General features: G+C 46.5%; 2 protein-coding genes across 2 annotated transcripts; both read left to right on the top strand.

Annotated features, from left to right (window-relative positions):
* Window positions 1-10,147: 10,147 nt before the first annotated feature.
* Window positions 10,148-37,807, top strand: SGSM1 (small G protein signaling modulator 1; the record flags this gene model as incomplete). Its single annotated transcript, XM_082007932.1, has 24 exons — window positions 10,148-10,223; window positions 18,874-19,036; window positions 19,849-20,001; window positions 20,565-20,632; window positions 21,171-21,316; window positions 21,800-21,931; window positions 22,517-22,641; window positions 24,673-24,740; window positions 25,179-25,342; window positions 25,861-25,990; window positions 27,125-27,304; window positions 28,411-28,549; window positions 28,936-29,000; window positions 29,397-29,542; window positions 30,191-30,319; window positions 30,782-30,964; window positions 32,628-32,699; window positions 33,470-34,054; window positions 34,259-34,383; window positions 35,702-35,784; window positions 36,128-36,237; window positions 36,539-36,635; window positions 37,061-37,228; window positions 37,719-37,807. The coding sequence occupies exons 1-24, from the start codon at window positions 10,160-10,162 to the stop codon at window positions 37,805-37,807; spliced, it is 3,384 nt and encodes a 1,127-aa protein (XP_081864058.1). The 5' UTR covers window positions 10,148-10,159.
* A 39,941-nt stretch (window positions 37,808-77,748) lies between these two features.
* KIAA1671 lies at window positions 77,749-140,063 on the top strand (the record flags this gene model as incomplete). The annotated part of the gene is made up of 11 exons (XM_082007797.1): window positions 77,749-79,920; window positions 81,110-81,203; window positions 83,015-86,218; window positions 86,941-87,063; window positions 128,919-129,037; window positions 135,072-135,327; window positions 137,357-137,531; window positions 138,748-138,872; window positions 139,251-139,390; window positions 139,562-139,634; window positions 140,037-140,063. Exons 1-11 carry the CDS (start codon window positions 78,314-78,316, stop codon window positions 140,061-140,063), a joined length of 5,943 nt encoding a protein of 1,980 aa, XP_081863923.1. The 5' UTR covers window positions 77,749-78,313.
* Window positions 140,064-142,217: the final 2,154 nt, after the last annotated feature.

Here is a 142,217-nt window from a genome sequence, read left to right as displayed (position 1 = left end):
AGCGGGGACAGCCGTGGGTCATACCTGGGAAGTCACGCCGCGTCCGTCGTCCTAATGCGATAACTGATGGAATAAAATATTGCGAAGACGAGGTCTGATTAGAGAAGGTTGATAAACAGTAAATCAGAATTACCCGAAGCACCACAATGAGCAAATGGATGTAGATATTTGGTTGTTGCCATGGTTAATGCATTTTTATTTTTGAGAAGATTTGCAGGCTGAAGTGAGTTGTGCTGTCACCGTCTCACCCCCCCTAATCATTATAATAAATCAAACTAATCCTGAAAGCTGCAAAATTGACTATTTGTCAGCAGACTGCAAGGGAAGGGGTGGAAGCATGACTTCCGGAGGAATCCTGTTTCCTGTTCACGCAGGATAAGAAGCATAACCAAATCCTCTCTGATTTTTTTTTTTAGAGCTTTTATCAGATGGAACGAGGCTTCTTTAAAAACCGGGAGCCTGAAATATCCAGGTTTAAAAGTGTGTTGGATTTTCAAGTAAAAATATTTTTCTTGCAGCCCATGCGCCTCCCCTTCTTTTGCACGTTTCATTTGTAACGGAGGAGAATCCCGTGCTCTGTTTTCGCCTACCTCCAGGTAATGGCGTTGCATACAAGAATAGGCGGAGACGCAGGTGTTGCCCGCGAAATACAGGCTGTACTGTGCTGGGCCTGGAAAATTAATTGTGTGAAAAGCTGAATGGAATATGAAAGTAAACAGTTGTCATGCTTATTCTTCTGCCGCAACTTAGTTTATATTTAACTTGCCACTCGGCAAGTAGCTTTAAGTCCTTTACTCGCCCATAACTGCTGTGCCTGTATTGAACATTTCGCTGCCTGTTCTTAGAATTTAAAACTGTTGTTGATCGACCGTAGCCTGCTCGCTTGCTAATGTCCCACGGCCTTCTATCAGATATATTGTTTATTTTTTAATAGCTTGAATGGTTGTCGCTGTGTAGCTGTTGACTAATTCCACCCTTATGTATCATAGGGACAACAGTCAGACCCTCTTCCCCCCACCCTTTAAATGAAGTGCCCCCGCTACGCAGCCATATTGTCTGGTTCGTGGCTAACTAACACGGAATGACTGGTAAGAGCAATATTTTTGCAGCTTGGGTTTGTTTTTCTGGGGCGTGTATATATGCCCGTAGTTCCAAAACATCAGATTGCGGGTGTCAATGCCAGCTATTTTATTCTGGATGGGTAGAAAATTGTAAATTAATTTAATGTTATTAGGATTTGAAAAATTAATGCTGATAGCCTGAAATGTTCTCAAGGCCAATTTAAAAAAAAAAAAAAAAAAAAGGCCTTTGTGTAGCTGTCAAAACTGTTCAGGCAAAATGAAGATGAGGATGATAAGCTGCAGGTTTTTAATGAAAGCTGCTGTTTGCAGAGGGACCTTCTGATGTCTCTCAAGCACCCGGGTCAGCCTTTTTCAAATGCTCCTATATCAAAAGTAAACAGATGGCTTTAATGCAGCATTTCTCGATTGCCTGCATCGATCTCTTCTGAAAAGAGTATTACTAATCGCTGGGGACCATTTTCGCTCCTTTTGAAGATAAAAGCAGTGCAGAAGTGCTCTCATACTCCAGGAGCCCTGGCTGGATCTTTCGTAGCCAGAACAGGTTTCGTGCCGCGTTCCTCCTTCCTTCATCTTCCTCCTCGGCGTTCAGGTTGATGAGAGCCGGATGCCAGAGGAGCCTCCTTCCTCCCCACCCAGCTCTCCTCTCTGCTGCCAAAATGCCATCCCCTTCTCCTTGTGGCATCCTGGCTGTTGCCATGGAAATACCTGGTTTTGCAGGGATTCAGGACATCAAAGCAATTCGGGGCTGGAAGTCGCACCTGGTTTCAGTGCAAATAGCGTCAGCCTTTGCCGTGTTTGCCGATCGCATCCAAAACGCTTGTCAGCGTAACGATTAGCAGCTTGGAAAACGGCAGCTTTGCGGTGTGATGGGTGCCGAACGAGACCGGGTAATAAAGCTTCGAGATCAGGCGTTGAAAACAGAGAAATGACTGAAGTTTTCCCTGAAATGTTGCGGCATCGTTCCTGAGCGTGTTACAGCTAGCAGTGCCAGCAGCGCCAACAGATGGCATGGAAATTTGCGTTTGACGAGCTGCAACGGGAGTAGAACCAGCTCGAACGTGATCTTAAATTAGCGTTGCCTGCGTGGATTTTTGGCCAAAAGTTGCTGCCCTGTGAAGAAAGTCTGGTGCAAAATACTGTCAGCAAAACTGGGATCGTTCCGCTTTCCCCCAGGGTACAATGTTGCATTAGGGACCCTTCCATTTAACGTCTTTTTGATTTCTTTTCCGGCAAACTGTCCAAATATTCGCCGTTTATATGCATGAACACCTCCTTCCTCCTGACCCTCCAAGGAGAGGCAGCCAGTTCCCAGCCGTGAGTACCGGTGGTTCCCGGGGAAGGTCTGCTGGCTGGCCTGAAGTTCCCCCGTGTGCCACGTGGGTGATACCCCGGCTGCAGAAGGTGCTATGTTTTATTTAGTAAGCGGTGATAAATAATTAAATAAGACTTTCAGAGCAGCCGAAGGTCTCAGTTGGTAGGGTTGCGATCAATGTTTCTGCGGCAGCGAGAATATGGAGCTGCCAAACGGCTTTAAAGGCAGCTGCGTGTAACGTGCGCGGTGCCGTGAGAGCTGCCACCGTGCCGTCCTCCCGCGGGGCGAGCGGGCCGTGTTCTCTCTTCGTCCGCCGAAACGGCTGGCGAGAGTCCTTGGAGTCTCCGAGACAACATGGTGCATGTTCTCTGAAACTGGCCGTATTTTGACTGATTGGAGCACAATTAATTGGAGTTATTTAATGTCAGCTAGTAAACCCTTAGATAAGTGGCAGAGCTTGGCTGCAACTTGTGATGGTGCTGGGAAAGTCCATCTGGCGCTTGCTTTCGGAATAATCGGGGTGTTTGTTGGTGGAAAGGTAAGAAGCTGTATCTTGCGACACGGCGTTTGATAATCTGAGCTTTATAAACAAGTCAGCCGACAACGCAGCAGCACCCTTTTTTAGCAGAAGCAGCAAGACAGGCAATAGGCAGACGTTTCATTTTCGAACGGGAAGATAAATTTGGTTTGTGAGAGGTATTGGACTGAGCCGCTTCCGCTGAAAAAGTGGCTTTTTAGCGGCAGCGCAGGCGGTGGAATTGGATGTACTGCGTTTTTTTTCGTACCCGCCACCCCCAGCGCGCTGTGCCCCGCGGAGACTTCTGTGGGCACCAGGGTGGACAATCCAGCAGTAGAGGACTCGGGGTTTGGGGTCACGTCTTTGTGTCCTAGAGCTGAACAGAGATTCTGCGGTTGCTTTGCCTTGGACGCCGAACCGCCTCCGCTACAAGCCAACCTACGAGCCGCAGACAAAAACCAGCCTCGCGTTTCTGCCGGGGAGCGTTCGCCGGGTGAGCTGGTGGCCGAGCTGCGGCGTGGCTGCTGGGGCCGCGCGGCACGGGACTTGTGTCTGTCCTCGCGAATACAAACGTGCCTTTTTTATAGGGCCGGCTTAGTGCGGCGCTTGCTTCGCTAAGCCATCCTTGAGCAGTTTATAATACCTGCGAAGAGCTTATACCGTGGCGCTGCGTGGGCGAGTCGTGCGCCGCGTATGGGAAGCGGCGTCCTGTGGAGCTTAACCAGAGCTTATTCCTGGAAAGAGACCTTGATTCGGAGAAGCAATTAAAGAAATGCCCAGATTACATCAAGGAGTGCCCACGTGGACTTGTTTGCACCAAAACTGACATGTAAAAATGGGAATTTTAAGTGTTAGAATGAACTTGCAAATACGTAATTAAAGCAGCACTTAAAGACCGCAGTGAGAATGAGAAAACACCAGCGCATAAAAGAATTTGAAAAGTGAACGTACAAAAGCAAACCAAGTTTAAAACCTAGGTCATCAGTGTAGGGTTGTTTTTTTTGTTTAGTTTTGGGGTTTTTTTTTAACATGTAGAAGAGCAGATTAAACGAGTTCATGGAAAAGAAATGCATTGGGATTTAATGAGGAGACTTGGATGAGCAAGCAGCGATTGCAGATCCTGACGGCTGCTTGTTTGTGCTGGATGCTTATCGGGATGCTCTTTCTGGTTCCTTGCACATTAACTTGGGATAGGAGTCGTCTTCCTGCGGTCTGTTAAAAGGAGGTGGGAAAGAGGAGGGATTTCCAAGGCTCCTCCCGTGTCTGCCGGGTCTCGGCGCCGTGGCAGCGCCGCTGGTGAGCAGCCTGGTTTCGTCTGGCAGCGGGATGGTCGCTGCTGGGTGCCCTCCTAGGCAGGGTGGGTCCGAGAGGATACAGGCGGTGCCCGGCTCTGCTGTTGCATCATCTCATCCCACCCAAATCCTGGGCATCCCATGCAGAGGCGGATGCTCAGAGGTAGCAGAAGACATCTTAATTGCCACTGTATTTTTTTGCTGTAAACATTTAGTTTTCAGGATGCGGGTCACACGAGCATTCAGCGGAAGGTCTTGCTGCTTCTGAGCAAACCAGATCGATAGCAGCTTCTAAAAACATACTTCTGCAAAGACCAGCTCAATCACTGGAGGCATTTATTTTACTGTAGCTTTTATTTATGTGAAGTGACCGTCTTTGTGGAAAGTCCCACTACCGGGGCTGAAATCAGCCCTGGTTCTGCTCTCCCGCTGCTCTGGCCGTACGTGCTTCGGGCTCTGGCTGCTTTGCCCCGTTGGAGGGGGCCCGAGGAGCCCGAGCACCCGGCTCTTGGCCTCCGGAGCAGGGTCTCCGGGACCCGTGAGGCTTGTGCTTCGACACAAACGCCTTGATAACCCAGTGAAAGGCTTTGCAAGGAGCGTGACGGAGGAACTTGTGGCTGTAAACATCACTGAATAACCTAGAGTACAGGTTGCGTGGTGACTTGCCTGGAAAAATCCAGCTGGGTAGAACAGAGTTAGGAGTCAGTATTGCTTTAGACTAATTAAACCCGGAGTTACTGGTTCGCTCCTGATCTCTGCACCTCGGTGGTTCTTGTAACTGCTGTAATATTTGGCTTGCTCCACCAGTGTAAATGGCAGCTGGGACCAGCTGTGCTTATGAAGCTCTGTTACGGGAAAATTGGACTTTGAGGTGAAGTGTAGCCCTGGGAATTTTGTAGCAGAGAGGTGTAAGCCTGCATCCCTCACTGGGGCCTGGGGGCCGTTGCACAGGTAAGGTTTTGTTTTCATTTATTTTTAAAGGGGAGGGGGGGAAAAGCAGTTTGCCAAACAAAATTTTAATAGCAACGTTGTCGTCTGCGATGGAGCTGGCCAGGCCAAGGGGAACCAAAGGCGCGGCCAAGAGCTCTGCGGTCAGGAGCCTCACTGGAGGTGCGGGGGTGCAAGCTCGAATCCCCGGTCTGCCGCGGGTGCGCCGGCATTCCTGGCGCCCCTGGTGAATGCCGGAACCCAAGGACTCTTCTCGGTGCCCGTGGCTCTTGGATCCAGCTTTGGAGGTGGGGCAAGGAGGAAGAAAAGTTGTTTTCCGTGTAATTCAGATGCACATGAAGCAACGAAGGACTAGCTCACTTGTTCACGAGTCGGTGATTCAGACAGTAATGTCGAGACCAGCCCGTCTTCTGTTGTATTTTTGGAACTGCAGTTAATGCCGTTGCGTTTGTGTGGACACCATGTTGTGGGGTGTCCCTGTGACCCTGCTGTCCTTGTCCTGTGCTCCCAGCTGGGCAGGAGGAGCGTTGTTATTGTTGTGGAGTATTTTGATATTCCTCTCGAGTTTACCTACGGCTAAATTATTAGTTGCAGTTTTAATTTCCTTCCTAATAAAAGAAGAGCAAACATCTCATTTTCCTTAGACTGGCTTTCGATAAAGAGCGGGCAGCTTCCTTTGTTGAGATTGTTCTGGCTACAATATGAGAATTAGCATCGAAATGCTGGAACGCAGCGTATTTAGAGGCTGCTGAAGGCTTCTCTATGGAGCGAGCCAAACGTGGGTTAGCCGGCGTTCTCCGTCCCCGCGGTGTCACAAACCCGCTTTGCTTTCGGGAGAGCAGCCGGGAGCACCGTGGCAGAGCTGCGGCGGTTGTGAGCCCCGCTGGCTGCGCAGGGGCTGGGGTCCAGGATCCCTTCGGGATCTGCGGACGGCAGGGTAGGAGAACCTGGCCAGAGTTTTGGGGTTCTGTGGTTGGAGCTGTCTTACAGGTGCCAGCCGTGCCCGTTTATGGGCAAACGTAAGATTGTTTTGTTTGAAGACTTTCTCGCTATAATACTTGTTTTCTGTTAGGAGACCGTATCTGCCCGGGGCTCGGGGTTTGTTGTATAGCTGCTCCCATTCTGCTCCAGCCCTTCGCGGCAGGCGAGTGCCCTTGTTGCAACGCCCTTTCCACTTCTGTTTCTTCAGATACCTTTGATTTATGTTGTTCGGTGTGATAACCTCAGTCAACACGGTGTGGTGTTTTTTCTTTTAATGAGTAATTTTCCACTAAACTGCGTCTCTTGGAAGGTTGGGTTTTTTTGTGCGCGTGTGCCTGGAGAGTGCAGGTTGGTTGTGCTGTGTTGGCACCGAGATGCCCGGTCAGGGCCGGAGTCCCGCCGTGCTGGATGCTCCACGGGCACCGAATAACCAGCTGGTCCGTGCCGCACCGAGGGCAGTCCTGCCGCAGGTGTGACTGCGGGCGTCGCATCAGAGCAGCCGGACGACGGCTCGCGTGAAACGGTGCCTGGCAAATATTTGAATATACTGCTTTAATTTGAACACGCTCCTGATTTAATCAGAAGCTGGTAACAAATTGTGTGCATTGATTCCCAAGTGTATTTTGGGGGGTTTAAAGCACGGATTCTTGGTTTATACTTTTGGGTGATTCATAGAGAGGCTGAGCTCCCCTGATGTTTCCTGATCACAATGTTGCAGGAAAATATTTCAGATCCTGAGAACTGATGGCCTGACTGGAGTTTAAAAATCCCCGCTCTCTCTCTCTTTTTTTTCTTTTTTCTTTTTCCTTTCTTTAAAAGCAGTATCTGCCGTGGTCGACAGCATGGCCCCACAACCAGCTGTATCCCTTCAACTGCCGGGAGGCAGGAGCAAGCGCCGGGGCCGCGAGCAGACCGCTGCGGCCATGAGGGTACATTTTCTATCTGTGTGCTCGTCGTTTCCTACTGGATCAGCGGGATACGTGAGGGAGAAGTGCCCATGAGCCGCTGACAGAGGAAGCTCAGCCTGGCCGGGGAGGGCCGTGAGCCATCTGGACGAAGGCAGCTCATTTTGGGGAATCCCTGAGGGCCCCGAGGCGTGTGTCGCCGGGCCTCTGCCGGGGCCGCCACGGGCGGGGGATCGGTGACGGTTCTTGGGCTGCTCAGGGTTTCTGAAGGAGGGTTTGGCCTGTCTTTGCTGGACGCTTGTGATGTCGGATGGAGGAAGAGGAGGAGATCTGTTCTGGTGCACGCCTGGGCACGGGCTGCTAGTGGACGGGAGGAGCGTGCGGCTTCCGTACCGCAGCCAGGGCCAAGGGGTACGTCTCGCGGTAATGCAGCACACGGGAGAGAGGGACTCCTTTCCCGTCGCTGTGACTTGCTCTGTCCCCGTTTCTCTCTCGCCGCGTTCCTCCTGTCGCTGCAGTTTAGAATAAAACGCTGCTGGAGCCGTGAAGCCCGCCCGAGGGTTGCCGCTGCCCCGTCCGTGGCGCTCGGCACGCGGCTACGGTACGAGGGGCAGAACTGTGCTGAAATGAAGGGCTTGCTCCCCTCACCGGCCTCGCCTGGCTGGAGGGTGCCCTGATAAGGCACAGCGGCGGCTTTGGCCACTTGCCACAGCAAAGCACCGAGGCAGAGGGAGCTTTTCTGCGGGTGTCCGGAAGCGCAGCTCTCCCTGCCCGGGGCGTTCCTGCAGCGGGAGTCGCCGCTCGGAGCGCAGAGTCGGGATGCAGGAGCGGCAGGAGCTGCGTCGTGCTGTGCCGAGGGGAATTTCCCAGTGCTCCCAGGTCCACGCCTCGGTGACGTTCCCTGACTCAGTCAGCTCGTCTGAACTGCCGGCGTCCAGGCGAAGCCGCTGTGTGGGTCCTGCTCCCCCGGTTCACGAGCAGGTTGGTCACCCAGTTCGTCGAGCAGAGCGGCACAGGGAGCTGACCTGATCGCTTTGACATGCAGAGAGATGCTTTTGGCTTTAGATACGACTTTTTTTCTTGATCCATATTCGTAAAATGGTTTCCTGTATTGAGCTGTCAGCCGTGCATAACTGACCTTGATTATATCTCGCAAAGGATTTTCATTCCCCAAATGATGCCATTAAAGGTCTCTTACACGTGCAAGTTTGCTTGGCCCAGTCTTGACCTGCTGTTTTTCCCTCTCCCTGTGCCTTCGGAAAGAACATCTTGTTAAGCAGAGCCTCTCTTGTGCCCACACCTCTACCCTGCGAACGCTTTCCCCTGCGTTTTCTGAAAGCAAAGAGTGAAAAGCGGGATGTTATCGAGGCACTAGAAGATGAGATCCGGGCACGCTGGCAGCTCTGTCTTTAGAAGGAAGAACTGTTAGGAGCCGAACATCTAAGGAGCGAACATTCAGCTGGACTGTGGCTGGTTTCGGCAGGACTGGGGAGGGTGGCGGCTGGGGTGGGAGTCGCCGCCGCCCCGAGCAGGGTGGGCCAGGCTGGCTGTAAGGGGCACGGCACCTCGGGGGCAGGACAGCTGGGGTCTGCCTGGAAGGGCTGCGGGGCGGGGGGGACAGGCAGAGGGACGGCAGAGCCTGTGGTCTGCTGCTGTGAGCCGGCAGGGCTTGGCCGGCGAGGCTGCGGTGGGCACGGTGTCGAGGGAGCAGCCTGGATGGAGGACGGTGGCTGGCAGAGCTGGCGCGGATCGTGGGGCTGCCTCCTTCGTTCATAACGCCTACGCGTGGCGTAAAGCCTCCAGCGCTTTCTGAGCCAGGCTCAAACCTCTCTGAGCGCTAAACTCCACGTGCCTCGTCTGCAGCTCCCGCGTCCCACAGAGACGGGGGGCAAGTGGAGATGGTGTTGCCTGAGAGCCGGGGCAGCTCTGAGAGCTGCTCTGCGCTGCCCCGGCAGCGCTCGGTACCTGATCGCTGCACCCTCTTCCCCCACGTCGCCCAGCTTCCCGTGGAACCCCGCTCTGAAGGTCAGAGCACCCCCAGCGGTATTCCCCCAGTCTTAGGGCACTCGGAGGAGTCTTTTCTGTTGGGAGCGCGAGGATGCTTGAGGTGCCCAGAACCGCGACTCTTCAGCAGCAGCGTGTGTCTTGGCGTTCCCTTCGATGTCCTCCGTGGAGTTCAGCACATCGCCGGGGTAGCTGCCGGGAGCAGTGGGAGGCGAGGAGGGAGGATGACATCCTTCCAACAGGAGACGTTCAGCAGGGAGGGACGGTTCGCTGGCGACCTGCGTCAGAAGCAGAACATCAGAAATAGGAAGTCAAGGCACTCAAAAAAATCCTCTCCTTTGGTAGCGGCTCAGGTTTGTAACCTCTCCTTGCTGCGTCGGGTTGGAACACAGCTCGGTCTAACCCACTTTTCTGGCTCCAGAATACCAAGGAAACGACACGGGCTGCGTGGGAGAGTGGGCTGGAGAGCTGGGAGCTGGCTCGGGCGCGTCTGCTGAGGCTGCAGGCGCCGTGGGAAGCGCTCTGCGTTGGGAGCGCGAGCCCGAGCCCCGCAGGATCATCCTGATCCAGCTGCAGCTCAGCCGCCGGGAACCAGCCCCATAGCGGCCCTTGTACCTGCTGGCTCCGAGGGGACGCGTAACAGCCGGCGTTACGCGCGACGAGTTCATCAGCGCTTAACACAGGCTGACCCCGCTGTATCTCCGACACGGGTCTGAGGGGCCTGCACGCTACGGACGGGATGCCCTCGGTGGGAAGGGGAGAGCTGGGCAGCGTCCGCGCTGGCAGGGCCGGGTGCTGGTGGAAGCGCAGCAGTGCTAGAGGTGCTTGGGTTTTGTGCTCATAGTTTTCCTCCTTTGAAGTTTCTCAAAACCAAAACAATGCTGCTTTTTTTTTTTTTTTTTTTTTTAATACCTGACTTTTTGAAATAGCCAGTGATGCCCAGCAGGCTCCGTGAGACCTCGTGTGCTGCTAGAGGCAATTGGGAAAGTCAGGGAGCAGAGGTTTCCTGACAGACACCGAGCAAGCAGAGTGTCTCGCGCCCACTCTGCCGCTCTGGTCTGTGGCTGAAATTCAGCGATTTCTCTAACTCTGCGTCTGTTCAACAGGTGAAGCAGATCATGGAGGAGGCGGTGACGAGGAAGTTTGTGCATGAGGACAGCAGCCACATCATCTCCTTCTGTGGTGAGTCGCTGGTGGCGCGATGTCGACCTGAACTGGGGGCTGGAGCACCCTCTTCACGTTGGGCTTTCCCTGCCCGGTGCTGGGGCGGTGGTGCTGGGGTGGAACGCCCCTGGGGCACGGTCCAGCGCCGGGGCGTTGTGCTGGGGCCTGGGAGGCGGCTAGTGCCAGAGGGTGAGTTGTCCTGGCAGTGGTCTGAGTCCCTGAGGGCTTTGCTCCGTGCTTAAAATACATTGGGATGTGTCAAAAGAGGGAAGGATGTTGGCAGTGCATACAGTCACTTAGGAAATGCTAGAAATAATCTTTTTTTTTTTTTTTAATTCCCTTGAGAGTTGAGTCAACAGAAAGTCTGTTAAGTCCAAATATTTCTTGCTATTATGGAATAGGAATTTATGGAAAGGAGTCTTCAGTCTGCGTGAGTGCAGGAGCAGAGAGGCTGGAGGCTGATAAATGATTTAAAGTGGATTTTGTGGAAGATCTGCTCTGACACTGTGCAGGTTTTTGCTTCTTTTCTGGCAGCTGTGCTTTTCACTTAACCTGCTTTTTTTCACCTTTTTTTTTTTTTCTACTGGTGTGACAATTTTGTAAATGCGGGAAGTGTTTCAGAAAGGATCCATCAAAGTCTCGGCAAAGCATTTTCTAAAAACCTCCCTGAAGAGCTGTTGGCTTTTGTCTGTGGTACGTGCCACGGGGACTCTGGGCAAGGACTGTGGAGCAGAGATCCCAAGGAGAGGAGGAGTACTTGTACCTCAAAGGTGGCGTGGAGCAGGAGAGAGCAGCTTCGTTCCTGGTGGCACGTGTCACGAGTTGGAGGCCGGGCCTCAGCACCCTGCCCGGTGCAGAGCTCAGCAGGCCAGCGCTTCCCGGGAGGAGCGTTCGGGGCAGCCTGCCAGCTCCCATGGAGCAGCGGGATTTGTGGCGGCCCAAGCCGTGACTGCGATGCGGGAACGCACGGCGTGGCTGGTGACCTCGCTTGGCAGCGGTGCCCCGGCTCCTCTCAGCTGGTGGAGGAGGTTTTGGGGGGGCTGACGAAGGTTTCTGGGGGCTGGACCAGCCCACAGAGCAGTGCTAATGGCCCAGCACGTTGGCTTCCTCTCTCTTTTCTAACAGACAAAACCAGAATTTCACCGTTAGTAAGATCACTGCTGATCATCTGAGGAGACTTTGCGATCGAAGTGGCAAAATTAGATTGTTTCCGTTCTTTTGGCCCTTCCGTGCAGCTTTGGTCGTCCATTCAAACTGGAGAGTAAGCGTCTGCCTTGGGCGCAGTTGTAGCCCAGGTAAAGCAGCTTCTTCAGCAGCTTCGGTTGTCCAGCCCCCCAAGTGCTCCCAAGTGGGGAGACCTGGCTGGTGGCCTGGGGGCGTTTGAATTTCAAACCAATTAGTCTGTTGATAACGGGGCGAGCACTTCAGGCTGCCGGCTGAGCGAGGCGGTCGTAGCCCAGGAGCCGGGCACGGGACAGACCCTTTGTGCTAGGTGCTGCATGGATAAGAAAATTCCTCAGCCCCTTGGGGCGCCGGTGGGACGGAGCAGGAGCCAGATGGGGAGCTTCAAGGAGACAAAAGGACGGCATTAATCAGACACGCGAGCTGTGCTTTCTGTGCCCCGGGAGCCCTGTCAGCGTCAAGCATTTACCCACTCACCCAGGGCTCGAGAGCATGCTTTGGCAAGGCGCCTGGTGCCCGCCGTCTGCCTCCGTCTCCTCACCAGCAGCTGCCCGAGAGATGTATACTGGTTTTGGGAGACACCAGTGACCGCTATGGAAGACGAGCAAGTCCCCTGCTGTCCTGCGCCTCGGTAGCTGGCTTGCCCAATGGGGGGGTTTCCCAGGCGCCTTTGTTTTTGAATCTGTCTTTAGCCCCTTCCCCTGGCAGTGTCGGGTAGAAGAGAGCAGCAGTCAGCGCTGCAGCAGCGCGTTCTGCCAGACTCCTGCCAGACACGGTGGTTCTCCCTCCAGGCGCCGCTCTCGGAGCGGCGTGGATGCAGAAGCTGTCGCTGCAGGTGCCTGGCAGCACTGGGCAAATGGTGGAGGTAGTTTGCTGAAGGTGGCTTGCTGAGGGCTAGTAGCTGTGCTGGGCGTCTTACCCTGTTGTGCTTCCCCACTTGCACGTGTGAGATCAGGCTCCATCCACCAAAATCAGTGGAATTGCCCTTTTAGGGGTGCTCCCTGACTTTTGCGAGACGCCGTTCCTACACTGGACTCCTGATGAAGCAGTTAGGGTTCCCTCTGCCCGCTGCCTCCCAGGGCAGGATGTCTTGTCCTGGAGCGCAGCATCTGCGCCTGCTTGGAAGGGGCTTTCGGGAAGCGCGGTGAGCGTGCCTGGGCCCCGGCAGAGCTCTGGCGTGGGTCCCATCTGCGAGGTGGGACCTCTTTCTCCTGGCCCAGTCTGACCTGGCACGCTCGCCAGCCATGCGCCGCTGCCGAGGAAGCCATGCCTCCCCTGCCGTTCCGCAGGCTGCGGTGCTCGCCCGCTGCCCTCTCCGTTTCACGTGTTTCTGCTGAGGAGACGGACAGAGGAGGCATCATCGTAGCTCTGCCGGAGGGAGCTGTGCTCCCTCTCTGCCCGCTCACCAATTTTGCGGCGCTGGCGCCCGTGCTCTCCGCCATGAGCCGGCTCTCCCTGCTGCCGGCCGTCGCGGTAGTGTCTGTGGCAGCACGCAGGGTCATGGCCGAGCAGGCAGGCCGCAGCGCCGCTGGCTGCAGAGCCAGAGCCTGGGCCCAGCTCTGCCATGCAGTGGAGGTGACGTTGTGGGCTCCCTGGGCTTGAGCCTTCCTACCAGCCACGGCCTCCCTGCTCGCCAGGGGAATCCCTGGGGGCACCGCTGGGCAGGGCCCGGCCTCTGCCGCGTGCCTGGGTGCTCCTGGAGCAGACCTCGGGCACCTCCTTGTCCCGTGCCGCCATGCAATGGCAAACCCCTCTCTGCTGCCGCCTCTCCGCCCCGGGGACAGCCAGCCGGCCCTGCGGTCCCCGCTGGAAGCCCGGCGTCGCTGCAGGGGGAAGGGTTGCTCCCGCAAACCCAGGCGGCCGGGCGAGCGCGGCCGGGCTCCGCCGCTGCGGGGTGCCTGCTCAGCATTGCTGCTGCCTGGGGTCTGAGCCGGGGACGTGGACGTCGCAGGGCCCTTGGCCGAGCGAGTTGCTTTAAAGGGCAAAGCAATGAAGTCCCCTGTCGTGCCGGGGCTCAGCCCCGCGACTGAAGCTGCCCGGGCACCTCTCTGCCGCTCTACTTCCGACACCACGAGCCCTGGCTTCCCGGGGAGGGGGTGGCAGCCCGTGCCCGTCTGGAGCCTGATCTGCTTGCCGCGCCTGTCGCGCTCAGCGGAGACGTTTGCTGGCTTACAGTCAGCGGCGCTTCCAGCACGCCCGGGCTGGGGCCGTGCGGCTGCTGCCGCGCGAATGCTGCAAGCAGCGTGCGGAGGGGGAGCCGCACGCCTCGGTTGACAAATAGCTGAAGTGCGGCTCGCTAATTTGGAGGCTGGGAAGAAAATGATAGAAGTGACGACAGCTAGCGTTTGAAGAAGTTGCTCCGAGGAGGCTTGAGCAGCGCTGTCGCCGCTGAAGAAGACTGTAGCATCCACAGACAAGCACAAAAAAGAAAGAGAAGGGAGCTGCGAGGTCTCCTTTTCCGCTTTGGAGAGCGAAGTGGCTGCCTTCCTCCTTTTCTCTTGGGCCCTTGCATAAAAGGCACGCAGGTGCTTGTTTCAGGCCTGTGTGCCTTTGTACGCTGTCGACCGAACGGCATCGAAAGAGCAGAACAGACTTCAAGGTGTGACTCATTCTCTGCTTTTCTGTGCAGCACGAGGCTTCACAGCCTGGAATTATTTATAGCCTCCTGCGACACGGAGCTGAGGCACCCAGGCACAAAGGGCTCCTTGGTTCCTTCTGGCTTCTTAATGACGCCACTGCGCTTTCGCTGGCTTCTGGTGTCTACGCCTCCTGGTCCCTCTGCTGTTGCCCTCTCATTTGAACGGTACGTGCACCTTCCTTGGTGCCGTGGCTCTCGGTGAGCCGGGCGAGCTTATAAACAACCTCTTTCCCTGACGAGCAGAGCGTGCTGCAAGCCTGGCTGTGGCTAGGCAGAGCTGCCCTTTTCTCCGGGAAGAGCCACCGTCCTCGCCGAGCCCTCCTCGCCGTCCGCGCAGCCAGCGTACCGCAAACCCTGCCTGATGAAACCAGTGGTCTGGCAGGAAAGGGCAGCGGCCCCGCTCTGCCCGCCGGGGAAGGGCTTGAAGCAGACAAACGCGAGTTGGCATCTGCCGCGTTCACGCCGCCCTGGGAGGCTGACGGCGAGCTGGCGGCAGGGCTGGGGGCCGGCGTGAGCCGGGGGCTTTGTTGTCCGCGTCAGTGCCGAGGCTGCCTTCGTGCTCAGCCCCTGCATGGTTTGAATCGTGCCAGGCAACAGCGCTCTCGGGGTGGCAGAAGTACCTTTAGTCTTTTGCTGAGAATCAAAACTCCCACCTCAGCGGGGTGTAGCTGCACAGAGCTCCTGCACCGTGTGTTTCTGCTGTAGATGATACCTTTAGGGATGGGGAGGATGTCTTCACAGCGTCTGTTTGCAGTGGTGACAGTAAGTTATCAACGGGGCTCAAAAAATCGTGAGGTTAAAAAAGGAACTACCATTATGCCTGCGTTTAGCACGGGCAAGGTGCTCTTAGTGTTTGGGCTCAAGCCTCTGAGCCCTGGGGAGAGCACAGGGAGAGTTTCTCCTTCGGAGACTGTATGTTTTGCTGGCAGGAGTAGTTTTGGAGAGGTTCAGGCTGCGGCATTGAGGACAGATGCTGATGACCGCTCCGTCTTGCTGGAGCGTGCCGGGCGGCTTTTCGGCTGTCCGGGTTTTCTCCCATGTGCCGTTCCCCAGCTGGCCACGATGTGGGCGAAGCGGTCTGCCGCTCTCCTGCAGGCACGCGACTGCTCTCGCTTGTCTGCTGGAAATTTGGGACGGAACCGACGGTGCGTCGAACGTCCGGTGCCCAGCAGCGATGGTCTCTCGGGTGGGCTGCAGGGAGGCATCCCTGGCTGCTGGTCCCTCGTGGCGCTGGGAGCCGCAGCGGCCGCTCAGCTGGGCGCCTCATCTGCCCGCCCCGGGCTTGCTTCCGTGACTTTTCTCTCCGGCATAGGAGGGCGGGTGCGAGTCACAGCGGGGCTGTTTGGGCTCGTTGCCTTGCTGGCCACCCGTTACCACGTGCAGCTTGGAAAAGGGGGCTCTGATAAGTCGCCGCGTGGCAGCGTAATTGGTTTGACAGTGGGTGGCTTGGCAGAGCTGGGAATGCCACAAAAAGCCAGCGCTGCTCTCACGCCATGTCCGGCAGCTCCGGTGCCCAGCTGCACCCGGTGGGCGTTGGGGCCCGGCCAGGCTGGTGCTCGAGGCGGAGGCCACCCCCGAACAGTGGGAGGTGGCTGCTGGAGTTGGCTGCTCTTAGTCTGGAGGAGAGGAGGCTGAGGGAAGCCCTCATCGCTCTCTACAACTGCCTGAGAGGGGGCTGTGGTGAGTTGCGGGTTGGTCTCTTCTCCCAAGGAACCGGCGACAGGACCAGAGGAGATGGCCTCAAGTTGCACCAGGGGAGGTTTAGATTGGAGATTAGGAAAAATTTCTTTACTGGGAGAGCGATCAAACATTGGCACAGGCTGCCCAGGGAGGTGGTGGAGGCACCGTCACTGGAGGCGTTCAAAAAACATGTGGACGTGGCACTTCGGGACATGTTTAGTGGGCCTGGGGGTGTTGGGCTGACGGTTCGACTTGATGATCTTAAAGGTCTTTTCCAACCTTAATGATTCTGTGATTCTATGAGAACAGGGAAATCCCAGAAGATACAAATTGGAGGAGGGGGTGATGGTGCCCTGCGCAGCGCGGGCAGCAGACACTGGGGTAAAGCCCAGCTCCATCGGTAGAGTGCTGACGTGGTCCCACAGAGACCTCACTCTTGGTTCAGCCTCGATGGAGAGGGGGGACTTCTCCCCAGGTTTTGAAGGTGCTGCCGTGATTTATTCTTCAGCTGTACGTTAGCATAACCTTACATTCCAAAAGCAAAGCAAAGCTGTGGCTTTTCTGCTTGCAATTCCCTTCCAGTTTGCTCCTGGCCTCACTTGACCGGGGTTGACTCTGCTGCGGGAGGTTAGCAGCAGAGACCTGCCTGAGCTTTCAGGAGATGCCTCCATGGCTGGACACTCTAAAACGGGCACGACTGGGTGCAGTCTCAGGCGCGCAGGGCTGTTTGTGTCTGTCACTTGTATTTCAGCCTTGGAGCGTGGAACAAAGGAATGAAGGGACGCAGGGTGGGGTGGGGGTGATTTGAGTGTGTGTGAGGGAGGGGAGGGTCTTCTTGTGTTTGGTCCCAAAGCCCTGAAGCAGTCTAGTCTTGTTTGCGGCTGCAAATAATCCTCTGGGACAGGTAGGAAGACCCATCCACACGTGGGCCGTGCTATTTGCAGCATCTCTGGACTCCAGGAGGGTTTGTGTAGGGCTTTGTTTAAAAAGTCGGTATCCGTCCAGCGGCTCTGGGTGGTTGGTGTTGGGTAAGCAGGACTTGGCCGGCCTGCGCGTTGCTCTTCCGCTGTTAGCGCAGGACGCGTCTTGCCGCACCTCAGATGCTGCCCGCCCGCTCGGCGGTGAACTCGGGCATGGCACTCAGCAGGGCAGAGGTAATGAGAGCATCTCTCAGCCCCGGGAGCTGATGTTGATGGGTCTTGCATGAAATGCCTTTTTAAATGTCTCCATAGAGTTGTTCAGCTGTAGGAAAAAATGCCTTTCCAAGCGAGAAGGGCATCTGCTGGGCCGCTGCAGGGACGGCTGAGCGCCGCTGGCTCTGCAGCGCCACGTTCCTGGGGAAGGAGGGGTGCCGGTGCGCCAGAACGCGCGTTGTCAGACCCAGATCAATAGCCGGCAGAACTGTGGGTCCATGTCATTTCCCAGCGCTTTGATCAGCCTGTTTAATAAGCCTGTGTTTGACACTAGACATCCATCCTGGGCCTCCCAGGGGACGCCGGCAAACAGATTGCCGGTGGAGCCTGTACGTGTGCGCATCTTCCTGTGGAGTCATCGCCGTCTCCAGGCGCCCGGCACTCTCTGGGCACTCGCCGTGGTTTGGTGAGTGCCTGACGCTGCCTGTCGGCAAAGCCCCGCGCGGGGGGTTAGGCGAAGCCCCGGGCAAAATCCGGTCCAGCCGCACTTGTCCCTCAAACTGGGTTGAAGGGAAAACTTCAGTGAGTTGTTTGGTTTCTCTACAATCCGCAAGAAACCTGCGAGGAGAACGTCAGCCTGTTCGGCTGCATAGCAAAGCAATTATCCTGCCTGGAGAAGGTGCCGCCCGCTTCCTCGTTAGGTGTCGCATGTCTGATGAGGCTGTTCTCCTGAAGGCCGGGTGGGGATGTTCTCTGCCTTAAAGTATATTGTCTGAGGCGTTCTACAGCCCATCCTTCCATCCAGCCCGTTGATTAACAATGGTGGCTGGACCGATGAGCACGCTGGAGAGAAGGAGGAGGGACTGGTGTGCTGAGCTTGCAGAGAGACCCCACATCTGGCGCGCTGTCGGCAGCGCTCTCCCCAGTGACACCGCGATAGCCCGCGCTCTGTCGAGGCTCGGCTGGGGCTGCTGGCCCCATAGGCAAACTGGTCACCTGGAACGGTTTCAGAACCGTTTGGCTGGGGCAGCACTGCCAGACGCATCGCTGTGCGGTGTACAGCCACGCTGAGCTTCAAGCTGTTAAACCACAGACGAGCTGTTTACTCCCACAGGCTTGACCGGAGCATCTCTGTACGAGCGGGCTCTTGGCAGCTCCTGGTCCGTGCGGTTACCACCATGCCATGAGCTGGTTGCTCCTCTGCTGGGAAAGTCACCGATCGTGCCGGCACAGACCTGGAAGCAGGGTGCAACCTCGGTGCACGCTGAGGTTTTCCAGCATTAGCATCGATTTGTTTGCATTCAGGGTATCATGTAGCAGAGCCGGATCCTGGCGCATCCGGAGCAAAGGCCTTGCGAGCACAGCAGTCCGAGCCCTTTCTCCTGCTCTGTTTTTATGAATGAGCAAAGTGCTCCAAGAAATCCTAATCCAGGCTGCTAGCTTGGCACGTCAGCGCAGACTGCTTGCTGTCGGTGGCACAGAGCTGCACGTTCCCGTTTCGTCGCCAATCTAGTAAAGTCTCTTTAGGCTGTTGGTTGGTCAGATAAGTGAGTACAAGACAAATTATTCTGCCTGACTAGTCCCTCTCAGGTGATTTCAGGGAGACCCTGGATCTACTTTAGCAGGCACAAGTTAACTCTCCTTTGAAGTACGTACATCTGCGCACACCCACGGTTCATGTTAACTTCCATCAAGCTAGTCTTTTTGTTCAGGTTAGCTGAACTTCTAATAGACTTCACCGACTTCAATTTTTCTTCTTCTGTTTTGCAAAAATAAAATTGTACCTCTCTACAGTCAGCAGAACTGACGACTCTGCAGACAGAAAAGCTGTACCGCTGGCTGCTGCGTTGTGTCAAAAGACATCTGGGTTCCCTAATCTCCTGTCTGCTTAGGCAGAAGTAGAACGCGGCACTGGTTTCCTCTCGGGAAACATTTCTGCTGTGGAGCAGGGCCATGGACGCAGCAGGAGACCGGCCGCTGTGACGTGAGCTCCGAGTTCTCCTGCTGCTTCGGTAACGACTTTGCTCCGTTGCAGCTGCCGTGGAAGCCTGTGTCTTGTACGGCTTGAAGAGGAGGGCGGCAGGATTCCTGCGCAGCAACAAGATAGCAGCGCTGTTTATGAAGGTCGGAAAGAGCTTTCCTCTGGCGGAGGAGCTTTGCAAGAAGGTGCAAGACCTGGAGCAGCTCATCGAGAACGCGTAAGACACCAGCGTTGCTGTTGTCCCAGCTTGTGTTTTGGTGTGGATGTGTGGTTTGGGTATGGCCGTGGATCGCAGTGTCCAGCTGGAGCCTCTGCAGGAGGAACTGCTCTTGCAGTGGAGCTGAGTCCTGTCCTGGGCTTTTGATATCTTGGCCAAACAGGTTGCTTTTCTAGGAGACTGTGAATTGCAGTTGTGATTTAAGCTGGAATGGACAAGTTCTTAGGTCCTCTGCCCCTTGTCTCACGCTTCAGGGGCAGCTAAGCATGTGTGCTCCTGAACTGCCACAGTTTATGGAGCAGTGCACTAAGCCAACTGGAACCAAATTCGGTCTGCCTCAATGTGCAGGGCTTGAACCTGCAGTAATTCAACTTCTGCTTGAGAGTGGCTTAGTCATCCTTGGACAGGAACCAGGGAGATGGATGGTGCCACTACCTGGGGGCAGGAATCTTTATGCTGTCCTAAGATATGCCTCTTTGCTTGCAAACTGCTGTCCTCGGGCACCAGTGGAAAAGGTGTGTGGGTTGGAGGACTCTGCTGAGGCAGAGGCTTCTTCTAGGGTGCCTTTATAGCGGGAAACCCATGTACTGAAGTCAGTTTCCAAATGCAGATGTGGGCCTTCTGGAGTGGGGGGTGGAATAGATGAAGGGAGCAGTCTCCAGAGCTCTGTCCCCACGCGGTTCCCTGGGCATCCCCCAGCCACCACAGTCAGCACCACTGAAAGCCCCACGAGGTGCCGTGAGTGCCCTGGGCTCCTGCCATGCTCAGCGATGAGCCAGGGATGTTGTTGTCTTTTCCTTGTACCTCTAAAGACGAAATCAAGTCCAGGGCATCCCGGAGAACGTGCGCAAGATGCCGAAGCTGCCCAACCTGTCTCCCCAAGCCATCAAGCACCTCTGGATCCGCACAGCCCTCTTTGAAAAGGTCTTGGATAAAATCGTGCATTACTTGGTAGAAAACAGCAGGTGAGTGCTGGCACAGGCCAACCAATTTTCCGTCCCAACTCACTACCAGCATCCGCCCCTTCCAGTGGAGCTGGAGGTGTTGTTGGCTGAGCTGTGTCCGAGCGGGCCAGAGAAGTCCCTGGATGGGACAGGCCAGTTGCGTTGCTCTGTGCCCAGCACAGGCACTCTGACTGATTCCCTGCTGCTGGTGGCCACTGTACGCTCTCTAAAATAAAGACAGGCCACACTTGCTCTGCCGACAGCTGGGTTGTTGGGGACCGCATCGTCCCTGTCTTCTGCAAACTGCATGCTGAGGTGTCCTGTCCCGGGGAGGTGTCATCTCCAGTCCTCGGGATGTTTTGGTGGTGGTGGTGGTGCCGGCAATGTGCTGTGGGAGGGCGTCGGTTCCCCGCAAATTGCACGGCTAGCAGACACAGCCCGTTCAGGGCGGCTTGCCCTCTCGCCGACAAGGAGTGATACAGAAAGGGAAGGGCATGTCAGTGATTTAAAAGCACTGTCTCTGTCATTTTGCAGTCCCAGGCGCTGAATTGCCACAGCGTTCTGCTCTCTTTTGTTTCTTCTAGTAAGTACTATGAGAAAGAAGCGCTCCTGATGGATCCTGTGGATGGGCCAATTCTTGCATCTTTACTGGGTAACACTTTCCTCTTACCCCACTTTGATAGCTTGCTTTCCAAACCTGTGTTCCCAGTTCTGTGATCTGGGACGTGAAATGCAGTTGTTTTCTAGTAGGAACTTCAGAAAACATCGCAGCCCCGGACAGGTAGCCCTGTGGAGCGCTGATAAAGCCCGCAGGATGCGCAGCCGCTGAGCAGTGCGTGGAGGTGGAGAGTTGCAAGGCTGAGCTCGAGGGCTGGCTTTGCTCGCGCAGGCTTCAGTAATGCCGACGGGCATAAAGCAGGGCTGAGGCCGGCGCCCGGGAGCGGCGCGGTGCTGCGCCGCGGGGCTCGGCGCGGACGTGCCCGGTCAGGCAGGGGGTTATTGCTCGCTGCCAGGGCCGGCTGACCCCTCTGAACTCTTTGCTGCTGTCACACACTGCAGCGACGTGTGCCGAGCCTGCTGCCTGCCGTCCCACCGCCCCCGCTCCGAGGTGCTGGGCTCCGAGAGGTGACCGCGGTCGCTGGAACAGCACCGACGACTTCCTAATGTTTGCGATTGTCTTCTCTGCGCAGTGGGGCCCTGTGCACTAGAGTACACGAAGATGAAGACCGCTGATCACTTCTGGACAGACCCCTCCGCTGATGAGCTGGTTCAGAGGCACCGGATCCACAGCTCGCACTGTCGCCAGGACTCGCCCACCAAGCGCCCGGCGCTCTGCGTGAGTGGGGGGACGCCAGGCTGGGAGGGAGAGCCCCTCGCAGCGCGGCTCCTGGCCGCACGGGCGGTGCTCGCCAGGGCTTGAGGCTCTGTCTGTTTGGAAGGGGCTGTGAAGCCCTCCGATGAGGGAAGGTAGAAAAGTGCCGTTACCTGAAGTCTTCAAGCCAGAAGTGCTGGGGACAGGGGCCGTGGAGACTGCGGGCGTGCTGCAGCAGAGCGGCACCGCATCACGGGGCTCTGCCCTTTTAGAACATCATGTATGAACAAAAAGCAAAGGCAGCTGAAGTCTGCTCTGTTCATTGCAAATGAAGCACGCTCCTGGGGCTTCTCTAGGTACAGAATCGCGCTTGGCCGGAGCCAGGAGTCCTCTTAGAGGACACAAAGGGAAATATTTCTAGTAGTGACTTTCTTAAGTGTGTAAGTGAGGAGGAAATGACCTTTCAAGAGAAGCTTTTTGAAAGCAGGAGGTGTCTGTGCTCACCAGATTCAGAAGAGGCATTCCAGTGGCAGTATGGATGACCGGCCATCGCTGTCTGCCAGGGACTACGTGGAGTCGCTGCACCAGAATTCCCGAGCCACACTCCTCTACGGCAAGAACAACGTCCTGGTGCAGCCGGTAAGTACCTGCTGGGGCATCTGGGCTTCAAAATGCTGCTCTGCTCCCTGCCAGGGAATTTTGTCCCTAGTTTCTCTTTGATGGAAAAAAGGACAGGCTCATTTTTCATCTGGGAAGGCAGTGACTGGACTGTGTTTGAGGCCCTGGTGATACGGATACTCCAAGAACTCCGCTTCTGAGTAGAAACCGGCTCCTCTCCCTGCCTTCTCTTGACCAGGGGCCACAGAACCCTCCTCCTGTCCCTTTCTGCTTGCTGTAGTCGAATAAATGAAGTGCAAACTGCTTAGGTGGAGCTGTTAAGTGCCTCAGCCGGGCAGCTGCTCTTTTCCAGGCTGGTGAGGGGTCGTGTTGTCTCTGCTGGGGGGTTTGCAGGGCCAGGGCAGTCTCTGCTGCGGGGCCGCTGTGGGTTTCTCACTGTGGGCGAGAGGATGGGCTCAGGGGCGGCAGGCAGGGCTGTGTTATGCTCCAGGACTGTGCTCCAGGGCATGGCTCAGCCTCGGGTAGCCTGAGGCAGTGCTTCATGCTTCTGGTGTCTTCCAGGCTGTTCTCGCCAGCTCACTCTCTCCCTGCATTCCTCTCCTCAAGCGAGATGACATGGAGGCCATCCCGGGATATCTGTCCCTTCACCAGACTGCCGACATCATGGCGCTGAAGTGGACTCCCAACCAGCTGATGAACGGCTCCGTGGGGGATCTGGACTACGAGAAGAGGTGACTGACTCCGAGTGCGCCCTAGCGCGGGGCAGAGGGGAGGCAAGTGTTCCCCAGGTTCAGAGTGTGGATCCGGTGTCCAAGGCCATCAGTGAGTTTTCCCACTGACTGCAGAGCGAAATGATTATCCTCGAGTCTGTAGCAGGGGAGGGACGGGGAAGGAGGCCTGAGGTGGTGGGAGAGGTGGGCTGTGGGAGGTGCGGCGGGATGCTGTGCTATTGCCCGTCTCCGCTGGGAAGCATTCGGCAAGGGAACCGGGGGTGCTTGTTCTGAAAGTAGCGAAGTGGTTTCATTATTGCCCTCAGGGATTTTCTCAGGAGAATGCCCTCTCTACACACTACCCAGTGCTTTCGGGTTTATCATGGTTATTTTAATCTGGGGAACTGAGGAACCCATACACACCAGAAGAGTGTCAGCAGAGAGGGGGAACGCGAGCGGTTCCCAGATAACCGTACCTTGGTAGCAGAGCGCGTGCCATTTTGTAGTGCTGTTTGGGTACAGCCTGCAGCTGAGCCGACGTGCAGGTATTTAAAGTCCCTCGGATTTAAGGGAGTCCCTGGAGCGTGTTCCTCCAGGGAGCCCGAAGCCTGCTGAGTTTGCTTGGCAGGGTGTGCTGCCGTGCCCTTTTGCCTGGGATTGCCTTGTGGACTGCTGGCATTTCTCTTGATAGCTGCAGTCCTTTTAACAAAGTACAGAATCACGCCAGGTCCCAATTTGCCCGAGAAACAAAACGAAGCAAACAAAATCCCCTTCCACCAGCAAATGCTCCAGGAAAGCTGGAGTGTTCAGGACGCTGATTCTTTGACCTAGAGTAAAGATCATCTTCAGCAAAACTTGTTCTCAGTTTTGTTTATTCTCAGTTGTAGTTTTCTTTGGTTTTTGTTTACCTGTGTTCTTTTCGTCTCCCCTTTCTTCTTGGCCCCTGGGCCATTCCCTTATGCCTGGTACCCTCCCCCTAAAATTCTATTTTCATCTCTACGCTACTTTTCTGAGTTCTTGACTTGGGCATCAGCCTAAGCTCTAAAACTTCCCAGTGTCAAGACGTGACCAAGGAAGAGAGGAGTCAGATGCCAAAGTAAGTACGAATATACAAGGAGGATATACTTATGCACCCCTCCCCGTCCTTAACTGTGTTCATAAGCTGTTTTATAAAGCTTTTATTTTAAGCGCTATTTTTGAGAAGTGGCAGATAACGCTGCTCAGATTTGGGAAATTTGCTTTGTTGCAAAGAAGTGGGATGTTATTAAATGCTGACACCCTCACAGAGCGGTGCTCTCGCTCGGCTCTCCACAGAAGCGAAACCCCGCATGAGGCCGCGTCTCTTCTGGTGAGATCCCCTTCCCCGCCTTCCTCCTGGCATCTCCCTGGCCCTCTGCCCTGCCTGCTGACCCGCAGCTCTCCCGGCGTTTCCTAGATTTGCGCAGTCACCTGGAGGTGCCTGTGCCGAGGGAGCGCGGATCTCGAGCAGAAGCATCCGGGACCAAATCTATTTTCAGCCTTGAAAAAACCCCACGAATTGCGAGGGTTTCTTTTCCCCCTCCCCTGGGGACAGGAGCTCAGCAGAGCAGCAGCCCAGGCTCGCGCTGCATCTTCCCTTGGGGCGCCGGGGCTGCTCCTGCCATGTTCATGGGGTTCTCCCAGCACCCCAGCAAGGCGAGGAGTCCTTTCTGGGGTGCCCAGGGGAGACTGCTCAGCTCTGCAGGGCTCCGCGTCCCTCTTGCTATTGCCAGCATCCACGGACACGTTGTCCGTGTCTGGGAACGATGTGAGGATAGAGAAACAGCCCGGGGCAGGCGGGGCTGGACTCGCCCTGATCGAGCTGTAGTGGCAGGGACAGTTACTGGTTCTGGAGGGACGTTGTCACTGACCCCAGCTGACTTCGTGGCAGTCGCGCTGCTGCTGGGACCTTATCCTCTCTGCAGCTTCCCCTGGCGCCAGGGTGGCTGGAGGCAGGATCTGGAGCTGAAGTGAACAGAAGCAGAGCCTCTTGCATCCCTGAAGCTCACTGCTTCCTCTCTTTCTCTGTTCCAGCGTGTACTGGGACTACGCCATGACTATTCGCCTGGAGGAGATCGTCTATTTGCACTGTCACCAGCAAGGTAAGGCCAGAGTGGGGGGCTGCCGGAGGGTGTCATCACCCTGACCTTTGCTTCGTTGGATCTTTGGGGAGTGCCCGTGTTGGGAGGGTTTTGATTCAGCTCCAGGGCAGATGTCCAGAGCTCTGGGTGGTCACTCCTATGTGAGTGCTTCTAGGAAAACCTTTAAGCCAGCTCCCGGCTGTGGTGCTTGGCTGGGGAGCGCTCCCTGCAGAGCGGTGCTCTGTGGTTTTCGCGGGCGCGATCTCCCAGGCGAGCCTTCTCCAGGAGCCCAGGCTTGTAACAGACTCGGGGAAGAATCCAAACAAGGAAGAAATCCTTTGCTTTGCACACTAAAAAGACAATTCCCTGAGCTTTCTTGCCCGTCCTCTGCATTTTTGACTGATAAGGTTTCCCTCATTCATCTGTGTGTCTTCTCTCTGCTGTCACTGCTGCTAATAGTAGACAGCGGTGGAACGGTTGTGTTGGTGAGCCAGGATGGGATTCAGAGGCCCCCGCTGCGGTTCCCCAGAGGAGGGCACTTACTGCAGTTCCTGTCGTGCCTGGAGAACGGCCTCCTGCCCCATGGCCAGCTGGATCCCCCCCTCTGGTCGCAGCGAGGAAAGGTAGGCACCCCAAAACTGGGCTTGTTCCTGAGCCCACAGCGCTGCGGGTCCTTGCTGGTGTTCCCTTGTGGGGTGTCTCAGAGCAGAGCTGATGGGGGGAACCCTGCCCGATATTAGGGGCTGCTGCATTTTAAACAATCCCCCTCCTGAAACTAAGAAGGGAGGTGGGATTGAAATATGGCAGTTTGGTTTAGCTCATGGCCTTGACCAGCTAAACAGACCCTTCTGGGCAAAGCAAGGGAGGTGGTATGGGGGTCCTGGCATGGTGGGTTCGGTTCTCATGGACCTGGCCGTGCTGCGTGGGTTATACGTACCCTGTGCGCAAACAGGGCTACGTACTCGCCCCGTAATTGGAAGCGTAACCCAAAGGCTGCTCCGGCACAGGGAACATGCGAGCATCATCCGGGCTGACGAAGCACGTGTTCTTGTTAGGCAGGAGTTCGGTAAGCAAGGCAGCGGCCATGCCGGCCTGCGTGGTCGAGCGCGGGGCGGCTTGTGAGCGCGTTTTGTTCACCTAGGGGAAGGTGTTTCCCAGGCTGAGGAAGCGAAGTCCCCAGGGCTCCTCCGAGTCTGCATCCGACAAGGAAGAGGAGGAAGCCACAGATTATGTTTTCAGGATCATCTACCCAGGGACACAGTCTGAATTCGGTGAGTGCGTTGGCAGAGTGTTTCAGGTGGGTTATCACGGGGTGTTTGGGCACCCGGGGATGCAGCACTGACAGGCACGTGGCACTTCGTGCCAGGAAATGGTTCCAGAGACCCATGGGTTTTGCTTGTAACACTACTGCCTTTTATTCAGCCTTAGGTATGGGCTGGGGGCTTATTTTTTTGTTTTAACTTTTCACTTGCTACTGAGTCCTTCATTTCTGCAGCTGCACAACAGGCCATGACTGCCGTAATGGTTGGAAAAAAATTCTTGCACATAATTTCAGGAGTAAAGTTTACTTTGGTCATGTTCCTTGGGGGTCCCTTTTTACCATCGCAAGCCTCCAGGGCTGATTCTTCTCTCGCTATTGCCAGGCCAAGTCGGCAAGTGCTGCATTAAATCCAGCCGTGTTCCTTCAGCGTTGCTTCTGCAGCACGAAGGAGACGTTACAGCACCCTTTTCTGTGTACTGCCAGGTTTGACCCATGTGTCTTCACTCCCTAGCTCGCAGGGCAAGGGGGAGGGTGCTGCTGGATTCACCAAACCAGAAATCTCTCCTGGTGTCTGGTTGTGAATGATCTGAACAACGTGCTTGGCTGAAGTGACTGTACGTTTGTCCTCACTCTTCTGTGGGACACTAAGAACAACTTTTTGACGTCTGGGAACATTGTAGATGACTTTATAAGGGGGAAACCAAGAGTGCAATAGAAGACTTGAGCTTTTAAAAAACTGAAATTTGATCAACAGCTTGCTCCTGTATTTTTGAGGCTAGAAGGGGGCAATCGCATTTCCTGTGACTCCTCCGTAACATCAGTTAAGATTATGCTTAGTTCTCCCTGCCTTTAGATGACTAACGCAATTCAGTGAGTCAGATAAAAATCTGATTGAAGCTAAAATAGCAGATAGAGATGCTCCTTTCTGTAGCTTCCTTTTGATCTACTCCTTAAAATTCCATGCTGGGGGCCACATTTTCTGTGAAACGAATTGCTGCAATCTCCTCAGCTGGCATCATCGAGGTCTGTGTGGTTCCTGTGGACCTTCCCAGAGGGGGCTGGGACTGCATCGGTTGTTTCTTCTCCACAGATTCTTCTCTTCTCTCCTTTCATTTGTGCCCTTGTCCTCTCTCTGTGTCTCTAGTTACCATTAATGGTAATTTTCACCCATTCCTTGCATCTGTGATCTCCATCACTGCTGTGAGAGGGAAGATCGCGAGGACTCCAGCCGCAAGCAAGATGGTGGTGATCCCTAAATGGTTTCTGAGGCTCCCCATCGCGTTCCGACCTCCCCTTGCCGCTCTGGGGGCCTCCCGGCGTCAGTGTAATGTGGCTGTCGTTTGTGTCTGGTACTGCTGCTTGCCCGCGTTGTCACTTGATAATTCCTGCAGCGGTGTCCCCTGTCACTGCTGACCATCACTGACCATCAGCGCCTGCTCAATATGAGGGAAATAGCAATATTTCAACATTTTTCTTGCTAGTATCAGTTATTCAATATCACAAGCAGGGAGAGCCAGTGAGACCAAGGGCGAGTGAGGAAGCCCTCTCCCAGCTGGAAGCTGGAATTTCTACCATGATTTAATGTCCAGGGAGGAGCAAACGGGATTATTCTTCATTAATCTTTTTCTGCATCCCACAGTTCACCTTCATGATGACCCTTTCCTAGGGAGGCCCAAGGCCACCGGGCAGGGGCTGTTCCAGACCAGCAGCCAAGGGGCGCAGCGTGGGCGCAGCTCGGCGCTCGGGGCTGCGCGCTCCCTTGCGCTGGCGCTGCGCCTGGTCGGTTTGTAGGGCGGTACCCGAGCAGGATCCGAGGCCGCTGCAGTAACACTGCTGAGGCTAAGCAGGGATTTAGCAAGTGACAACATGAAGAGCTACTTGCTCCTGCTGTCCCTCTCAACCTCTTCATCAAAGTCTCCATCTCCTGTCTTGTGATTTGGATGCTCCCTTCTTTTCCTGAATCTTGGGTGGGATCCTTGGTGTTTGAGAGATGGGGGCTTTTTTCCCCCAGTGACCCGCTTTTCCAGGGGCAGTGGTTGATTTCAATCATTTTCTTCCTCATCTGTGTGACAGTCTGTTGCAGCCCCTTGTCTCGAGTCCCTCTGGGTTGGGTGTTTGTTTTCTGCTCTGGTCAGCACTCAGCAGTTTAAGATTAGCTTGCTGAAGGCACTGTAGTTAATTAGCAGATGGTTCTCTAACTCTCTCATCAATGCTCTTTGTTTCCTTTCCTTTCCTTTCTCCTGAGCTTACCGGTGCTGGTGCTGTGATTTACCTGGTGTGGGTCCTACCTGGTTGCTGGAGTCTCCTTGGGAAGAGTGCGGGACGCTGCATTTGCTAATCAAAACTCTCCTCTCTGACCTCCTGTGGCTCGCCTGACTCCAGGGGCAGTGCCAGACGGTAGCTGATGCTCCTCTCTCTGCCCTCTTACAGTGCCCCAGGACCTGATGGACACACCGGCTGCTGGCCTGCCTCCCATGTGGCAGCCCAGCACCCGCAAGTCCTCCTGCTCCTCCTGCTCTCAGAGCGGCTCCTCTGACGGTGGGCCATCCAACGGCTGCAGCCACGAAAGGTATGACGGCTCTGCTGCCGCTTGCTTTGAGAAATACAGGTAGAATAAAACAGGGGTTACGGGTGAAAGCCCAGCAGGATGGCTGAACTAGAGCAGTTATGGTGCAAGTGGTGGCTCGAGCCTCACACTTGGCTCGGTTGTCCAGGGGCCATTTGCAGGGGCCAGTGGGACGCGTCCAGGCTGAAGTGAGGCTTGTCCCCTCATCTGGGACGTCTCAGCTGCTCCGTGGCCATCTCCTGGCAGCAAGAATTGCTGCTCTCAAGATGAGGAGCGGTCCCGTGGTGCGCCTCTGAAGGCAAAGCTGGAACAGTCAGATCAAAGCAGGGGCTGAGGGAACGCATGGGAGCATTTGCTGTCCTCACATCTGACAGTGTCTTTATCGGCAGAGCTCCGCTGAAGCTCCTGTGTGACAATATGAAGTACCAAATCCTCTCCCGGGCCTTCTACGGCTGTGAGTACTTGTCACGTGCATGGTGTCTTGAGAAGTGTGATGGGCAAGGGATGATGTCCTGGGCTCTGGGCTAGGAGTGGTGCTGAGGCAGCAGGGTGGTGGCCAAGGGTACTGGGACCAGTTTCTTGCATGCAGGGCCCTATGTACATGTGCTCAGGCTTGGGAGCAAACATCTGAACTCTGATCCTCGGACTTCAGCGCAGCGAGCAGCACCGCTGGTGGTACAAGATGATGAGATACTGAGCTGTCCCAGTAGACTCCCTGCTTTGCTGCTTAGGCTGGATGTGGCTTCAGAGGGTCTCCCTTGTGGATCAGAGTCACCGGAGCGCTCTCCTGCACTTCATCCTCGTGGCTCCCCGAGTTCCCCAGCTGAATGTTTGCTTTTGCCTGATGCAGGGCTGGCCTACTGCAGACACCTCTCCACGGTGCGAACCCACCTATCTGCGCTGGTTAACCACAACATCGTGTCTCCTGACGTGCCCTGCAATGCCAGCTCGGGACTGACTGTGGACATATGGCAGCGGTACCTGCAGGACAGCACGGTAGGGCCAGCACTCTTGGGACGTGCCAGTTGTGGTGGGCTTGGGATGCCCGGGGCAGCGTCACTTAAGCAGCTCTAGCATGGTAAAGTAAAGCACATTGTTTGAGAAGTTCCCTGAGAACAGAAGTCACGCGGCCTGCCCGGGGCTGCACGGAGCCTGGGGCTCCTAATCCTTGGCGCGTGGAAGCCGGGGAACGAAGGCTGCGCTCTGTAACTTGCTGCTGTTCGGAGCCTGCCCACAGCAGCGTCTGTCACCCTGAGTACTGTGGTCGTGAGCAGGGGTCCCAGCGTGCTGTTACGGCAGGATAGCCGGAGAGCTGTGACCAGTGCTGCAGTCCTGACACACTGCCGGTGCTCAGAGGCACAGCAGTCACCTTGAGTGACTTCGGTGGGCCACTTTCTGGCTGTGGTGATCCAGTGTTTCCCAAAATGCCCATCCGCAGGGGCCTCTGGCTGTACTTAAACCCAAGCGGAGATCGGAGAGAGCATCTGCAATGAATGGGCAGCGAGTCTGCGGGTGATCAGCGTCTGGGCAGCACTCCGGGCGCCAAAAGACGGAATAGCCAGGCTGGGGTTGCCCTTGCATCTGCCAGCTGATGGGCTCTGGTCCTGGCTGCATCCGTGCGCTGACTCGGAGCTCTTCCCACAGAGTTATGAGGACCAGGAGCTGCTGCGGCTGATCTACTATGGCGGGATCCAGCACGAGATCAGGAAGGCTGTCTGGCCCTTCCTTTTGGGCCATTATCAGTTTGGGATGACGGAGGCAGAAAGGAAGGAGGTTGGTACGGGTGTGTGGCCAGCTCAGCAGCCTGGTGTATGGCATTGGTGTGCCCTGGATGTTTCACAGCTTGAAGTGTCCGTGTGCCAGAGTCCACCCCATGAATCCACTGGGCGTTGTGCCCCCTTTGTACTGCGGCTGTAGATGGGAGGTGGGAGAAAGACTCAGGTAGGCAGGAATTGGTAGGACCAAGCTCAATGCAGCTGCTGGCCGCTGATGTTCAGTGCTCTGCACGCTTCTGGGAGGCAGGAAGGAGGCAGATGGTCATTTTTCTGTCCTAATTTTTGCAAGGGTTTGTGGGTCAGGCTCTGGCTGTCACTGTGCCGGAGCTGGGTGACTTTATGTCCCATCTAGCCATGGCTAACGCAAGCGTGCGCTCAGCTTGTCTGTGCAGGGCTGCTTGGGGGGTGGAGGCGGCACTGGTTTCTGGGCTGTTCCAGACTCTGTCTCTAAACGCTGCAGGCTGACGACCAGATCCGCACCTGCTACGAGCACACCATGGCGGAGTGGCTGGGCTGTGAGGCCATCGTCCGGCAGCGGGAGAAGGAGTCGCACGCAGCAGCTCTGGCCAAGTGCTCGTCCGGGGCCAGTCTGGATTCCCACATTCAGAGGATGTTGCACAGGGACTCGACGATCAGCAACGAGGTGAGGGTGCGGGGGCTCGGGGAGGGCTGCGCCCACCCGGGCTCCGCGTCAGCCTGTGCTACAGCGAGGGATGGAGGCACGGTTCTCGCTCACCCTCCGTCCCTGACCTCTGCCTGCCTCTGCGCCTCGTTGCTCTCTAACCCGTGCCAGTTAGGATTGGAGCTTTCTTACCCATTTTCTTTCGTCTGCTCTTCCAGAACATTTAGCAGTAGGAGCGGGCACCTTCTGCAGTATCACCCCAGTTTCCATGCTGTTGGCTGCTGCACTGGCTGGTTTTGGTCTGTGGCCTGAGTGATGGAGGTCGAACAGATTTGCTTGGTCCTTGCAGCTGCAGCATCCGCAGCAGCGCTGAACCGCTCTGCGTCTGTGGCCCCGCGTGGGCCAGGGGCAGCAGGGAGAGGGCAGGGGGTCCTGGCGGAGGACAGCGGGTCCGCCAGGACCCCAGAACTCGTTTGTGGAGCCACGTGTCTGAATCCAGACACTCTTCCCAGTCCTGTGAAATGTTCCTGCGGTATCTCTTGTTACCCGGTTTGCACTCCTGGCGCACATCAGGATTAGTTCCGCGGAAGTCAGTGTTGAAGCAGGGGGAGGGAGGAAGGAAGACCATGTTTTTGACACTGAGGGGCTGTGAAGCTTCCTTTTTGCTATCCATGTCTGCGTGCCCTGGGAATATGTGCTGGGAGGGGAGCTGGCAGAGTTAATCCATGCAAAGTTTTACCCTTTTCCCGTCTGAAATTTCCTGTTATAAAATGCTCCCATGGTAATGGAGGAAAACTGTCGCCCTTCCTCTCTCCATCAGAGCCCTGCCCAGCAAACACCCACAATACTAGGGTGGGGACAACTCCTGCTGCCGTTCTGAAAATGCTGTGTTTTCTTAAATCCCTATTGTTTGTGTGTGATGTCATTGCAATGCTCTGTACACCCCGACTTGCGTGCAGTGTGAGCGGCCGCAGGCTCCTGCGCTGTGAGCCTGGCGCAGGGACGGCTCAGATAACGGGCGGACTCGCTCTTACGTGAAGGCTGGTTGTTCAGAGGGAATCCACGAGGCAGAGCACTGAGCTGGTAGCTGCAAAGCCCGACACTTCCTTCTGTGCTTCAGCTGGAAGCCAGAAAAGGGTGCTGTTGACTTTTAGAGGGGCTGCCTCAACTGAGTCTGGCTTAAAACATCAGTATTTGTCCTTTTAAGAAAAGGAAAAAACATTAATATGCTCGGAGGGATTGTTTTATGGCCTGTGACTTCATCGTTTATGTAAACTAAGATGGGGCGAATTGCGTTGCTGCCAAATTAGGACAGAGTTTTGTAGAAATGTGCACTCCAGGGAGACAGCGTGACCTCTCTGAAGGCCAGAAGAAAGCAGTTCATTTCAGACCCAAACATACAGTGTTTCAACAACTGCGTTGGCCTGGGACTTTGCTTTTTGTCATCTTCTCCAGCAGTAAATGTCAGTGAGGCAGGGTGCCGCGCTGCATGACAGATCTGCATGGCAGAGTTGATGTGATGTGAACGTCTTTCATGGCCCAAAGATGAGAATTTATTGGATGCATTTTCTGCTTGTTCTTTACGTGCAGATGTGCCCACCTCTGATAGCGTGATTGAGCCTCCCCCCCGCTCCAGACACCATCCTCTTTGCCTTTTCACTGGCCTTTTTGTTCTCTCTTGCAGTCTTCGCAGAGCTGCAGCTCCGGCCGACAGAATCACGCCCGGCTGCAGAGCGACTCCAGCTCCAGCACGCAGGTGAGCGGCAGCGCTTTGTCCCCTCTTGCTCGTTCGGACACCGGCCGCCCAACAGCGTACGGCTCTCTGCCCCGGCTTGGGCTGAGAGCCGGTTGGTGACCGTAACGGTTTCTGGCAGACAGAAGCAGTAGTCGGAGGAGGTGAGCGACTCTCAGACCTGCCTCTGGAGCCAGCGAGGCCAGCACCGCGTGTTGCTTGGCGGTGTTCGGTGTTCACCAGCCTGCTCTGCCCAGGCTTGAAGGACCCAACCCCTGTGTGGCCTTCACACTTGAGGGCCCTTGGCTGCTCCGTGTGCGAGTAACCATGTGTGTAACCAACCTGTTCAAATGATGTTCTGCCCAATATATTACCCTGAGTAAAATCTAGTCCTTTGGAGCAGAGACTGTGGGCTCCAAGTTGTGCAAATGACCAAGCACTGACCTGCCAAATCTGGGCAGGGGAACTGTGCCCAGAAGTTCCTCCAAGAGTCTGGTTAAAATGGGACAGAGAGCTAGATGCTCAGGCTGCAGTTGTCTCACTGTAGCGAAGATGTGGAGCCACAGCCAGGCACAGCACTAGTAAGTTAAAATGCCCTCAAGTCCTCTGAGCTTTCTTCCATTGGTTGCTGGTGTGAGCCCTGCACATGTAGAGCAGACCTTCCTCCCTCCCCACCGTTGGGAACATGGGCGTTACATCCCCAAGAGCTGCATTCAGCAGTGAAACTGAATTCCCGACAGTTTGCTGAACGCGGGGGGTTTGCTCGCTCTCACGCGGCGCTCTGTGCTGTGCAGGTGTTTGAATCTGTTGATGAAGTGGAACAGACCGAAGCAGATGCTCAGCTGGAAGATAGCAAACAAAGCAAGATCCCCAACGGGACGGTTCCTAACGGCACGTGTTCCCCCGATTCTGGCCACCCCTCTTCCCAGAACTTCTCCATCGCATCGGGGTTCTCGGAGCGCAGCTTCAGCAATGAGGACAGCACCCTGGAAACCAACAAATCCTCGGCCAGCTCTCAGGGAAAGGCCGGTGGGTCCGACGTGCCAGCCCCACAGGACCCAGAAAGTGCCCGGCAGGAGGAGAAGCTGCAGGGCCAAGACAGCCTGGAAGGTGAATTTCCCACCGGTGGAAGTGTGGACTTTGTTCCCGTGGGTGAGCGCTCGGCAAGGGTCCTGCGTGGTCGTGACGCTGTGGCCCTGACTGTGGTAGAGAGCTGGGCAGACAGCGAAGCTGAAAAGCAAAGCTTGGTGGAGAGCGAAGATAACCTCTCCGAGGAGCCGGAGATGGAGAGTTTGTACCCACAGCTGGATTCTCTGGCTGTAGCTGATCTGGCCAACAGTGAAGCATCTGCCGTCTCCTCGATGGGTGTCACCTACTCTGTAAGTACGGCCTGTTCACCGAGTGGGTTTCTTCCTGGGTGCCTCACTATTTACTTGTGTTTGCCCGGTGCTGATCCCGCGGTTGTGTGTACGAGGGCTCTCCACCTTCCACCCAAACCCTGCCCTGCCGCTCCGTTGCCTGTGCAACTTCCTTTTTGTTTTTTTTATTTGAAAACAAATCAACTTTGCTTTTGTTTTGGGCAGCCAGAGCTACTGGACATGTACACGGTGAACCTGCACCGCATTGAGAAGGACGTGCAGCGGTGTGACCGCAACTACTGGTACTTCACCCCTGCCAACCTGGAGAAACTGCGCAACATCATGTGCAGGTGGGAGCGGTGGGGTCAGGGTGGGACCTGCCAGCCCTCCCTGCGAGGAGAGCAGGCTCCTGACTCTGGTGGCTGGTTTCCCTGAATTCACCTTGAGGCTGGAGCATCAAACTTTGTTCTGGTTACTGTGTTTTGCCTCATTGATTTCCTCCCCCGAATCCCCTCATCATCCCAGAACTGGGGCCACAGCTCCAAGGGCCTCCCGGTTACCAGACCGAGGAGTCCAGCCGTCCTGCCTTGTGCTGCTCTGCCCCGTGACTGCCACGTGTCTGGGTCGTTGGCCAAAGCAGTGGGCTCCCCGGGGCTGCCCAGGCACGCTGCCTCGGGGTCTGAACCCAGTGCAGCCCACCTGCTCTCTGGAACATGCCTGGAAAATGTTTTAATGAGGATCCGCCCGCAGAGCTGTAGTGCTAATGAGGAGGTGCCTGAAGCGGCCAAGCGGTTAGTGCCTACCCAGGAGACAGCAATACCTGGGTGCGTTTCTGATTCTCTTTGCTTAGTCCCTGTGACTAAGGGGTTGCTGTGTGACATTCACCGACTCAAACCAACTCCAGCTCAGCAGCTGCAGCTGCTTCAGGGGCAGCGAAGGCTAAAATATTATTACTCATCTTGCAAATATGAGGAGAAGCTGCTATTTCATTAGAGCTGTCACTTTATCTAACAGCCGGAGTTGGAGATCTCTGCTGAGATGAGACCGACAGTGCAGCAGATTTTGGAAAACTAATGGGCACGATGGGAAAGATTGTTCCCTTGTGCCAGCAGTGGAACTGAGTCCTTTCTGAATGCATTTTGACTTGCTACCAAATATGGGAAGATATCTCTGCAGGGCTGGTTGCTTCCTGAGACGCTGGGTCCGGGGAGGCGAAGCAGGCAATATCATGCAGAGAGCACCAAGAGGATGAACCGAGGGGGAAGGGAGAGGATAAATGGCCAAATTCTCTTGGTCTCTGCCCTTTGACCAACCACCCCACCTTGCTGTGCTTTTTGATCTCGGTTTTTCCCTGCACTGATTTCCATGCAGTGGCCGTGGCACAGCCCTGGATGTGGCCATCGCGGGGTGTTGATCCAGGGCTGTGCCACGAGATCACCACGGGAACTTAATCATTTACAGGCTGGCTGTAGAGGAACGGAGCGCAGGCGTAACAGAATAAACAGGTCTGATTTGCCCTGCCTGCTGCCGTGCATTGGTGGCAGCACGCAGGAAATGCCGGCGTCCCAGGAACAGAGGCAGGGCATGGGCAAGCGAGGTGGCAGACTGTGGCACTCATGTGTGGCACGGGAAGGGCTCACAGGCCACCTTTCCTGCTCTCTCACACAGCTACATCTGGCAGCACATCGAGATCGGCTACGTGCAGGGGATGTGTGACCTGCTAGCCCCTCTCCTGGTCATCCTGGATGATGGTGAGTGGGTGGCTCCGCTCTGCTGGTGCCTTTGTGGGAGCGCGTGGGGGGATTTGCTGGGCTGGTGGCCCTTTGCAGTGGGAGAGTCCCGTGCTCGGAGGTGTGGAGCGGCTGGTGGCAGGATCCCATTTGTTCTTGATGCTGTCTGGCTCCCAGGAACCCAACCTGGGCACAGCGTGTACCTTTTGCTGTGGGATCTGTATTCCCGAGGCTGCGCACCCCTGACCGTGTGTGTGGAGCGGGGAGGGATATCCCTCCCGCGAGGGGATGGCGCAGGGGATGCGGGTGCGGAGGCGGCAGTGTCCGTGCAGCCGAGCAGTCCCTGTCTCTCTTCCCTGCGCAGAGGCTCTGGCTTTCAGCTGTTTCACCGAACTTATGAAGAGGATGAATCAGAACTTTCCCCACGGAGGAGCCATGGACACCCACTTTGCCAACATGAGATCTCTGATCCAGGTAGCAGGGTCCTGGCACAGGTCTGGCAGCCTCTCAAACCAGAGGGGGAAAAGCTGCTCTTGGGGTGGGGGTCTTGGAGGGCCTGAGAGGAGCTTTCCATGGTGGGAAGCAGGAGGGAGGGCAAGTGGCTGTGAAGAGGAGAGCCTGGGAGCGACATGTGCCAGCATTGCAAAGGAGGGAGAAACTGCTTGGAAGATGTGGTGGTGCGGTAGGAGAGCGGTGGGAACGGAGGAGGACAGGCAGAGGAGGGGCTGGTGTCTCTGGTGTGCGCTGATGAGGTTCCTTTTGCTTTTCTTGGCAGATTCTGGACTCTGAGCTCTTTGAGCTGATGCACCAGAATGGTGATTACACTCATTTCTACTTCTGCTACCGATGGTTTCTCCTGGACTTCAAGAGAGGTGTGTGCTGGGAGGGAGGCAGCTGAGACCAGCACATGGGGAGGGAAGGCAAGGTGTGCCGTGCTGCCGCGCTTCTCGGTACACTCTGCAACTTCGGTTGTCTGAACGTAACTTTGTACCATGTGTTCCTGTGTTGCTTTTCCCTGGTAGACTTGTGGCTGACTTTTCTGTCTAGATACGGAACCCGTTGCTCCAGCGCTGCTGGTGAGCCTCCACCGGGTTTGTCCTGAAGCCTGTGCCACCTGCTGCAGGCCTGAATATTTGTCTCTACCAATGACTGACTTATTGCTTCCAACTGGAACAGGTTCTGGTGGGAAGAAACCACCCAGCGTGTCTTCCCAGTGCTGCTGTGAACTCTATGAGTGGGGATGACTGTAACCCCGTGGCTGGTGTAGTAACTGCTGGGCCTTTTCCTCTGTTAACAGAGCTGGTGTACGATGACGTCTTCGCCGTCTGGGAGACCATCTGGGCAGCTGCACATGTTTCCTCTGCCCACTATGTGCTCTTCATAGCCCTGGCTTTGGTGGAAATGTACCGGGACATAATCTTGGAGAACAACATGGATTTTACAGACATCATCAAGTTTTTCAACGGTACGGTTTGTGTTCTATTGGGCTGAATTTGTGGCAGCTGCTGAGAGGTAGGCAGCACATGCCTGTCTGACTGTAGACAGTCATATCTGGGCTATACCGGTAAATGTTTAAAACAAACAGAGCAGTGTGTGGTTGTGCGACACTGATGCTTGGAACACGACAGTAAAGAGACCCCTTGCCCCTGAACAGTCAGGCTCTGAGGGGCCATGGTGGTGCCATCCTTGGCAACAGCCCCCCTTGCCGTGCTTGAAGGGAGCTGTGAGTTCCTGCTGGCTGTAATCATCCCAAGATGAGCTGGTTAATGATGGCTCTTCAGAGTCAGGTGTCTCTGCGAGGGATGGGGCCTGGGCACTTGGACAGGAGTTCGCAATTTCAGCTCCCACTTGGAGCTCGGTTGAGGAGCAGAGAGCTGTGAGGCTGGGGGAGCTCCTCGAGATGCCGGGCTGCTCGGGTCTAGCCTTTTTGTGGGTCTCTTCTGTCTGTGTTCCAGAAATGGCTGAGCGGCACAACACCAAGCAGATCCTGAAGCTGGCTCGGGACCTTGTCTATAAAGTCCAGACTCTGATTGAGAACAAATGAAGGACGTGGGGAAGACGAGGCATCCAGACAAAGAGCCGGGACTCCCCTTCAATGCTTCCTCCCCTTCTCCTTTGTCTCCAAGTGGCACACCTGTGGAAGTACGGTAGTTGGACACGTGCTGCTGTCTAAACTGGAAGTACCCTTAGCTCTCCAAGTGCTGTGTTCAGTGTTAGGTCCAGGGGCCTCGGCTCAGATCTTTGCAGCCTTCTTCAGTGACTTAACCAAAGATCTGTACAATTGCATTTTATCGCTAAGGACTTGCTTTGGAAGCAGGACCCAGGCAGTCCCTTCCTTGCCTTGCTGCAGCAGAGGGACAGCACGTGTGGTTACCGCCACAACTGCCGAGGCAGTTGCCAGCATCCCAGGTCAGAACTCGGGGTCTGGGAGAGCAGAGCTGCCAGCCCTCCTCGGGGCCGACTCGGGCTCCACAGCCTTTGTTGCAAGGAAATAAAGCTGCTTCCTTGGACGGCCGTTACGCTGTGGCACGGGGAAGCCAGCCAGCCCCGCACGCCTGGGCAAGACAGGGACGCTGCCAGTACTCGGTTTCTTACTAACATTGTGAGGTTCTGCCAGAGGGACTTTGATCACAGAAATTCTTCTTCTTTTGATCTTGTCCCTTGATGCATAGCATCCCCTTTTAATATTTTTTTAAGGCACTCTTCTCTCCCTGGGATTTTTATGTTGTTTGCTACTACAATATCTGAGCACACAAGAGGTTCAGCTCTGGATGGATTTTCAGAAAAGCTCCAAATTCAGCACTGGGTTTTTCTTTCAAAATCCATCCTCTGTAACGCTCTCTGAACACTGGAAAATCTGGTCCTAACTTCCTCTGGGAACTCTAGACTCGAGGTTTTCGTACCTGCCTTACTCTAGCTGCTTGTGTTAGGAGTCTGGTCTCCCTGTCGTTCCTCTGCAACCCATGTTCGGGCAGAGCTCCTGAGAAGGCAAGTCTGAGCTCCCGGCTTTGGTGACTGTCCTGGCCTCCCCTCTGGAGGTGCCTGTCTCTTCCTCTCTTAAATGAAAGAGCAGCTGCTCAAAGCTAGACAGTGCAAACAATCCCCTTGGTGCCTGCGGGTTTTCTGCGTGCTTCTGGGGCTGGCTGCAAAGCCCCCTAAGTCCACTGAAAGTCTCCAGTTAGGTCTTGGTGGGCTTCTTTCACATGCCTGTGAAGAGGAAAACAGCCCAAGGTCCCTGAGTGGTCTTTGCTTTTGGAAGATGCACTTCTGTGGCCACTTCTCCTGCGGTGGCTCCCCAGCGCTGCAGCCCCTGGAGCACATGGCATGAAGTGCCTCTCCAGCACTACCAGCGTGAGCGCTGAGCTGCTGTGTCACGCCAGGGCTGCGCTACGGAGGGTTTGGATTCATTTTTCAACTCAGGTAAAAAAAATAAAGGAAAAGGAGAGGTGTGGGTTGTTGGTAGGTCTAGTTCAGCCAGGGAGGGCTTTGCCACGGCCACAGAAGGCTGCCCTGACCACGTGCTTTCAGCAGCAGGGAAGACGCGGGGTTGTAGCTCTATAAGGGTACTTTCTCTCAAGTTTTGCTGCAAAAATGTGTGTTCCCCCTCCATGCGATGTGTGATGTGTGTGTGCTCTCCTCCTCCCCTCTGCAAGATAAGGCCCTGCTCTTCTCTTGCTGTTGGAGTGCTGCTCACCAGAAGGGAAAAGGGGCCCTTCCCTTCTTCTGTGGAACATCTGTTTGTGCTGGCTGTGTTTTGTATTTACTTGTGGCATGTGTCAGATGTTGCTTGCAGAAAAAAGACAGATGTAAATCTGCAGAAGAGAAAACTGCTGCTTCGGAAAAGTTCTGCAGAGCGTGGTGAAGCGATGTGCAGTTTCTGAGCAGATCAGCTAGTCTTTCTGCAGTACCGGGACACAGCGGCTGCAGCTAGAAAATCCAGGGAATGGTGGTATGTACTGAACCCTTTGGGGAAGAGGACTGCAGCAGGGGCTGAGAGCAAAGGGGAGCCTTTCGTTTCTCGTAATCCCAACAAGCAAATGTGTACCAACAATCGAGGAAATCCTCTGAAGCAATTTTCTGCATTTGTTCTCCAGAGTGCTTGGTCTGCAGTAGCCCAGGAAACAAAGGCATTTGAGCTTCAAATCTGCCAGCTTGCGTGTGAATCTTTCATCTTTCCACACAGCAGAGCAAAAAGCTCGTGCCCTCCCTGCCAGGCTGTTCCTGTTCCCTCTAGGTCCTAGGACAGGTAATAGTCTGCCTGCGTCACCTTCTCCAAAGGGGAAGTGCTCTGTCCTCCTCTTTCTGAGGGACAAGAACCAATAGGTCACTTAAACACAGTCTTACCAAGCAACATCGCTGACACTTTATCTTTCAAGCTTCTGTTTTTCTTTTCTTGGTTTTTAAACAAAAACAGCCAAGAAATTCTGCACAATATTTGCTGTCTGTATTAACTGAGAGTGTCTTTGGGCCGCTCAATAGCAGTGTTTTTTGAATAACTTCTGGGGGGAAAAAAGTATTTATTTATTGATTGTACATTTCTGTGTGTCCTTGTAAACTGAAGTATGTGAGTGTGTGTTGTTATGCAAATGGAGATACATCTTTTCAATGTTCTTTACGATATCTTGTAAATGTTTACCAGAAAATTGTGTCTATATAATATATATAGTATAGAGAGAAAATATGTCAATTAAGTGGGTTATTTTTTGAGGGGGGGGGAAGAAGACTTTTGCTTCTAAGAACTGTGTGGTTTCTATAGCACCTATTCCATGATGTGCCAATCTGTCACTGTCTCTGTACTGTGAGAGCGGTTCTGGTACGGCAACAGGAAGCTCAGAGCAGAACCACCATTGTGACCTCAGCTTGGCTTGATTTTAGTTCCGACTTTAAAACTGGAAAAGAATGAAAAGAAAAAAAAAAAAGGGAGGAAAAAACCAAAATAAAAGAAAGTTTTGTTGCAGCTATGGTGCTGGGTACAGTCTGCAGGAGCAGACCTCTGCTCGAGCCGGGCAGGGTTTCGTGGCTGCCCTGGGATTAGTTTGGGTAAGAGCAGTTGCAGAGTTGAGGCTTCGTGTGGGTTGCAAAGAAATTGGGTAGTCCAAAGAATATGGTATGTCAGGCTACATTTAAATTGGGACTGAAGTCATTTTCCTTGGCAGCTGACCGTACTGTGTGCTTAGGAAGGGAGTATTACGTGCCCTGTACCGAGCTGATCCGCTCTCCGCACTAGCGCCCATCCAGACTAGCTCTGCCAAGGCCGGCGTGCCCCACGCGCTGCGCCACGCGGGTTCGTACACAAGTCAGTGACAACCATCTGCTCCTGGACGCTCCAGCTTTGCCTTCCCACGCAGGTCTGAGACAGAGGCTGTGAACGGTTTCCTGCACTGGTGGACGGTGCTGTTCCCGGCTGCCTGCCCTGCTGCCGGGCATGGGAGTAGGCAGGACAGCGGCTGCGGGAGGTCAGAAATAGGCTGTGATAGTCCCTATGCTCTGCCCTCCCACAGCTCCTGTCCACGTGTGGTCCCAGCTTGGTTTTGAGCATCTTGTCAGCCGTCGCAGTGGGCGGCCGCTGTCCGACTGACAGGTTTACAGCGAAGCAACACCAGGAGTCTGGGTCTTGAGATCTATTTGACGGCTAAAAGCTACTAAAATTTAAGGAAAGGTTTTGTTGTTGTTGTCCAACTGTTCGCAGGTTTTTTTTTGTTTGGCTCTGCCCCTCGGCTAGCTTGCCCGGAGGTAACGGCATTATTCCGGGATCCCGAGGGTGTGCATCCCCGCCGCCCCGCCAGGCAGCGCAGACCTCTCCTGGCTGCGCAGCCGGAGATCACCTCTTTGCCACGGAGGGAGAAGCCTGTCGCAAGGGAATGCTTGCCCATATACAGTAATCTTGTCTGGCTCCTTGCGGAAGAGGAATGTCTCATCCCAGCAGCTCTCTGCAGCTGAAATCCACCCTGTGCATTGGCACTACAAGCCGGGGACTATCTTTAGCCTGCTGTTGTTCGCCCTGTGGGACCAGGGACTCGAGCTGCTGTGCCCCTTCCCTGGGCGTGGCGAGGTTTGCACCCCGCTTGCCCCCGGCCGGCGTTCCCCTCTCCGGGTCGCTCCAGAGCTGAGCCCGAGTGAAGGACGGACTCCCCGGGCTGAGCTGTTCGACTCGCGTCGCAGCCGCACTCGGCATCCACGGAGGTGTGGGGTTTTCACTTTATCTTTTGTTGGAGCTGCTCGGCTCGCAGATAATCCTGGTACGTTTAAATACAGTGAATGTTTGTGTCCTGGCCCCGTGTTCCCCCAAGGGAGTTACTAGTGGATTCTCTTTCTGCATTTGAGCTTTCTACTGATGCAACCTACCAAATAACTCTTGGTCCCCATCTCTTTTAGTGTTACTCATGTAAACACTTTAGAAGTTGTCTTTCTTCCTAAGTGTGTGATTTTTACAGGAGTTTTACTGTGTTGAGTCTCTGAATTGCTTTGCCGTTAACTTTTTTCATGAAGACTGAGAGGGGTTTTTGCACGGGAACTTCTTGCTGCCACCCTGTTCTGCACTTATCCAGCCTCGTATGTTTTGACCGTCCCTTAACATATCCAAATATACTCTTTATTGTAACTAAAGCCAGCAGCAGAAATGCGGGCGTCAGCAACCGTTGTCACTGGTAAGTAAAAGCCAGATCAAGAGAAGTGACTATTCTTGATGTGGTAGCTTGGAATCGCAGTTCTGCTGGGAAACCCATCCATGGGCAAGCTAAGCCCATCCCTAAATCCCACCTTGGAGACACCAGCCTTGTGGCAGACTGGTGGCGAAGAGCAGTTTATGGGATGAGATTCTTCTTATTCTTTCTTCTTTATTTGTTTACTTATTTTAATCTGGCTGGCTCGTTTTCCTTTCTTTCCCCATTTACATTGAGTAGCTGGCTAATTCTCTGCACTGGGAGCCACTGTGGCAAACAGTCCTCAAAATAGGTATGGGACCAGTTTCAGGATTCTCACCACCTAAGTTTGCTTTTAAAAATATCTTACACTATCTTAAATTGCTGCTCTCTACTGTGGCATTGCTGTTCAGCTAGCAGTAGCCTTTGAGCCCGTTCGTCACTGGGGCCAAAATGATTGTCATTTCATCACAACACTTGTCAAATATTTTTCATTCCATTTGGGAATTTCCAGTAGTACCGAGCCGTTCTGGGCACATTTTCTGCATTTTACTATCGTGTGAGCACAAATTGATAGTGAAAGAGCACAACTCACAGACGAAGTGACCGTGTTCTAGCAATAGGGAAGGGTTGTAACTCTCACCAGAACCAGTTTTCAGAAATTCTTATAAAAGTTTTCAGACACCCTGAAGTAGATAAAACGCCACTTACTGTTGCCCGCACTCCAGTGATCCTCACTCGAGGTCGTTGTCCTTGGTGCCTGTCCTGAAGCAAACACGTATTGCTGATGAAGGCACCTAAAGTCTTTGTGGGCCCCAGTCGCACTCACCACCTTTATGTTCTATGGTGGCAGCGTGGGACAAGGTTACGGCTGTTTTGGTGCCATAGCCGTGTGTTTCTACAGCTGAGAGTGTCTGGATTTCTTCTAAACTTTGTCTGCATCCTGAATTTCCTGGAGAATGTATGTTGTTGGAATAGCCATAGCAGTCGTTTAATATGCGTCTAATTTTAGGTTAGTGATGAGCATATTCAACCTTAAATTCTCGCTCAGTAGTTTAATAACTTCCTTTTTTTAAATTGATTTTGCACACGGAGACTGAGCAGGGAGCTCAGAGACGGAGCTGCGGGCGCCAGCCTCTGGTCCAGGGCTGGGCGCGATGGCTCCCGAGCCGCTGGCGCATGGAGGGCCCGTGGGCTCTGCCTGCGCCCGGGGCTCCGGCAGCCGGGGCCAGCGCTGCAGGCACGGCCGTGCCCGGAGCAGGCACGTTGTGTGCCAGCCTCTGCCCCACCGACGGCTCTGTGGAGTCTCTTGGGTCTCCCGGCTGCAAGAGCAGCCGTCGCCTGTCGGAGCTCGGCACACGGCAGGGGACGGGCATTAAGTGCCACAGAAGTGGGAGATGGCTAGGAGGAAAGCCGCTTTTCATCAACTTTTTTGTAAGGGGTAAAAAGCACCATTTATCCTTTTTTTAAAAAAAGTAAATCAATGCTAAAATTTAAACTATGCACAAGATCTCAAAAGGTACATGGAAGTTTTAAGAATTGGTGTGGCTTCGCTGCTACGGAAGGTAAAGAATTGAAAATCCTAATACTGGATACTGAGATACTAAAAGTTTAATTTTCATAAGATCTACTTAAATTCTCAGTCTCTTCTTGGAGAGTAATTCCCAGGGAAGGAGAAAGCTCTTTTTCACAAGCAGAATTGACGAAAACTGTTGTTGATAAACCTTAGACACATGATTGTCACGTCCCTAGTGCTAAGGTGTGTTCTGGAGAGCCTGGCAGAGGGTGCGGGGGCCGCTGGGCTGTCGCCCTGCTGCAGCCCTCGTGGAGATGACAGGTACCATCCCCAGCCCTGGGGGACACGGGATTACCTCTCAACGGCAGGGTTATGAATGTATCTGATGGACTGGCATTAGACTCTCGCGTTGCCCTACACTGAATTGCTGCTTTTATATGTTGGATGCCATTTTGGTCTCTGGGAGTTGCTCTATCTGAGCTTAATGAGCACTACAGCTTTTAATATATTTGTAGAAGTGCTGCTAATGTTCTCAGATTATTTGAATTCCACACTGTGGTATAATATCTGTTTTATATTATTTTATCCATGCTTTTGTTTTTTATGTAAACTGTTCCTTATTGTTGTTCAGAAAGAAAAATTAAAGCTCTATTCTCTATGGTTAATGTATTTTCAAATCAATAAAGTCCTGGTGGTTGGTTGTGGCTGCGCAGGCCCTGGTAAGACGGCAAATGTGGAGTGCCCCGAAAAGGCGGCGCAGACGCCTTCAGAAATGCTGCGCCCGAGAGCACGGGGGTAACTCTGCTGCACCCAAAAACGCTGTTGTCTCTGGGGGAACAGTGGGATGCTCAGGTGCTGTTTTGAGGACGGACCTGAAGGACCTGTGCAGACCCGGGGCAGAGCTGGTAGGTGAAAGCCCTGCAAGCAGGAAAGGGAAACCTTCCTCTGGGGCCTCGGGATCGAGTCCCTTGGGCCCAAAGCCGTGCAGCGTGTGTGGGACGGGTGGTGCCGGGCTTCACCTCTTCCAGTGCTCCCAGTGGGGCTGCCCAGTGACGCCCTTCTTCCACCTTGCACACACACACCTGGGCAGCCGGATACGGGGCCGTTTCCGTTGTTCTGTTCCTGGGAATCCCCTGCAGAGCGGATGGAACAGCTAAGGCCCAAGCTCAGTGTGTTTTTGAAGATGAGACTGGGATTTTAAAAGCCCTGTGAAGGCACAGAGGCAAAGAGGTGGCAGTTTTTCCTCTAAGATGTAAACTGGAGATGGCACTGGCTGCAGAAGCTGGCTGAAGCACAGCCCTTGGGGCGATGCATCTCGGAAAAACACTTCCAGGAAAACAATGTTCAACACGCAGTTTGAAAAATGTGGTATCATCTGCTCTGTCGTGCTCCCTGCCACCATATCCAGGCTATTTCCCTCGAGGAATTGCTGCTTTCAGCGTGTTCAGTGCTGTAGACAGGCTGTGGTTGTCCTGCGGATCCCGCGCCCCAGTTCCACCTTGCAGATGCCGCTGCGCAGTGCGGCTGCGGCTCGGCTCCGGGCTGGCGGCACGTCTGCAGGGAGCTGCTGGCGGCTCCGACGGCGGGACCTGCCTCGCCTCGCGGGGGCGAGGCTCCCGCCGTCCTGGGATAAAACTTCTCCCACCAATATAACCTGGGTGCTCTTCACGGGACTTCTGCTTCCCTCCGCAGAATACCTGCTCCTTGTTGCTAGAAAAACTGCTACTAATTTTTAATAAGCACTCAAAACCACAGCAAAATAAGTGGGTCTGTAACAACGTTGGTCTGGAAAAAGCTCCTCCCGTTGCTGAAAGCGTGTTGGCAAATGCTCATGCGTGCCATTAATGAAACTAATTCCAATGGGGTTAATCTGCACCAAGCTATTTCTGTGCTCTCTACACTGCTAACGAGGAATTTTTCGAAGTAAGATTCTGTGCATGGCCTGAGATCTTCTGGAGTAGAATCTCCCACTTGCCCTCCTCCAGCACTTCTGCAGTGGGGAACGCGCTCTTATTTTCTGACGGTTAAGGTTTCTCTGCGCAGCACTGCGATGGCAGCTCCGTTTATGTAGTTCTGCGTAGCAGCTTCTCCTGTTCCCTCGCAGTGCTGAGAAGGCCTGAGAGCTAACGGTGCCCCTTGGGTCGAGTGCGTTGGGGAGCAGATCGTCCCGGGCGGGCAGAGGCATGCCGGTCTCGTCCCCCTGCGAAACCACGGGTGCCGTGGAGCTGCGGGGCGCGCGCAGCCCCGCAGGCAGCAGCCGCAGCTGAGGTACAGGCAGCTCGGCTTGGAACCCTGCCTGCGTTTTGGCAGAGGTCCCTCAGCACCGGCGTGGAGGGAGCGGCGAGAAGGGCCCTGTGCTGCAGGCTGGCTTGAGCAGAGGAGCCCAGGCGTGGCCGCAGGGAGCAGGATCGGGAATGGCGGGAGGCTCCTGGCTCTGCTTCCAGCCTCCCAGCTATGCCAGCATGACCCGCCGCACCGGGGCCTCCCGCGCTCCCATCCCCGCACAGGCGGCCGCACCCTGCTCCACGCGCTCTCCAGCCAAGTGTCTCGGCTGGGGCCGGCCCCGAGAATCGCCGCGTGTGGGATGGGGGAGCTGGACCCGAGGGGGCCGGGAGTGCCGTGCTAATGAATTGGAGGGGTTGGAGAGGCGCTGGGCCGCCACACGGCCTGCCACAGCCCAGCGCGGCTCCGCGGCCGGGGACCGGCGGCACGGAGCGCGTGGCAGCGTGGCCGGCCGGGGCGTGGGCAGGGGTTGCAGTGGGCGGGGGGACCTGGCGGTTGCAACCGGGCTGGGGAGGCGCAGCCGGCGCTGGGAGCCTGCAGCCCTCCGCTGCCCACCATGCCGAGCTCACCGGCGGTGGCTCTTCCCCACGATAGTCCCTTCCCAAACTCGGACCCCGCGGCAGCTCCACACACACTGCGTCCCGTTCCCAGAGCCAGTCCTTCGCTCTGCGGGAGGTGGAGGACAGCTTTGCTCTGCCAAGGGCTGTGTCCCGGCATCCCCCAGGCATGGAGGCAGCCGGCTGAGAAGCGTGCGCCACAGGATTGCCAGAAACCAGAAGGATGATGTTAGAACTGCGTTTTTGAGGAGATCTGTATTTTCACACTGCTCCCAGCTTTCGGAGCCCGCCTTCGCTCTTGTCAAGTCCCTCCTCTCCCAGGGGCCCTGCTGCCACCTCTTCTCCCTTCTGCATTTCTCCCCTCTTGCCCTGTTGCAGCGCGTGTTTTCATCTGCATCATCACCCTCGCCTTCCCCGATTGCATCTCTTGGCCCTCTCGGTCCAGCCAGCCCGTGGCCCGGCTGCCTGACCCGCTCCCTCGCGGCGGTGACACCTCCGTTCCTCTGCTGCCTGCTGCTCGCAGCCTGCTGAGCTGGTAGCCCCTGCTAGCGTGGAGAATTTAAACGGGACGACTGTAAAACTGAAACAGAGCACCTACAGGGGAGAAAAAAGGCTGCCAATCGGTAGGGCACGGCGGGGCCAGGCCCTCGGCTGCTTGCCCGAAGTGAGCGAACTGCACCGACGTACAGCCGATGGCAAGATGGCAGAGGGCTCTGGCGCGAGGGCGGCTCCCGGCCGTGGGGCAGCCCGGAGCCAGGACGTGGCGGTGATTTTTTATACCTGCGTAACACACACGGGGTGTGCAGAAGGCAAGGGAGCGCGCTCTGTAACAGCACATAAAATGACCTTGGACTTCATCTCATTAGCTTGCTTTGGTATTGCCTGGGTCTATCTCTAGACGTTTAAACTGGTCGCGATACGACAGGCTGCGGTGCCTTTCTCGCTGCAGGGAAGCGGGTAACGGAGGCGACAAGTTTTTAGTAAAAAAATGCAAGGAGGATGAGAGGAGAGCGGGGGGACGAGCTGCTCACAGGTCCCCACTTGTGCTCGGGGCTGGCACTTGTCGTCCCTGTAAGAGTCCAGAATGCCTGTGGGTGCTCATGGGGGCTTCCAGCGCTCCCCGGGGAGGGTGTCGTACGTGGGAGTGGGGAAGAAGTGAACCCTGTCCCTGGGAGCGCTGGGTGCTACCAGCCACCTTTTAATGACGTTGTGCTTGTCGGTTCCTGCGCTCGCACGGGGAAGGCAGAAGAGATTTGCATCAGCCCGAATGTCATGTTTTAAACAGCACCAACCAAGTTTAAATGCATTTCTAAAAATGGGATGGAAGTGAAAGCAGGATTAGATGCTAGCTCCAGCTTCCTGCCTCTACATACTTATGAGAAGAGGCTTAATTAAATAAAACCTGGTATTTAATTAATCCTTAATATGTTCGCTTCTTGGGGCATGTCTGGTCTAATGGCAGAGCACCAGTTTTTAGTGCAGGCTAATTGATTGCCAGGGAACTCACGGTTAAGAACTTCAAAAGGCTGATGAAGACACTCCCCAAACACACATATTTTGCAAACCGTCAGGGTGGGATTCAACCAGCCCTTGTGAATGTGTTAATTACCTAATATTAATTGGCAATCTAATCACTAGAGGCCAGGTCCCCAACGTGCAAAAGCAGAAATGCTCTGCGTTCATGGCGCGGAGAGACTGGCAAAAATCCTACATGGTCCTGAAAGTGAATTTCATTAGCTTTTAACTGGGGATACTTTCTCACAAAAGCAGATATCCTGAGGTTGTGCTTTGAAGTGCACTTACGTTGGTACAGCCACTGAAATTTCCATCAGAATTGCCGCCTCCACGCAGCGGAGGAGACAACAGCCTGCAAAGCAGCTCCTGAAGGGCAGCAACTTTCTGTCTGTGCAGAAAAAAGTTCTGTCTTGTTCCTGACGTTGCGCGCTGGGCCGCAAACGAGGGCACTTCAGGAGACGCTTCATCATCAGCCGTTGCCGGAGGGTGGCAGCTCCTCCGAGAGCGGGAGGGGTGGTGGCAGCCCCGGTATCGTCCGTGGCCCGTTTTGCTCCTCTGCTGCATGAGGCTGGGCCCTTGGGCTGCCGCCGCGAATGCAGCGACTGCGGCTGACAAGCCCGGTTTCGGTGGCAGGTACCCAGGGCAGCCCAAGGCGGTGGCCGTGTCTGACGGCGGGTGGTGGTAAGCCCGGCGGTGCTTGTCCTAACGCAGCCTCCCCGCAGCGTCGCGGCACAGGGCACCTGCGCAGCGCTGCGGCCGGGAAGGACCAGACATATTTATAGCACGTTGTTAACGTGCATGAGCGAGCACGTTAAATCTCGGCACAAAGTATTTCTAGTCTCAACATCTACTCCTGCTAAGGTCTGCTCTGTCCTGTTAACAACTCTAGCTCCGTCTGACTTGTTTAAGGTGTTCTAACACGTAGATGATGACAGATGCTCTTTTCCAGGGCAAATAAAGCCGGTATACGAAGGCTCACCCACACTTGGGTGTAGCAATACCTGGGCAAATCCTTTGGAGAGCCGCATTCTGCACCCGTTCAGCACGGCTTGCGCAGGTACCGCTAGCTTCCCCTGATGCTGGGGGAAGGTGCACCAGCACGCGCCATGCCGACAGCCGTGGGTCCCTACCCTGCCCCGCAGCGCCGAGAGCCAGGGGTCTGCGCAACGGAGACGGGCTTTGCCGGCCTGGGATTTGGGGTCTCTTTTTGCTCGATTCGTGTGCGTGGTGGCTGTGGGGGAGCGATTCGTGCTGTGGTATTTCCAACGAGTTGTGGATGTACCTCACAGCCATGAAAAAGCAAGCTCAGATGCAGGAGACAAAAGAGCAGGGACGTGTTAAGCCGTTTCTTAAGCACAAGGAAGCAGAGTGCTTTTTCCTGGAGCGTTTCTCAGAAAGTGAAAGCATTCCTGCAACACTTTTCTGAGCCGCATTAGAATGACATGTAAGCGTTCATGATATTTATCAGCAAGCTCTCAACTCTGATCGTGCACAAACTGCGATCGTCTGTGCTGGTTTAGACAGAGGCATATTTTCCGAGCACCTTCCAGGAGTCCAGGGAGGCTGTTTGGGAGCGAGATGCTGTCGTCACCCTGAGGGGGCTCAGGGTCCAGTGCATGGTCTTTGGTTTAGTGACTGAGCTGGCCCTTGGGTGCACAAGTTTATTTGAGCTTTTATTAGTTCAGCAAATGGAACAAAGATACTCGCCTTTATCACTTTGACTAACAACGTGTTGTTGTTGGCTGAGTTACAGGAGCGCGAGCTGAAATCTGAGTCACTCTTCTGCTTGGGAAAACAAAAACAGACTCCCAGGAAATCTGCTTTCCTTTGTTCTCCCCACAGTCCCCCACGTCTGACCAGGTGCCAGCTGCTGATAGCACAGGGCGGGCCTCCGACCGGGATGGGTGCTGTGTCCTCGCCCAAACCAGCGGAGGCAAAACCACCAGAAATTATATAATTGGCAAAAATTCCACACCCACTGATTTTTCACTCTGATGCAATAAAACCTCTGCTACAGTGCAATCTAACAACTCCTTCCTACTGAAGAGCATTATACATACAAATTTGATGCTCAATTATCCTTGTTTTTTTGTCAAGGATTTCTGGCTATAGCTGCTTTCAGCAGCTGAGGTTTGACAACCTCTGCCCTCCTGAATTTCTCCTCTCTGGAGGAAGAAGTATTTTGTGGATACTGTGGTATAATCCTGCAGGCACCGTGCACCCGTCGGAGGGGTGATGCCCTTTCCAGGCGCGCAGCCAGGGCTGCTCGGCACCCCGGCAGAGCTCATTCTTCGCAAGGGCGCGAACGCTGGTCCAAGCGAGCCGGCCGCCATTGGACTGCGTGTTTCACAGGCTCTTCCCATTAAATCAGGACTCTCTCCTCTGCATTCCTTCTCCCAGCCCTGCTCCCACTTCAAGCAGGAGTGAAACTTGGGGGTGGGAGAGGAAGCAATGGGGCTCCCGTGGCCAGCGGGGCTTTCATCAGGAAGGCTGTGCCAGGGCTGTGCCCTCCGCTGCATGCTGAGCCGGGCACTTGGTGCTCTCTGTGTAGCTCTGCACTGATTTTCCTGGTGGATGAACGTGAAGAGGTGGGAAAGGAGCTTTTAAGGACCCCTGTCGTGGTGGTGATGGGGAGTAGGAGGATTTTCTGCTTTCCTTCTTGCAGATTATCTGTCGTTGGCGGTGGAACACCTTCCTGCAGTACTTAATGCCCGAGAGATGCAGGGAGCTCCTGGCCGGTTCCTCCTGGGGCCTCATCCTGAACCTTCACGGGTAGTTTTGGCTTTCATGGGAGCACTTTGTGGAGGGTTGCAAGACAGAACACTGAAGTGCTTCACTGCTTAGGGCCAGATCCTTTCAAACCCACGTGGGCCTAAGAAGAGCTGATGCTTGTTCCCCAGATCCAGACGAAGCGGTTTTGCATAGATCTCCACCTCTTTGTAACAGGAGCAACTGGCTCAGCGGGAAGAGAAGGGGATTGTTAATGGCTGGGACAAAGGAGGGAATCTTGCCATCGCACCCAGTGGAGTCGGGCAGAGCCTGGCCGCTGTTACGGCAGGGGCGACGCGGGAGCGGGCTTCCATCCCTGCGCCGGCAGCAGGCCAGCCGCTGTTGCGGAGCGGCACTGGCGTTTGCCTGGGATGTCCCCAACCGGCTTCTGTGGCCAGACCTCAGGTTTGCAGGAGCGTAACACAGCAGTTGGGCAGCCACTCCATGTGGCATATGCACTTAACCCATTTCTCCACTATAGGGCACTGACAGACTATGCGAGAGGAGCCAGATCACCGGAGCAGTCCCACTGGTACAACATTTGCTGCTATTCACTGTTTTAAGCAATTCTTGGTTTAATTCTGAAAAGGTCCCACCCTGTAAGTTAATTGTACAGTAGAGAGGAGAAACAGTGGAGTTACCCCTCTGAGAAGCGGAGCTGCTAGTAAACTGGTGCATCAGCCTGGCAGAGCCTTTTGTTGGTTTGATGACAAAGAATGTTTGTATTTAAAAAATGAAAACTTCTCAGAGATAAGGGGCCTGCTGTTTTTTCTGAGTACAAGCACTCCTCCACTATATATTGCTTGTATATCATCGCAATGATGGTTCTGGTGAAATCATAAGCCGAAGGTTCAAAGCTCAAATGTCTATGTGAGATGGGTCTGGCAGTGTCTGTTTGCTATTGCCATCCACACCACAGGGTGGAATTACAGCTCTAATTTATATACATGGGGTGACAGAGCAGGACTCTGCATTTATCTCTGCCCCTAGATTGCGGCTAACGCCAGCCCAATACTTGCTGATAAACACAGTGGGAGAAAGGTTCATGCAGGGTCTCAGGCAGGGAGAGAGCACGGGGGAAGAAACCCTTCCCGGAGCCAGGGCTGCGTGCTGCTCTCCTGCCCATGGGAGCCGCCGCGGTGGGGTGCTGGGGTGCTGGGGTGGTGGTTCTCCTGCCTGATGCCGGAGCTGGGGTGCAGGGGCTGAACAGGATGGCCAGCGGGGTACCCGGCTCCCCACAGCAGCACCGAAGGTCCCACAGTTCCCTGTTCTGTGCTGGACCCGCACCGCAGCCATTCCCTTTCCCGCACGGTCGGGATGTCCCCAGGGCAGCAGAGGCTGAGTGAGGGTGAAGATGTGGCCCCTCCAGCTTCGCACAGGAGGCTCGTCGAGACCAGGCCTGCTCTGCGCCACTGCCTCTACCCCTCAGCTCCGCAATCCCACAGGAGCAGCTGCTGCCTCTGGCCTGCCGGGGCTTGAAGCATCGAGAGTTTTTGTGGCTACTTTGAAGCTCCCAGGTCTCATCTCCCCGGGCGTTTCCAAAGGCGCACGTTGAGGTTCCTCCTCAGACGGTGGGAAATGAGGCAGCAGCTTCTTGGGAACATGTCTGCCCTTCTTGAAGTCGTCCATTTGAATGTAGCCTCCCAGAGGCTATGTAGCCTCCGGAGCCTGGCTTGGCCAGTTCTCTCGTGTCTGGCTGCGTCACTGCTTGTAGGTGTTTTTGTGGAGGGCTGCTGCCATTAGAGCGGCTCCTGAATAAGTGATCAGACGATTTCGTTGCTTCACATTGCTTGCTGAAAGCCCCATGTGTTAGAGCAGGGGTTCCCAAGCCACGGGTGGAACAAGAACCACTTCAAAGAAGTGCAAGAAGCAGTAACACCCTCTTTGCAGAGGCCCTGGTCCGAGCCATGGATCACCCTCTTCCATACGGGCATGTACCAGTCGCCAGCAACAGCCTGAGCTGCAGGGTGGGTGCTGGCACGGAGGTGACCGCTGCCGGGCTGCCGGGGAGGGGTGCTGGGGGGATAGGTGGAAGGGGAGATGGGTTATGTCTTGGTTTCTGGAAAAGAGAAAGGCAAATGAGTCATGGAATTGGGATCCCTTTGTGTTTGCATGTGTGGTGAAGATAAAAGGATTGCTAAGGTGGGGAAAACACATATATTATCCTGATTTGGGAGCAAGGGGGGGTCTGTGGGAAAGGGATCTTAATTTAAATGGGATGTGGGTGTAGACAACAAGGGTGGGGATGGAGGCGGTGAGGCGCGCTCGTTCATTCACACAGGTGTTGCAGAGCTGGATGCTTTTGCTGCTGAAACCTTTCCGCTGGCCCCCATCCATGCACCTGCCGCGAGGCAGCTGCCGTGCACCCGTATCACTACGGCACGCCGAGGAAGCGTCATTGCCCGTGCGCGGGTCGGGAGCGGGTCACAGAGAGATTAATCAACTTGGTTTGCTCAGGACCCCCAACATCTGCAGATTTCAACTGGCTCTCTCAGGGCTGGTTCATGGCAGGTTGGCGAGTTCCCCAGCGACAGCAGGGACGCAGGATGCGCTGCCCGACCTCTCAAGGTCCTGCTAAGGAGCAGGGGCGAGGATGTGGAGCTGCCTCCTCCCCGGTGCCGCTGCAACAGCCGCGGCGAGCCGGGCCCTCCTTTCTCTCCAGGCCGCAGCGTGGGCACTGCCTGCCTGCCATGAGTCACGAGCCTCCGCGCCGGCCCTGCCTCAGAAGCCGACTTTGGACTCCTCCGTCACACAAAACCACGCCTTTTGTAATGACGAAAAGCAGCATTGGGAGCACCTGAATTACTACAACCAGGGCACGGCCTTAGAGGTGGCAACCGAGGTGCCCGTGGGCAGATTCAGTGACTTGGGCACCGTTCCTCAGGCGGGGGAATGTCTGGCTGAGGAGAAACACTCCCCGGTCTGAGGAGAAATGTTCCCTGTCTGAGGAGATGTGCTCCCTGCACGGGGCTCCCACACCTTCCAGGCCGCCATTTGAGCGCCCTGCAAAGGCTACGGCCGTGTCTCTGGCAGGGGTAGCAGGAAGGCTCTCACAGGGTCCCTCTCTGCAGCCCAAAGCAGAGGGCCTGAACCACGGTGGCAGAGAGCTCACCCAGAAGGGCCACCCCTGCCTGGGGTGCCTCTCACCCAGCGCCTGCCCGGGGAGGGTGAGAGGCCCGGGGGGGGCTGCGAGAGGCTGGCTGAGGGGGCAGGGAGCTGTGCTGTCCTTAGGGGAGGAGGAAAGGCGGCGGCGGCAGAGCGCTGCGGCGTGCCGAGGGGCCGCTGCCCTCATGCGGGCCCCTCTCCCTCAGGGGGGCCGGAGCGGCGGGTGGGGGGGCTACTGGCACCGCTGGCCGCGGGCCAGGGCCGGGACGCGAACCCGCGTGCTTCTCTCCTCCAGCGCCTCGCCCGGGGCCACGGCGCTGGGCAGGTGGAGGGGGCGGAGCCATCCATGAAGAGCCATCCGGGCTGCGCGCGCGAAGCCCCGCCCGTCCCAGCGGAGCCGCGCGGTCGCCATGGCAACAGAGGCGCTTCCCGCCGGGCCGGGCTGCGCGCGCGCCGCGGCCGGCGGCTCCTGGCGCCGGGACGAAGGGCCGGGCCCGCCCCGCAGACCGGGACGCGGCGGGACCGGGGCGGGGCACCTCGGCGCGGCCCTCCCCTTCTTACCCCTCCCCTCCGCGGCCTTCCCGCTGCCCCCGGCAGCCCCTCGCCCCGGGGAACGCGGAGGGGCGGCCTCCCGCTCCGCCCCGTCCCGCCCCGCCCCCGGGTGGGGGTGTCCGGTCGTGCCCGGCGCCGACGATCACCTCAGCCGGGCAGGCCGCCGGGCTCCGCTGCTCTCAAACTTAAGTTAGCAACTTCCCCGTTGCGGTAGAGCTAAGCGCTGGCTACTCTGAGTGGCGAGCCGGTTTGAGGTAAGTACCGGCGGTGGGACACCGGTGAGGGGCGTGGAGCCGCGCTGGTGGCGCCGGGACAAAGGCGGCCCGGCCCGGTGAGGCACCGGGCGCGTCCGGTTCGCTCACCCTGAGGCGAGAGCCGCCCCGGCCCCCCCCCGCCTCTCAGAGCCAGCCCGGGGGAAGGGGCGGGGGGGCCCGGGGCGGAGTTCCCCGTTGTTGCTCCCGGTTCCATGGCAGCGGGGGGAGGGGGACCCACGGGGGGACAGGGACACGCGAGGTAAACTCGCCTGGGGTGTGCGTGTGGGGGGGTGTCCGTCACGGTGGGTTTCGGGGTCGCCTCGCTGCTTATTTATCACTGCGTCAGAGCCAAGGGCGAGGGGAGAAGTTGGGTTCTTGCGTGTGTGCTCCGAGTTAAAAAGAAAAAGCCCTTCGTGCCTTTAATTCATTGCTCGTGTGCGGTTACGGGTGGTTTTCGTGGTGATTCTGATGGTTCGTGGGTATAATGTTCTGCTGGCGAACAGATTAGAGCCTTATTTTGTAATCCAAGATGACTTTTGTAAGCAGTGCAATTATCTGGTCCCCTCTGGATTAGCGATGATAATGTGCTTGGTGTTATTAAACGTACAAATAAAGATGCCCCCTTCTCCTCCCCCCGAAGAGTTTGCCGCCGTGCCGACTACTCCTTGGGTTAACAGCAGTCTGCAGAAGGGACACGGGCATTCCAGAAGTGCGGTATGTGACTCTCTCATGCCTTGGACTTCAGGAAATGCATCTGCTCTCTGGAGTTAGTTTTACCTGCCAGTTTAAGGTCATCATGCAGGTTCTTTTTAATTGTGGATGCACATACCTTTGCTTGTTGGTATATCAGCCCATGCATGTGTTCGTGTTTTTATTTTAGAAGCATGCCTGGCGTTTGGGTGGACAAATTTGTATTGCCCTCTCGTGTTATGCAACTCATTTGTCCATTTTTCTTCCGAACTCCAAATGTAAGTGATGTACGTGTGGATGGAGGGATGCAGAGTTCTGCTTATGGGTGGAAATAGCTGATCCAAAAGATCACTTGGAGGTCAGTCCCCAATTCCCTGAATTTGCCTGGAGTTCTGTGCTTGGATTTGGGAGGGAGCAAAATTGGGATTCTGAAAGGGTAAAGCTAATCTGTGAAATCACTTTATTTCTTTTGTGGTATTGTGTCGACTCCTGTAAAAAGCTTTGCCTTCCTGAGCCTGTTTGCAGCATTGTTACTGTTCTTGCGTTTCTCCTGTCTGAATGTAGGAGATTAATCTTGTGGATTCAGGTATTGACTTGACTTCTATTTCTGTGGTGTAATCCGTGCGATTTTGATTTGTGTGTGAGGAATGGGATTAAGGGAGCTCATACTTGGCAGATGGCGCAGCTCTTCTATACCATTACGCGATACTGTAACCTTTTATTATACCTACAGCTTTCATTCTTCAGCTATTCAAGATAAGGTATTGCTCATAATAAAATGCTGGTACTGCATTGAAGGAATTTCAGCATACAGCAACTGATATTTTGTCAAAACTGACGATTTATTCCGTTGTGGTAATTGCAGGCACTTTTCATGGTAGGCTGAAGAGGTAAACTGTGTTTCCAGGGTAACTGTGAAGTTGTGAGCTGCTTCAGAGGTACTTTTTGCCAAATTGAAGGTGGTTGGTATTTTCTTTTCCTTATCTCTTGTTCATAAATTAGCAGGCTTTGCATATTTTTAACGACCACATGAAAATATTATTTTTCTTTGTTTTCCTGTGACATTTTTAGGGTGTGGTAGGGAAACAGACAATGTATGGCAGAAATGCTAATAAAGTTGCCTGGCAGCTTAATCCAGGTAAAGACTTTTTCCAAAAACTCTTTCAAGAATTTATAAACTTTTTTTTTTTTTTTTGGTAAGATTTTCTTCACTGTATGCTATGCATTTTTCTTTAAAAATTGTCAAGGATGCTTATTAGCAAGTAAGTTTATAAAGCCTTTCTACTTTAGAATAATTAAAGAGGTAAGAATAATATTTAAATAGAAAACATAGCCTGTAATTTACTTCTGACAGGTGTATAGTTTCTTGAAAATATACTTGTAAACTTCAGCTGCTCTTTTAAGACAATGCTCTGAACTAATTCTAAGATGTGTTTCTTTTCCAATATGTACAAGACATAGAACAAAGTGACTCTAGAGTGTCATAGTATGGAAAGTTCCTAAAAGAAGTCAAAATCTAGGACTGTTTTCTAATTCAGATACTTGTGTTTGCTGTTTTTTGCTATCTCGTTTTATATATGGTAGTAAATGACATGAATATCACCAATCCAAGGTTTGTGCTCATGCTGCAGTTCTAGAGGCTGCCTGTCTTATAGCTGGAGGAGAAAGGGCAGAGTACCCATCAACCTTTTTCTTGGCCTGGGCTCTTAACTGACTAGATACCAGTCTATTAGGAAAATCTTAAGGTCTGGTGATTAAACAATTTACTACCTCCGATCATTGCTGTACTGAGAGTTATATGTAGTCATGATTGTGTTGTTTGGTTGTTTTGTTGTTTCAAACCATGTGTAGCACTGTCACCTTGGATGTAAATTGAACCCCTTATGTGTCTGCAGACTCCTCTGACGGTAGTAATATGCTTCCTGTATGCCTGATTTCTCCCCAAGGAAAAAAAAAAGAGTTACGACTTGGAAATAGATTTTATTGAAATAAAGAATTTCAGACTCTTAAGATCTATGCTTGAAAAGTTTGCCAGCCCTTACTGCTCCATGGAGTGGAGGTAAAATTTAGAGTGCATCTGAAAGAAGCAAGTCCTGACCATCAGGTCCCAGGTAGAAGGTAGATGGAGAGCTCAGGTGTTCCACCTCCTGAGATTCTTTGCATGGCTCTGTGATTTTGCTTGGGTGTTGTCCTGGACTCTGCTCCATTCAGTGCTTCTGTTTCTCTGGCTACTAGATAATTTCGAAACCAGTCCTGTCACCTCCCTTCTCTTTCACACGTGCTTGGTTACTGTAAAGTAAAAACTGAGCTGTCTCTCCTTGGTTAAGAATGTGTTGCTGCGTTTGCTGCCTAGTCCTTTCCTTGGGATTAGTCTTTCTTTAATCTTTGGGTCATGGAGCTTTCTCTCTTCTGGTAGGTTTTCCAAGTATCATCAGAATCAAGTTCATAGAAGTCTTGGTGTTTTTTCTCCTGTCCCTGAATTTTTAAATAACATTAAGAAAACGTCCCATTGTCATGAAAATTTCAGTATAGCAGTGCTTTTGGGGAATACTCTGCAGATCAGTGACACAGCACTCAGGATCATATTTGAGAGGATTACTCCGAGCATGTCGGTTAGGGACATGGTACAGTTGTGGCTGCAGAAAACTACCTCTCCCATATCTTTGGCTGCTCACGTGTTTAAAAATTGTACAGGTTTCTTATTGAGCAGTCTCATATATCAAGATATTTCTCTAAGACTTGGTATGTTTTCTCGAATTGATATTCCACAGAAATTGATAACTTGGCACTGCTCACTAGCCAGGGGAAGTTTCCACTGGCAAATGAGTTTGTCATGCTGGGTTGTGTGCTGTGTAGTCATTTAAAAATTTGGCTAATAAAAGGGGTGTGAGCGCGCATGCATGTCTAAATGCAAGTTTTGACTGTTCTGCATCCAGTTACATGTAATGTCATTGTGCTTTTCTTATTTTCAAGCTGTTTCTTCTTACAGGATGTTTTCCTGCATGAGGATATGAATAATGCTAGTTGGAAGTCTTACTTTCATAGCTTGGTAAATTTATATGATGCTGTTGGTTGTAGGTAGCTATTCACTGTCTTAGCTTTTCTGCTAATTTATGTTATTAATTCATTTCTTAATGTAGGCGCAGCCTTCTGAGGCTCCTTGTTCAATTCTTAAGTAGCGGGCAGCTTTTGGGAGGAAAGTACTACGTCTATTCAATACTTTCAAGAAACGTTCATGGAACAGGAGATCATACTGTATTCAGTGGGCTGTTTGTAAAAGCGAGACTGAAACTACTTAATTCTGCAAGCCCAGGCATGAAGCTTGCAGTGATGCTGTGAGCACAATCTGTATCACTTCTTTGTGTTTGATGCACAAGGGTGACTAGGACCTGAGAATGTTGCAATGTTTTAGGTGTGTTTTTTGTTTTGTTTGTAGGAATTGCCCAAAGACATCATATGGAAAAAGCCACAAACCTTTTGCTTTGCCTCAGAAATCTATTTAAATGGAGACTCCTTGGTTGCAGTAGTAGCGTTTGCAGTGTAAACCACCGTGTGGTTGTCTTGAGTTTGCAGCTAAAGAGACCAGAATAATAGTGTCAGGAGAGCTGTGGAATTCCCTCTACAGCAAACTAGTCTTGAATCCTAATCACAGCCTTCTGAATGACCACAGACCTGGTAGATGTAACAGTTTAACCAGAAGACATCATGCTTGATAAACTCTAGACGCACCTGCCCTAGGCACTTGAACGTAAAGACTTCTCCTAAAAATGTAGAGGAGTTGTGTGACGTGACTGTAAGGAGCCAATTCTGAGGACGTACTCTGCTTGCTGGATTGAAAGAGATGAAAGAAGTTGACTGCTTTCTTTTCCTTGATTGACTTTCAGTAAGTTTGAAGGACATACATAAACTTTTTTTTCTGAACTCTCAGGCCTTTTTTTTTGAAGCGGCGTTCTAGTAATACTTAAAAAAAAAAAAGTAACAAATCAAAAACATAGCAAGTCAATTACTGTTTGCCTTGAACGGGCTTCTGTGGGTGAAGCGGTTTTATGCACAGTGGACTTTCCATGGCTTAGGTTCTGTTAAGTGGCAGGAAAAACAAATTCTTAAGAAAACCTGGGTATTGAGTTTTGGCAAAACACACTAAATTTAGGATGATGACTACATTATCTTTTTGCAGCTATTAGTTAAAAAAAATTAGTAATGTTTCCCCCTTTTTTTTTCTTTTTTTTTTTTTTTTTTCTCCTTCACTTGACTGGGTATCACTTTACACTATGCTGACCTGAACATCTGATCAGAAAGGGCTATGTAGGTCTACTGGATTGACAGTTTTCCTCAGGCATCGGCTTAAATAATCTAGACTCTTAAAAGAAGTATACTTCCATGAACATCTTAATCTTTAGATTCTTTTCTCAAATTCAGGTGGCTTATTTTCTTGCTTCCTGCTGTCTTTGTTTTGTTCTGGAAATATGTAATGCTGGAATTTCAGCAGGCAAGAAGGCCTTCAAATTGGTTTCCAAACTGTTTGGGGTTATTTTTCAGGGCATCTGTATAAATAGGAGATTGTTAATACATATTTTCACAGTTCCTGAATACCTCACGATTACATTGAAACAATGGGAGTTGCATTTTCTTTTTATACTCTTTATCTCTACAAAACATGCTTGAGGAGAGGAAATGGATTTTTTCTTAGGGTTGTGTGATTGCGGTGATGCAATTTGAGCAGTCTAGGACTACAGAGGATTATTATCCGAAACATTGCTTGTTTTTGTTTTGAGTCATGTCCTATGAACATGCACTTAACCATTGCAAGGGGAAATCTGGGCTCCTTTAAAGCCACTTACAGATCTGTTCATTAAAAGTTCTTAGCAGAATTAAGTGCCAAAACTTTCAGTTTTGGGCTATAATAAAGCTGTTGCATGCCTCAAAGAAGATAAGTGTTGGTCTTACAGCAGTGTGAGAACTGAAAGCTTCTTACTATTGTAGTAATTATGAGTCAGGATGGTCATTAGCCTGCTGTAACAAGTAGAAAAAGATAACCAAACCTTCAGCAATGGAATTGTTATCTACAGTTTTCACTCAGAGGGGAAAAAGTGTGCATGTGCGTTCCAGCAGTTTCTTTAAAGAGCGTATGTATGCAGCATACGAACGGCTCTATCTTTGGTGTAACTTTTACTTGTCTTATTTTACAGAATTAGCGTAATGTGGGGTGCTTTAATGTGGGGTGATAGGAGATCTAGGTCTTTTTTTCCAGGTCAAAATACCCCTTTAATTTGGTTGGGGGCTGGGGAGAGAATTGCCATGAGCCGAGCGGCCTGTTAACTCCAGCTACAGGCGTGACCCAGTTACAGTTGGGCGGCGCAGGCTGCAGCGCTCTGGCCGCGCTGGGAAGCGTGTGTGTGCTCTTTGAGCTGGGCCAGCCCAGAACAGACAGCTTTAACTTGGCTGCAGAAGCGGCACTTGGATGCAAGTAAGATGGGTGGCAAAAACAGAAGAAAAAGAAATTAGCTGCATTGCGTTGTTTAAAATACATAGGTTTGGCATGTTGGGGAGGAGCTGAAGAAGTGAAGATGCTAAGGCTTTATTTTGTTAGGTTTTTTTTTTAGTTCTAGTAGTTACAAACAATTTTACCCTTCACAGCTTCTAAGGGTAAAAGCTGCCAGTATTTTAGGGAAATGCATGAAAATATGAGTATTTGTGTGTGCCTCTGCTGATGCAAACAATGTTGTTGCCATACACATCAGCCCCTTCTGTTTGTATTTTCATAGTGACTGTTTTTTCTGCTCGTGGTATTGGTTAAATACATGCTTTCCGTGCCTTTCAACGAGTGATATTAATAAATGTGAAATTCTAAAACTTGTTATTCCCACTGTTGTAAAACTAGGATGATCTTTATTTTACAGTGTTGTTGAGAATTTAAAAGACATAAATAGAAATGAAATTTAAGTTTGTCTTTATTCTTTTCTTTTAATGAGCCCAGACTTCAGCTTGGATTTAGTCTGGCTGCTTTTTCAATTCAGCCATAGTATCAGTAACTCTTGGTAGGGAGTGAGTTGTGCCAAAATGTAAGAGGGATGTTTATCTGCTGCAAGTATGTTCAACCATACAAGGCTTTCGATGGACAAAGCTGCCTCGTCTGTAACGAAAGCATTCGGCCCAGCAAAGCCATGATACATTTTAAACAGGCTTGGAATTTTTGGCCACCATAATTGTGTTTGATATTTCATGAGAACACTCAGAATTCTTCATTGAACAAAATGAGCACAGATGCCTTTCTAAAATGGGCATTTATGCTAAAGTTGTGCAGCTCAGCTGGCTCGTTCCTTTACTTGGAGACCTTACAAGAAATAGAATTTTTATTATTTGTTGTCAAACAGTGCTCTTACTGTATTTATGCTATTAAGTGTCAGATATTAGTATAATCTGCCCTTAGGATGTTTTAAGCAACATGGTGGTTGTAGACTTATCTAAATAGCATCCTAGTCTTTTCTTTTGAATAGAAAATTTAGGGCTTTTCTTTTGCATGTTCAAGCCAACAATAACAGCTATATCCAAGAAAATAGCTATCTTGATTTATGCAAATAATATTGAGTATTTCTAAAACGTGTTTGAATGTATGTATCTCGTAATTGTTACTAGTCATCATAATGTTCAGTTTACGTTCTTCACAAAATGAATGTTAGAAAAAAAAATAAATCACTGCAGCTCTGGTTACTGCTTGCAAAGGAGAGGTGAAATTAATTGATCTGATTACGGTAGAGTTTCTAGTACAACTGCAGATCTTTTGCTACTCTCCTAAATACAATTTTACCTAGCAGGAAAGAGGTACCCACTATTGTTACACAGTTGTGTGAGAGTGCAGGAAAGGTTTCTGCATGTCTGACCCATTCTCACGAAACTTGACAGGGCAACAGATGTTTTCTTGACTTCTTCCTTAATATAGTTGAATCACAGTACCCATAGGAAAGACTCATCAATAGTTACAGATCAGCATTTCAAGAAGGTCAGGGAAGCTGGTTTCTGCGTGGTGAGCATTATGTTAATTCAGTTGTTAAACATATTGGAATTGCGCTTCCTTTTGCTTCTGCAGTGCTTGCAGATTCCATCAGAGCCTTTGCTCTGCGTTTGGAGTACAGAGGGTTAGTTTTGGACAGGGAGAAGCTTTCTTGTACGCTGTATTGTAATCGCAGGCAAGAAATGGGTCTGCAGATCTCGGTTTGAGTTGAGTTCTTTATGTGAAGTACTTACTTAAATAGTATCACTGTCATGTTTGTGCTTGTGCATGAAGATGAAATCTAAGGAGATGACACCATGATGGAGAGGTTGAAGCCTTGTTTAAGATGAAATACATATTTTCCTCTCCCAAAGTCACTTTATATTGGGATAAAAGGCTAGGGTAGACTAGCAGCTGTAATGATTGAATTCATTGTTTATGTGTGTGCAAAAATGAAATCAGAGTGTGTCCTGAAGCAGATGTGTAACTTGGGCCCCATTACTGACACCCCTGACGAACGATACTAAGCCTTTTCTCTCATATTTGGGTTTGGATACTAGGATTGTGTATTAGTATTGTTTCCTAGCCAGCATGTGTAGTATCTTTAGAGATTATTTCTGATGCATTAAAGCATATGTGATATACGTGTAAAGTAACACAGAGTGTCATGTTTGTCAGTATTGCACTGTTGCACGCTATGTAAAAAGTAGTTAATTTTGAATCCATTTTTTCTTGTACTGTAGACGTATGGTTGACTAAGACTGTTTTTGCGCAAGCTTGGCTCTGTGAAGAGCAGGTTAGTATGTTTTTTCAAATTGTCTCCAAAGCCTGCGTCTCAGCTCCATTGAGGGGTTGTTCTTTTTTTTTAATTATAACAGCTCTAACTCCAGATTAGTACACTTTCAAAATGCTGCCTTTATAGGTGCCGAAAATTATTACTTTGAGGTTGAAGGTCTTGGCATCTTTTCTGTGCAGCTTGGTTCTAGAAGGGATTGTTCTCTTATGTCTCTTATGTCCTTTTTAATAACACTGGGAAGTTGAACTCGGTGATATTGCTCCTGATGAATTAGAAGCATCATTCTACCTCGGGACAGTTGGAGCCTTCCCACAAGTTCTCGGGGCAGGGCGACTTCTGCTTTTCTGCCTACCTCCTGCTCAGGACTGCTGTAGTCTGGATTTTCCTTACTGATTTAAAACCTTTATAAACTGTGGTCTGCTCTGTTTTCTGCTTATGTTGGCTCCTTCAAATACTGTGAGGCAACTCTGTTCTGGAGATCTGCATCTCAGCATCCTATTAATTACACTGGTTCCACCAGGATTCAGTTGCTGATGGGGAGTGTGGAAAAAGCCTGTGTATATGGGAGGGGCACCTAAACCCAGCATTTTGAGAACATCTTCAGGAGTGCGGAGAAGGAGGTAATGAAGCAGATGGCTGGTTACCATCTGGACTGCTTCAAAACTGATAACAGCTCTTGTTGGAAGGGAAAGGATGCCATTTGGACATGGCCGTCTGGCAGCTTCCTGCTCAGCTGCTCCTGCTTTTGGGGGGGTCAGTCCGAGTCCCTGGCATTGCTTCTAGTGTGGTGGCCACTGCCAGTGCTTGATGGGCTCTGGTTGTGGAGCCATCTGACGTGTTTAAGACCAGGGGTAGTAAGTGCTAACGGAACAGGGAGAGTCAGTACCTGAATTTGTCTTCAAAGAGTAACTACAGAATGTACTGTTGGCCGGATTCAATGGCTCTGCTCTCAGTTGCATCTGGAGAGGAGGCTGGAATGAAAAATTTGTTGAGGCATGAGTGTATATTTTAAACTACAAAATTAAGAGAAGGTTGTTTGTAACTGTTTAATCAATATTCGCTTTAAACCAATGTGCAAGACAGTGTTTATAATAAGTGGGACTGGCTTTTTTTAGGCATCAAAAGCTGTAGGATTTATCATTTTGCTGCAGAAGAAACGGGCCACGCGATGCCTGAACGTTGGACAGTTTTGGTCAGGTGGATCTTTTCTCCCATCCTCTATAACTGTTTTTCATTCACCTTGATTTTTATCACTTTGGCTCTGGAACCTGAAGACTTCTGGGGAGGCAAACTCAGGTTGATCAGTGCAGTTCCTGGGCGGAGTTTGTGTCTGGTAGTTCACGTGTGTCTTTTGTCCATGGTATTCTGGTTGGTTCATAGGTGATGAAACAAAAGAAAAAAATCACCCAGTCTTCTTCACTGAGCAAGCAGCTGGTCTTCTGTTGGTGCATCAAGTCTCTAAACTAATAGATTACTGGAAATGGAAAAGAAATTTTATTTTGTTCTTATGTCATTTCTGAAGCATCCTCCACTGGCTGCTGTCTAATGAAAGATACTGGGGTGTGTGGATCTTTGATTTCACTTACCAAGTTTGCCACTGACTTGAGGGAGCTGAAGATGCAATTGGCCTTAACATTCGGCTCCTTGGATTGGCATGGCTCCTGCTCTGTACATGGTTTGATTCAGATGGGATTCCTCCTGCAGAAATTCTGGATCCAGTGTCAGTCACTTACTGTTTTCATGACAGCATTGTGCCACTATTTGAACTTGCAGATCTGCAGCAAAAGGGCCAGTGAGGGAGCCAGGTCAGCAGATTCCCCAGTAGTTGTAGGGCTTGCTGTACCTCTTGAAGTTGGTGAACATGTCTTGTGCCTTCCCCAGGCATCCATCAGTATGGACAGTGAAGCTAGACCCAGGATCAGTTAGTCATGGTTTGCTATGTGGCTTTCTGGGAGTGGGAATGGACAGAGGTGGGGAGCTGGGAGGACTCAGTGTATTCTGGTTTTGTTTTGGATCAGACTTCAGTCAAAGGAAACTTCTTTGTAATAACTTTGGAAAGATGTTGTTTCTAAGTTCACTGTGAGACCATTCTCAAGTTACTAAAATGCTATCAAAATCCCTTCTTTGGATATGCCCAGATCAGGTGTGGGGGCTGCTGTAATGCTGGTCTGAGTATTGGTGGTTAGGTGGGGCTCATTTGAGGGAAGCTTCTCAGTCTGGATGCTCACAGGCAAGTGAGTGCTCGTGCGTCAGTTCTCAGCACAGGGTGAGCTGCTGGGAACACACCTGTGATCTTTCATTCCTGCTAATTTTTGTGACATCCAAAATATGCCTGTGCCAGCTATTCATTATTATCCTGCCTTAAAATGTAGATGATCTCTACACGGTCCCATGTATTCTTTGACAATGTCTGCTTTTTTTTTTTTTTAAAAGAAAGTGTTTATATCTTACTTTTTCTATTTTCCTTTTGATGTGTTAGAGTGATTCTGTGGCTTCTGTGCTTAAAACTTACCAGAAAGTCTAAAAAAACCACTGTTCACTTGTGGTTAAAAATGCACTTCTATGCTAAAGCTTGTGAATGTCGCTTAAGTAGCCGCTTAGGCTTTCCTTCGCCTCCCACCCGTGCCCCTGCTAGAGCAGTGTGCTGGACACGGGGGTGTGTCCCACACGAGTGTCTGTGCACAGCCAGGCACTTCCAGGTTCTTGGTGCCTCCAACCGTTTGGATTTCAGTGCTGTTTTGTTCACACTTACAATACTACTTTTTTCTTTCACAATCTTCAGTAAAAATGTTAACATTTTAAGTGTCTGAGCTGTTGCCTTTCAATTAATAGGCAATTTTCCCCTTTCTGCTTTCTCAAGCATATAGGGAGATGGAGGGGATTGGTTTTGTAGTCATAAAGCTTTCGATAGTGTGTTGACCAATAATTCATTACAGGCCTTGATTTTGCTGAATAACGTCGTGTTTCTGAAGAGCAAGGTAGTAAACGATGGCTAACGTGCACATGCAGGCTTTGTGCTGCCGGAGTTCTTGCCTTAAACATGCTTTTGTTATCAAACGGGAAGAAATGCAGTGTCACTGCTTTGGTTCCTCATAGTCCTACAGGACTCTCTGATACTGTGTTCAATTCGTATAATTTCTGGAGGATGAGGAAACTCCTTTGTGGATCACTGATAACAATAACCTGCTAGCAGGTAACAAAAAAACCATATATACAAATTGGCAAAACCAGGCAGTGTTTCTGAAATAGGTAATTGCATTGGTGGGGGAAAAATTTCCTATTTTTTCCCCCCCAAAAAAGACTATTTCCTGCACATGTGAAAAAGCTAGATGTGACCACTGAAGGAAAAATGGGAGCCTTATCATCAAGGTAGCAGCAGTAGCTCCTCTGGCACATAAAACATTCTTGACATAGCAGCTTTTTAATGGGTATGCAGCGTGGGGCAGGTTGCTGATGCTTGACAAGAGACAGCACCCTGCTGCAGTAACGTATCCTACCCAAATTAATGCTGAGTTGAGTATACAAGGAAGAGGTCAAAGAGCTGTCTGAATTGTTAACAGCCTGAGAGGCAAAAAGATTAATTTCAAAGTAAGTAATTATTTTGTAGAGCAGAGGATGACATAAAGGATTTTGGCCCAGAGAATGATAAATGCCACCAAGTATTTTCCTTTTATAACAATGTTTTATTTTTCTCAAAATAGATCCACCCATCTCTTCCTAGTCATTTTGTCAATATTTATGGGAAGTGGGTAGAAATTGTAAATCTGATGGTCATGTCCATTTGAATTTGAATGAGTTCTAATGGCTCCATCTGTATACTGGAAGGCATAACTAGAGTAGAATTAATCCAGTTGAAGATTGTTAATAATTGGCTTGTTCAAAATTGGGTCATCTTTTAAGTAAAGCATTTGAATTGCCACTATAGGAGCAACAGGTTGGGAAAAGGAGGGTTTTTATCAGATAACCTGCCCTGCATCTTAGGTAGTCCTGGGTAAAGCTGAGGGACTGGCATTTTCCATGCTGTGTGGTGTTGGCCTACCAGAGCTGGTGCTGAAGTTGGATTTTCAACATGGTCAAGCCAGTGCTGAGCGCACCAGAAAATTTCCCCCAGAGCTGATGCCAATGACATGTATACCCAAGTCCAATTTAAATTCTGCTGTTCCATTTTGCCTTAAATATTTTTGGTTTATGGGGACCACGCATAAAAAAAGAGTCAGTCATAAAAACTCCTCTGTATTCACAAGTCCAAGAGATACGTGTCGGGATCTGCTTCTGCTGGCACACAAAAGGAAGCTTGTCAGTGGAGCTGGGGTTTGCCTTGGCAGTGCCAGTTAGCCCCATGCCTGCGGACCCCGGCGCTTGGGACAGCAGTGCTTCCGCCTTTCTAGGCAATTCAGGGTTATGTGCACTGCCACCGTTGTTATTGTCAGCTGTTAGGAATGTTGCTCGTCAAAATTTGCTAGATGGTGCCTACGGCTTTTTTTTTTTTTTTTTTTTAATGTTTATGCCCAGCACACCTAGTTGCATTCTGTGGTAATTCTGAGCTAAATCTTGGCAAAGCAAAGCTTGGTGCAAGGCGTTGTTCCAGTCTCGGCACTCGGTGTCCGTGCTGGCAGTGCCTTTAAAAGCTGCTCCCTGGGACCACCAGCCCGTCACGGCGTCCAGATGGGGGGCGGTGAGATTGAGTTGTGTTGTTTATTAATGCGAACTCGGTCAGTCTGTTCTCGTAGCATTTGTCTTTTCCAGTGGTAACAGTGAGATACCATTATTGTCCACTTCAGATAGGTACCGCCATGGTGCAGCTTAGTTGGCAAGCTTGACCTTAAAGACAAAGGTTGCTACAACTTAGAGGAGCAGGCTTAGAAATTGTGCATGGAACAGAAGAATCTGTTCCTGGGAATCCTCTGGTCCAACCCGCTGTTAGAGCAGGGCAAGTTCAGAGCGTGTTTTTCCCAGTATGCTGCAGTTCATTTCTAGAGTAGTACTTAGGACAAGTGTTTTGGGCTTAAATATAGTTGCTTGTTGACCAAGCTGGGCTACATGCTTCTGTTATGACCAACACAAATATTTGAAAGGTAGAATGGCGGACTTAATGGGGAAATTGCTGCTAGACAGTATTGGCTGTCTGTATTGAAAGACAGTGTGTCGTTAGCAGCAAAATCCAAAGCTGTTTAACACAGCTTTTTAGTGTGTTATTTTAAAGAAGTGGAAAATAAACTAGTGAAGACATCAGATGGTGTAGCTGTAAGAGCTGAAGCAGAACATAAATATTTGTAACAAGAATAGGCAATGACAAATTTCTTTTTAGCTAGGTGAGAGCTTAGAAGCAGCATAATCTTTTACAGCATCTTTCTCCCAAGTATTTCGTCTGTAGGTGGCATGTGCTTTTTGTGAATGTGTCTTTTAGCTAGTGATTGTGCAGCTCGGAATCACAGAATCTATCCTTCAAGACAAATACGGGTGTAAACTAATACAACAGACATTTTCCCAGAGTCAGTTAGTTTTTGCTCTTTAATAATTGTTGGCAGTAGCTGTATAGTGGCCTGAGACAGCTGGCTTTGCACCTTCATGATGAGATCCTAAGGATTAAAACAGGAGGAAAGCTCTCTTCCTTATGGAAACCATGCAGTTTAGCTTTGCCCAGGTGTTCTGTCTTGGAGAAGATGCATGCGTATATATAAATTTTTTAATCTGTCATGATTCTCTTTGGTCTTCTATCCTATCACTCTGTTTCCTTTGTCCTCCTTTTTATTGGTTCAGCTTTTCTTGAGATGATTAAACTGTTGAAGTGATCTCCTAGCATGTGGAAGGTAGTGCTCCAAGGCCAATAGCTTCAGGTTTCTTGAAGTCTTGATGAAACTACTTTGTTCTTTTCTCCATATGGTAATACCTTAATCCCTTTTTCAGCAATCAGACAAATGTATAAAAGACATAGCATTTATAAATTAGTATTGGAGATTCCAAGTTGATCCCAAAACAATGCAAGCTGGTTATACTTTCTGAAGGTGGTTTACAGGGCCAGGTCACAAATGCGTTTTCCAGTGCTGGAAATCCTGTTAGAATTTGAAGAGGAAGATCAGAGGATTATGGGCTTTGTCCTTTCTTATAGTCCCTTCTGACACAAAAGAACCTGCCATGCATAAAGGCAAGCAGGAAATGTCTTCTCACATTGTTCTATTTCTGTAATATAGTGACCTTCAGAAGCTCAGTTCATATGAAATTCCCTCTGGATCCTTCCTGGGTGCAGAGGGTGGTGTGTCAGGTTTATTTCTGAAGGCTTCATAGCCTTTGCTTGCAAGCAGTACTTCTGTGAAGGCACTTGCCTATTTTTATAACAAGTAGGTGGATTTTCGATTTTTTTTTTTTTTTTTTTTTTTAATAAACCAAAGCCCCCAGAACAGTTTCACTTGATACTTTGACTTGCATGCCACTTCGGGTCAGAAGCAGACCCATCTCTCCCGAGTCATGGAGGTGTTGCACCTTTGCAGTTCTCATTAGCTTTGCTTGTTTCCATGCTGGCTGGCAAGCTTAGCAAGGTGTTTTACTGCAGGGGTTTTCTGAGGGGTATTTTAACTTCACTTTTCCTCCATGAAATAAATAGTTTCTATGTCAGTGTCCGTGTAGTTTTCACCAGTGTTTTGGGAGGAAAGTGTCCAAATAATACCGTTGCCACTTATAAAGCATTTGCAGCAGCTGGTACCTCTGAAGGCAGCAAGTGCGATGAGCAAAACAGAAAATCCAGTGGTAGTACCTGTGTCCTGTCAGCTCTGAGATGGGAGACAGTTGTCCTTTGTCCTGCCTTACTGCCAAGAGGACAAGGAGCACATGCAATTACAGTAAATATCTTCAGATGTGGGTGGTCTCTAAGCTCCTTTTACTGTTGAAACATGGTATTGAATGTGGTATTCTGTAGGGGAGTATTAAAGGGAAGAATGCCAAAGGTTTATTGGGGTTTTTTTCAGTCCTGTACTTCTATCTGTGCTGCAGACAGCTGGGTGCTCCATCTCCTTGCTCTCCTTCAGCTGTGTCCATGCTGTGCGTGCCAAATGAGAGCATTCACGCTCAAAGCTGGAGACTCTAGAGAAAATGCAGCCCTGCCTTGCCTCTGTGGGCTTCAGCTAGAAAGGGATGGTTGAAAAGTCCTGCCTGCTCAAGATCAGAGGGATCAGTAGCTACTTGATGTATTTCTGAAACAATAACGGACCAAATTTCACCTCTTCTAAGGCAAGGTCATGGAGACCATACACTGAAAGGAGGTATAAATAAATTAGTATGTGATTAATTTCATCGTATTCATGATGTACAGCATAAGAGTATGAAAAAGACATAGCCAGGGATTTAATCCTGCTCCTTTAGCATCTGTGCAAAAAAAACCTCATTCCAGTCAAAATTTATTTTAAATAAAGTTAGCGATCAAGTTAAGCTTCCTGCAACGAGAAAACCATGTTTTTCCTACAAATTAGCCAGGGGGAAGCTTTATGATGATTCTGAAAAGGTTTGAGGAGAAACTTGCCAGGTTGCAAACTGAAGTATCCACCCTCCGCTGAGTCAGGTATAACCCTGTTGACCGTTTGGAACTGCATATAGAACAGAGTTCTGCCTGAAACAACTGAACATCTTCCTGCAAGAGCCTTGGTTTGACTTCTTTCTCTTTTTTTCAGCTCCATAGTCAATTTTTCTCACTTGTAGCCAAACCTGATCATTAATATTTCATCTAGCACACAATGCAGTTGTTTCTTGTTTCTGGAATGTCTTTTTTTCACACTGAACTGCATATAATGGGGAGAGGTTATTTGCAGGCCCTGTTTGTGGGTGAAACGCATTTATGAGGATGAAACCTAAAAGAATATTAACAGGAATTGAAGCTGACCACAAAAGCAAATGTTTGATGACACAAGCAAACAAAACGGCGCTTTCTCAGGCCTGCTGGGAATACTGACGTTCCGCACAAACATGCTCTTAGCCTGACTTCGGCCTTGTCCCGTAATTTGTGTTGCTGCTGCTGAATGTCATCCTCTGTTGGCAGAGATCAAGATTTTGCTTTTGTTCTTTATTTCAATGGCCGAAAGAATTGGACTTTCTGAAAATACCCACCCACTAATGAGCCAGGTGGAATCCGTCATGCGGAATGCTAGCTGGAAATAAAAGATGACTCAGGAGGGTGAGGATGCACAGCATCTCATACCAAAAAATGATGATTCACCAACATTTAAAAGCATTTTTCCTGTGGTTAGGGTTTGTTCTAGCTAGGTCTCATGAGACTTTCAAAACAAATTAGGCCCTCTGCGGAACTTGGAAGGGAGAAGAGTTTACTCTGAAACTGTCAATGAGACGGTTGTGGAGAAATGAAATTATGGAAGAATGAGATGTAATGAGGTAGTTGTACAGGTCAGAGGAAATGCCTAACATGCTCTTTCAGCCTGTGTACTCTTGGTGGACCTCTCTCTTGAGGGGAACACACTGGCAATGATGTACAAAGGGGAGAAACCCTAGCCAAGAGTTTGGTTTTAACAAAGTTTATCTTGACAGAGAAGTAGTTGCCCTTAATTGCCTGTAAAACAGTGGCAATTGCCCCCAAAACTCACAGTGCAGAATTTTTTGAGATCTTTTCAGAGACGAAAACCCTGAAAATGGGTGAGGATTGACAATAAATGTGATGGCCATGCAGGGGAAGGTATAGTCCTGTGACTATGTTTGGTGTTTGGAGGGATCGGTCTTTGCTGGGAAGAATCACAGATTCTTCCTTTAAAACCACCCAACACTACAGAGGAGAAGAGTGTTTTGTTGGACAGGAGGGGTGGTGGGTGCTATGTCCGTCGGCGCTGTGTGATGGGAGCTGAGCTGCGTGGAGCGGACGAGCAGCAGAACAAGCAGGCTGATAATCCAGAATCAAACTGGACATTTTTAAAGGGTGAAATTCTGAAACTATTTTCTAGAAATAACCTTTTCTTTCTGGATGGAGTGCAGACACGCTGCCGGTCAGACAAGGGCCAGGGATGTTACTGCTCACTGCTGGTGACTGATTTTTGTAGCTTAATCCTGTTTGGTTACTTTTTATATGTGACACACAAACGTTGTTATGAAAACTCTATGGGACTGACAGCTGGGGAAGCAGACAATTACATACAATTCTTTTCACAAGTCATTCCCTCCAAACCGACCTTTGTCTCACAAATTGAAGGAAGTTTGGAGGATGACTCCCTCTGCCCCACAGCTCTCACAGTGCGTTTCAGTCTCTGTTATGGACAGTTGCATTTTGCTGTTGAATCCTATTTTAACATAAATTAATGTGTTTTCTGGTATGATTGTCTCAATCGATTGTCCTGGTACATCAAGAGTGTCATCTTAGATTTATGTTGTCCATTACGTAGACACGCCAACATATTTAACATCAAATTTTTGGTTTGCTGTAAAGGTTACTGCCTGTGTGGGGCCAGTTTGAATTACTGAAGCTACTTGTAGTGCTTCATAATTCGTTACCCTTTTGACTATCATACCTTGTAACGTGGGTTAAAATATTTAAATTATTAAAATAATGGCTATTAAAATACAAGGTGTGAAGTTTTCACTCTAGCACTGAGAAGCCAGTGCAATTGAAAGGACAGCTGAAAATATTTCTGTTCTTCAGTGCACGTCTAGATCTCAGTGGAGCTCGAACAAGTGATGATAGTTATGCAATTGTACTGGCAATAGCAATTAGAGATTTACAAGTGCTTGTAAATGCTGCTATTTATAGGATGGGCGCTTTATTTAATGAAACGCTGATCTTTCTCTGCAGTGGGAGAAAATGTCAGAGTGGAGTATTTTATCCTTGTGATGGGACTGGACTATAATATCCAAAAGAACGGTACTTTGTCCTTCTTTAAAAAAACCCCAACAGAACGAGAGGCTTCAAATAGGCTTGTGCATGGGGAATGGAGAAAGACTATTTTAGATTTTGCAGTGCTATGGAACATTAGTATTAAAGATCCATGGGGCTTTGCAGGTCGCAAGATATCTGTCTTGTGAAATTTGAAATACGTATTTTTAGTTCCCACTTGTTAATTTTGATTATTGAGGAGCAGAACAAGCACCTTCTTCTAATGAACTCCTCACTGTGAATCCAGGAAAAGATAATTTAAAGGCATTTTATTGGTTGTTCTTACTTTGTGAATAAATTTGTGCAGGAATATTTTTAAAAACCAGAGCCAGTATGACAGTATTTTTGTTAATCGTTCTCTTTGAGAGACCCTGTATGTCCTCTTAAATACAACTGATGGATCCCATTTCAGTGAATGACGGTACTAATAATGTGAATTGGGCTTAAATCCAAGAATAGAAAAAGCTGCTTTTTTTTTTTTTTAATTGAATTAGTTGCATGATCTCCTTAGTTATAAAAGTTTCAGAATAGGGTTTTTTTCTTCATGTTATTTTGACGGTGCTATAGTAAGTCCTAAATTCTTGACAGTATTCACACACATGGTTAAGTTATTCTTTTTTTCATACGTGCACAGTGAGTGATCAGATTAAAGAAGAATTAGCAGAGCAGATCCTATCAGCAGCTCTCCAAGTGGTGTAGGAAGCAGCAGCAGGTTGATTGCTGAGGATAACTGATACAAATGGCTGTAGAGTGAGGCCAATAGGTGGTCAGTGAGGAGAGGGAGGGGGGAAAAAAAATGAAAAAGAAAAAACTTTTTTTGAAGACTGAACCATTTCAGACAGTGGGAAAGCCTTCTGCAGAAGGAATGAAGTAAATCTTGTGTCGAGTGTCTGTGCGGCATGTATGGTCGCTGCATTTGTTTTAGCTCCTGTGGCTTTGCTATGCCCGTGGAAACCTGCAGGACAGATGAATATCTAGTCATTGGCAAAGCTGTGTTTTCAGAAGCTGCTAATACATGTAGTTATACAAATCTCTTCCTGTATTTACACACTAAGGGAGGAATTTTTTTATATTGGTAGTAGATTTGCTGGTAAAGTTTTGCCTAAAGAAGGAAAACCGTGTGGTTATTTGGTAATTTTTTACTGGAGTAGTCTTAGTATAAACAGACACAGATATTTGCTTTCGGAGCCATGGCTTCTGGTTGTTTTAAAATTTATAAACCGGATTTTGGGTTTTTGTTTTGTTTGTTGTTTTAATATCAGAGAGATTTTCTCTGTGAAATTTTTATGCTTTCCATCCTTACAAAAGACAGATGGACTTGTTTCTCTGCTGTGAGGTTCAGGGACAGATTATAGATTATTTTGCTTTGTGTCATTTAAAACATTCATATTTATGAGCAAGGAAGTTGGCAATAATCACGTGATTCATGGTGGAAAAATTATCTGCAGGCTGCCGCTCCTGTTGTCCTAATAGGCTTAAAGGAATTACCAGTGATGTAAATAATAGTTCTGTGTGCCGCTGGTGGGCAAGGCAGGGCAGGCAAACGCTAAATATAAAGAGTGTGTTTTGGGTGAAGACCTTCCCGTGTGATTTTTGAAAAAATAATACTGTGAAGTGAATAATCCATTTTGATTTCTAATGAGCAATGTTAGTAATCTTTATAAAGATAGATTGTTTAATTAAAAATCCAAACAACACCTCAAGACATTAAGCATTTAAGACTCAGTTTGAGCCTGGAGCGGTGTTTGCGTGTGCATCTCTAACACCCTGTAGTGATTCAGCTTGGTCCAGGAAAAATCACAGTTGCAGTTGTTTTGAAGCTGAGGAAGAAGAGCAGTGGGGCCTTCATGTGCCATTCTCTTTGTTGAAAGAGAGAAGAATTTCAAAAGCTATTTCAGTGCCATTTATACTTTCATTTGTGCACGCAGAGTACAACCCAGAACAGCTGGGAATACCATATTGTCGCTGACGATGAGAGATTTAAAATTGTAATAGTACGATTACAGTGGTAACACTAAATATTAATAGCATCCAAAATTCTCATGCAATTTAGTTTTACAGTTGATTTTTTTAAAAATTGACCAAAATGGTGTACGTTGCCAACTTGAGTAGATAATATTTTATTAGAGAGAAGCACGCTTGTCAAAACCAAGGTGTATATTTCAAAACCGAGGCACAATGTCTAGTGTATGTTATATATGGCATTGATAACATGACTCCTCTTTATCAAATATACAGCTTTTTGAAGTTCCGGGAGCTTTATAATTCCCAAAATTGGGTGATTTTCCCCCCCCCCCCCCCCCAAATATTTTGTTCTCTTTTTTTGAATACTTGTCTGTTTCAGGCCACATACCTGTTGCAGGGTATCTGAGTATTCAGAATTTAAAACCCGAAAACTGACTTTGCTAGATCGTGTAGAGAGAACAGGATTCTGTAAAGCTGAAGTGTAGTGTAATAAAACTAAGGAACAACTATCATCAGAATGGGTAAATTGTGGTTTAGGAATGTTGGCTGGAGAAATGAGTTGTACGCTGTTAGCAAGGATTATGTCCCGCATTGTATACTTGCTGCCTTGCGTTCCGTTGAGGATCAAGTTTTATTCCTTTTAAGAAGCTCTGTGCCCCCTTCTTTTCCAAAGAAACAGAACTACGGAATGATATGAACAAACCTGGTCTCAAGTATTGAAAGACAGATGCTGTTTTTACAGCTTAATTTTGTGCTTTGCAGTATTTCCTGTTAGCATCGCCCTTTTTTTCAGCAAGTGTTACTATTCTACTTTTAGAGTGTAACTGCTCTTCACAAAACCTTTGCCTCCTTGGAATGTGAGAGCATTTTAATCAGATTTTAATGATGTTTCTTAGAATAAGGAGTGGGAGAAGGAGGAAGATTTCCTTAAGATATTTGAGACTGTGGAAGGCACAGATTGATTCTGATAAGCTGATTGGGTTAGTGACTGTTTTGGAAAGGAGAGGTCATGGACTCAAAGGGGACTATCACAGCATGTAAGCAGTTGAGGCAGAATTTCAAGTGGATTGGAAGATGAAAGGGAACAGGCAAGGTGAACAGAGTTCATTAGCCTGCCTGAGAGAGGAAGGCATAAATGCAAGGGACAAAAATAAGGCTCTGCAATTTATGGTGCCAGTGTGGTGTTAGTTATTCAAGGGAAGCTGAAGGTGGAATAACCATTTTTCCAGACTGCAGACTTAGGAAGGCAATTTTTAAAATAATGTTCACATGGAGGGGACTCCATATTCCACAGAATTTACAAATAGGCATATTTGTAGGGTAAACACACACCAAAATAGATCAGACGAGAGAAGTCCAAAGACTGCCCCGTCAAAGGCTGCCGAAAAGTGGTCAAGAGAGTGGCAACACAGAATTGCGCCCCTGAATGAGAGACTGTGAAATACAATATGAATTTCCTAAAAATGAAGAATAAGACAGCTTTTAAAGGGGGAAAAAAAAATGCAGCTAACCTCACATAGCCACCTGCATCTGGTACAAAATTTAAATATACTTTTTATTAGGAAAAATTCAGGTTAGTTCTTGTTGCTGAAATTCTAATTACTGCTGGTTTTCCCTCATCTCTGCAGTAAGAATATAATTAAAGCCGAAGCTAATCCCCTGCCTTTGTTGGCAAGATATTGGAAAAACTGCTTCGTCACGGTAAAAGTCAGATTTTGATTGGAAATCAGCCGTTTGAAGGTTAGCTTCTCAGCTAGCACTTCACATACTGTTGTCACAGGAAGGAGATTTACAACAGAAAGTAAATTACAGTAATCGAGATTACAGTAATACAGAGCTCAGTGTTTAACCAGTGATTGACAACACTTGAATTTGCAAACAGTACTCATTGAAATGTGGTTTTAACTATATTCAAATTTGGTCTGTCAGTTGTGCAGACCAGATTATTTACACTTTACCTTTCAGTTATACCTTTCAGGCTTTCGGTGATAATTTCTTGTTGATTCTTTAATAACTGTCTGAAAAATAAACATTCTTTTGCTTTATAGAATTAAGTCAGGTGGCTTTATGTTTCAAAATGGGAGACAGGTTGTTTTTTTTTCCCTTAAAATACTCAGGATTTTTGTCTCATGGGGTATTACCTGTGTAGATCTGGGTATGTGCCATACTTGAATCTGAACACTCTTTGTTTATTTGCAGGAGAGGTCTGATCAGTGTTGCTGAGTGACCACTTTCCCCTGTTCTTAATGTGATCTTGGTGACCAAGATCTTGTTTTCACTATGAGAAGAGAATCAGGTTGTATAGATTGGTTGCAGCAGGAAATGCAAATAATGGTAAGCAGTAGCAAAGCTTTTTGAGATTTGTATAATATGCATTTATTTCCATTGTTTAATTGTAGGCCTTGGCTAATAGATAACAAATAACACTTTCAGTCACACCAATCTCGATATTTTTGTTAGCCTGAAAGTGCATACTCAATGCATCTGGCGAGCTATTTACATTGTAAAAAGGAGTTGATGTTAGTATGTCAACATTCACAGAATCACAGAATCACTAGGTTAGAAAGGACCGTCAAGATCATCAAGTCCAACCATTAATGCAGCGCCACCATGTCCCCTAAACCATGTCCTGAATCCACATGTTTTTTGAACATTGAGATGTCTGCTTCAAAAAAGTAATTAATTTCTTTATTTTTAAGTATCTCAACCCTTGAAACTTACTTGACTAATGGGGACTCAGTGCTGTGCAGATGCTCTTGTAGGTTTTGTGATATTCTTTGGTTGTTAGGCCTAATCAATGAATAATGGTATTTCTTGCTGGTTTTTTTTTTTTTGAAAAGGAGGAACAATGTGTCTTTCTGTATGTGATACACTCAGTAAACAGCATATCCGAAAGGTGCCTTAATCTGAGTTTCGCTACCTTATGAATTTAAATTAGAATGATGTTATTTGATGTTCATGCTGACTCTACATTAATACTTGCTTTTTCTTTCTTTTTTTTCAGATTCTTTTTCCTTGTTGGATTTCTTTAGTTCTGTTGAATGTGTAATTACAACTATGGCAACAAGAGTAGAATTAAATTCTACTTTGGCCTCTTTGACAACAGTACCTGACTTAAATGAAATCAGAAATGAGGATAAATCGCAGCGTGTGTATGTAAGTGTGCTTTCAGATGCAAGTAACAAGACAAAGGAGGCTTCAGCACCACTAGCTCTCGAAGAGAAGAACAAGTTTGGGAGTACTTTGAGATCTGCAGCAATGCCATCGCTAGGGCCAAGGCCAAGACTTTTCCCAAAGCCTTTTTCTAAAGAGAAATCGTCGGATACTTTTGCAAATGTAAAACCACCTATTCCAGCTTTCAGATCAAGTAGCCTTATTAGAAAGGCCACTGAAGAAACATCATCTGTTAAAGTATTAGGTGGAAATGTTCCTCCGCTAATAGATCAGAAAGTAATTGAAAATGAAAATAAGGCTGGCAGTGAAGTAGTCACAAACATGACTTTCTACACTGGTCCCAGTGCAAACACTGTCATTCTTTTTGAGACAGCGGGCACAGAGCAATCCAAGGTAAGCCTGGCCCAAGAAAAAAGGGCTGCTGGTGACCACAGAGTAGTTAGTACTATGGAAACAAAAGAGCTTCAGTGCAGCGTGAAGCTGGAGAAACCCTCTCAGCCACCTGGGACATCCAGGAACCCTGAAGGGTCTCTTCATAGGCAGATATCACTTTCCTCCAGTCTTAGACCAGTCTCTTGGAACTCCCTCAAAACTGGTGAAAAAAAAGATGCTTATGAAGGTCATCTGGGGGAGAAAAACAATGATGATGCAAATAATACCAACAGTAAAGTTGATTTCTCTATTGAAGTGCAGCAAAGGCCAAAACATAGACCAGTGTCTGCTATTTTTCTGGAATCATTACGAGATCAAAAGCATCGGACCGCAGAACCTTCTGAGGAAAAGTCTCCTACAGAGAAATCCTGGGTTAGAAAACCAAGGCCTTTGTCCATGGACCTGACAGCTAAGTTTGAACATAAGGACCTTTCTTCTTGCAAGAAGACTTGTTCGTCTCATGAAAGCAAGGAGAATGTACCGATAATTTCTTTTACTGGCATGGGCTGTCATGATCAGTCTGAAATGCGGCCAAAACCTGAAGAAACTGAATTTAATAAAGGCAGTTCCTCTAAAACAAATTTGAAGTGCAGTAGTCAGGACATTGGCACCCTAAATAATGGAAAATACACATGGGAAACAAAGCTTAAATCTAAAGGTGAAACAATTGAGACAAAACCAGAAATAGCGACTAACTTGCATGGTTCTGAAAGAAGCCATGAAATCACTAGTGAAAGCAGAACTAATATGGAGGGGAAGAGACTGGATCAAAAGGAAACATATATGTTTCTAGGCTGTGAAAGCCCTGCAGCTTCCTCAGAAAAAGAGAACAGTATTGTAAGAGGTAGTGTTAAAAAACACATTAGTTTGTTTACTTCAGAAAATCCCAGTACCTCAATGGATACAGAGCTTCTCCTGTCAACTGCTGAGAAGGCAAACAGATGTGTGAACATCCAGCAGAGAATCAAAGAACTGACAGCAGAAAATACTGATGTTAAGCCAGGAAATCCACGCAGGTCACTTCAATCACGACCACTTTCTGCCGACTTAACAAAGATGTAGGTTGCTGAGAAGTTCTATTTAATCCTGTTAACTTCATCTCATTCAGTAAAAACTTGCTCTTTCAGTACAGTAAAACAACTAAATGTTTTGGTTCCACTAAATGTAGCTATTTTTACATAGTATTGTTCTTGAGCCTCTCTCTCATGTTATCCTACCCCAAAAAAAGAAAATTTAATGAAATATATCCTGACAACAGCTGCAAAAAAAAGCAAGCTGTCAGCATTGTGGCCTTTGCATGTTAGTGTAACGATATATCTATTATTAAAATTTCATGCATTTTGAAATCGAGGTGAGCATTGTAGACTGCAAGTTTATATATGTGTGAGAAAGTAAAAGAATGGTTACCATGTCTTTGACAGTGGTATAGCGTATAAGGTTTTCAGCCAGGCAGGAATCTTACTTCGCAGTCATACTAACGCCTAAATATCTACGATGTCTGTTCTGCCTATCTGCCTAAGCTGTGGCAATGAGCAGTGTTGTTAAAGTAATATGAGGTCTGCTAATTTTTTACATGCCAAAACCACACCAAAAAAATCTTTTCCAGTAAAGGGAGATTTGGTCCAAGATAAAACGTATTCTCTCAGTACAAAGTTGGGTAATTGATTATTCAAAATCATAAAAATGTCTTTGTGACACGAATGAGATAGCCCTTTGTGTGCATAGCAATACTATCTGCGGCCATACTGCAGGGCCTGGTACTAGTCTGGGTAGTTCATGTTCTGTACGTGATGACAAAGGGATGAGGAAAGAAAGATAATGTTTTTTGGTAGTGTAAAGGAAGTGTGCTTCGCATACTGAACTCAGCAGATGTTTGGCTAACAAGACCTGCTTTATGAACAGCAGAATAGTACAATTTTTCAGCAAACCTTGGCTTTTTAACATTGTGATCAAAATAAAGAAAAGAAATTCAACGGAGGCATGAGAGTATTAGTATCTCTCTCACTGTGCCTCATCATGTATCTCTAAAGCCTTATACTATACAATGAGCTGCATATCTAATCATTTTTTGGGAAACAACGATCCTTTGGTCTAGATACAATTAAACCACCAAATACAGTTACTATGAAATAGTGACATTTCTCCTTTAAGAATATAATTTATTGGATAATTTCTACCAGTCTGCTTTGGTAGAAAGTGTACCTGCTAACTAACTGGACTAGAAGTGACAGAAGTCTTTTGTCTTAGGTTTTTGAGTCCAACATCAACCAGCGAAGCAAAGCCTGAGAAACCTGCTGAAACTACAAACGACTCTATCAATGAAATGCAAGAAAATCAAAACGTAAGAAAATGGCATCATCTGATGTGGTCTCCAGTTAGATTTGCATTTAGAATGCAGACAGCACTGTCAATTAATGACTTGCAAATGGGTATTGAGAGTATTAAGAATGGCATAATCCTAATGGGTTTACTTGTGTCAGTCTATCCTTGGGACACACTGATGGCAGTATGGCAGTATCATGTCTGTTGAGTTTTTAAAAAGTTGAATATGCATGCTGTTTAATACATGCAGTGGCATATGTGAGAAATATTTTATATATACTACTTTAATGGTAATTCTAATGCATGAAAACCCATAGTGAATTGACTCTGGCTGTTCTGGTTTTGTGCAGTGATCATCCTTTATTTTCTCTGAGCATAGTGTTGGTGTAGTGCATTTCTACATCTAAGTCACAGCTCCTTAGCAAATGCATGCTGTATGTTTCCGTCAGCCTCCTAAATAACATTTAACTTAGAAGTTTTGACAATAAAGTATTATACATAAAGTTCTGGCTGCTGTAAAAGCTGTTAGGCTGTCTTTGTTTCTAAGCAAGCAACTTCAGTGTTGCGAAACTAACTTGTCTGCTGCTGCTTCTTAGTATTGGAGATTTAATGTTGTTTTAAGGGTATGTCTTGTGAGTTCTTGGCTGTGCTTTTTTTCCTGTCTAGGTTTAAGATAGGAATATATGGTAAGGAAACTATCAGCTGGACACAAAGTTTCTGTAGTTTAGTATAATTTTAAAGAAGATCGGTTTGTTTTAGAAAGAAAATCGTCCATTAATGGAAGTGCTGTTGTCAGAATCTGACTATAAAAGTAGATTAAAAAAATTCATTTGAATTCCTGGAAGAATGTAGATCAGATTTTAAAATCTTTGTTCATGAATGTCGTTAGGGTTAATTTTCTGATACTCTTCAGCTTTTTTTAAAAGAGAAAATCTTAAGTCAATTCCACATTTTAAATTTTAAAACTTGAAAAAAAGATTTAACTCTTGTAGGACCAAGGAATATTCTTTGATTCTGTTTATTATTTGCATGCTATACTTTTTCAACAGATGTTAAAAATAACAGCTTTCAGGGTGCTAGTTGTATTTCTTGCAAGTAAATAATAGTAAAGATTAGCAATAAATATTAATTTCCACTTTCTCTTTTCACTTCAGCTCAGCCTTAACATTCTTCTTAGCTGAGCAGCTCCAGCTGTGGTGTTTATTCAGATTTTCATGTTCCTTACAGTTACTGACCATGTAACTATTTAGTTAGTGAACAGCTATATTTGAAAAGACAGTACATTTGGTGTCTCCCAGGAGTTCAGACTTCCTCTTAAGGTGCCTACATCCCTGTGGTGCTGTTCTGTGCTTTGCTTTGAACTTGAATTTCTGTAGGGTTTGCAACATAAGTGTTCATAAATGTTTCTGTGATGGTGGGGTTATGAACCGTCTTAAGTTTTTGTACTATTTTTGCATTTGTTGCCTTCTCCTGGAGTACGATGTGGGTATAAATTCACTGCAGATTAAAATGTGTTGTGAAATCAGAGCTCAAGAACTCACAGAATCATGCATACGTCCTGTATCTACACTTCCTACATTTTTTTCTTTCTTGTATTAAAAGTAAAAATCAAGATATGAAATAATTCTGTTATAGTCAAGATTCAGGAGCTGGAGGTACACATTTGCTTAGATTACCTTTGTCTCAGTGGATTTTGTGTTCAGAGAGCATGGATGTGTTTAACTTGTGCAGGCTGTGTTGCACAGAGTAGGTGCAAGTAAGTTTTAAAAATAAACTTTGTTACGCATCTTTTAAATAAACTATCTTAACTGTTGCATTTTCTTGTTCCAGAGTAAAGAGATGAAGATTGCACATAGCACAGATTTCACTGAAGCACATGCTAGTGGGAACTCTTGGAAACCACGGCAGATTTTAAAAATAACAAATAAACCTGATCAGATAGAGAGAAAAGGAAGCTTCCTTGGAGATGGTCAGCATTTTTCTCAGCAAAGTGAAAATTCTGTCTTATTCACAAGCAACTTGGAAAAAAAATTAAAACCAACCACACTTATGGAAAAGACCTACATTAAAACTGTCCGAGCCACCATGTTTGACCATAAAGTTCAGAAGCATAACGTTGCTGCTGATCGTCCTGGAATTGATTCTGCACTGAAAATGAATAATGAACTTGAGGCAAAGCATGATGTGGTGGCTTTGGGGCACAACAGACAATCGTGGATGGGAGAAGTGGAGGAAACAACTAGTATAAAGGAGGAGTATCACAAGCAATCTGATCCATCAAAACCTATAGCAGTTGTGGAAAAAAATGGAAAACCAGCTTGTTCAAGTGAAGACAAGAAAATGACTCCAGGAATTCTCTTAGAAAAATCTTTGGTTGAGAAAAGTGAAAAACCTACTCCTAAAAATGCAGAAGAGTCTCTCATTTACCAAAGAATAGAGCCAAGATATGAAATCTTTCAGACATGTGGTGAAAGAGCTCTTAGTGAAGCCATTACAATGGCTCCTGAAAAAAAGGCCATGACACTCAGAGCTAGAAAGTCATCTGTGAAAGAGAATAAAAATGATGAGGATGTTTTACACACTGGTCAGCTGGTTAGGACAAATAGTAAAACCCTCTACTTGAAAGAAGATAGCATTATTTCAGAAGCTACAGACACAAAAGGTTTTACGACCAAGTCTTTGTTGAAAGAACCTACTGATTTTTTCTCCAGTGAATGCACTTTACCTGAACAGAAAAAAGATTCTGCGAAAACTGAAACTGATCCGATATTAATAGCTGAGAAAATACTTTATTCTACAAAGAAAAGTAAATATTTGGGAATGAATGAAAAATTAAACAAACTACATTCTGAAATTAAAAATGATAAGAGTGAAATCTCTTCCATGGATAAAACAGAGAGGTCTAATATAATGAAATGCTCTTCTGAGAAGAGGAGCTTTGGACCAGATGGGACAGATGGCTATGAATTCAGAACCAACTTTGATCATGAAGTTATTTCAACAAATTTAAATAAAGATGAGGTCCAGTTGTCTTCAGTGCTTTCAAGCGGGCAATTTTGTAAATCTTCCAGTAGCCACCACCCTGATATGAAAATACTAACAATTAATAAAGAGGAATCAAGGTCCTTTGATTTAAGGAAAAATCTAGACCTAAATTGGAAAGAACAAGACTTTAGCTTAGATAATGCAGCTCATGAAAACAGCGAAAAAATCAGAGTAATAGATCCAGAAGAAAAAGTCAGGAGAACCAGAAGTAGTGTTTCTGACTCGAAGATTTCTGAAAGGTGGAGAAGGAGGACATTGCCTCAGGATTCTGTGAAGACAGAAGAAGTTGTCTGGCTCACTCCTGAGAATATCAAAAGGCTGAGTCGGACAGATTCACTGCAACTGGATGAAGGCTCAGTTAAAAAGAGAAGCAAAAAAAGCAAAGAAGGGGTGGAAGGGAATGAGGCAAACCAAACTGGTCTTGGCAGTCCTGATGGTTATTTGAAAAATCAGGGTTCTGCCTTTGAGCCAAAGGCAACTTATTTTGCAGTGACTTATCAGATTCCTGGTAACAAGAAAGAGAAAGGCATTGTTGGTACTCCTAGTGCAAGTGAAACTAAGACGGTTTCTAGCTCAGGTGAGGGAGCAACAATTCATCTGGACCCTGTTTTTCCTGGAAGGTCCAAACCTTTATTGCAGCAACCAAATAAAAATATCACGAGTACGAATTGTAGAGAAGACTCACGGGAAGTGCATATTAGCAAGAATTGGGTCAAAGATGACAAAGATGATACTTTTTCCAAAAGCATTGCATTTGGTAACTTTCATGTATCTAGGAAAGATAATCAACAGTATCATGAAAGAGGTCTGGATCATTCTAAAGAGAAAATTATAGATGTTGATGCTTTCCTGTTAAGACAGGATCTGGAAAATACAGCTCAAACTGATCTCAAAAGTAGCAGAAGAAAAGTCTCCTCTTACCAAGACCCCAGATCCCCCCTGCACTTTGCACAGTTCCATGAAGACAGTGAACCAGTGCCCCAAAAAAGTAGTGAAAATAATTATGATTTATCTGGAAGGAAGGCTGAGGATGGTTACAGATCCCAAATTCTTGATATTGATGCACTTATGGCAGAATATAAAGAAGAATCGGTGAAGGCCAGTAACATTCAAGACAAGTTCTCTGAAGATCACAGTTCAGTTAGTAGAGAGAAATCAAAGAACAAAAGAAATGTGTCAGATAGGACGACCTCTTCCTATAGCTGGAAAGAGTGGAAGGGATCAGATCAGTATTCTGTTAATAACAAACAAGATGACTGTGCAGGAGAGTATCACAGGCAAGAGAAATTAATTTTAAATGAAAAGAGCAAAGAGAAACTGGAATCATGTAGTCCTGAGTTTGATCAACAGAAGTCCAAAGACAAAAAGTTCAGTCCTCCTTACTGGGGAAATCCTAGCAGCTTTTTTTCAGATAAGCTTGTAAATTCACCCGGGGAGTTCCCTAGGAAGAAAACCTTCATTGTTGATGAGGATGATGAAGAAGTGAACTTAGCTTCCAGGAACCAAAGTTCAAAATTTGTCATTGACAAAGTACAGCCTCTAAATGCAGTTGGTACAGACCAAAGGTTGGAAGTTAATTTTTCTTCCAAGTTGTCCGTAAAGGCAGATGATGGCTTTTTACAGAAGAAGTTGTTCACAAAAGAACAGTTCTTGGAGATGTCTCCAGAAGGTGATTGGAGCAAAAATGTAGCGCGGAGCTATATAACGAGGAACAAAAGTAACGCGAGTGAGAACAACTCTTCTGATGTGAAAAGTAACACTGATTGGAAGAACTACACATCTGGTTTAGGAATTGGACCCCCAGATTTAAGACGATCCTATTCAGAAAAGAGCCGCCAAGGAAAAGACAATCTACCGCTTATGCAAGAAGTAAGGGGAAGAAAGGATCTATACCGATCCAGGCAAAGCTTCCCTTTGGAAAGTGCGGATAATGGATGGAAACAGAAGATGACATCTCAGTCAGAATCATTCTTCCATGAGGATAAAAAGGTATTGCCAAATGGGATCTAAGTGTTTCCTGTAACTAAAATTGAAAGTGAGGAGAAGCTTTTATTATGTCTCTGTACCGCTTTTCAGTGGGAGCTGTGACTTTGCAGCCAGTGAGCAGATACATACTTTTCAATAGAGTTCATTTCCTTTTGGGTTGTATTTTCTTGAGGATTTTATATTGTACTAGATTACTAGATTTTTGTTTCAAGTGTATAAATATTTATTGATGTTTTCATGGAGAGCTTGAAAACCCTTCAAAATGCGTGTGTATTACTTTATTAACATTACAAACCTAGGATGTTAAGTTGTTAACTCTGCAATTTTATAATTATTTGAAAAGCAGTAGTTTGGGTTTATTTTATAAGTTGTCAACAGTGATCTTTTTGGAGTTCTTTCTGTTGGTGTGTTGTTTTTTTTTTCCTGAAGGAAGCAAATTTTTTTTTTTTTAACTGGGTGAATGGATCTTATCTGTATGTGAAACTTCACTGCCGATACTGACTTTGGTGAAATGGAAGTGATGCACTTAAGGCAGTGATGCATTAATGCGTAGCCAGTTGGACATTGATGGCTATAATGTTTTTTCATTTTGCATTTTCAGCTTTGGACTTCTCTGTTTTTTCTGTTTTTTGTTTTTTGTTTGGTTTTTTTTTCAAAAGGGCATTTTATATACGTGTGTGTGTATGCGTATATAAGTAATAATGTATATAACTTTACTTTAACAGGTTTCTAGGAAAGAGTGGACCAGGCAGAGTTCAGGCAAAACAGATGGAACAGACTTTTCATTGGTTTCTACTCGGAGAAGCTGCCACGTTTTCTATAAGGACAGAAGGGCAGATAACGGGAAGGTATGTTGTTCTGGAGGAGGTTCTGGGGCAGGGGCTAGGGGAAAGATAAGGGAGATGCAGCCTGGCTTACTCCGTTCAGCACTGTTTTCCTTTTTGCAAATAGCTGTGAAAGAAAGTATGTGTCTTCCTAGCAGAAGAAGCAGATGCACTTTCTGTGGAGCTTAACTGGCAGAGAATGCTTCTTCCTGGGATTCACCACACTGGTCTATGCCAAATCTTCAAACACAAAGCAGTAACCATGCAGCTTGTTAATTTTTCTTTCTAAGCAAAGAATTTTATTCCTGAACTCTTAAGATGTGTCTAGATCGTTATGCTTTGTGTTTGTTTCTTAGCTTGGATAGTGAAAACTGGTTAGATTCCAGAGAAGTCTTTTCTAGAAAATTGTGCAGACAAATAGAACCATGTCGTAGCCTGAAAAATGATGGATTTAACTTTCTTCCTGTAGGCAACACACAGTGAAAAATAACAGCTGACTTTTTAGGTAGTCTGATTTGCCTCCAGTATGCATACTTTCGGGGTAAATTCCCACTTAAAGTTGTTGGGTGATAGTCTTCTAAGTTGCAGGAGCATTTCCTGACTTTAGCCCACAGATGAATTTTATGTTGGGAAATAGCATCCTGTGTCCAGATGTTGTTCTGAAATACAAAGCAAAGATCTGGATCTTCCAAAAGTTCTATAATAAATAAAATATCAAAATTTTCTGTGGACCATAAAGGACTTGAAAACCACATCAACAGCACAGAACTCTACAATTTGAAGAGAGACATTGCTGCTGCCACTGAAATCCTTTCTTACTGGAACAACTTGTTTTGAACCACTGCAAGTGCTGTGTGGTGGTTGTGTTTGTTTTTTTTTTTATAACCTTGTGTATGGAAACAGATTTGATACAGTGGAATAATCTGTAGTCACATCAGAGTGCACTCTTATAACTCTGCACATACATTCTTTGCAGTGTTTGAAAGTCTGTATGTCCCACATCTTTTCAAAACTCTCCCACTTGTATGGAAAAGGGGTGACTAAAAGATGTTCTCATAGTAACTGTCCCAAGGTCAAATCTCATCTGTCCTCTTAGTCTGCTAGCACACTCATGTGGTGACTGAATGTATTGTCCTCTGCAGAGGTCCTGTCTTAGTAATTACGCATACTGCTATTTACAGTCCTTTAATAGAGGAGGGGCAAAAAGATGAAAAAGGAAAGGAACTGAGTGAGTTCTTTTTTCTCTTCTAGTGAAGAAAAAGAAAACACCCAAACCTGTAAGGGTTTTGTAAACAGTTTCCTAACAGGAGTTTTGGAAACAGGCTCATGTTTTAATTCTAGTCTTAAAACTTCATGGAAGGTATCCAAGGGCTGTGACATTCCCTTGTCTTTCCCATTCTTAGCATGGACTTCAGGTTGAATGTTCATCTTAGGGGAAAGTTGGGTTATTTACACAATTGGCAATTGTCATTCAATGCCTAAAAGTAGTTATATGCCATCAGCTTAGGGTGCAAACATGTAAAGATGTTGTTGGCAAGATGTAGCCTGAGACAGGAAAGGAAGGCTGTCAGCCCCACTAAAAGAGAAAATTCACATGTCCGGCATCCACTGGAATTCAGTAAGATCCTTTGTCTTGCTTTGAAAAGCCCAGTCGTGGTGTATTTGTTGTTCTGCAGTGCCATGGTAGCAAAAAGGGCAGTCTGGCCTTCGTGCATATAAATTGTGAGTGAGCAGGTGCAGAGAAGCGATTTTTAAATGCATTCAGGAGGTGGAAAACTCGCTTTCGTGTTTTCCAAAGCCCCACATAGGTATCGCAGAAGATTATGTAAAACTGAACTATTTCTTCTGTCCCGAGACGAATACCTTTGTTTTCATTTGGAGAAAATACAAAGATTTTTGCTGTGCCATCACCGTTCTCATCAGTACGTTTCAATACTTCCCTCTGGTGGAGAGACGCGTTGTAGTTGTGTTTGAGTTTGAGGGATGCGAGAGGTCAAGATAAATCCACAGAAGAGTCACAGTTAAGTGTCATATTTCCTCTGAATTTGAATGCAATCTGTGTTCCACTTAGTACACCTTTGAAAGAGGATTACGAGGAAACAAAACGGCCACTGTTTTGTTTGAAGAGTTTCATGTCTATCTGTTTAGTTGTGAAGTTACTTGCTTTTTCCCATGGCATAGTGACAAGAAATATGCTACAGTACGTAGCACTGGTCACTCAAGGTATCGTTACCTTTCTAATGAGACTGTAGTGCATAAAGTGGCAAGTTGCTACTTTTACTGCAGAATAAAAGTTTCACTTCATTCACATTCACTACTGAAGTTGTGTAATGAACTGTCCTGTATTCTTTGATAATTGCCAAACCAACTTAAATTAATATGTATTTGTTGCATTATCTCCCATCTGCCTGTGATAATAAACGACTACTTGAATGCAGTTTCCCAGGACAGCTAATGAACTAGACTCTTATGGATGAACACAATTCTAAATGGAAGCAAGGTGCAATAGTATAATTTTATTTCTGGAGAAGTCATTTCTTTGTGATTATATTCTAGGGAACCTACTTTCAATGAGGTTATTTTTCAAAATGTTATGCAGGCCTGCTTTGAAATCAAACCGTTACAATATACAATTGATGATATTGGATTGGTGGTTGAAGTTGCGAAGGATGATACTCTTGAGATTTAACACTCATTTAGATTGCTTTTTTTTTTTTTAGCTATTTTGAGTTTGTATTGCTTTACAAAAGCTTTACACTGTTTTTAAGATTCCAGCATCATTGCTAGACTACCATCATCTGTGTGTTTACTATGGGTGATACTTTTCTCTGTATGTCTTTTACCAAGAAAATCTTCAGTTCTGTAAGTATTACAAGGCTGGTAAAGCATCACAGCATTCAAAGAGGTAATGTTCCTGGTGGAAAGGAAAAGCGTTCTGTACTTACAGCAGTAGCTGTACAGACTTCAGCACCTGTGAAGATTGTGGTAAATTAATGATGAAGAATGTATTGGACTGTGGTGAATTAATGAGTGTGAACTTATCATACTACCACTGATTTATATGCTGGAGTTTGAGGAAGAGTTGGGCTACAGTGTCTCAGTGTACTTTATGTGTTCTACAACCTGAAAAGATGGTTTCTCTCCCCATGAATAATAGAAATATCACAGTTTGGAACTGCTCCCTTATTTATTTGGGCTGTTCCAGAATAGAGGATAACGAAGTCTGCATTTTAATGTGGTGGTCTTTGAGACTGTGTAGGTGTCACAGTTTAAAACCTTCAAACTGAGAAGATCTTTGAAGACTGACAGCTTTCTTAGAGTATATTTTTTCTGCGGTCGGTAACATTACATGTCTCATGTACTGAAGAACACGTTACGATCTGCAGAACTATCCTGCTACTGTGTAGTTGGATGTTTTAGGGTTCTCTTGGCTGCCTTTTGCTGAGCTGTTCAGAAAGCGACTTGCGCAGCAGGAGTCAGACGGAGAGCCGCAGCCTTTGGGTTAGGACCGGAGATGGACTTCTGCTTTCCAGGGTGCGTGAGTGACAAAAATACAGGTGAAAAGCAAGGGAAATTCTTCTGTATTTATGACTTCTGTGTGAATATTTTGGCCTGCCTTTCTTTTTCGTGGAGGTTAGAATAAGTTTGTGATTGTAAGCTTTGTTGTTAGTATTTTTTTTAACAAGTGACTGTGTTACATTACTGCTAATTGTAGCTTAGTGCTTAAACATTCTATTCCAATGTAAGGTTTTTTCTTTTCCCTTTTCACTCTTTGATATAGCCTGATTCTAGTAAAGAAGGAAATAGTTTCAGATACAAAAGCATTCACCTAATAGAGAATTCAGGAAAAGAATAGAATTTATATGAATAAATATTTTCCTGTTTGCTTCACTAGAGCTAACAGTATGGAGAAGACAAAACTTTTCCCTGCCCATTTAAAAATATTTACTTCTTAATGAAGTCAAATACTTTGTGTGTTGTGCTTTTGCCCTGGCTGCATCACAGTATAGGTATAAAAATAAAGTTTTTCTTGCGTTCGCTGTGGACAACCGGGCTTTTAGCTCACAGAATGAGCGGCAGATCCCTCAGGCGCTCCAGCAGGCAGGGCGCCCATCTGCATGGCTTAGTGCCTTAGGCTGCTGTAGCGGGCTTTTCCTTCAGACCCTAAATGCAGTTTGAGCTACTGCGAGCCGCTGCAACTATCTGGAAGATAAGAACGCTCTCTGGTTTTGTAGCCTGTTGTAAGACTTAGGGTTGTTACGCACTCTGTGCTGCCTTAGAAGGCACTGTAACTGCAACGTGCTATGGTGAACCACTTGAATTTCAGAAGACGTTTGCAAGTATCGTCTTTCATAAATGGTAATGATTCCACCACAGCTGACACAGGTCTTTAATTCTCTGACGTTTGGTCACAAACCTCAATTCCTGGTTAAATCATCAAGACTGATAGGAGTCTCGTGAATTAAAACCTGTGGAATGTGCCATGCGGCTCATCCCCCAAATAGAAGTAACTGCGCTTGCCCTATCGGGCTGAAGGGATTGTGCCTCCATCTGGAAACAGACCAGCTTTAATGCAACTATGGTTTAAAACCAAAATTGCTGCTTTGCGTAGTTAAAACGGGGCACTCTGGTACTAGAACTGGTGTAGGCATGACTAATTTTGAAGTCCCTGGTTATATATTTTTTTATTATATTAAACTCTGGGGGGTTTTTTGTCCTTTGGTGAGGAAAATCTGGTATCCATAATGGTATCCATAAAAAGATGCACTTATGTGAGACTGTGATGTGTGGGTGGAAGAGGATTTGTTTAAGAAAACCGTGAGATGACTCTTAAAAATATTTTGGAAATGAACTGCAAAGAAGAGAATATAAATATTTTTATAAACATGTGCAGACGAATTTATAGTTTGGCTTGTCACAGTTCCCCAGTTGTTTCCAGTTCTGCCCATGCCAGGTCTCTCTCCTGCCGATTGAAAAGCAAGCCTTCTCATGTTCTGATTGTATAAAGCCTCTAATATTACAGCTTCGCTCCTTCCCAGATGGCAACAGATGCACTAAAAAAACCATCATGTGCATATTGTTTTGGTAGCCTAAAAACTGAATCAGCCTGGAAGAAAAGCAAAAAAATGTTTCAGCTGTACAAGATCTTTTAGGTGGCCATTAGAAAAGTGTGTGGGGGGTGTTTTTCTTAAACACCCAGAACCAGAACTGCAAGCAACAAGACTGTGGAGTCCTGGAAGCTGTTTTGTGTCACCTCCGTGTTGTCCCTCTCTGGGAAAGGTGAGAGCTGGGTTGGGGGGAAAGGCAGTCAGGGCCCTCCCTGGACTGGCTCCTGTCACTTTTCTTTTCCTTTTCCCATCAAAAAAAGGACATAGGTCAAAAAAGTAGGAACAGATAGAAGTGTCATGATTCCCATTTTTTTGCTCTTCACAAGATACCTACCATCGTTCGGTTGTTTAGCTCTGCTTCCTATTGCTGAAAACAGCCCGGAGGAGGATGACCCAGTGTTGGTTAATAACTGAGTTTGCCCAGACATTCTTCCTTTTTTGGTAGTATTCATTTGCTGGGAACATTCCAATGGTATGTAAAAAGACACTTTGTTGTTTCTATTTCTTCTCATTCACAAAAGACATTTTGATATTAAAAGCAGGAGCTTTTGTTTCATGTGTGGTTTTTTATTTTTCTTGTACATTACCAAAAAATAAGGTCAGCTGGCAACCCCTACAACTGCGGTGGCATTAATAGCGTTTCATAACCCAGCCCGCACAAGAGCGTGCCTTTAGAAGCTTCTCTTGCCTTCCAGATGAAGGGCTTTTTTCGTGTGAAACCCAAAGTACTATTATTAATTCTAGACTAACACGTTACGGATTACCGAGATGGGAGAAGTCTGAGCAGTTAGATGCTAAATAACAAGTGGTTAAGTCACGTGGTGCTGGTAGCTCAGCTACTGCTTATAAGTAGCCACAGCATCTGTTAAAGGCACAGAGCTCAGCGTGGTGACGTGGGGCCGGATAAACAGACACCGTACATTATTCACGTTGCTTTTTTTAATTGCTCCGGTCTGCTTTTGGCTTCTGCTGGAGGTGGGGAAGAGTGGGGAGGCTGACTCTAAGAAGATGGTTTTGCGTTAACTTTGTGCTTTGGAAGATGGAGTATTATTACTGTCCACGTTTGCTGAAGTTGCTGCAATATTTGTGGGTAAGCGTACCTTTTAATGTAATTGTGCTTACCAAGTTGGACGTTTTTGACTGTTTTCATAAATCCTGAGAATGTTCATAGGTAGCAATAGGCTTTACTTTACAGTTACTTTCTGAATAGTAACATTAAACTTGGGATTTATTTTGGGTGAGAAAAGCTATTTCATCTTTCATGCTCACTTTAAAATGAGGAGACTCCAGACTACTTGAATGTGCCTCAGAAAACCCTCTTAGTAATTGGAATTTCTTCCTTGTTTATGCCTAACTGTAGGAGTTGTAGCTTTGCTTACTGCGTATTGGAACTATTCTTCCCATATGTTTAAAAGCTATCCATGGACCCTGGAGACTGCTGCTTCCAGCAGCACTCCTTCCCCTGCTGCTAGCTAGAGCTGCTGCCTGCTATTTAAGCAAAATGGCCAGTACTAATGGCTTTAAAAGTGTGTATTTTTACAATTCCTTACTTATTTTTAATTTAACTGTGTTAATAGGTTTTACTTGCCTCGGTGAGCACTTCGTCTTCAATTAATTCTTAGGCCCCTCTTGAATGAAAAGCTCTTTTTAACAGGCTGCTTTTATTTACCATGCTAGTCTGCCAGCTCTGGAGAGTTACTTTTGCTTAGTGATTGCTATTTGTCTGGTATTTTCACATTTATAAAAGATGGATTTGATTTTTAAAGCCTTTTTGAATACTGTATTACTTTGAACCTAACTGCATAATGTTTTAATTTCTTCTGTACTAATCAGGTATCAGTTTTCATTTGCTTGTGGCATTGTCTGCATTAATGTAGCAATCGTCTTCAGCTCTAAGTTCAGCATGTAGTGGCACCTATGCTTTAAACCTTTTAATGTTAGCTCTTTGCTACTGCATTTTGACACTGTAGCAACGAGTTGGCTTTCCTCATTTAGAGTTCAATTTTGCAATCCTTGCCTTGTCTGTGCTTTGGTCACTAGTGAGATGAGATTGCCTACTGTAAATTTTTTGCAGCTAGGAGAGAAAATAGTACTTGAAGAACTGGGCATTTTCTTAAAAACCTTTTCCTGTTGGAGACTGTAGTGTTGTAAGACATGGAAGTCTCTGCCATTTCTTAAGTGTTTTTATTTTATTTGATTAGCTAGATTTTTAAGAGGTAAGCTTTCTTTAAATGACACATTAAAAAATTGGTGTGATATATCAGATTTCAGTATGATGAGGGGGCGGATGTTCTTTGTGGTTTGCCAGTGTGAGAAGTCTGAAAGAGATCTCTGAATGCTTTTGCTTCCACATATATCTGGTGATTTTTTTTTTTTTTTTTTTCCCCCCCCTTCATAAGGCCAGGAAAAAAAATAAACCAAAACAAACTTTTTGATCGGTCCAGAAGATCACTGGGATATTTAATATTGTGCAGTTTTAGTCTTTAACAGAAACAGGTGTGTTTATGTTTTTTCCATGTATAAACTCTTTTAGAGACCTTGAAGTATTTCTCAGGTATTTTCATTAGTGTACACTCTCCTGATATGTTGCAAGAAAATATTGGAAGAACAATTGTGATATTCGTAATACTAAATGTACATGAAAAAAGAAAGTGTAAGGGAAAAGCACAGCTGTGCCTTTTGTCACTTTCTGTGTTGATGTTAGAGCTGAAGGCTACTAAGGAGATATTTATTAGTTCTCTCTCTAATTAGGAGTAACCAGAGACGTTGGGGTTAGTTGTCAAGCTTTGTGTTATTTAATCTGTCTTGGGGAGCTAAGATACTTTATTCATTAGGTAGATATACCTGAAGAAGCTGTAACTCTTAATTAAAAAATATTATAATGACAATCCATTTTTAAAGCTACTATTTTGAGTTCTTGATAGGCTGCATCTCTTCTACTGTGTATATATTTTACTCCTACATGGTGGTAGAGTTGCTGGACATCAGCGGACCCACTCAGTGCTAGCTGTCATCTAGTTACTTGCTGATTCCTCTCCTGATCTTTGAATAGGATATGTATTGCTGTGATGGGCAGGAAAGTTGTCAAAAGATATCCTCGTAGTATTTTTTGAGCACAGCATAGTCTGTGGTCTGCCGAAGTCTGTGTGCAATGATGACTGCAGGAAGAAGTCTGTGTCTTGTAGTCAGGGGTGTTGAGTGACAGCTCTAAGTTTCTGAAAAGTAGTCTTTGTGTCTGGCAAAATGTTTTGTTCAGTAGGTTGTATTGGATGGAGGCAGAGTTCTGTCTAGTAATTCAACCTTGAGCTCCCTTTTCAATTTGAGTTGTAAAAATTAGAAGAGCAAGCTTATCAAACCTGGATCATTTGCATTCTTAATGAGGCATGCCACAGGACTCTGAAATACTGCAGCTCGCTCTCGGTTGGTGTTTTCTTTAGTGTGATGCATAACACTGAAACAGGGATTACTGAGAAGCTGGTTCCTTGGGAAGACTGAGCATCGGACTTTTTTGATGACAGAAGCTGGACTTACGAGAGCTACTGAGAACTACTGCTGCAACTGTACCAACTAGCAAAAACAAAAGAACAATGAAAGAGGAAAGCCAAGGATGTTGATGAAGCCTTGCAGATTGCTGCATAAGGCTTTTATGAGCCGTTAGGATGGCTCTTCAAGAATCCAAGAGTTCCTGGCTGGTGTGATAACACAGTCTGGTTTTGGTCAAATTAGCTGATGTTTCTTTGAGAGGGGGAAGAGCAGGACTCTTAAAGACCACTCTGCGTTTGGCTCACTCTCAGCAAACTGTCTCTTCTTACTATAAATGTGCTCGTTGTTGGGAGAAATTTCTCAGAAGCTTGTGGTTTTGTGACTCCAGCAACATACTGATCCTTCTTTGATTCTGACCATTCAGATTATAGATGGTGTGAGATATGGCATTCAACTGAGCTTTTGCTGGTGATAGGGGAAAAAAGGGTCCAGGCTGCCTCTTAGGTCTGTCTGCAGCCCTTGCTAGGACTGCCTGTCGTTGGTCCTGCCTTAGCCTGTGTTTTCCCGTAGGCTGCTGGTGGTGTTGCTCTTCCTGGTGTCTTCAGGGCTGGCTGTTTACCATCCAGCTGGTGTCAGCACCGGTACTTCTTGCTGCTTTTTCTATCAACCTGGAATCCAAACTTACTGAGTTGCTTTCAGTCATGTTTTCAGTTACAGACTCTATTTGTTGTTTGGACCCCCTCAGTGAACTGCTCAGATAAACATAAAGCAGAGCACTGCGCACTAATTGCCAAATGCATTGTGGTCATCTGTAGTTCAGGAGCTGAAGTTCAGCGACTGAATCATAGTTGTCTGTATTCCACATCATCACTTCCTTCTTGACTCTGCCATGTACCTTCATCCTAGCTGTGATCTTTTAATCATCTTTAATTGGTTAATTATTGTTATTATGTATTCAAGTGCCAGTCTTACAGTGACCATGTGCTATATTTATTATGTTTGAGTATTTTCCAGGGTACATGGGGTATTCATCATCCCTTTTCTAGCTGGTGAGAAGCTTTGCTGCAGCTGATACGAGACGTCTTTAGGTCTGACTTGCATAAGAAGTCCTTTAAGTGAGGCTCAATAGTCTGTTGTCCAGCTGCTCGCATCAGTCACACCGTCGAGCTGGCCAGCATGCCAGGTATGCAGCCACAGGAAGGAGGATTCCTGTTCCTTTGCAATGCCCTTTGTCCAATAACCAGCTTTTTTGGCTTGCTCGTGGACACAGCCACTAGTGGAGTGCTCTCAGTTGCTTCTGTTCCTGTCCTTAGCCATCTCAAAGGTGTGAGCAATTCTCACTCTGCCCCAGGGCATTTTGTGGGATGCTGCAATTTTGATGATGTAATCTCTTTTTTGATGTAGCTGAGGCTACTGTAGAAGCACACTGATAAAGGATGATCCAAGTCACAGGTAGAACTAGGTAACGTAAGTCAGCTTGGTGAGTGGGGGCCAGACCTTGCAGTGGGGGCAGAGCTGGCAAGAGATTGGAAATCTCTGGATCCGTGCCAGAATAGGTGCTGAAGGCAAAGAACAGAAGCCCTGGCTTATTTTCAACTGCAGTACTCCTGGGGAGAAGAGGGTTGGTGTCAGGACGTGAACTCTGCTAGGGGCAATTTTTAGTACCTTGGTCAGGAACCAGCTGCAACTTTGGTGGTTGCTTCTGCTGAGCCACCTTCAGAATGGTCCTGGCTGGTTTGATGGTTAGTGGGGGACCTGGCTGTGCCTCCAGCTGTGCCGTGGTAGTATTGGAGACAATCAACAGTCAAAATCTTTGGGCTCGATGGAGAGCTACGTGATTGCTGTGCAATCCAGATAAGACAGATGAAGTCAGCGGATGAGAGAAGACAACTGGAAGAGCTGAGAGCAGCTACCAGTGCACCCCCTTATATGACAGACACCATGATGTCTAGTGAACATGTGGTCTTTCTGTTGGCAGACAGATGTTGGCCTGGTCTGGATCCCCTCCCAGTGCGTATGGTGGATGCATAAAATCCTGATGCCTCATAAAATGGATAGTTTCATTAGTTTCACCTGAGTGTGACAGGAAAAGAGTCTGGGGCAGGTGAGTGGCTGAACATGCCTTGAAAACAGGAAAATATCATAGGTATGGTGTAAAAGAGTGGCCTTGGCTCCACTTCAACAATATGAAGGTCTGAAAAGCGTGTGGGAGACCAGTGTCCTGTTAGGAACAGAGATCTCTCTTAAATCTTGTAGCTCTGTGTTACACATACATAATACTGTGGTACACAGTTGAAATGAAAGTGGGCTCCAGGTTCATTGCTCAGTTTTGGCCTTCTGGTATGGATGATGGTGGTGAGTCTCCTCAGCATGCTAGGTACCATTCTTGATGAGTTTTTTCTTCTCAGCCTGGCACTTGTCTTTGCTCAAATAGTAAACAAACGCTACATCCTGAAAGCATTCAAAAGAAAATGGCATGTTTTAAATAAAATGCAGCACTGTGATGGTTCAAAAAGACCTTCTTGTTCTTTATTGATAGTCATTAAACAATAATTACAAAGTCAAAATAAAATCGGAGTATCTTAGTAAGAAGGAAGATCTAAAGTTTGTTTTGACAAGATTTTAGCTGCTACCTTTTAAGAGTGGTTTTGATACCTCTTTATCAGGTGACTCCAAAGGAAGTGGCAGCTCGCTAATAACCATGCTGCCATGGCATGTTGCTGCAATAGCATTTTGATGGGTGATGGAAAGAAACCTTAATCGTCGGTCTGCGTCTCACGGGTAATGATTATCCCTGCTTTAAGGCAGGGAAGGCATTCTGTGTTGGTGTTGTGTGGCTTCCCTTCGTGTGCGCTGCCTGGGGATTTCCTGTGGACAGTGTCTGCTGCTATTCTGTTACGGGATTTGCTTTTGACAGGACAATTGCATTTCAGGCATGCATTTTTTCCAAAAACTTAAAAATCCCTCACACTCAGGTCGTGTCTGAGGTATGTCTGCTGTGCTGCTGTCAGCAGCTAAATCTTCTTTTCAAATAATCTGAGTAAACAAAGCCCTGTTGCAGGGAAAAATCTGTTTGGAAAGGCATTTTCCTGATTCCCAAATGCTGCTGTAGAAGAAGGACTCTAACTTTTTATTAGGAGCAAGCAAAATAAAAATAAACCCGGCTGAGGAAGTCCGTTTTTCCTCAGGAACACGAGAGAGTGCTGTTCAGCCATGGGAGGCTGGCGTGCTGGCCCGCGGCCACTCGTCCTCACGCAGCTTCAGATCTCCCACGAGGGAAACAGTGCAGAATCCAAGACAGTTTGTTGTAATTAGGTGTGGTATTAAGTTTAATTTACCATAAAATGCTTTTATGAAATAGCGCATTCCAGGTTAACTTGGTGCAATAAGGTTTGCATTCAGTGAGATGTAACTATTTGTAGACCTGGTAATTTTTTTTTTTGGTAATGGCTATGTCATTCCAGGCTCAGAGCAGCTGGAGCTGGAGAACTGTCTGCCTCTGCCCTTTAATTTGAGCCTGAAGTAGTGAGCATGCTTACTCACTAAAGTGGATTGTTAAACCTCATTTATCCATACAAAGCAGAGGTAACTTCACTGCCTCCCTACTAATATTTTGAGCTAAAGTTGTTTTGACTCAGTTCCTGCTTTCCCATGTTGTTGTCCATGTCACTAATGCTGGGAGACAGCCAAGTTCCCACTATTGTTCCTGTTCTTTCAGGAGTTGTGAGTTGTGCATACAGCCAGTGCGTGTTTACTGTACTGAAAGGAAATGGCATTTTAGAGGGCAACTTGAGCATGGTGAAAGTAATTCTTTGTAGTGGACTTTCCTCAAGATATGAGAGGACTTTGTACTGCAGTGCAAAGCTTCTCTTAAGAAGTAACTTAAGGTAAATCTTAAGCCTGAATGAAGTTTGGAAAAAATGTAGTATTTGGTTTAGTGATTCATGGTTGAGACTAACAAATACCTGTCACACTAAGGAAGGCAGTATAGATTGTTTGCTAACCACAGTACATATTTAGCAAGTTTTGATTGCTAGGGTTGGTGATTGCAGATGTTGGATGAGACTGGATTTACTTCTGGATTTGTTCCATAATTCAGCAGTATTTCACAGTTCAGGGCAGGAAATACAGCAAGTCTGGTTGAGAACGCAGAAGGAATTTCAACAAATCAACCTTTTATCTCCACAAAGTTCCAGACCCAGCAGGAAATAATGCAGTTAAGCTAAAAAATGTAAATGAAGGCCACAGCTGTAACAATGACCCTTATAAGCAATTTAAGATGTAGCCTTCTGCAGCATCGCGGGGGTATTCTTGTACCACGCTGCTGCTGGGCTCCAGAAAAGCCTGTTGGCTGGGTATAGCTCGGGGCAAGCGTGGGGTCAGCTGGCTCGTGGTCCCCCACCAGTGCACGGACCATGTCCCAGGGGACATGGGAGCATCGGGCTGTTGTGTGGCCAGGCTGTGCAGCCACCCTCCTGTTGGGTGACGTGGGGCTGATGTGCTGTGCGTGAGAGAATGAGGAGGCAGTAATAGTCCAAGAAATAATGGGACCATGTATGCGTGCAGTGTTACACAGCAACAGCAAATAAATGCTATTGCTTTTTTCATAAAAATGGCATGGATTGTATAAACTTATACCTGATATTTGTTCTACTTACTGCGATTGAGAAGTGGCTGATGTAAATGAAAGACACATGGAATAGTGTTTTGTAGGGAGAAAATGGAAGGAACAATCAGGTGCTCAGGGCTTCCCAGCTGTGCAGTGGGAAGGTGGTTTAGACAATTTTTAGGCAGCATGTGATTATGCTGAAAACAGTTGAAATGATGTAAGATACAGTTTTACCTTCCAGCTTCTTGCTACTACTCTTGGAAGAAGGAAATCCCTTGCACAAAAAAGCATGCTCTTCCTTCAGAGTATTCGTTGAATTCTGGAAGTCAGATTTGAACCTTCAGTAGCTGGAGATTACCTGAGCACCCTCTATGAGAAAGAGAAATACTACCAAATTTCTCCAGGCAGATGGTAGTAAAAACTTCCATAGTTTATCCCTTTGAAAAGGATTACAGAAATGCACTATTTAAGAAACAGCAAACTTGGCACTTACTGACTGATTTAAGAGGGCAGCGTGCTTTGGTCCAAATCCAACTCTTCAGAGGACATGTCATGCCTCAGTATAGCATGCAGTCTGTCCATCACTCCTTGAAATTGGCCCGCGTGTGTTCGCTGTATTTTGAACTGCCCGTGCTGCCTGACCCTCGGGAGCACACTGAAGTGGACCCTGACTTTAGGTATGGTGTTACCAAGCAACACTAGAACTTGTGAAATTTGAGGAGACGTTTTTCTTTCTGCTAGAAGCTGCTTAATAAATGTGTGGGCCAAATCCTCCTTCCCCAGAAGCTCAGCAGTGCATAGGGAAAGAGCTCTTCTCGCATAAGGGGATTCCTGCTGTTACAGGGTGGGAATGACAGATCCCATCCAGCCTACATACCGGAGCTGACTGCCTCTGCTGAACGGTGAGATGCTGGCTGAGCTGTAATGCTGCAAAGCTGCTCAGACCACATTTAGCGAGACGAATCAGAATTTCATGGTGAAATTTTAAGGAGGTGGAATGAAATTGCTGCATCTGGCATTGTCCCGGAAGCTGGATTTTGATGCCTTTGCAGAAGGGTGTTGGTGAGGAGGGGGTTGATGACCGCTCGTATGCAGGTCTGAATGGACAGTAAAACTTTCCATCAAAGAGAACGAAATACCTTGATTGTCTCTTCATATCGGATTGTCCTTTCTCGTTTGCACGTAATTTGACTCACTCTTAATGGAACAGGAGATTTCCCAACCTCTCTTCTTCCCGTTACCGTTTTGAGCAGAAGTAGCATGTTCCCAGGTTCGTTGTCTTTCACTTCACTTAACCTTCTTTGCCCTGTGAGAGAAGTTTAGCAGTTGGAGGTATTTTAGGCTGCGTTTGTCCTCAGAGAGTCTCTGTTAAAGATACTTTGCAGTTACTGGTGCTTAACGTGTGAGAGTCCTTTGGGTCAAGTGATGGAGAAATAACTGTTCCCATGTTGGACTTGTAACATTAAGAGCCCTGGCTACGGTAGTGCTTTGTTTTGCCTCCCTGGTGCAAGGGGATCCTTTGCAGGCTGAAGCTTTTGCCCTGTGGCTGCCTGGCACGCTGGGGAGGTTCCCTACCTGAAGATGGGACCTCGGGGAGGATCGAATCAGTTGCGTGTTGAGATCGTGTATTTGATCAAAACAACAGAGCTGCTTGGGCACGTTTGCAGGGAGCTTGTGGTGTTCAGCCTGCTTTGTATTTGCTTACATGCTCATGTTTTCATTTCACCATGCAAATAGCTTCCTTTTCTTACGGATAAGTTGCACATTGTGTTTCTGGTTGACATTAGGTATCTCCCCTAGCCTAAGATAGCTTCCTCTTTTCGATAGTATCTTTCTTAAGTGATAGAAAAGCTAACGCCTAGCTTACTGCCCACCTTGTTCTGTTTGTAGTTTTTGGCCCCCATTGGAGAGAATGTCTAGTATTTGTATGGTAATGTTTATCAACAAAAAACTTTCTTCGTGGTGGATTTTTATTTGTATAAATGGAAAAAACCCTTAACTGTCTATCGTTTGCTTGGTTTGATCCTTTTGACGTGAACGAATGTAAAGAAAATGTTTTTAGTACTTTCCAGTATATTTGTGCTGTAAGAATTTCCTGTTTCTGTTTTGTTTTTCAGTTTTTCCTCTTCCATTCAGATGGAAGGGAAGTGCTGGATGGTTATGTACATGGGCTTTCAAAAAACATAGTATATTTTTAGCTTGTTCCCTCAGCTTTAACGTTGATAGCTTTGTTTTGTACTGAAACAATTCAAGGTACAAAAACTATGTATGTTCAGGATGGGCCATTCTTAAGTTCAACAGAAACATAGTTTGGGGGACAAAAGAATTAACATTTTCCAAAAATGTATTTTGGAACTCTAGTTGTTGCAATTATTACTGATAGTCGTATTTAAACTTAAATCGTTTAAAAACTTAGATTAAAAGTTGTATTTCACAATTACCTTTGTTTACAGATTTTTATTAATCTTGGACTAATTACATACTGCTGTAAAAGTGTGCAGAATTTTGTACAGAGGAAAGGATGGCTGACCTTCTACTTTGATTACAAATGAAATGGGAAACTACAGTTTTTCACTGATCTCATCAAGGGTGACCGTGGTGGTAGAACGGTAAATTTATTTTGACAGGTATAAATATGTGGAGTGTTCAGTTATGAAAATTATTGATGTGTTTTCTTTTATCACAAGTGTAGTTCTGTAAGCAAAATAAGAAATGCAAATTTAAGGGTTTTTTCCTTTTTATCTGGTTTCTCTAATATTGGTTAATTCAGAGGGAAGTGGAGCTTTCAAGTGCATTTGGAACTTAGTAAGACTCACTCTGTGCCTCTGCTTAGCCCTGTTCTTGCCCCTTCTGTTATAATTTTTTTTATTTAAATCCGTAAGGAGTGTAAGTATCGTACTTAAATGTGACTTTTCTTAAATGAGAGCATAAGGTACAGAATTTTATCTTACTGAGTTGATAGTGCTGTGCTTTTTGTTTGTTTTGTTGTTGTTACAACGTACGTGAGTGTTACATATCTCTTACAGAAACAGTAAGACAAATCTACCCTCCAAGATTCATAATCTAAAGAATGGATGTGAGGCATGTGATAAATGTTGGGAAGGGTGGTGGTAGCAGGGGGGATGTGGATGAGAGCTTACAAAAGCGGCAGAGAGCGCACGGCAGCTGGGAACCAAGTGTTGCTGGTGAGAAGTTAGGCTATGGGGTGGACTTGCAGGCATATCAGATGCATTCGCTCTCTGACCTTCTTTAGCAAACATTGTGTAACGTTTCTCTGTGATAAAAAGCTTCATTTCATATGTGTGAACGTGCTTCTTGCGTGAGAGGGGAACGATGATGTCCCAGCAAAATTTCTAACTTTTTTCTTGTCTCGTTTGAAGTATGTGGGTGTCTGATTGTGTGTTTCAAATTTATTGATCAGACTGGATCACTGTTTTTTTTTTTTTTTTTTAAAGAGATTGAAGATGATGTTAAAAGCAGTACCTCTTTGTATATAAAAATGGTTTGGAACCTTGCACATGGAGGTTTAATCAGCTGCACACATAACACTTCAACAGCTTTTTGCTGTTTTCTCAGTGTTATGTGGGACAATGCTCATTGTGGGCTGCAGAGGATGTTTTCTTTCTCAGAAGATGTGGGTGAGACGAATCCATGTTCAGGCATAAAGTACAGCTTTAATAAATTACCACTAGGTAGATATGAGATGTTTACCCCTTTAATGTTGCTGCCACATTCTTGGGGTTAGAGAGTGTCAGGGACCTCCCTTATACTCGCTTCCGAATCCTCTAGTTCTCTCTAGAGCTGGCCATTTTAACCTTTACTTTCTGAGCATCAGATGCAGGTTTTTTCCTGCTTGTTTTCATGCTTCAAACTCCCTCATCCATGCTGCAGATGAATGTGTTCGGAGCGAGAAGGTTGACATGCCCACAGTCAAGATAAATTATATAAATTAGGGTGGAAAAAAAAAATTCCTTCCCGCTCCCCAGACAGGCGATACGCTGCTTGCACAGACCTTTGCAGAATGTGAGTTTTGTTTCCTGTGAGGGACAAGGGAGAGAGGAGTTAGGGTGCAGGTGAGGAAGGAGGCCCCGACTAATGTAAGCTCCATTTTTATCAGCGTGGAGCACTGGCTCCGCTTGGCAGCAGTGCTCAGCCCGTGCCAAGCCTGAGGAACAGTGGGTCCACTTCCCCTTCACACGTTGGTCTGGGAATGGCTCATATCTGCTTCTTTGCCTGACCAGGGATGTTCCAGTGATGCTGTAAGACAACAGTTGTACCTGGGGAGTATGGGGTTTTCGTTTCTTCTTACACTTTTTTTTAATTTCATTGCCATTTTGTCCTCCCTGTAGTCTAACCAAACCTCTTTCTGTATGAGACCTGGAGAAAGGATTTATTTCTCTTGTTTTGTCTTTCCTTGTTCCTTTTTATTGTTCTCTTTCAGTTGGTATTCAAGAAGATATGTGCAGTGACTCTGAGCCATTTGGTTGTTCCTGAAACCTTGGCAGAGCGTATTCATTTCTACTGGGGAAGTGGCAAAAGCTCTGCCGTGGGTCTCCAGGGAAATTGCTAGTTTCCTCCCTGAAGTCACTCTCTGTGGCAGGGAATGTTCTTGTTGCTTTTCTGCCCCTGCTTGAGGGCACTCTGTTGTGCTTGCCATAAAACATGATTATTTTTATAATGCTTTTTGTGCTTTGAGAGGCTTGTCAGGTTAGCACGCAGCAAGCCACAGAATAAAGCCTTCCCCTACCCTTCTGTTCTGGATCATCATTTTCTCCTTACCCTGGACATTTCAGCTGGAGTAGGCAGGTTAGTAGGATGGCAGCCAAGTGAGTTCACCTCTGCTTTTATCAAATAAAAGTAGTAATGCCACAGGTGCACTTGACGAATGAGGTAGTTGTGGAATAAGGATGTGCAGTATGCGGGTGGTATCATTCCTGCTTTCAACGGCCGGCCGTCAAGGTGATGCAATCTCCTAGAGCTTGCACTGCCACCGTTCTGTTAATTAGTTTCCTAGCCATGGTTGTCCTGAAGCAAATTTGACTGGATGATAAATAAAGAATTCTTGTGTCCTGTTCCAGATCAGATGAGACTCAGATTTCAGAGGCAAATTGCAAAGACAGTTTTATTACATAGGCCTTTTTGCAGTTATGGTGCTTAAGTATCAAGAAGTTTCATTTTGCTCCTCAATCTGGAGGAATAAAATTAAAAAATATTTGTCTGCAAAGCCACTGGCACTGAATTTCAAAATGTAATTGTTTCCCATGATTGAAATGCATTACTACTTTTAAGAAATTAGTATTTATTGTGAGGTTATTACCTCTGTTTAAAATAAAGATTTTTTTTTTTTTTTTTTTAAATAACCATGGACTACATTGGTGAGATACTTTATGAATTGCTTTAGCAACTTTCTTTAAAAGTCTCTGGTATTAATGTGTGCTTGTGTAAACTTAACAAGCATTGATCCAGAAGCTGTTGCTACTGCAGTCTTAGCTTGCTCACTAGTTTGTGAGGCCTTTGTGAGCTATTAAATTAACCTAAGAAAAAAGTCTGGAAATGGAATTTAAGTCTCTTTTGTAGTTGGCTGTGTGTATGAGGGGAATGCCTTCAATGTCAAGTTCTATGCAAGTTGTCTTAAATTCTGAACAAGCATGAACTAAAACTGTGTATGTGAGCTTAATTTGCTTAGTTTCAGTAGAAAATGAAAGTAGGAATTGAAAACAAATATTTAGGGTAAATATTGAGATACCCAATGTTTCAGGTTACAAAGGAGATTTCAGTGTATATAGACACTGTACAAAGTCCTTGTGCTAAAACATTCTATCCATTCAACTCTTTTTTTTTCTTTTTCGTTTGACCATAGGCTGCTTATGGTTACCGTGGCAGGTGAAACAGTCTAGGCATCTGAATGAATTGTATTTATCGTACCACCATGAAAAGAAAAAAACAAAACAAAAAACCCCACCCAAAGCAGATAAAACCACTAAGCCCTTTCATCTTTGCTGTGTTAAGTTTCATGGGAATTTCTGGATTTGAGGCATGGGAAAACTAAGTACAGCAAATGGGAAAAAAGATGGAGTAAGAAGCAAACTTACCTCAGTGATTGGCTTGGAGTCCATGTCATGTCAATTATTTTATGATGGTATATGTGATACTGTGTCAAAATCAGAGGGGAAGCAAGGTTTCTGTTGTCTCCACAGTACCTGTGCAGCAGCGTTGGTTTTGTGGGGGCCCGTGTCATAAATTTGTTCCAGTATGGGCATAGTAGGAACCTGCGTCACAGCTGATGATGGATGCCTGGGGTGTTGGAAGCAGACGTGGAAGGTGTGAGTCTGAAGGATGTTGAGCTGTAGACACGATGCCTAGGCTGCTGCAGACTGTTGTCTGGGCTGCTGGCTTCGAAAGAGAGATGGATGCTGTGGTGTGAATCGCATCATCTTTCTCTGCCCTCTCAGAACAGGCCTTGAATTGACCAAGGGATTTATTTCTATCTCCCCTATTCGACGCGTGTCACGGCAATCTTCTGCACTCTTGTGCCAAGCAGCTTGTTATGGTTTTGAAATTATGCTAGGTTTTGAACTCTGTCAAGGGTAAGCAGGTGCAGGAGCCTGAACAATTCCAGTCTTTTGTTCATGGACCTAAATGTAAGCCTTTTGTTTAACTTAAGCTGTGTGTTAATTTTTTTTAAGTTTAAATGAAAAAGATTGCTATGTGCTATGAACAAAGATCAAAATTAAAGACTGCGCAGTACGACTGTTCTATGAACAGTTGTGACAGCTCACTGACAGTAACAGAGGAAGTGCCTTTCATTTTGTAAGTCTGACTTCTTGCCAGTGAAGTGGGATTTAACCTGGCAGACAAACCTAGACAGTTTTTACCCTTAAATCTGATAACGTGATTGAAACTTGCACATTTTTCAGATTTTCCCAGATCCAGATATTCTACAAAATGTACTCAGGGATCCGTCTTTTTCGCTTGTGCAATAGCAAGTTATTTTGAAGAGAAAGGGGGGCGTGAGAACTGGCAAGTGGATAGGAGTGTTTTAAAGAAATCAACCTGAGACACAAATAGTTTTGTTGTTTGTATGTGGAAAACAAAACATGCTATATCTGCCCAGGCTCTTACCAAATGGTGTGTTTTTCCTGAGTTAAGGCTGTTTTAAAGCCTTTCAGTTGGTCTTGGTTTGGAATGAAAGAAAAAAACAAAAACCTTTGCTCCAGCTGTTAGGCCTTTGTGCCTCTGCCAGATGTGCAGCCAGGGCCCTGCCGACCGGCCGGGGCAGTGGGGCACTTGGGCAGCGGTTCCCAGGGGGAGCAGGACCGTGGTGAACTGGCAGATCATTGGGAAGCCTTGAGACTGTTACTTGGCATTTCAGATGACTGAGTACTAAAGCATTTCTTTTTTTACTTGAGAATTTGAAGGTGACGTGGTAAAAACTTTTATTATGGGATGTTACATGTAAGAAATTCAGCCTGTAGTTAGGAATGCTTCCTAGTCCTTGTTTGAAGATGACAATGCAGGTGGTAAAATAGAGAATACAGAGGCAAAAAGAAGGAGGATATAAAAAAATCTAAGTTGTTTTGTAGTGTCTGAGGAACCCAAGGAGTAATTGAGTCTTGAGCCATGTAGCTAAGCTCAGCACAGTGCTGTGTCTTTAAATAGTCCATAATGTCAAACACAACAGGTTAAATTAAGTTCTCTTACTAATGAAACAGAAAGAGAGTCGTCGTGGAATGCGAGACCAGAACAGCCTTACAAGGGCAGGCTTTGCTCTTCGGTGGTTGCTGAAGACTGAGTGTAATTGAGATGGACAAACGAAGAGGCCCGAGAAGGAATTGAAGCTGTCACGATCTTTGCAAGTGCTTGATAGTGATACTTGTTTGTACGTGGGATGATGACTCGCAGAAAACACTCAGGAAGTGCACGAATTGTTAACATTTGCGAACTTAAGTGGCGCGATGGGATGTGAGGCAGGTAAGCATCAGGAGAATGGGTTTCTGACTGAGGGTCCCACAAGGGAAAAGCAGAGACCTTTCCGCCGTTAGTTTAAACTAACGTTGCCCATCCTTCTATGTCACGTCTGCTTTGCTGACAAAGGATCATTCAGGGATCCAGTCTAGGTGAAAACTAATCCCCAGTATCCCTTCGGTAGCTCTTCAGCTGGATTGCCTTCCCAGTTCCAGGCACGCTATTGCTGCCAGGAGGGAGGTGGTGATGGGGGGACCCAACCATTGCTAAAGACCCTCTGGACTTGATCATGAGGCTGTGCTGCAAGTTCCACCTGCTCTCATGGTGTGTGCATTATGTGCTGTGCTACATGCAGGCCTGTTCTTAATTTGACCTTCCAATCCCGTATAGTCATTAGCATAATTATATGTATTTGAGAACAGGTGAAGCTCAAAATGAGCTGAAAGAAGCTTTTGGAAAATATAATGTAACTGCAGAATTTTGTTTTCTACTGAATGAAGGGAAAAATAGGGATTGTTACTTCTTTGTGTAGGATTGTATTTTTGAGTTGTAGGTGGAATAGATGTTAATAATAAAAGTATCCAGCAACTTTTGAATAACGAGGTCCCGTTTGCTACGGTGGTAACTAGCCATGCAGTACTGGTTAGCAATGTGTGCTCCCAGGTTTCTGAAACTGCAGACCCTTGACAGATCCAGGGTGGCCACGGTGTGAGATAATCACTAGTATTTTTTAAGGGCAGAAAATGACTGTGTTCAGAAACAAGCCCTTCCTCAGACAGAACGACTGCTGGACTGAAGTGGCTGGGAGACAATTATAGAACATCTGTATGCTTTGAGCTATGTTTGTGGGCTGATAGTTACAAAAAGATACGTGGATTCACTAGAGAAGTAGTAAATAGAGCCCGTGTGTAACCCACATGCTGTTACTTAATTAAAATACAGTTGTGAGCTTTTGCGAGCTGGGAAGTTTGTGTGGAGTCCTACTGAGCATCATATGCTGGGGAGCCTTAGGAAAGAAATCAAGAGAACAAGTTGGTGGGCTCCCTGGGGAGCCCAAGCTTTCTTGGTCCGTTGTATGTGTGCCCACAGGCAGGACATCTTGTCTGTGGCAGTGTGCTCTTTGAAATTGGTACTCTTCTTTGGCTAATATAGACCTTAATCCATTGGGAAGTGGATTTATGACTTTTAAAATTATTTTTAACAGTGGCTTGTGTTTTTCATACAGGTGAAATCTCAGTTGAATCAGAAAAGCCCCAAAACATGATTTGCTACTCAGTTTCTTACAGCTTTTGAAAACTCCATCCTTTAGACTTTTCAAGTGTTCCCCAGCTTTGGTTGGCTGATGTAACGGGGTCCTCTGAGGTTTGGGTGTATTATTTTACTTACCAGAATAGAAAGACTAGAAGCAGTCCATTTTAATTAAGTGGAATAACCCTCCTCGCGCCCACACAGTCTGCATAGATCAAGGCAGAGGTGAACATACTATGCTTCTGATGGAGAGGGGTGAAAATAAAAAAAAAATGTTGTGAAATAATCTACCCGGTCCTTACAGTGTCCAGTGAGAGGTATTTCTGAGGATGTTTCTTTTATGTAATTGCTATACAGATGCATTTTAATACAGCAGTATTCCTACAACTTTTCAGAAAACTTAATCCTTTTTTTTTTTTTCCCCAGACCTCAGTTATTTTTAGATGGATTTTCTAAGGAAACTAAGTTTGACTGCGTAGTCCGTTAGTCTCCTCGCAGCTGCTGAACTCAGCCAGTTCTGGTATGGACCTCAAGCAGGAGAACATGCAGTCACTGCATTTCAGCTGAAGGGGTGGAAAAATCTTCAACCATTTGAATTTAATGGTGGAAGCGCATCTGATTATCTTCTAAAACAGTTTGCTATGATGTTAATTGAAGTGTAAATCTAAGCAATAATTTAGGTGCTGAGTATACTTAAATACCTAGTGCTATGTTCATGAGGTAGCCAGAAGATACTAAATTTAGTATTGTAGATAGACTCAAATCAGCAGTCTTACAATCTTCAAAGGATGAACATGGTAAATTGGGCACAACATCTTGTTCTTTTCAGGGGAGGCCTAATAAAAAAGTGGAATATATTCTCTAGAGATTTTCAGATCCTTCAGGTCACCTACTCTTGCAGCAAGCTGTAAGAAAGCTGCCTTCTGTGGACGTTGGGTTGAACCTGGTCGTGCATCTGCCCCCATTCTGTGACAGGTGATATACCAGGAGGTTGGTTAAATTTCAGTTCTGCTCTGCTGGTCCTGTTTAGGTGAAGGGACCGCTGACTAACGTGCATGGCAGCTACAGTCCGGAGCACTCTGACTGCTATTTTGGGGGGCCACCGAGTCAGACAGAGCCTGAAACCATCTAAAATAGAAAAGTGCCTCATGAAGAATCCCTGTACTGTAGCAAGCCCAGAGCTGCACTTCCAGATGCACAGATGTTTGAAACATAAAGCTTAGCTTAAACAGCATGAAAATGTGTAGTAAGTCTTAAATTTCAACCTTGGATGTAGGATCTCCATCCTTCATGAAGCGTTATCTGTAACTGTGTCAGAATAAATATGATTTTTTAAAATTTTTTTTTCTGTTAAAAATAAAAGAAACACCCAGCTCTTGGGGCATCTGCTCGAAAGATCTCTTTTCATTTCCATATAAAAAACAACTCTGCAGCTCTTTAAAAGAGCAGCTATGTGAGGGAAAAAGGGTTTTCTTTATTGGTTGGGTTCCCTTTTAACACTGAGGGTTTTTATTAGACTGCTAATTTGAGAATGTTCAAAACAAATATAATGTATTCAGAAATGAAGAATAAGATATGGAATGCTGCATTTTGTCCTAGTAGTTTTTCTTGGAGACAAGTTACAGGTTGCTGGAGTTCAACTCTTAAAAACAATGCTTAAAAGGCAAGACACCCCATTTCCTCAGAGCACCTTATGCTTGTGTGCATGTTTGCAAGTAGCATTTCTGATACAATAAAACTTTACGTGAGAACCATTTCATAAAATATTGTCTACAAATTAATCATTCCATTAAATCTCTTACTGAAAGGTTTAGGGGAGGAGAGGATGATGCAAGACCATGGTACTTTGTATCACAAATTAAGCAACGGCAACAAAAAAACCCTTGAATAAACAAGAAAGCGAGCAGCTTTCAACATGCCTTTCTTACCTTCATACCTGTATTTCTCTTTCCCTTCAGTTCTAAACTAGTCACGTCTTGACTTTGGACACCTACTTATGTTTATGGATTTAAAACTGTAGCTTTTATTTCTGCTATCCTCCCAAACAGGCTGTTTCCAGAAATGCCACGGCCAGTGACATCTGACTGTGCAGTGTTACCTGCTTTTATTGTGGGGTCCTCTTGTTACCCCCACCCGTTTTGGGCTTGGCAGCGGTGGTACCAACCCTGTGGTCTCCCAGCTGCCCTGGGGCAGCTGAGCTGGGGACTGACAGCGAGCCCTTGCTTACAAAAGTTGGTAACAGTGTGTGAAAGTGGGGAAAAAAAGGGCTTGAAATGGTCAGAGCTTTTCAGCTTTGTTTTGAGCTTCTGGCTTAATCATTATCTTGTGCTGGTATCATTGTCACTAACTTGAAAGTATCTTGTTTGAGATGGGCAGCGCCATCACACAGATCTGCTTGAGTACCCCATCGAACAACGGGAACGGGGTGTAGGTTTCGTCCTAACCTGCCCCGTCCAGATGGGAAGGCTTTTGGTGTCAGTGTAAAACATTCCCTGGCAGCGGTGTTGCTGCTGTTTTCCCAAGGAAGGGTTAAAATCAGTAAGTACACGTGACGTACGCAAACTATGAATCATTCCAATAGATCTGTGCAACTCCTGCCTGCTTAGGCAGCAAGCAGATGCTGTTCCCTTGGTTGCCATGGTAACCCTGCCTGTACTATAATAAAGCCCAGCCCAGATCCTTCCTTAGGCAGACCTCTGCGGCTGTTCCACCTCGCTCATTGTTTCCTCTGCGGAGAAGAGGCACGGCAGGGACAGAGAGGAGGGAATAGGATACCAGAGGCAGCGGCAGCTTTCGCCTGCGTGTAGCCTCTTGCGCCTTGTTCGGGGAGCGTTGGGAGCACGGCAAAGCTTGCTGGCAAGACTGAGACGGGCTCGCAAACAGCTGTGACAGCCAGCAGCTTCTTCAGCGCGCGCCTCCAGATTGTACGAGGAGAGGAGCTGGCGTGTGCAGCGGCTTTAACAGGCGTGGGGAAAGCCTCTATGCTGGCCGCTGGTGCAGCGTTTTGCCGTTCCCAGTGACATTCCTCTGTTATGAAGTCCCCCTTGAAGCAGAGGAGCTGATGTCGTTCGGAAGATCTCTTGGCAGGCCCTGAGCAGCCAGCAAGTCCAGTCTTGAAGGCAGCGGGCTTGACATGGTTCCCCTTCGGCTTCCCTGTGCCGCACAAGCTTCTGATCTGTGTTTCTGGAAGTGAAAAATCTTGTAGAATGGTTCTGACGGTGGGAAGACTGGTGAGGAGGGGATTCTGCCGATGCTGATACCTAGCTGCAGAGTTTTTTGGGAAGCAAATAATTTCGATTTATTGTTCAGAAGATCTCATTATTTTGCTGCTGAATGGATTGTATGGAAGCATCAGAACTTTGTTTAATGTACTGTTACCTGAAAAGCTGCCGAGCCAGAAGAATACAGGTTTTTTTTATCCTTCTGGTATTTACAGCAAGACAAAAACTTGGCTTAAAAAGGGAGTTGCTTTTCCGGCTCTGAAATGAGACAGTAAGAGACTAGTTCTGTGCTTGTAAGTGGACTAATTTCAAGTGACTGTGTCATGATTTAAACCTTGATTTTTCTACTTAACATGGCTGAATTAAACATATTTTGATGGAACTCTGGAAATCTGATTGTAAGTAGGAAAAGTCTTTTATTTTTTCCTACTTGACAAATACCAATCTCCAACCTCAGATGTGAACACATATTGTTGTTTAAATATAGAAATATGCTGATGGTTATAGTGTAGTGCTATTTGCATTAGCTGAAAATATTTTATAAGTGGGATCTTTTTTTGCAAAATAAAATCAGGGTTGTTAAGGAGAATATACTTTACAGTAATTGCTACTGAATATTGATTTCTCATTTCTGCTGGAAAAATGGATTACCTCGGAGACAAACTGACAGTGGCACAAACTCACATGACCCAGTGGATGGGTACAGTGCGGAGATCCTTACAGGAAGCACTAAATTTAGTCACTACTGCGGTTGCTCATGAACGGACTAGCGGGGAAGGTGGAAGCAGGACTCCCTTCAAGCGAACCTCCTCCTTCAGGCACTTTGCATCCCGGAGCAGAGAGTCCTTCCGAAGGTTTTCAGTGCGGAGTCAGCAGAGGTTTTCCTCTTTGAGGAAGAGGCAGACCAGTTCAGAGCCACCTGAGCTTGTAAGCTATACACCTTTTTGAGACTCTCGAGGTAGATAATACACTGCAAAAAAACCTCTCTTTTGTTGCAGCATTGTATCTAATGAGAAAACCCATATCTCATCTGCTTTTCAGTTTAAAAATCACCCCCACTTCCAGGTAGCGGCGTCTTGTCTGTCTGCTCCCAGCTGGTTTCTTTCTGCAGCGCAGGTGGATATTTTCAGTCATTAGGGAACACTGTTAATCAAGGTTTTGGGAATGGGGAAGAATGCTGTTGATCTTTTTTTAAAGCAACATAATAAGGTAGGAGAAATGTTTGTCTAAAATGAGAAAGCCTGAAACTGCACTCGCATTGGTCATTTCGAGCACCACAGGTCAGCGTGACTTTTAGTGTACATCAGTACCTGTAATTTCTCAGTAAAAAAGGCCTGAAGCTAAATTTGTAGAAAAGTTAAGTGCTGTCACTCTGCAGTCAGTGGATGATTATTATTCTCTTCTTTTATTGAAAAAGAGGTGTGTTTTTCTCAGCGTAATTGCTACTTTGTCGTGAAATGGAAGTTATATGGCCAGCATGACTTGTGAGGGCTGTCGTGGGGTGCAGGTGGGGTGTGATTTCATGGGAGGAAAAGGAAAGGTGAAGAGCCCTCGGTTCATCACGACTGGGTGCCATACGGAGCCCCCCACCCCTCCCTTTTCCATTAAATACCTTTCCTAGTTTCTGCGTTATTTTCAGGAGGACAGTCCCTATTAAATGGCCTGCAAAACAGCAGAGGGAAGGCCGGCTGTGTAGAGAGAAGCCCCTTCCTGGGTGGAAGGGGTGTGGGCTCTTGCAGCTGGGCTGGGGGCTGTCAGGCTCCTTGCAGCTGTGATTCGACACACCCTGTTTCTAGTTCCAGCAAACACTGCAAAGCAGCAAAAAAAAAAAACCAAACCAAACTTTTTTTTTTGAGTATAGGTCGGAAAGGTTTAGGTCTTTAAGGTAATCTTTTAGGTTTAATTCTGAAATGTAAACTAATCCAGTTTATTCAGTTTCATTTCATGGAGAGGTGCCTAAACTGGTGATTTGATTTGTACCTGAAACTGGAAATTTAAGACTGATGCTTGAACCATGGGAAGTGAGTGTACTGTGATTGACGTACAGAATCGGCACCAAACCCTTGGTACCAGCATGTGGGTAAATCCTGAACAGCCTGCGCTCTGAAGTGGCTAAAAAGTTTTGTTTTGTTTTTAAACAAAGTAGTTATTCATTGTGAGTGTAAATACATAAAGTTCTGATGTGGCCTTACAGAGGTTTGTTCACTGAATGGTTGAAGGTAAAGCTGCATTCCGTGGGCAGGTGTGGCATTTGTGTACAGACTATTTTCAGTACTTTTTATCAGTTATGGTCTAAAGCATTTTTGTCCTGGCTTGCTATTAATCTTCTGTCTGGCTGTACTGGAAAAGAAAATACCGTCAAGTGAGCACAAAAGAATGAGGAGGAAAATATTTGGTAACCACTGTTACACTGTTAGCATGGTGAAGTTCTGTTGGTTTCTTTTTTAAGCTGATGTTTTAGATCTATTAGAATCATCTGAATAAAAAAAAAATTGTTTAGAAAAAGTGAAGACTGAGAAATGGTAGTGTGGAACCTGCAGAGGGCAACTGTACGACTTTCCGTAGGCTGCACTGCTTTGCAGGGCAGAAATCGTGAGACGTGGGATGACCTTTCCAGTTAATTCACTGGCGGCAGCCACTGGACTGCTGTTCTCTCTTTCAGCAGTAACTTTGCATGTGCTTAGCTTTGTGCATGAGTTTGTTTTAACTTGTGGCCAACTCCAGTTCTCACACTTAAGGTCTCAGCACTTGTGAAAGTGTGTAGTTTGTGCCACTGTGTCTTCTGCAGAGCAACTTGTGAACACGGACCTTGAGCTATTATTATTTTATTTTTTTTTAATCTGGCTGGAGCAGGGTCCTGGTTTTACTTAGTCCTTGGAGCTACTGACATTTTTCTACAAAAACCTATGAATTAGTATAAAGCACACAATTTGTCATAAACTGACTTGTTTACTGCTTTAGGGGTGCCCTGTATAGTAGTCACTCGGTGCTGATAATTCAGCGATACAAGTTTTAAACACGGAGCAGCCGGGCTCGCTGGCTTGTGAGCCAGCTGCCACCGCACGGCTGACACAGCGAGGGCAGGGGCTTTCGGTTCCTGTCTCTGCTGTCACTGGTGGCTGCTGGCTGAGAACTTAGCATCGTACAATACCAAGAAGCCTGTCAAAACTCAGTCAAACAGCACAATTTAGGGTAGTGTGAGTAAACATGCTGCTGAGGTTGAAGGTGGTGGAGGTGTGAGGGTGCCTTCCACTGCATCGATGTATCTGCCTGTCTGCCCCCTCTCATGACTTTGGTGGACTTCCAGATTAAATACCAAGGGAGATAACAGGTTACAGTTTGTCTGGGTCTCCTGTCCCTGCTTCAGATGTCTTCTAGAGGAATTGAGAGTATTGTATTTAAAGTGTTCATCCATTTATTTGTATATCTTAAAAATGCTCAGGCTTAAAAATTGTCTTTGTTTTCTGTTTAGTTCTGTACTTAAGTTGCCATCCTATATTTGTAGTGGCTGTTGTGGCAAAGGGCTGGTGCTGTGTGTACTGTCTGCTGGATCCTGCAGTGGGAAGCCTTGGGGATGTTCCACAAGTCTGACATAGGTGCAGTTCCCAGTCTTTTTAAATGTGGGGAAACTGGCAGGTCGGCACCTTATCAATAACATATCCTAGGTGGTAACTACTGCAAACTATGTAGCTGGGAGAGGGCTTATGGATATTGCTTTTTTGTCTGGGCTGTAAGAGATATTTTTATTCACCACAGAGGAGCTTTAGGATTGGAGTGAAAGGGATTTGATGTAGTTGGTTATTGCTTTTTTGTCTGGGCTGTTAAGAGAGATTTTTATTCACCACAGAGGAGCTTTAGGATTGGATTGAAAGGGATTTGATGTAGTTGGTTATTTCCTTGCTGGAGGTCATAAAAGTAGGAATTGGGCTGCAGGAGAGAGGAAATAATTTTCTTTCCAAACACTTCTCTTTAACAGCTCGGAGATTATGTATTTGCTTTGTTTTTCTGTTCATACCTTGTCACATTTTCCTACTGGATGTCTGGCAGGGCTGACTTCCTGACCCAACTCTGTCTTTGATGCTTGGTGTTTCTTGGTAGCACTGTGAAGAGGAGGTTCTGCAGCAGATTCCTCAGAAAGGGAGGCTGGGTCGATAGACCTTATCTAGAAAAACTGGAGGATTAAATTTTATGGGAACCAGTCTTGATACACAGGATATTGTGAATTTAATTTGTGCCTTATAGAATATTTTCTAACCTCCACTTTTTTAAAAATATAAATCCATACACCTTAAATTACATCTAGATAATTAAATGTCTAATGCGATTCTGAATCTGGAGAAAGTACAGCCATGTTTTTAAGAATGGCTTGGAAGCGAGGACAGTCGATCGATAAAATGAGCCTGAGAACTAAAACGATCTTGTTGTTCTCAAACCAACAGTTGATCAGTCAGAATTTAATATATGCAAATCTGCAAATCACAAAGGAGTGCAAGAATAATTTTTATTTTAAATAGCTTCTCTGGTATATTCAACAGCAGACTGTTTGGAGAGATATTTTTTTTATTATTATTATTTTTTCCTTGTAGTACTCCTATTAACTTCTTCATTGAGACGCAATACGCTGTCACTTGTCCTGCCCTCACTCGCAGCCCAAAGCTCTGGGCACCCCGTGCTTCCCATCAGTTGCTGTTTCCCAGCGAGCTTCTCCTTCCTTGCTCCTGCCCTGTGGTAGTCTGTTCATGTAGCCGTATCTTCCAAGCTGGTCACCTGTCGTCGTTGTTTCCACTGAAACTGAATTTAATTAGTCTGAGATTATTTTCTACAAATAGATGTAATATAGTGTTCTCATATTTAATTTTAGGAAAAAAAGTGTCACCCGGGACTGAAGAAACTTACTGGCTGCTGCACCCACGAATGGCTGGGCCCTGCTATTGCAGGTCACGTGTACTGAACACCGTCCGCGCATAATGCCACAGCACCAATTTTAATTGCATCATTATTCTGGCATATTAATATCAGATCTGGGAACCTGTAGCTGAGCTTGCAGAATTTTTTACTTTACAGCGAAACCTTTTAAATGGAAGTTGATTTTTCTCCCAGACATTTTTATTGAGGGTTTTTTTCCGTTTTTTGGTCTCATGTCATTAGCTTAGTGTCTTTGTTGTAACAGGAGCAGAGATACTTTCGTTAAACATCGCTTCTGTTTTAATCATGGTAATATCAGTCATGTTTCTATTATAGGTATGATATCTGATTTCATGGCCAATGCCATTAGTTCTAGATCTGTTTGTTGCCATACAATAAAAACAGGGTAGTTGTTTAATACCCTCAGTTCCTTAGCTATCCCCTTATGCTGCTAAAAAAGTGTGGCAGTTTGTTTCTTTGTAAGATGTTTAACTACTTTCAGACTGCTAGCACGAACAACAAGGTGTGGAAAACCTTAGAGGTGTTTCAGGTTCTTTGGGAGAAGGCTTTGAAGTGGAACAGAAACGATTAATTCTGTGGCCGCTTGGGCTGCGGGTCGTCCCTGTGTTTTATGTGAGTTGTTCTGCTGTGTGCTAAAAATCACACCTAAGTGCATTTAATTGTGTTTTGCTTTCTGCTATACAGATCGGTTGATGAAAATGGTCTTTTCATTCAAGCTTGATCTGACAGCATCAGTTATCATGTTTGGATTCAGTATTAATATAGGCCCAAAATAAAGATGGAAAGTGAGTGTTTTGTTTGACTGCAAGAGTCCCAGATGTGCTGGGAGGGTGCTTAGTCCTTCAGAGAGTTTATTGTTGCACCCTGCAAGCCTTTCACTACCATTTTCTCTACTAGAGGATAAAGTTCCCACCTTTGGCTTTTTTTTTAATCTTCACAGATGTTTCTTTCTAAACCAATATAAGCTTGTGCCGTCAGCTTGTTTCTTGGAAAAGCTGGTGGACTATCGCTTTGTCCATTTGAGTAGGATCCCTCTCTGGCACTGAAGGGCGGGCGAGGGACAAACAGGAGCACTGTTAAAACCTGGTTTGAATTACACACGTGCCATTCACCTGCACATCGCCTGGCATTGTATCTCTGCTTTTAAAAGAGCATTGTTCTGTACTATCTGTTTTGAAAATTTTACACAAGGTCTGTCTTGCAAATGTTTGTCCTTTATGGTGAACATCCTTCAACAAAATCTTTGTAAAAAGAAATTAATACAAGTTGGCATTTTTATTCTGAGCTTGGCTATTTTGATACAGTCCCTACAACAAATAGTTGCTGAACTATTTTGTCCTATTCACTGAAAGCGCAATGAATTGCTCTCAATTTTTTTTTTTTTTTTTTTTTGTACCATCAGTGAATGGAATTTTATCTTTAAATTTCCGGAGAGCTGTTATGGTAGCGTGAAGCATGCCTGCAGAAAGCACGCTTTTAAAAATGAGTTGTTTGTCTTGTTTCGGGGTGGGGGGGAGGAGTAAAGCTGTTCAGTTTAATTAATGAAGATACAAGGGCCAACACTGGAACAGTTCATGCTTTTTCATTCTTAATAACTTTTCTTTCATTTAACAGGCCATGAACATAGCTGGCAGCATAAATCTGGGCCATAAAACTGTAGTGATGGGTATTTAGTAGACTGCCTTTGTTGTTCCCTTGTTATTTTGACAGGAATAATCGCTTCGATGACTTTACTCTGTGATTTTACTTAGGCTAGCTGCAACGAGTTGATTTTTACCATGTTGTTAGAGCATAAGAAAAGACCATAGATATATTTAGAGCTGATGTGCTCATTCACCTTTGCTTTTTTTGTTCTGTTTGTTTTTAAAAGCACTAAGTGATAGCAGTTCACATTCAGAGGGAAAGAAATTGTATTAAACAAAACCATCACTGAACCCAACTCCTTACACTGGCAATCCATTTTTATTGGAACTTTGTAACATTCTGATAGTTTCAGGAAATACTAGTGGTGCTTCACTGGTCTGTGTGCGTGTATTTCGACTGCCCCCTTCTAAAACATCTAAGTTGAGATTTTTGTTCAAGCAAGCAGTGCACAGTTTCCAAAGTCTGTGTGTTTTCTTATTCACTCGTTGTCAATAAATGCTATCGCTTTCTGTACATCTTTAAATCTAGACTTTAAACTAAGGAGCCCTTTTCCCCCGCAACTTTTGTTTGAAGTTAAACTTGTGTCTTATATGGAAAAATGGTAACTGCAGAAGAGCTAAGAAATAAAGTATTTCACGTAGGAGGTGTTGATTTCAAGCACGTAGCTTTTCAAAAAAAGCAAATACATTCACTTCCTAGCACAACAGTGTAAAACTGTCTTGTTCTGGCTTGTGTCTCTTGCAGTGTTGAAGATGAGGGATCCTGTTCAGCTCCTAATGCCAACTTTTATTAATGCAGATGAGAGTTGCATCTGCCCTCTGGGAGAGAGTGAATTCCTCGGTCTCTGGGGTGGCACAGCACTGTTCTGCTCCAGGTCTTCCTGACGGACAGGCTGGCATGCCTCTGGCTCCCATCCTGCTGGGTTTGGTTTCTTGGGGTTTAATTTCTTTTTAGCTTGACTGCCTGAGGCTGCAAAGAAAATCTAATATGTTGATATAGGAGGGATTTTAAAGATGTTCCCAACTATTTCCTCTGCTCTTCTTTGCTTTTCTGCTTTCCCACTTCTCAGAGGAAGTACTGTCATGGCTCTCTCAGCAAGATGCATATTTAGAATTTGGTTCTTGTCTGCTTTTGCCCATCAAGTCAACCTCTTCTCTATCTTCTCTATCTTCATCCTTGCACTGAAACCACATGATATGTGCATGGTGAGCATTCGCAGAAATTCAGAGCAGCTCTGTTTTCAGGGTATAAAAATATTACAAACTCTTAAAATGTCTGTGAAATCCTGAACGGAGCGAGGAGGTTAACTTCTACTGAGAGTTACTACAAAAGCGGTGAGTAGATTCCATTGCACAATGGTAACCAGATTCCTGGCAAAACTAACTTAATCTGAATTAATTTGGCCACATTCTCTGTTGTGGCCAGAGTCAGCTCCAGGTAGACTTTGGATCTCTCTGTGGTGCTGCTGCCTTTCAAATCGTGAGTCTCTCAGCTGGACCTGGCTCCCAGGAGGCATGGCATGGCTGGGGGTTGTAAGTGAAAGGTCCATTAACGTAGAAGCAACAATTAGCTAAAGACCAGCAAGCAGGGGCAGTCATTTTGTATGTCAAAAGGTGTGGAAAATGCCAGGGTTTGGGGAGCTGTGATAGTATTCAGGGTGCAGTTTAGGCTGGAAAGGTGCTGCTGGGAACATGCTGTTTGAACTTGAGTAAATCATTGAACTTGCTGGCAGTGATTTCCTCAGGCTCTTTTGTCGCTGTTTGCAGCAAATGTTTTGTGCTGGTGTGGCAAGGAGGATCCCTGCCAGCTCTGCACTAACCCACTTGTCAAATCGTTCGTAGTGTTTAGGTCTGTTGCACCGTCTGGGTATTTTGATTAAGGTGAAAAATTTTTTTTTCTGCAGCATAAGACGTGTGTACATTTCAAAGGGATGTATGTTAAATACAGCGGAATTAGTTTTGTTTCGATGCAGTTCAAATACAGTAGCAAAGCAAAGAGTTCAGCTTCTAAGCTTAAGGCTGGCTTTCCTATCAGCAAGGCCGTAGGATTACTGATAAGGCCTGTTGTGGTGAAGTATAAAGCTTTTTAAAGGAGAGCAGCTGAGCTAACAGTGTATGTGGGACATCGCAGCTTGGGATGTTCTCTGCCCTCTCTACGCCGTTGCTCTCGGGTACCAGACGCCTGGCATTTGCTCCTTCGGGCTAGGGGCTGGAAGGGACGCTTGCCTTCCCCTTATTTCTGCAGACGTAGGTCTGCTTTTCTGCAGTTCTGCCATGCCTTCCCGGGGGAAGTGTTGGGACTCAGGCCTGTGCATCAAGCTGGGAAGCTATGAAGAGGTGGAGGATTAAACCAGTCACCCTTTAAAAAGAACCCATGTTTCGTAAGGTAATCGCTGTCAGCTTTTAACGTTAGGGATATAACTGGTTGTTGCTTATCATATCCCAGTGGAAGAGGTAGAGAAAACACATACGGCTGCGACAGGCCTGGGTTGCATAGCAACAGTGAGGATGTACTGGCTGATACCCTTTATGAGAATATTTTATACCATGGGACTTGGGACCTACGCCACTGCACAGGGAAAAATTAAACATTTATGACGTGAAGGCTTTTTGAGTAGAGCGAATGTACATCCTTAGGTTGTAACAGTGCTAAATACGTTGTGTGTGAGGGCTCTCAAGTGCTGTTGGACACAGGCTGGGGTGGTTGGGGCACATTTGTGGTTCCGTGTGCTCATGCAGCCCTGCAGCGGTTTGTCACATTAGGCTTGTCCTCTCCAGCCTCAGCCCAGGGTGGGGCCTGGGGCCGGCGGGATGTCCCTCTTGTTCCCCCTCCAAGGCCGCTCGCGGCGGCCTCCTTACCCGCTGGCAGCAGTGGAGATGGCCTATATAGTAATGTAAAGACCTTGGGGTTATGAGATCGCTTAATTCAATTGCTTTTGTCACTGCTCTTAGACTTGGCTTCCAGCATTTGTAAAGTGCTTCCTTGGTTTGAAGGTACTTACTGTGCTGCACAGGGTATTTGACAAGGCCGGGGAAGTCATCCCCGCATATCGATTCCCGAGGGTGGAGCCTGCAGTGGAGGTCTCTTAACTTTCCTCATCAGTGAGGTCAGAAAGAAAATGCACAATTCCTGGAACTGTTTATCTGCCACTGCAGCATGGAGGGTGGGGTGGGAGGCAGAAGGTGCTGCCTTCTGCCAGGGACATTACGCTGAGGCAGTTACTCCTTTCAACAATTTATTTAAAGACTGAGTTGGTAAACCTTCTCACCCGATTGCTAGGAACTAACTGGAGCGTTGGTCTCGAACCATGACTTACTCCTTGTGGGCGGCACTAATTCGCCGGATAGTAAGTATAAATAGCAATCCTAGGATGCTGATGCCATGAAGTTAGACTTTCCATTTGCTGTATTGGCATTTGGATACTTACAAAGCAAAAATATGTGTGTTGCGAAGTCTTGTCTAGTTTGTAAGGGCCTCTTATTGTTGGTGTTGGTTTTGATATGGTGTTATGTTCTTGTTAACTCTGTTAGTTGTCCAAAACATATAGTTTACCTTTTAGTAATAATCCTTAGAATCATTAGAGTAAGTGTAGAATAATTCAGGTTAGAAAGGGCCTCTGGAGGCCATCTAGCCCAGTGTCCTGTTCAAAGAAGAGTCAACTATAAAATAATAAATAAAATTTTAATAGAATAAGGTGTATTGCCATCTTCCTGACATATTGCATGGGAACAATTGGGACAGTTTTCTGGATTTGTAAGGACTTTTAAACTCTCCTTAAGTGCAGTGTCACACTTAAGGGGCAGTTGAGTTCTGAATATGGGCAATTTGACCAACCTTCTGACTCTTTTTAATTAAAAAAAGGGAAAAAGGCGGGGGGGGGGACCTTTTCAAGAAATGAGCAAAAACTTCTTTTTGGGTTTTGTATTAACTAGGTGCATAATCAAAACTTCATTCCATTGTGCAATTACCTATTCATATTCATTTCATGCCAGTAAACTTTTAATTTTTGCACTTCAAGCTGTGGGGTGTCATTTTGGCTGTCTGGTGTCTTGGTCTCTTTTGCAAACAAAGATATTTTTGAAACTGTCTGTGCAGATTCTGACTCATGAGATCTTTTTCAACTGGTATTCCTCATATGCCAGGTCTTTATTTCACATCAGTGCAAAAGCGTTTTTCACATAAATGTATGCATTCATTCTTAGTTACGGTTAATTTTTGCACTGGTAGGACCAACATTGTGTGTGCATCACTTTCAGGAACTGGAAATTGCAGGAGTAATCAGCCCTGGACTATTGCCAAACTCAGCTTAATTCCAAGGGAGTACTGAAAGAGGCGTAATCATAATGTCTCCTTTTAGAAGAAGAACTAGAGGCAAATCAGTATACAACTCGTCTGTTTTATTTCATATGAGAATTAAGTTGATCTTCTTCCTGGCTACTCTTGTAAGAATTGTGAAGTTAAAGATCAAAGCATGGAGAATTACAGCATTTGGATGCTGGATTGAGAGTGGTGTTTATTTGATTGGGGAGATTTTTCTGTGATTATAAACAAGAAAATTCCTAATTTGGGTTTATCTTGTGTACTAAGGAGATACCAGACCCCTCTTTTTATTGCCTTTTCCTTTGAAATGTCTGGTTTTAGTGTATCATGAATATTCTGTGTATCGAGGAAATGGCTATATCTGGCCTAGCTTCATGTGCTGTACACCCCTTCTTTCAACTTTGGGTTCTTCTTCCAAGGGATGGTTAAAGAAAGACAATGGAGCACAGGTATCAGCACAAGTTTGTTGAGTTAATGATAGGTAGTTGTCCCTTACAGGAAAAAACGGTTTCTGTTCGGAGCAGATCTGTTCTTAAGAGCAACAAAAGGCAGAGCCAGATGTGTCAGTTCTTTGTCTTGCATGATCTCTTGTTCTGTGGAGCTTATACATTTTAAAAAAAACAAAACTATTTTCATCCATCTGAAGAAGTGAGCTTTAAATTAGGATTTATGCTAGGGAGCAAAGTGTGATGCAGAAACCATTCATGTTTGGGAGCGGTGCATATCAGAAAGTATTTCCTTCTTTCTACTCCCATCACGTGGGTAGAAACCGGCTGTAGAGCACCTTATTGCGCTGCTGGATGCGTTGCAGGTGCTACAGCAATGGGTAGGGTGCTTCGACCTGCCTGCTATGGTTTTATGTAATCAACGGGATACAGGGCACTGTGTGCTGTGTGATAGGTAATGGGCTTGTGCCAGACCTAAAAATTGTCACTCTAGTACATTCAGTAACTCTTACATTATTTTCCCAACCTGTCACGTGTTCTAAAGCTTTAGATTTGTAATCCCAGTTTGTTCTTCATTCACGCTCTTTGTCTGTAACACCAAGTTGTTCCAAGTAAAATGTTAATGCCAGAAAATGCAAACGTATGATTGTTGTGGTTTAAACCCCGCCAGCAACTAAGCACTACGCAGCCGCTCGCTCCCTCCTGCCCTGGGAGGAGAATAAAAAAAACAAAAAAAAAGTAAAACTCATGGGTTGAGATAAAGAGTTTAATAGGATAGCAAGGGAAGAGATGATGATGATGATAATAATAATTTACAAAATCAGTGACACACAATACAATTACTCACCACCCACTGACCGATGCCCAGCCAGTTCCCGAGCCGCAGTCACCCCCTCTCTGCCAACCCCCCAGTTTACATACTGGGCCTGATGGTCTCTGGCAGGGAGCGTTCCTGCGGCCAGGCTGGGTCGGTGTCCTGGCTGTGCCCCCTCCCAGCTCCTTGTGCCCTTCCCCGCTGGCAGAGAACAGGGAGCTGAAAAGTCCTTGGCTGAGTATAAATACTTCTTAGCAACAACTGAAACCTCAGTGTGTTATCAACATTATTCTCATATTAAATCCAAAACACAGCACTATACCAGCTACTAGAAGAAAATTAACTCTATCCCAGCCGAAACCATGACAATGATCTAATTTGAGTTGCTTGTGTGCAAAAACATCTCAGCCATAAAGCATGATGGTATGTATGTATAGTTCTCAGAGAATTTGGGTAATTTTGCCTGTCTTGGTATTTAAAAACCCAAAAGTTTAGTAGCAACTTAACAGCAAGTGCTATCCAGAGAGCATGAGGCTGAAAGAGGATGGAGGAGATTACCCCATGCCCACCTAATGTTTTTAAAAAAATAACCTTGTAGTTACTGAGAGTAAAACATTTTGAAAACAAAGGGAATGGATTTTTCCCAGGCATCTCCAAGGTCCTGATGCCCAGTGCTTCCATGTCACCAGATTGCCTTGCGTCCTTCTGAAGTGCGGCAAAGGTGATACAAGAGAAATCTTAAAAAAAAAAAAAAAAAAAAAAAAAAAAAAAAAGCTGAAACTCATCATTCTTGTGCTTGCTCATAATCACATACTGGAAAAAAAGAATAATCTTTATGGTTTGTTGTTACTTCTTTCTTCAACACACGCCATCTCCTCCAGGCTATGAATTGCTTTTCTGTGTCACCCTCGGTCCCCCCAGCTGACGCCTCCTCCACAGGCTGGGAGAGCATCGGCTCCTCTTACCTCTCCCTGGTCAGGTTTGAGTCGGGACCTTTTTTCTCTCAGCTAGCTGACCAGGTTATCGTACCTCATTAAATTCTCTGCAGCAGTTCTCAGCTGGTAGAAGCTCGAGTCTTTAAATAGTTTAGGACTAAAGAGCAATTTGTGCACTTGAAAGAATGTTTGTTTTTTCCAACTAATCATTTGGCCTATTAAAAAGCGTGGGATGAAAGGGATCACCAGGGAAAGACATGCAGTCTTATTCTGAAATAAGTAGCTTTCTCCAGAAGCAAAAAGCAGTAGCGTAACTCAATACAACAAAATAATTTCATAGAATTTGGAGTGTCTTATTGCTTACATTTAGAATTTTCAGTTCGTTTTATTGAATTTAAGTTCACAATGTCTACAGAGGTAGTAGTATTTTTTCTTTTTTGGGTTTGGTTTTAGCATAGAGAATCACTATCTGAGTGTTAATGATGTCATTTTGGGTATAAAACTGCATCTCAAAGTTCAGATGTATGTAATGTCAAGGAAAATATTGCCCCAAACTGAGGAATGTGTGCTGATCAGCTTGTCTGCAATGTAAAAGTTTAAGAACTACTGAGCCTTCGGATGAGCAATATATTTGCATCTACATTTCTTTCCCGTCGTTGCCAAAATGGTATTATCTGGGTTGTGCATGTTTTCTCCTTACAACCGTTGCTTTTACGATAACGCTGCACTTTTTATAAACAATGTCCCTCAATGCAATAGAGCAAGGTTGCTTTTCTGCTGCTCCCGTTCCTGTTTCTAAGCTCTTTAGACTATGTTTCTAGCTAGAAACCATGTGAGTAGTTCCAAGTAAGACAGTATATACTGTGCACAGAGGTAACGTGCTTTAGTCGCAGCCTAAAGGTGGACAATACTGGCTTCCAACAAAAAGGGTAGCATGGTTCTGTCTGTTGGGTCGTCTTCTGTTCGTGCAGTAAGTGCTACCGCCGGGTATCGGGCAAGGGCTGCGGAGGTGAGTGTGCTGCCCCCGAGACTGCCAGATGCTGCACGGACAAGCTCTTAATAGAGATGCCACTTGTTCTGTGCAGAAAGTGGCAAAACTGATAATTACTCTGTACATATTGATTACAAGAATGCGATAGCTTGTAATGTGAGATTGGGATTGAAAAAAATATGTAACAAGCATCAAGTTGAAAAAAAAAAAACCCAACCCTGAATTAGAACAGGCAGTAGGGAGGAAAGCAAGAATAACGACTTGCAATTGTTAGTGCCTTTCCTGGAAGTGGATCGACTTGCCAGAGGTTGTGTGACCACCAAGTGACAGCAGAAGCCTGAGCCCGGTTAGTTTAGCACCCGGTGGCAATCATGAAGCTACAGAGGGAATTTGTAGAAAGCAAAACATACGCCTGAGTCAAGTAGGAGGAAATGCCCCATGGTTTCTAAGAAATACAAGATTATTTCCCCTACGGCTCATCTAGCTGTTAGAAGTGTATGCCTTGCTTGTGGATGAAAGCTTGTACCTGGAATGGACTGAAAAAAAAATGTAAGAACGTAACTCACCTCTGGACAAACATGTATGTATCTGTAGAGAGAGTGTAAGAATTGCTACCAGTGAATTATTAGGCTGGGGGAACATCTGGAAGATGAAAAGCAGGAAACTTCTTTTCCTTGTAACTCAAACTGAGCCCCTGTTGTACCTGAGTATTGCAAAATGAGAATTTTACTTTGTCTGGTAATGGTGTGTTGTAATAGTTGGAATAAATGGTAGAGCCTTGTGTTGCTTAGTTCACTCAGCATTAAAATAGACCATTTCGTCAGTAGCAGAGAGCAAGAGGGAACTGGAGAATGGCCATGGCTGATAGTACGGTTGGGGAAAGAAGCAACTTGTTAGAAACGATGCGAGCATTGTAGGCCTTCTTCAGTAGCCAGATGTCACTATTGGAGAATTATCCTTAATGTCAACATTTTTATAATCTTAAGGCAGCGTTCTTTAGGCTTACAAAATTAAGGACACAAGAAAACATGCAATCTCTTTTTTTCCAATAATATTAAGGTATCCCATTTCATTGAATACAGTGGTTCCTTTTTGTGTGCTGCCTGAAGTGAAATAGATGTGTTGGTAGTTTCCACCAGCAAGTTCTGCTGGGGGGGGCTCAGGGGACGGGTGGGTGGTGTTTATTTTTTTAAAGAGAGAAAAAGCTTAGGACAGGTGGAAAACAATGCAATCTGCTGTCAGATGAGATCTTCATGAACAAAGCTGATACGGCACTGAAAGCCATACTTGTATTTGTTCAGGATAATGAATGAGAAAGGGGCCAACATTTAATTATCTACACACAATGTATTATTTCAGTAACTATCTAACTTCAGTCCGTAACTCAATACAACTGCAAAACAAAAGGTGCGACCGTGCTATATTCTGGAGCATATTAACACCGGTCTGCTGCAAATGTAGGGTGCCAGCAGCAGCTGACCCACTTCTCTCCCTCGAAAAGGAAGGGTCCTTGGATGCACTGTTTCCCTCTTAGGGAAGTAGCAGATCTATGAAATAAAAATACTTAGGAAATGAGAGGTCAGGGTAGAGCACACTAAAAACACCGTGCTCTGTCCTTCTCCTCTATACTTTGTGTTTGAACTTTACATTAGCACACATCAATTTGTCAAAGGCTTTCTAGCGTCTGGCACTATGCTTATTTATTTAGTTAGTTATGCTTTTTATTTTGAATATCTTCAAAAGAAAGAGCTGGGGAAAAAAAAAAAAGTCCTTTTATTAAACCCAGGAAAAGAGCAGTAGAGTTGATGCTTCCCTTGTATGCTTGGGGACATTAAATGTACTCAGCAGAATTCTTTGTGTTTGTATAGGTGCTTCTAAATATGTTGTGCAACTGAAGATAAGAATAATCATAAAGCAATATGGAGTTACTAAAAACAGGGAGTCAGTCCCAGCTTCTAGAACTGGTTATTTGCCCAGGAAAACAGCACTCGTTGTACAGAGAGCGGTTGTTTGGAGTTCATAGACGTTTTCCATGTTTAAGTTTATTCCCGGTTTTACGTGGACCGAGTTTAATTGGTAGCTTCAAAAGACACTATTGCAAACAAAATCTGTTAGTCACTTAGCCAAGGGCTAAAGAAATGCTGAAGTGTTGCCGTTGTTCTGTTGCAGGACCAGCTGAAGCAGTGCTTCTCCAAACAGCCCCCAGAAGCGAAGGACACCGACACGCTCGTGCAGGAGCCCGACAGCCAGTACGGTACCTGGAATGAGCCGCGGCGCAGTGGGGAGAGGTAGGGTGAGCCAGGTCCGCTCTGCCATGCGTGCGAGCTCTGCCTTAGCTGAGTCCTGAGAAGAAACCGTTGGTCTGGGTGTGTATGTGGGTACATGTATGGCTTTTTTAAAGTTGCACGCTCAGTTTCAGTGACTATACAGTGTCTTTAGTCTATAAGTGAAGAAATACTTACTTAATATCTGCAAATTGCAGTAAGGTTTGAAATCTAAACTCCATCCTCCAGTGAGAATGCAGTATCACCACGTTTATAAGCAATGACAAAACCAGCTTGGACTGGAATAGAGTTAACAAGTCTGCTTGTATGTGAAACACAAGTTAGGTGTTATTTTTTAGTGCTAAAATGGTAGAAAGAAGATATGTGAAAAACATGTTTTCTCAGTAAATACACCAAAGGGCTTTGAATAGGTTAACTTAGGTAGTAAAACCTTTCTTATGCTTTTTATTTATGTGTTTGTAATTATAATTAGAAATGTACGTTTTCACGTTTAGAAAGCGCTTACCTGCTTGTGTGTTATGTGGCTCTGATGGGTAGAACGAGGGTTCTGGTAAGATTTTGCTAAAATTGTCTGATTTTCTCCCTCTCAGGTAGATGAGGAAGTGTCTGATTTAGTGTACCCTGTCTAACCATACAGTTTTGGGGGTTGTTTTTTTGGGTTTTTTTGTAAATTTGGTCTCTCCCATACCAATCAGCATTGCCTTAAAAACTGTGCTGCCAGGTAGGCTGAATGGCAAAATCCATTGGAAACGGGTGCTCTGAAGGCCAGACGCCTGCCCCGACAGTGGGAGGATGCACGGTGCACCTCTTAACGTGCCCTGGTAAACCTTGGGGTACAATGTCCACGTCTCGCTACCTCTGAAGCATTTTAGCGTGGTGAAGTGGAGGATGAAATGGAATATCAGTTGAAGGAAAGATAGTATTACGGATGCTTTTCTGTTATTAAAATGATTCAATGACACCAACCTAGAACATTGAAGTGTGAGGTTTTGTATAATTTACACTTGTGTAAATTACACCTTGATCTACACTGTTTGAGCCAATAGTTTATCTGCTCAGTGTAGCAGGAAAATAGCATTTTATCTGTTCTTTTTAATGCTATACTTGCTGAGATCGTATAGCAGACATTAGTGTCAATTATGTTTGGTGTGTTCTACACTGGAGAGCTGTGTGTTATAAATATTGCATTCCTTATGAAATCAGGGTAGCTTTCAGCTTGAAGTTCAGTGAGCTAAGTGACATGCCAACAGTGACATTCAAGCCTTTTGTAAAATTAACTTTGATTTCAGTATGTTATAGACGTTTTCTGAAATCAGTTTCTTAGCAAAGAGGCTTGTCTCAACTCCAAAAGAGGCAGCATTTGAGTATTATTTCAAACCTGGATGATTCTTCCTAATTAGAAAAGCTCCACCTAAAAAAATCTGGTTTATTGTGTTGAACTTGAAGTGTGTCCACTTTAAAAAATGTTTAGTTTTTTGTTTTTTTTTTTTACAGTGTAACGATGACAGTATAGTGACTTTTCAGCATTTTGCCACTGCATTGCTCTGCTTTATCTTGACTTACGGTTCATTCCAGGGCAATTACTTCGTGTATTAATTCAAGCACTTGGAGAGGAATGAGTGTAATGTACTTTAAAATATTAAATTAATAATGGAAATCTTCATGGAATATACTGAAACTGCATTTTGTTTGCAGTTTATTTTTTATGAAGTAGAAGACCTCTGCGAGGACAGGCGCAGACCTTCTCCTCTTGCCATGGGTGGTTTGAGCATGTCTCTGCGTTCAGCCACTGCCGAGGCGGTCGTCATCTCCTCTGCTCGGCCCAGAGGCAGGAATTTACAGGAGACGCCGATAATTCAGCTTTCCTGTTTTGCCCGGCTCACTTCCCTTGCCGCACAGCCCGTGGTGTTGCATTCCTCACGCACCCCGATACGCCCTCGCAGCTGGCGTTTGGCCATAAGCTGAACCCATGGCTGAGAGCGCACCGGGGGAACCGGCACCACGACCTGAGTCCTGGGAGGGCACCCAGGGAGCAAAGCGGCAGGGGGGACAAAAGAATGTCACCAGCCTGCGGCTCTGCTGGAGGAACTCCAACTTCTGGCATTTTCCAGTATTTCAGTCGTGAAGCGATTATTTTAGCCCCTTTAGGAGTGTTTCATTAATGCATCTGTGAATGAACTCATTTTCTCTGAAGAGGAGAATTTTAAAATAAAAAGCCATGACTATATGGCAACAGGATAAACATGGTCTTTTGGCTGGATAAGCTCGTAGCAAGGTGGAGGAAGGATGATTTTCAACTAGAACTTAGTCACTACTGGAATAAGCATAAGGGGCTGCTCTTGGCTGGTTGCAGTGGGCTTTGGCAAATAACTTCTTAGAATGGAAGGAGATGGTTTCATTTGGAGGCATTAATTGGATTTTTCTTAGCTTATTTAAATGATATTATTTTTATTTTTTCTCAAGTGCTTTAGTAAGCTTTTCCAAGTTGACATCATAGAAAATTCTTACTTTTAGATCAGAACAGTCATCACAAGCAAAAACTGTTCTCTTTTGCTGAAAAGGGATGTTGTTATTTAGATGATGGATCTGTACAGCTCCGACTTCATAACGTTTTAGCTATTTGTTTCTTCCAATCATTGAAGCTAGACCACAACGAAGTTTTGGAAAAGAAAACCCCCTATAGGGTGTCAGCTGCCTGTAAAAGATGGGTATCTGCAGTTACAGAATATAGAAGGGCATTTTTAAATGGACTTTATTTCTTGTGTGATGCCCTAGGCAAATGGTAAGAGCTGCCTTTTCATCCTGACTCCTCAGCAGTGTTACTGTAAAAAGTAGGATTCCTTTACTTTTTGACTTCCTAATTTCACATGATGAAGCAACACATTCTTTATTAAATGAATTCAATTTAATTGCAATTAAAAGTGAAGATTGATCTTAGTTTATTACATTTTTGTGATAACCATTCTGCTGATACTTGTGTGCACTACATGAAGGGTAATTTTTCAGAGAAGCAAGTATCTGAGAGTGACACCTGTTGAACATTGTTGGTAGCTTACGGATGTGCTCGTAAAACTTGAAATCTTAATGAAGTAATAGAAGAAGGTGCGTAATACATCCTAGTAATGAGAACTGAAAACATGTTTTGAATTTCAATATTTGACCATTATTCTGAAGGGTGTTTTTTGCCTAATTTGCCATTCAGATGGAAAGACTCCACTGTGCGTAACAGTGTTAGTGCTCAAGTCAGTGTTCAACGTGTAATGATGCTGTAATTGTGCAAGAATTGCAGAGGAGAATCCATTAGGAGGGTTTGTGAATTTGTGTATTCCGTCATTGCTTACTCTCAAATATTTCAGTTTGAAAAACTGAAAAGTAGTATTAAAATAGTATTGAGTTGTATTAAATGAAGCCCTGGGATGTAGAAGGGAAGAGGCTTTCTGAAGATAGGCAAGTCAGAGAGGATCCCTTTAATAAACATTTTGATTTCCATGAAAGGTGGTAAGTCTGCAGATTGTCTTTTGTCTTTACATTCTTCCATATTCTAGTGGATCTAAAGCCTAACGCTGCAGATACCAAATATCACTCAAAGCAAAAATAGTAGACAAAAACCTCCCCCTGAAGCTCATTAGTACCATTCCTTAATTATCCTGGGGCCCACTGCTGAGGGAGGGAAGAGGCATTCACTCTACTCGTGTGCTGGAAACGCTCTGTGCAGTGTTTGCTGTGCCAGACTGGAAATTATATCATGTACGGCTGCTTGATAGAAAGTTGTTATTCAACAGGAGACTCCTGAGTGTTTTCCTCCCAAGATTGCTATCACGGTGGACTGTACCAAATACTAATGTCTATTATTAAAAAAATGTGCATATATTCTTATGTACGTGTTCAGTTTTTTTGGTTTTAGAATAGTTTTCCTAGATATTTGCTCAAGAAAAGGTGCTTAGTAACAAAAGACTCGTTAAGCAGAGAAAAAAAAATCTAAACTTCTTAAATACCTTAGGTTTTGTTTTTTAAACTAGAAACTCCTAAAATTAGAAGCAAGACAGCCCAATTTTTACTGACAGTAGAGTCTTACTGTGTTTCCTACAATCTCCTGCTGTTTAAAGGAATACTCCAACCTATGTGACAAAGGGAGACACATAACCGCATACAGCTTTCAGTCCTGACACTGCAATTCGTTTCTGTTAGCCCAGGCAAAGGGAAGATTTCGAGGAATACACTGGGAGCATCACAGCACCGGGGTGCAGGTCCTGCCGCCCTCGGTGCTCTCCCTGAGCACCCCAGAAAGCCTCTGCTCGTAGAGCCCTGCCTCAGGGTGCCACCTGCTGCCCACCTCTGCCTTCAGCTCCTCCTGGCACCCGTGAGAGAAAAAAAACCTCTGGCTGGCTGGATGGGCAGCTCTCTCCAAAATATACTCTGAAATCAGAGAAGCTCTTAAGGAAGTGGTTGGTTCAGAGAACCAGTTCCGCAGTTGCGTGGGCATCTCTCAGGTTAGTTTGCGTGCTATGAATGAGCGTTCGTCCCTACCGCCATCCCAGTTCGGAGGTGCTGGCTCAGCCTCTCCACTGCAGCGTTTTCTGTAGTGATTTCCAGTCCTCCTCTTGCACCTTTCCAGTCCCCTTCCCTGCCAGTTCACTCTTTCCATGCCTTAAAGTCACCCCCTCTGAAGCCAGCAGACCTCGCTGCCTGGCAAGAGTGAATTGATGAGCCTGTAGCACTTCTAATGCGATTGTGCCGTTGCTTAAAAACTGCTGAACTTCCCGGGAGGATCTGAGCCACCGAAACGAGCAACGTCCTTTCTCCCCTTTCACATCTTGGCAATTACGGTTCACTGGGTTACTGTTGCTCATGTTCCTTGTCTCTTAAGGACCAAAACTACAGGCAATAAGAGAAACAAACTCTAATACAGCTGTTAGTGGAGGAGCTGTTGATCTTGGGATAGCACCAGCAAAGATTCTTCTTTCTGTCAGAACACAAGGGATGCAATTTTTTTAAATCCAGTCTCTCTAAGGACCTAAAAATTGCATCCCAGAATGTTTAAATCCTCTGCGCTGCGGCAGATGCTTCAGTTTCCTTGGAGTCATGTGAAGTGGAAATCACTCATACGGGCTGCTTGGTGTGCGTGGAGCGCATACTGTGCTTGGCGGCTGGGGCCGTTCCCGATGCGCGCACGTTTTCTTCAGGTCCAGATGTGTATACACAGCTTTGTTGTGATGTCAGAAAAAGTGTGCATACCATTTTTTGTATCTACCATAGATAAAAATATAGGATATATAATAATATATTAATAATAGACGAATAAAAATTAAATTATAATAAGTCTAATGTAAATATGCGCGTGCTCTCTCGCTCGCTCTCTCTCGCTAAAAAAAAGCGCCCTCCTGGGGAAAAGATGGGAACATGAACAAGAGATGTGTGCTCTTGAAAGGGCTGCAAGTAGCTTGTAACATCCCACAGGAATTCAGTTACAGTAAAAGTGTTTATTGTTCTGTATTTATAAGCGTTCACATGTATTTAAGATAGTTTTGGATGAGCAAGGAGGAGGCTCTTTTAACAGTTACTCTTTGCCTGAGGCCTGCAAACAGGGTATTGCCCATCACAATGTTTTCAAACTTATACGGTGCCAAAGTGTAAGGTCTGCTGCTGTTACACCGCAGATGGGGAAATCGCTTAGGGCTTTTAAGCAGCTTGCTACTTCCCTCGTCTCGTTTGTGTGTATATGTTTGAAGGGGCCTTTGCGCTGGGGAAAAGGAACCCCAAGCAATAAAAGCACGTTGCAATCAAACTATTACAATTTATCTGCCTACTTGCATTATTCAGTACACTGCAAATCCAAGTGGGTAAAAAGCTGTCATAATGAAAGTGATCCACACAGTCGCTGCTGGTACCTGCTGCCTCCAAAGATGCCTCTGTTACTTGTAGCCGTAGTTTCAGTTCTACCTTTGTTTATCATCTGCTGAGTATGTGTGATCCAAACTATACTTGCATATATTTGTTTGCCCTGAAGTCTCATAAAGTTCATTTTCTTAATTTGCAGCTTTGTGCCTGAATCTCCTTCCTCGGAAAACAATGTCATTTCAACGAGAAGGCAACCTCCAAATAGCCACCCATCTTCAGTGTCCTCTCAAACGGAACCTGCCTCCCTGGCTGATCACCATGACTTCTCAAAAGACCAAAGGAGCGCGAGTTTGGACCGTTCCAGCACTGACATGGACTCTACTGATGGGACTGATTTCCCTCCTCCAGGAGACACCTACCCTGATGAAAAGACAACTGATTTCTCTTTCATTGATGTAAGTTACCACCACAGGAAACAGAAGTTCTTCTATGCTAGTTATATAGTTACCTGCGTTAATCACTGCAAAGCAGGATCTTCTGGAAACTTTGCACTTGATCTTCCTCTGCCTTTTCTTTATCACATTGAATTTTCCAAGCAGGCTTCCTGCCTGGGAAGTGTAAGATCAAAGCTACGAAGTTCTTCTAGTTCCTGTAATACTTAAGTTCTGACAGATTCCAAAAAGCTATTGGCCTCGGATGACATTTGCCAGTGGCTTAATAAAGTTGCTGCTTTTCTTTCTGCTCCTTGGTGAGCTGTAACAGAAGAGGTAAATGGCTCTATGGACACCGGAAATGTAATTAACACAAATAGCTAGCAACTGCTGTGCTATGAGCCATGCAGATTTAAGGCTGTAAAGACATATATTAATATTTTTCTTATTTACAATTGGTCTCTTTCTGTAGTAGCATTTTAAGTGATTTTTTTTTTTTTCATGCTTAAGGATGGTGCAGCTAGTATAAGAATGGTAATTTCTGGCCATACACGGTTAGATGAGCTTTAGTGTTCTTTGAAAGCACTAACACAACTGTAGTTTTTCAGCGTAGCATTTAGGAAGTACTGCTTTTTCTTTAGTAAGAGTTGGTGCACCTTTTTTTTTTTTTTTTTATTGTATGGTATCTAATGGCAGATATATTGGCAAGTGGCTCTTAAATGGATCATGCAGCTGCTAGGAAGGTCTTGGATACGCTGGCTTGCCTGCTGAAGTGCCATAATTCCTTCTGAATTGAGGAGTAGACTGTTCCGTAAAATGTGCGAAGGATGCGGGCAGGTTTGTGCTGGAGGCAGTTTGGTCTGGTGCAGCAGAATTGACTGTTAAACCGCAGCTGCGTCCTGCGTAGGCTGCTCGAAAGGGCCTCCAGCCAGCTCTGTTCTCCGCTGGCGTTGCCGCCTCTGGGGAACTGCAGAAACCTGTGCTTTGCCGAAGTAGGTGCTGCTTTCATCTTCCAGCCTGCTCTGGCTCTGAAACAGAGGCAATGTTTGGTGGTCCGCTGCTTTGAGATCCCTACCTGCAGGTGCCTTGGCCTTGGTGTCAGTTAATAATCCTTTGGCGGGGTATCCCAAGTGCACTTTTTGCTCTGTAAAGGAAGCGTTAGTAGCCCAGAACAGCACAGATGGCATTTTGTCTCTGTCCATGAGTGGTTCTGCAGGTAGGGATATGGTCCTGTATTGTGCTGTTCCCTGGACAGCTAAAGATGTCTCTTTAAAACATTAATAGCTTCAAGTACAGCTGGCATTATGCTGTTTTAATGACTAGTTTATTCCTGACCTAAAATCTCTTGAAAAGAAATAAAAACACATCTTCTGAAGAAGAAGAGGAGGCCCAGTGATGTTTGCTGACTACAGGCAAGTCTCTTAAGAACAAATGGCTTTAAATAAATACATTACAGCTCCTTCTTTTGCTCTGTAAACGTTACTGTCTTACCATCCTGCACAGGGATGGATGTGTTTGAAATGACTGATCACAGAAATTTTCTGAATGCCACGACACTTAACTTGCAGCCTTCTTGTTGCTGGTGAGCGGCTTGAAATTCCGGTGGATGGCAACCCGTCAGAACAATGAAATTACAGCCCTTACTACAAGAGATTTTTGTGTAGTTGCTCTTTTTAGATCCCAGTCTTCATATTGGCTTTCAGCTGTTAATAGCTAGCAAGGCCCGTATTCTTAAAACACTCTAGGAACCAAAATCCTATTTATTGCAGGATTATTTTTTTAAATTAATTTAGTGAAGATAATTCATGCAGATCAGACATCCACAGCCAAGAGAGATCAGAGAACCAGCATTGCACCCACAATGTAGCATATCCTTACCATAAATTCTCTTTAATACAGTTTTAAGTAACTACAAGAATAATAATCAGGCAAATATATAGTTTAATTAAACTGAATGGATTAATGCATTAAAGTAGTTTGGGAAATCATTATGGAGGAGATAAATTTTATTTTCAGGCTGGTTGAAAATTAAAGACTTTGTTTCTTTTTATAGCAAACCACTATTCTGGACTCCAGTGCCCTGAAAACTCGTGTGCAGCTCAGCAAAAAGAGACGCCGTCGGGCTCCTATTTCCCACTCTCTTAGAAGAAGCAGAGGGCTGGAGTTTGAGAACAGATTTTCTTTGACGGAAGAACCAGATAGTACCTGGATGTTTAAAGATTCCACAGGTATCCCTCACTATCTGAAATAATTAGCCATAATCAACAAGGTTAACAGGGCAGGAATTTCTGAATGGTATAAGATACCTGAAGTTGCATCAAGGTTTAACAGCAACTTCCTTTTCCCACCTCTGGGTCATCCTCAAATTTTCTCCTCCATTCCTTGGAGCCTTTGGAGTGAGGGAAGCCCAGGGCAAAGGAGAGCTTTGGTCTGATTTCCTTTAGCTCCTGGCTGCTGACTTAAGAGAATTTTGTCCCCTGAGAAAACACTGAGTTTAGAAGCTGATACAGTTGGATGCATTCTCTAGCACATTCTTTATATCTAAGCCTGTGTTGTTGATAAGAACAACTGTAATTGTTCATATTCTATTAGTGCTTGTAAATATGCTCTCTTTCTAGCGTCTTTAAGTACTACAGGACTAAAGAGGTCTAGTTAAGGATAAATAACTCCTTCAAATCTGTTCTATTAAAATAAATGTCCCCCTCCTGGCATGTCCTGTTCCTTAGGATGCAATAAGGAAATGCATCAGGCATTGAAGGAGTGGAGGAATTACAGGTGTGGCAGCCTGCTCTTTAGAGAGGCTGGTGGTGTTTTTGTAACTGAGGGCACCTATTAAAAAAGTCAGTTTTGTCACCTGCCATTTTTGCTTTCCTTTAAAGCCTATGAATATACGGAGGAGTGTGTGATCAAACTGATCTCTTCTGTAGCCTCCTAATCAGTGGAAAGACTGTGTGGTGGTTGCTTTGGTGCAGGTCTAACAGACCTATACTGGAAGCTGGAGTGTAATTATCAGCTAAGGACCCAGTGCATGTAAAGGCAACCATACTATTTGCATCTTTCCCTGTAGTATGCAGACTTCTGCTACTCAGCCTCTTTCTATCAAAACCCTGCTTTGAGCAGGGGGTGGACCAGATAACTTTCAGATGTCTCTTCCAATCTAAATTAATCTAAGTTGATCACAGAAGGTGAGATGTTTGGAAGCAGCAACGTTCATAAAATTAGGAGTACCTTCTGCTCCCTCATCTCTGTCAGCAAGAAATCTTTCTGAGTACTTAGTATGTTTGTTGCTTTGATCTCTGTTGAAGCATTGAACTCAGCCCTGTGGTGTGTTAATATTACTGTTAATACATTTTTGAATGGAAGGTGAGATCTAGAACAAGGTATAGATGAAAAGCCTGCTGACTAGTGGTTTTTTTCCGTCTGTTTTTTTTAACAATTAATTAGAAGAGAAGAAAACTATGCAACAAGATTCTGATGAGGAAGACAAAATACAGCATACTGTGAGATCGTCTTCTGTACACGCTCAGAGACTTCCCGTATTTCCTGGAATGGACCACTCTGTTCTCAAGGTGAACATAGGCAGAACACGCCAGATAGAGTTAGGCCAGTTCAGTAGCTGCAGATGCTCTCCAGGAATAGAGCTAGGAAATCTTGCTGAAGGTGGCAATGTTGTTTGGGGACGGTGGGTGTGATGTGTAGAGAAAAACCTTGCAGTTACCTTTCTCACTTCTAACAGTTGGCTAGAAATATTAAGTGATTTGGAAAAAAATTAGCTTTGCAGTAGCAAACATGCTTTCAAAACGGCATAGGTTTACAAGGAGTCCCTTCACTGATTTCAGGCATGGATTTTTTTGGTTTTGTTTTTATAAATCTGAGTTACTTATTTTGCATTCCAAAAAAAGTCTGAATGCTGCCTTTAAAAGGAGCTCTTTATTTTTGTTTTTTAGGCCCAACTGCGGAAAAGACAAGAGTCCGAGAGTCCTGGTGAAATAGGTTCTGCTCAGCTGTTCAAATCCCCTAAGCCGCAACTGCAGCTTGGATCTCCTGGTAGCAGACTGCTGCCCTCCAGTGTAGAGAAGGAGGATAGGTGAGAGATTTCCACCAGTGCCAGATGCGAATACTCATTTTGGTGGAAAAAATAAACTGCAAGTAGGCTTCCCAAAGCTGAAGGGGATATGTGTATTTCTGTTTGTTTGTTTCTGTAATGAGTTTTCACGATTAAAGAATAAAGAGGGGTTTTTTTATATATATATCTTAGGTCAGAAGAAAGGTCTCCTCAGTGGCTGAAGGAGCTGAAATCAAAGAAGAGGCAGAGCCATTATGAGAATCAGGTTTGAAAAGGTACCTTCTGACAGAAAGAGGGGCTTTGCTAAGTGAAAGTATGCAGTGATAAAAACACACGTGGAAGGTGTTTCCTTAATGTGTCAGTATAACAACTCTGTAAGCATAAACATTAAAGCAGTGCTTCCATCAAGCAAGAATGAGTCTGTCACTGAATAACTGAGGCTTGCACACATTTTGTAAGCCTTGGGGTATGTTGTTTCATCAGTATTCTGGGCAGCTCTTGAGCATTTAGCTCATTAAATAGGACAAGACCAAGATGACGCTACAACAGTAGTACAGTAACTACTGCAATTGTGGGGGCTTTCCTGTTAACAGACGCTGAGAAGGGTCTGACTGCTTCCGTGACCATGTCATACCAGTACTTCAGTTGCTTCTGTTTTTCTTTCCAGATAGTGATTCTAACTAGAAGAAGATAAAGAAGTTTAACACAAGCCTTAACTCATCTGAACCTAAAATTCACATGTCATGTTGCTGCTGTTTGCTTCCTGCCTCAACTGCTATGTGCATGGTGCCTTCCTGTTTTGTGGAGAAAGCTGCTTAATATTCATAGTCAAATACAAAGCTGTATTTTTTCAGATATGGGAGGATAGTCACTTTAGACCTGCCTGGAAGAGGAACTGGTGGTTCATAGTTAGCACTTGTGAAAGCCTTGGAAGGTTGTAATATTCAGTCTAGGAGTGCTGTGCACCAGGAAAGTCCCCTCACTGTTGAACAAAGACTACATTTCTACGTAGGTGTTCAGCAACTCAGAAGTATGACTTTTGGTAGACATGTCACGTGTAAGGCTGGGCTTTGTGTTTGTTTATGAAAATAACAATTTTAAAATAAAATTTATCTTTTTTTGTGAAAAAATAGTAAGCTCCTATTTAGAATGAAGTCTGTGGAAGGTGAGAGTGAAAGAACAAATTATGTTTACTGCCATATTGAAAATGGAAACTTGATTATTTTTTGTAAAATGTATTTTTGATTGGCTTATATTTACATGTGATCTGCTGACCTAGCAGATGAATATAATTTTTAGATTAACAAAATGTTAACTTTTGTCACTCTTGAAATGGTATATTCTGTGTTTTGTCAGCATGTGGAATAATTGCTTCATTGGAATGTCTTTCCTAAAAAGGATCAAGCAATAATGTCAACCAGTTCTCTTTAAAAAAAAAAAAAAATGTAAATACTGTTTTTATAACAAAAAAGGAAGAGGGAGGATGTTATATCAGGGTTCCAATTAATTCTTGAATGTCACTTTAATAGCAGTTTGGATAGTCCCACTTCATATTTTTATTCATTAATCTGTAAATAGCAGGTTTAAGTTTTTATTTTTATGCTGATTTTGTGGGATAACCTAAATGTGATCTTCAGTTTCTCAGATGATTTACTTCTCTTCTTTTGGTAAGACCGATGTTGTTGTAGCGGTATAGATACTTCATGCATAACACGGGTGTTACGAATAACACTAATATCTCAAATATGTTAATATCTTTGAATATAGATTCTGAAATATGAACCATTTAAGACATACTTTATTCTTTCCCCAAATAAGTGCTCTTTTCAGTAAACCTTTAAAAATGTAGCCCAGGGAGGGAGGTTATTCTGTCGTGTCAGCGTTCCTCACGACTCGACTAAGAAAGCAGCAATGTGGGCAGTCGAAGGAGACCGGAGCGCGCTCCTCCTGGGTGCCCTCGCGTAGCGCGGGGCTGGGCAGAGCCTCCGGCAGCACCGGTGGCCCTCGGGCCGCGTGGGACAGCATGGCGGCAGTGACAGATGCTGCTCCTCGCTCTGCGCTTCCGGTGTCCTGCTGATGGGCTTCTCTAGGTATTAAAGATAAAGCACCAGCACTTGAACTCGTTTTCTATTTTTTTTTTTTTTTCTTTTTTTAATGATCGGTGTTTCGGAAAGCTTGATTTACGTGGGGTTACCACAATGGCGCATCTGCTAACCAGAGTGGCATGCCTGGTCTGCTGTCTATCAAGCTTGTAGCTGCCAAAACCGTGTGCCAATTCTTCTCATGGAGGAGTCACAGATAGGTGATTTTTAGTCCCAGTCTGCTCGTAAGAAAGAACAGCAGTATGGCAGGAGACGAGTCCCATATGTGCATCTCTCTCCCCCAGATTTAGTTCCGATAGCAGCTCCCGGTACTTAATGGAGATGAAATGAATACGTTTCTCTTATGTAAAAAATCTTTACTTGCTGCTTTGCCCTATTTTGCATTAGAGCTGTTGCCGCCATTACAGTTTTACAGCCTCTTCTGCTACCAATTAGGAAGTGATCACCCCAGATCTCTGCCAAGCGTTTCATTCTGGGTGGCTTTTAACCCTGGGCGATGGGAGAGGGACTTCCATTTGAATGCAGCCGACCAGACTGTTGAAGAGCTCCTCTGGGCTAATTTCAAAACGTTGCACATACTTTCTTCTTCCCTTTTTTTTTTTAGATGATGGTGGAAAAGGCAACTCTTTAAGATAAGCTTTGCTTATGCATCTTTTGGGATTTTTTTTTTCATGGCAGCACTCAAGGGTACCATCAGTTGTATACCACGTGTGCGACACACTCCTGTCAGCCTTGAGCAGCAGCAA

This window comes from Phaethon aethereus (assembly GCF_964289735.1).
Source record: "Phaethon aethereus genome assembly, chromosome: 17".
Lineage (NCBI taxonomy): Eukaryota > Metazoa > Chordata > Aves > Phaethontiformes > Phaethontidae > Phaethon > Phaethon aethereus.
This window is presented reverse-complemented; position numbering and strand designations above follow the sequence as displayed.